Source organism: Bombina bombina, chromosome 3 (genome assembly GCF_027579735.1).
Source record: "Bombina bombina isolate aBomBom1 chromosome 3, aBomBom1.pri, whole genome shotgun sequence".
In the NCBI taxonomy this organism is placed as follows: Eukaryota; Metazoa; Chordata; class Amphibia; order Anura; family Bombinatoridae; genus Bombina; species Bombina bombina.
The window spans coordinates 1,262,910,420-1,263,054,598 of record NC_069501.1 but is presented as its reverse complement, the minus strand read 5'-3'; the positions used below and the strand labels follow the sequence as shown (position 1 = coordinate 1,263,054,598).

At 38.9% G+C, this 144,179-nt stretch overlaps 1 protein-coding gene across 1 annotated transcript; it reads left to right on the top strand.

Moving 5' to 3' along the window:
- The first annotated feature begins 40,759 nt into the window (after positions 1-40,759).
- On the top strand, positions 40,760-113,450 carry LOC128652717 (vomeronasal type-2 receptor 26-like). Its single transcript, XM_053705649.1, has 4 exons — positions 40,760-40,897; positions 45,468-45,698; positions 46,770-46,893; positions 112,552-113,450. Exons 1-4 carry the CDS (start codon positions 40,760-40,762, stop codon positions 113,448-113,450), a joined length of 1,392 nt encoding a protein of 463 aa, XP_053561624.1.
- Positions 113,451-144,179: the final 30,729 nt, after the last annotated feature.

Sequence of the window (144,179 nt, the reverse complement as noted above, 5' to 3'; positions counted from 1 at the left end):
GTAGAGACTGAATGGTTTACAGACCGTGTGTGTGTATCTATAGTAGAGACCAAATGGCTTACTGTGTGTGTGTATCTATAGTAGAGACTGAATGGTTTACAGACCGTGTGTGTGTATCTATAGTAGAGACCAAATGGCTTACTGTGTGTGTGTATCTATAGTAGAGACTGAATGGTTTACAGACCGTGTGTGTGTATCTATAGTAGAGACCAAATGGCTTACTGTGTGTGTGTATCTATAGTAGAGACTGAATGGTTTACAGACCGTGTGTGTATCTATAGTAGAGACTGTGCTGATAGCAGGATGTGATGTCACTAGCTGGTGGGCGGGGCTTAGGTCCGGTGTCTGTGTCGCAGTTAGTTTAGTACAATCAACCTGTCTGGATGTGTATTGCTATGCTCTGTAATAAAATAGAGTTGTACCATCATTGCTGTGTCCTGCATATGTCCTGCATCTCATGACATGGTGTCAGAAGTTCTGGACTACGCTTCTGTTTCTGATGATGACGATGTCAAAGTTTACCCCACCTGAGCCTTTTGACTTTTCTCAGCCTGCAGCTTGGCCCACATGGCGTCAGCGGTTTCAGCGCTTCAGGATTGCATCCAAACTGAACAAGGAGAGTGGTGAAGTACAAGTTAATTCTCTTTTATACTCTATGGGGAAAGATGTAGAGCCAGTGTTCAATGCTTTTACTTTCCAAGAAGGGGAAGAAGTTAACTTTGATATAGTTATGGATAAACTCAGTGCCCACTTTGTGCCCAAAAGAAATGTGATTCATGAGAGAGCTTGTTTTCACAAACGTAATCAGCGTGTGGGAGAATCTGTGGAGTCATTTTTGCGCAGCCTGTATGAATTAGCTGAATTCTGTGAGTTTGGTGTTGCTAAAGAAGAGCAAATCAGAGACAGAATAGTTATTGGAATTGCAGATGCTGAAGTCTCCCTGAAGCTGCAGTTAGAGCCTGATTTAACATTAGACGGGGCTATTAGGATGGCCCGCCAGAGTGAACTGGTGAAAAAGCAAAGTGCTGATCTGAGGTCTGAGAGTATTGTGGATGAAGTGCAACAGTCTAGGAAAATTACTAGTGAAAGGCACAGTGTGAGCGGTAGATCTAAAGTACTGGAAAGGCCTAGAAGTGGATGGGCGCAACATGGCCGATGCACACGGTGCTACCGGGCTCATGATCAGAGTGCTATATGCCCGGCCAGAGATAAAAGATGCAGAAAATGTAACAGAATAGGCCATTTTGAAGTGGTGTGTAAAACTGAATACATTAAGGAGATGCAGGTGGACAGTGACCAGGAGGGTCAGGAAGTGTCTTTTGTGGGGTCTGTTGTGGAACGGACAAGCTCAGAGGAAGATTGGAAAGTTACCTTTACTGTAATGGGAGCCAATGTTGATTTTAAGATTGACACAGGAGCAGATATCACTGTAATGTCTTTTGCTGAATTTATGAGACTGCCTCGACAGCCCCAGCTGGCGAAGGTTACTACAAATGTTCATAGTCCTGGTGGCCGCATTGATTGTGTGGGGAAATTTCTTGCCAGCTGTGAGTACAAACAAAGGAAGTTCACCATGTGGGTGCATGTGATCCGAGGTCAGTGTGTTAACAGTTTATTGAGCAGAAAAGCAGCCTGTGACTTGGGCCTCGTGGCCAGAGTGAATGAGATCTCTGAAGATATGTTTGGCGAGTTGGGCCTACTGAGCTGCAAACCTGTCCGTATAGCACTTAAAAGTGACGCAGTCCCGTACAGTATTTCTACTCCTCGTAGAATTCCGTTCCCGCTTATGCCTCAAGTGGAGAAAGAGCTCATGCGCATGAAGTCTATGGGGGTTATTGAAGAGGTTGTTGAAGCAACTGATTGGTGTGCCCCCATTGTTCCAGTTGCAAAGAAAAACGGAAAGGTGCGCATCTGTGTGGACCTGAAAAGGTTGAATGAGGCAGTGAAGAGGGAGAGATTTGTGCTGCCGACACTGGAAGATATAGCCCCGAAGTTGGCTGGGGCGAAGTTCTTTTCCACATTAGACGCTTCTAGCGGCTTTTGGCAGATCCCCCTGGATCCAAAGTGCCGCAAACTGACTACCTTTATCACTCCGGTAGGTCGGTTCTGTTTCTGCAGACTTCCCTTTGGGATATCCTCCGCTCCTGAGATCTTTCAGAGGGAAATGAGTTCTCTCCTGAGTGGCCACGTGGGCACAGCAGTCGTCATGGACGACATTCTAGTGTATGGGTCTACAGTGGAGGAGCATGATCAGCGTTTGAGTTGTGTGCTGCAGGCTATCAAAGAGTCTGGGCTGAAGCTGAATAAAGAAAAATGTCATTTTAGGAAAACTGAATTATGCTACTTTGGGCATATCATCAACGGGGATGGCATCAAGCCGGACCCCGAGAAAATTCGGGCTATCGAACAGATGAAAAGCCCTTCTGATGTACATGAGCTGAGACAGATATTGGGCCTAGTAAATTACGTGGGCAAGTTTCTTCCAGATTTATCTACAGTTTTGCACCCTATCACAGAGTTGCTTAAGAAAGATGTTGCCTGGGTCTGGGGACCCTCACAAGAAAAAGCGTTCCTGCATGCTAAGTCCCTGCTGGGGTCTGCCCCAGTGCTGGGGTTCTACGACCCTTCAAAAAAGACTGTGGTTAGTGCTGATGCAAGCAGTTATGGGTTGGGGGCTGCACTCCTGCAGCTGAATGACAACAAACTACAGCCCATCGCCTAGTGTTCCCGCACACTGACGGCTGCGGAGTCAAAATACGCTCAAATTGAGAAAGAGTGCCTGGCTGCAGTTTGGGCCTGTGAGCGCTTTCAGCGTTATCTAGTGGGTTTGGAGAAATTTAGTCTGGAAACTGACCACAAACCGCTAGTCCCTCTTATCAATTCTTATGACATCGACAAAACACCCTTGAGATGCCAGAGACTTTTAATGAGATTGCTCAGGTTCAATGTTCAGGCAGTGCATGTGCAGGGGAAGCAGCTGGTTGTGGCAGATACACTGTCCAGGCTCCCGCTGGCTGCTGCTGAAGAATCCTCTACAGAATCGGATGTAAAAGTGTATGTTGATTCAGTTCTGGCCTCTAAGTCCATTTCTTCAAGGAAACTGGAAGAGATAAAGAAAGAGACATATTTGGACACAGATCTGCAAGAAGTTATAAGGTACATAAGAGATGGCTGGCCCGAGAGCCGGGCAGCCTGGATGTCTTTAAATGCTTACCAGCCAGAGAGGTCGCAGCTCACGGAGCTGGAGGGGTTGGTGCTGTTCCAATACCGTATTGTAATTCCTGTCAGCATGAGGAAGGAGATGTTAAACAGGATTCATGATGGCCACTTAGGCATTACAAAGTGCAGAGAAAGAGCAGCTACAGCTGTGTGGTGGCCTGGGATCAGCTCCGACATTGCAAATCACGTGTCTAAATGTGCCTTTTGCCGGGAACGCCGGCCTACTCAGAGAAGGGAGCCCTTAATGTCTACTCCGCTGCCTGCGGGGCCGTGGCAGAAAATAGCTGCTGATTTGTGCGAACTGCACGGGAAAAAGTTTCTTGTTGTTATCGACTACTATTCCAGGTATTTGGAAATAGCACCCCTGAATGATATCACAAGTCAGGCCGTTATCATTCGCCTGAAGAGCTTGTTCGCCCGCTGGGGCATTCCAATGGAGCTGGTGAGTGATAATGGCATGCAGTTCGCTTCTACAGAGTTCAGTGCTTTCAGCAGGGAATATGATTTTGTACATTCCACGTCAAGTCCACATTATCCGCAGGCCAACGGAATGGCTGAAAGGGCAGTTCAAACAACAAAATTCATCCTAAAGCAATCTGAACCGTACCTAGCCCTCTTGTCATACAGGGCGACGCCCATTCAAGCCACCGGGTCTAGCCCGGCACAGCTGATGCTAGGACGCCAGATTCGCACCACTTTACCCTCAGTGGGTGTCTTCAAGCCGCCTGGCCCTGTTCCTCGGGACGAAGTCCTTAGGAGGGATGAAGAGGCCAAAAAGGGTTATCGTTTCTTCTACGACAGGAGACATTCTGTCAGGCCTTTACAGGAACTGAAAGCGGGCCAAAGTGTCAGAATTAAACTGGATGATGAGAAGAAATGGAAGACGCCTGCTACGGTAGTGGGCCGCTCTCCAGAACCAAGGTCTTACACAGTCCTTACAGAGGGAGGGACGGTTACACGCCGTAACCGAAGACATCTTCAGCCTGTACCTGAGAGTCTGGAACCGGATACCTCAGTACCACCGCCGGTGGGATCTCCTGTTCTAAGAGAGGTGCCTTCCCCTCAGCAAGATCATAGCGGGGATATATCTTTGCCTCCAGCAGACTCTTGTTCACCATCTTCTGTATCAGAGGACAATTCATGCAAAGTTACATCAAGCGGAAGAGTGGTGAGGCTTCCGGCCCGATACAGGGACTGACTTTATCTAGAACAGTGACCGGAAGTATGGGCAGAATAATCCCATGGTCACTGTGGACTAGGGTAGTCTACCCCGATGTCCAAGTCAGGATGTAATTTGTTTGTTCATGTTTTCTAATCTATCTGTTTTTATAATGTTCTAAAACAAAATGTTGTGTATACCCTGTTGGTGTACCTTGTTGTTTAATATATGTGAATGTATGCTTTGCCTTTGAAAAAGGGGAAGATGTGTTGATAGCAGGATGTGATGTCACTAGCTGGTGGGCGGGGCTTAGGTCCGGTGTCTGTGTCGCAGTTAGTTTAGTACAATCAACCTGTCTGGATGTGTATTGCTATGCTCTGTAATAAAATAGAGTTGTACCATCATTGCTGTGTCCTGCATATGTCCTGCATCTCATGACAGAGACCAAATGGCTTACTGTGTGTGTGTATCTATAGTAGAGACTGAATGGTTTACAGACTGTGTGTGTGTGTGTGTGTATCTATAGTAGAGACCAAATGGCTTACTGTGTGTGTGTGTATCTATAGTAGAGAATGAATGGTTTACAGACTGTGTGTGTCTGTGTATTTATAGTAGAGACTGAATAGTTTACAGACGGTGTGTGTGCATCTACAGTATAGTAGATACTAAATGGATTACTGTCTGTGTGTGTGTGTGTGTGTGTATGTGTGTATATGTGTGTCTATAGTAAAGACTGAATGGTTTACTGTCTGTGTGTGTGTATATCTATAGTAGAGACTGAATAGTTTACAGACGGTGTGTGTGTGTATCTATAGTAGATACTGAATGGCTTACTGTCTGTGTGTGTGTGTGTGTGTGTATAGATCTATAGTAGAGACTGAATGGTTTACAGACTGTATGTTTGTGTATCTGTAGTAGAAACTGAGGGGTATATGATACGATGTAGCATACACTGTCGGCATTTATCATTGCACAAGCAGTTCACCAGAACTGCTTGTGCAATACTGCCCCTGCAGATTTGCAGACAATCAGCCGCTAGCAGGGGGTGTCAATCAACTTGATCGTATTCAATCAGGTTGATTTCTGTCCGCCACCTCAGAGCAGGCAGACAAGTTATGGAGCAGCGGTCTTTATAACTTCTGTTTCCGGCAAGCCTTCAGGAGCATTCAGAGCTTGATAATTAAGCCCCTGAATGTCTTACTGACTGTGTGTATCTATTGTAGAGACTGAATGGTTTACTGTCTGTCTGTATGTGTGTATCTATAGTAGAGACTGAATGTCTTACTTACTGTGTGTGTATGTGCGTGTGCATCTTATAGTAGGGGCTGAATGGCTTACAGACCATGTGTGTACACATCCTATAGTATGCGCTGAATGGCTTACAGACTGTGTGTGAGGATGCGTACGCGCTTGTGTAGACCTCCTATCACTGTGGGGTGTTAGGCTTCCTATAGACTATGGGGCCGATTTATCAACTGTTCAGCGGATCATCTCCAGCAGAGTATAGCTTTTGATTTGCATCATTAAATACATCTTTAATCAATAGAGTTTGATTAGGGGCCCATGATGAAAAAATATTTGTCAAAAAGCCCAATTGGAAAGTATAAATTACCTTCCACTGGAAGCCATTTTTAAATTTTTATATTGGTATTGAATCTCTTCATGATCATTCTCCAAACCCCAAGAATATCTTTAAAAAGGGGGTGGGAGCAAATATCTCTCCACAGTTCTTTATCTGGGCCATGGACCAAAAAATTAAATGAGTGAGGATAACATAAATTCTTCTAAATATCTATGGCCCGGATTACAAGTCACGTGGTATGGTGCGATATGGTCTTTTTGTGTGGAATGATCAACTACTTGATATTACATGTTGCACAATATGGCTTTCCCGCGAATGATATTGCCTTTAACGCATCTATCCATTCTGCATTCAAAGACCTGTAGTTATGTGTTTTCCAAAAACAAAAAAGTTTTTTTTTTTACAAAACACATCACAAATATGTTACAAAGTACACTAACACCCTATAAACTACACTATTACCCCTAAACTGGCACCCCCCATATCGCAACTAATACATAAAGCTCCTAACCCCTAAAACGCAAACCCCCATGCTTTGCAACTAATAAATAAACCTATTACCCCTAAACCGCCATCCCCCCTCATTGCCAACACTAAATAAACATACAAGATTCACTCTCTAGGAGCACAAGGTGGCACTATGAGAATAATAAATTAAAACAAATACCTATATGTGTAAAAAATTAAAAACAAAATTAGTAAGATTAATAATAAAAATGTAAAACAAAAAACATATATTAAAAACAAATAAATGTAACTCAGTCCAAAGACCAAAAAAAAAATAAAGTCCAGCAGTGGGCAAAAAATTCTCTATCAAATGTAACACAACGTATGGCTGTTCCTCTTCTTAACCCCAAAAGGTAATATTCATATGATCCTGAAGAAAAAGCAAACAAAAAGGCGGCTCCTGTATATATCAGTTCTTCCAAAAGGTACTTCTATAATAGAATATGCATACAGGGTACTCACATTTGTTAGCAGCACTCAATTGTGCTTATAGGGACAGGCTGAAGGATTACAGTGCTTAAGCTCAATATTCTCCAGAAAACTGGAACTCCTGTGTGTAATGCAGTGAAGGTAGCCAAACAGGGACATGGTGTGGAAGCTGAGAAACGCATTGCATTAAAGGATAACCAATTTTTTAATACCCTGCAGTTTGTGGGTCTATATGACCTTTTTATGTTTTGTCGATTAAATATCCATTTGCTTTTATACCTTGTTTGGCTACCTTCACTACATTACACACAGGAGTTCCAGTTTGCTGGAGGACATGGACTAAATACACATATTAACCCTTAAACAGCCATACCAGCACATTGCCAATACTAAATAAACCTATTAACCCCTAAACCGCCCGCCATCCCACTACATCGCCAACCAATTAACCCCTAAACTGCCGTCCCACAAATCACAAATATCTCAATTAAACTATCAACCCCTAAACCTAACAACCCCTAACTTTAACAAAATTAAAATACACCTAAATTAAAGTTAAAATATACTAACTACCTTAAAATAAATAAAAACTTCTGATGATCTACCACTAACAACGTGATTGTGATGTAATTATTTTATTGAGATTCAACTTCAATCTATCTGCTAGAATCTTCATAAAGATGTTATAATCAAGATTTAAAAGGAAAATTAGCCTATAAAAAATATATTTCAGACAAATCTTTGTCTTGTTTGGTGATCAGGATAATATTTGCTCTATTAAATTATTTTGTTATCTTACAGTTTAATTTAAAATAATTCCTATAGAGATCTTTAATACATAAGAATTGTATTTGAGAGTTATATAAAATTCTAATGGTATATTATCTGGACCAGATTTTTTTTTAAGAATCTCTTCTTCATTTATTGGTCTATTAAGTGTTTCAATAGACCAATAAATGACCCTAGGAAGCTCTATATTTTCCAGGAATTTATAGATTTTATCCTTCAGAAATATTTTGAGATCTATAAAGTTCGCTAAAATATTGCTGGAAATATATGATTATCTGATCTTGGTTGTTCAATACTTTGGGGCATATTTATCAATGTTCGAGTGGACATGATACGAAGTAGCTGTCAGGGTGTTAGGAATCAGACTGAGATGAGAAGTACAAAAAAATAATCACACCTTTATTAATAACAAAAAGATTATAAAAAGTCCACAAGTCAAATAACAAGCCAGGAGTCAAAGCCAGAGCTGGTAGTCAGACGAGCAGAGTCAGGAGCCAAAGCGAGTAGTCAGACGAGCCGGAATCAGGAACAAGGAGAACAGCAGAGTCAGGAACAAGCCAGAAATCAGGAACCAGAAGAGACATCAGACAGCCAGGTAATACACAGGAACTCACAAACAGGTCTGAGACAAAGCAAGGGCAAAGCATACTGAACAGAGGCCCTTTAAATAATAAGTGATTACATCACAATTCTAAGACTGCAACCAGTCTCACACGGATGATGTACACCAGTCCGGCTATAAGAGGGCATGCAGGAAATGAGCAGCATCAGACACTCTGCACCAGATTCAGTAAGAGGTGAGTAAAATGGCTGCCAGCAGCACATGGCAAGCAAAGCAGGGAAAAAACCCTGACAGTAGCGTATCATGTCCGCTGCACACTGTCTGCATTTATCATTGCACCAGCAGTTCTTGTGAACTGCTGGTGCAATGTCGCCCCTGCAGATTTGCGGCCGCTAGCAGGGGGTGTCAATCAACCCGATCGTATTTGTTCGGGTTGATTTCAATCCATGGCCTCAGAACAGACGGGCAAGAATGGAGCAGTGGAGCTTGATAAATATGCCCCATTATCTTTCATTTTAATAGCAGTAATAGGTTTCCTTTTACTATGTTTTTAAAAAAATGAGGCCAAAATGTTCCCTGCTTTGTTACCATGTCTTGAAAATGTTGCTGTGCTTTTTATAAATGGATTTCCGTGTTTCTTCTATAAAATATAAATCTCTATTCTTTTTAAAGAGGAAATAATTGTTCCTGTTGTCTCTACTAGGATATTGCTTGAATAGAGCATAGGACTCACTCAGATCATGACACCTTCCTCTATGGTACTGACTGAGTTTTCTTTAATCCAGTCACGTATGAAACTATTTCAGCTTTTAAATAAGCTTTAGCTGATCCCCAAAATATTTGGCTGTTATTTTATATCATTTGTTAATATCAGAAAATTCTTCCCATCTTTCATTCAAAAAGGATTTAAATGTAATTGAATTAGAAAGATAGGTAGTAAAGTAAAATGAATTATAGGTATATTTCTTTATTTCATCAATTTTAACATAGCAAGAGTATGATCCAATAGAGTATAATCCAAAATTTTACAATTTCTAACCTTGAGAACCAGCTGTTCCAATATTAAAAATGTATCTAATCTAGACTCTGGCATCTACTTTTATCTACTTATCAAGCCGTCAACCACAAATATGCTGGAATTCCGCAGCATATTTGTGGCGAGCTTGATTCCCCTTAGTTATCAAACCCTACAGACCGGCAAAAGTTGAATTTTGTGACGTAACATACGATCCGCTGGTCTCAGTCCGACACAGATTGATGCTTACATCACTACAGATGTTCCGAACGCAAATTCGGCACTATCTGACTACTTTTGCAAGTTATCAAACTGCTAACAGGTATGCTCGCCACTATTCCGGCCCAGCGTACCTAGTTTTCAATCCGCCGCCCTGGAGAAAGCGGATCCCATAGGAATCAATGGGAGTTTGAAAGCAGCAAAAGCTTATGTTCGCTGCTACCCGATATCCCATTGATTTCTATGGGAGAATAAAGTTATGTATATACCTAACACCCTAACATAAGCCCCGAGACTAAACACCCATAATCTGCCGCCCCCTACACCACCGCCACCTACATAAAGTTATTAACCCCTATTCTGCCGCTCCCAGACCCCGCCGCCACCTACATAAAGTTATTAACCCTAATCTGTGGCCCCCAATGTCACTGCAACCTAACTACATTTATTAAGCCCACCGCAACTATAATAAACTTATTAACCCCTATCCTGCCGCTCCCGGAACCCACCTCCACCTACATTATGTTATTAACCCCTAATCTGTCACCCCCTACACTGCCGCCACCTACTGTGATAATTAATATTTAACAGTATACAATATATATTATAGAAAGCTTTAAAGTATATGTTTGCATTCATAATCTCCCATTTATCATAGCTTAGATAGAAGGAACCTGAATGAATGCAAATTTACTAGAAGATTTGTGGTTTTATGTCACAGATCTGAATATCTCTACGGTTGTGACACTGTCTAGAGTTTTAGGATGAGAAATGAGTTTTATAATATTGGATTGAGAAATGTTAAAAAAATAATATATTAACACTATTGAGATGATAAGTAGTTTGATTCAGCATATATGTTTTTGGTGGTTCAGTGTAGAGGTGAACATTTCAAAATTAGTTCTCAGTACTTTGATCTCTTTTGTAAAAATAACTAAACATAGTAAGAGAAAGAAATCTTGAAAGAACTGAGACAGGAGGTTTGTATCCGGTTTAAGCGCTGTATTATGGTCTCGATATATGAGACAGATTTGTTTAAGTATTATGAGGTACATCCAGATCTTTCAGTAATGCATTACTATAAGAGAGTTAGGAGCATGCTTAATAATAGATCAGTTGGTGCACATACCTTGCAATATGATAGATTTGTAGTGGAAGAGAGGTTGCTTGCCTTAGTTTCTGTGCTGAGATCCTTGCGTCTAATGAGGGAGACAGGAGAGCAGCGTTCTGTGTTTGCAGCGTGTTTCCGAAGACAGGCGTGCTGCGCTGTGAGGATCAGTGTGAGCGGAATGACGTCAGCTTGAACTGCGCGTCTACACTGAGACTGTGTCCGAGGTGAGCAGCAACTATTGACAGCTGCTTCAGGGAGAAAAAGTAAGTCTCCTAAATGAAAGGAGAAAACTCCAAGCAGGTTATATTCATAAGAAATAAAAATAAAAGTAAATGAGACAAATATAAAGTAATTCGTCCAGGAGTTAGAACGGCTCAGATGTTAGAAGTTGAGAAAGGAGACTCAGAGGTTTTCTCCTAATGACTTCAATAATCAAGCAATGATTTCTGGGACATGGAGTGTTTAAATAGGCATTAGAAGTGGGGAGGAGATCTTATCTTAAAGGCACAGTTTACAAGCCAAATGCTGACAGATCCCTCCTTTCAAGAGCCCCTCCCAGCAGTCCGAAGACCCGGCTTGAATGGAAAAGCTTCATGAAAGTCCCTCAATAAATCAGGCGCATTCAAGTCTTGAAAAAGAACCCATGAATTCTCATCATCACTATAACCCTTCCAATGCACCAGGTAATTCAAGCTTCCCTCCTACGGATTCTTGAGTCAAGAATTCCATCTACCTCGTAATCCTGAGGATCAGGTAAAGTAACTTGAGTAGAGTCAACAGGAGGGACGTAATTTCCCAGATAAGGGTTTTATGAGTGACACATGGAATGAGGGGTGAATTCGCATAGTAGAGGGTAACTTCAAAGTTACCGCATTTTCATTGATTACTTTAAGTATTGGAAATGGACCAATGAACTGGTCTGCTAATTTTTTACTTGGGACTGGTAATCTTATGTTCTTCGTGGATAACCATACCATATCATGTGGTTTATATACTGGAGGTGGTGTTCTCTTTTTGTCGTAGTACTTCTTCTGAGTTACCTTAGCTTCAACCAGATGGTTTTGCAAAGTTTCCATAACGTCCTTCAAAGATTCAGTGTAATTGGAAATGGATGGAGAATGAGAACATGTCAGAGTATTTGGATATGTACGTGGATGAAAACCATATGTAGCAAAGAAATGAGAAACTTTAGTTGAGGTATTGATTGAATTGTTATAAGCAAATTCAGCGCTTGGTAACAAATCATACCAATCATCTTGTTGGGATGATATAAAACATCTTAAATACTGTTCCAGGGTTTGGTTCAAGCGTTCAGTTAGGCATTTGACTGTGGATGGAATGCAGTTGTAAGTCTGAGTGATATTTGCAAGGTTTTACATAAGTATTTCCAAAAATTTTGAAGTAACCTGGGTTCCTCGATCTGTCACAATGGATGCGGGTAAACCCATGTAGCCTAACTACATGACTATGAAAGAATTTTGCAGTTGTAAATGCAGTGGGAGTTCTTTTCAATGGGATGAAATGTGCCATTTTTGTTTAAATGGTCCACAACAACCATTATAGTGTTGTGACCATTTGATAATGGGTAAATCTACGATGAAGTCAATAGCTATCATATCCCAGGGTTTTTGCGGTATGGGTAAGGTGTTAAGAGTCCCAAAAGGCTTATGGTGTTCCTTCTTTTTCTTTGCGCAAATTTGACAATTAGTTATGTAAGTATGAATGGTTGTTTTCATCTGGGGCCACCAAAATTCCCTACTAACAAGTTCAGTTGTTTTTTCAATGCCTGGATGACCGGCTAAAGGGGAATCATGATGTTGTTGAATGATCTAGTCCCTTAAAGTAACTGGTACATATATCAGACCATTGTTCAAATATAGCCCAGAGTCGGAATCCGGAGTACAAATTGGTGGGATGTCAGGGTCCAAGTGTTGTGCTTGGAGTAGGTCAGATGTTTCTAAAATAGCTGCACCAATGATTTTAGAAGGTGGAATAATATATGTGTTGAAATGAGAGTCTTCTACGGTTTCAAATGATCGTGAAAGAGCGTCAGCTTTTATATTCTTTGTTCCCGGTATATGTGTGAGTGAGAAATTGAAACGATCTAAGAAAAGAGCCCAACGAACCTGTCTTGAAGACAAGGTTTTATTTTTCTTAAGATATTGAAGATTCTTGTGATCAGTAAAAACCTGGAATGGGAGTGAAGTTCCCTCTAAGAGATGTCGCCAATGTTCCATTGCTGATTTCATTGCTAGTAACTCCTTATCGCCTACTGAATAGTTACTTTCTGCAGGTGTTAATCTTCGAGAATAATAAGCAATGGGATGTAGAAGTGCATTCTCTTTTCCGGGTTGTAAGAGTATAACACCTATTCCAAAATTGGAGGCATCCACCTCTAGGGTGTAAGGAAGATCTGGATCAGGTATGCTCAATATAGGAGCTGTTGTAAATTTTTCTTTTAGAGTTTGAAAAGCTTGCTCAGCCTTGGAATCCCAAACATATTTTTGTTTACCAGTCAAACGAGTTAATGGTTGAACAATGGTAGAATAATGATTAATGAATTTCCTGTAAAAATTTGTGAAACCTAAAAATCTTTGTAAAGATTTCAAAGTGGTGGGAGTTTGCCAGTTAGTTATAGCTGTTACTTTTTCTTGATCCATTTGAATGCCTTTGGGAGAGATTATGTATCCCAAGAATTTAATGGTGTCTTTGTGGAAATGACATTTTTCCATTTTAGCGTATAACTGATGGTCTCTAAGAGTAGAAAGAACCCATCTTACATGTTTTCTATGTTCCTCTAGACTTTTGGAATAAATTAGGATATCGTCTAGATAAACAATAACGCACACATCCATAAGTTCTTTAAAGATCTCATTTATAAAGAACTGGAATGTGGCAGGAGCATTCGTCAGACCAAAAGGCATTACATTGTATTGGAATAGCCCATATCTTGTTTTAAAAGCTGTCTTCCACTCATCACAGGATCTCATACGTATTAAAATTGTATGTTCCCTTAAGATCTAACTTTGTGAATATAGTTGCACCACTAAGGCGTTCAATTATCTCCGGGATGAGCGGTAACGGGTACCTATTTTTTATTGTGACAGCATTAAGGGGTCGATAATCTATGATTGGTCTGAGTGTGCCGTCTTTGTTAGTAACAAAAAAGATTGCAGAGGCAACTGGTGAAGAAGATGGGGAAATGAAACCTTTTCTAAGGTTTTTCATCCAAATATTCTCTAGATGTTTCAATTCCCTTTTGTGAGAGAGGAAATATTTTTCCTGATGGTATTTCTACCCCTGGTTTAGTGTCGATAGGACAATCAAAATGCCTATGAGGTGGAAGTGATTCAGCATTTTTTAAATTAAAAAACATTGCTGAAGTCCTTGATATTCATCTGGTAATACAGAGGCTATGTGACCAATGTTTAAATAGGGGTAACATGTTTTTAAACAATATTGTGAGGTGAATGTGATGTTATTTTGTGACCAATCTATTGATGGGTTATGTTTTTGTAACCAAGGATAACCAAGGACTATGGGATGGATTGAACTTGGGATTATATCATATGTTAAAAATTCTTTATGACCATCTGGTGTGATGGTTAACAACGGTATTGTGTGATGGGTGATAGGTCCTTTTAATATCTGAGAACCATTGTAATGCAGCTGAATTGTAAAAATAATATGTTTGGATCGCAACTGCAGTTTCCCTAATGAAATAAATTCTGAATATTAATTTGAGTGAAACGTCCCTTTAAGGGGGATCTTGTTTGTTGGTTACAGGAGAGAGTGATAAGTCCTGTAATTATTATGTTGTATTTCAAATGATACTGGTAGAAGAGGTTATCAATTATTACTTTCTTAAGCTTTTAACAGGTTTTTTATGGTCTTCATTAGAGTATGGATCTGTCCCTTTAAATCTTATTTTGCACAGTAAGCAGATCTATTAATTCAGATAAGAAAGAACCAAAAAGACATAATGAGGATTTATCTGTTACTCACGTTCCTAGAAGGAGAGCCTGCTTATTACCAGTTAGTTGGTTTGTGAACTGAGCGCTTTCGGTAATGCTGCAGCGTCTGTGAGACCTCTTTCGGTTCAGCCGTGACGTCACGCTGAGGGTGTGAGACGGATGTCCAATGAGGAGTGTAGAATATCGGCAACTAGGAGAAAATCAAAGTTTGATAAGATTGTTCTGTTGGCGGTTGTAACCGCAGTTAAGCAGTGAATGTCCTTGAAATTAAATCCAAGTTGAATGGTGAGTATCCAGTCTTTGGTATCAGCTGAAAGTATGAGGGTTATAGTGATTTCAGTCTCTGATAAGTTGCAAGCTGGAACTTGTTTAACTGCTGAATGCAGTTAGAGATGAATGTCCTTTAATTCCTCAAATATCCTTGATAACCTGGTCTGAAGTTTTAATGAATATAGTTGTAACTCATGTAGACAAGCTTCTTAGTCTCTGCACAAACACAAAATAATTGATAAGGTGCTCTAAGAATTGTGGGAATTTATAGAGCAGGTGTTGAAGGGAGTTCCCTAACTAGAGCTGTTCTTAAAGGGACATATATCACTAGAATAAGTGTTACAGGACCCCCCCGTCAAAGGGGGCTGCACCGCAGCACCAGGACCTGGTCTATCAGGGTTGGCACGATGAAAAGCGGAAACCAATCTTGAAGCGAAAATGTTATCAGCAGGTTCCCAAGAATCATCATCGGAATTATACCCTTTCCATCGTATTAAATATTGGAGTTTTCCTTTAAGCAATCTGGAATCTTGAATGGAGCTAATCTCATAAACTTCTTCTTCAATGACTGTCGGTGGAAGTAAAGAGTTAGATGACTGAAGTCTGGTTTCAACATATGGTTTTAATAGAGAGACATGGAATGTCGGATGGAACTTATATTCAGAAGGAAGATTCAGAGTAACAGCATTTTCATTCACCACCTTGATAATGGAGAATGGGACCAATGAATAATTGAGTGAATTTCCTACAAGGCGTATTCATTTTTTAGATTTTTGTAGGAAAGCCATACCTTATCTCCCACAGAGTATGCTGGAGGTCTTCTTCTTCTAGTGTCATATATTTTTTCTGTCTCATCTGTGCTTCTTTAATATTGTCGTTGAGGAACTGGAACGATTCAATTAGGCTGTTACTTGTCTCATCCACCTTTGGGGAAGTGGTGTTCATATGAGGAAACAGATGAAAAGTTGGATTGATATCCATAGTTGGAATAAAACGGAGTCATTTTTGTGGATATATTCAAAGTATTGTTGTATGCGTATTCTGCTGTAGAAATTTTGTCATACCATTGGTCTTGGTGGAAAGAACAATAGCATCTGATGTACTGTTCCAACCATTGATTCACCCTTTCCGTTTGCCCCATTTGTTTGGGGATGGAATGCTGTACTGTATCTCTGATCAATTTTAAGGACATTACATATTGCTTTCCAAAACTTGGAGGTGAATTGAGATCCCCTATCAGTTATGATGATGGAAGGTAGTCCATGTAACCTTACTATATTTTGCAGAAATAACTGAGCAGTCTCTGATGAGGTTGGTACTTCCGATATGGAATGAAATGTGCCATCTTGGTTAAGAGATCTACTACCACTAGTATGGTGTTACAATTGTTTGGATAGAGGGAGATCAACTATATAATCCCATACCTATGGTCTGCCAAGGTCTGTCAGATATGTGGAGTGATTTTAAAATATCCATAAGGTCGGGCTTTTTCAGGTTTGAGAGTGGCACAGACCTCACAGGTTTTAACATAGTCCTCCACGGACTTATCAATGTTTGGCCACCAGGTAGTCCTCTTCAATAATTCTAAGGTTTTTTTGGATCCCTGGAATGACCTACAAGAGGAGAATCATGATGCAATGTAAGGATCTCTGTTCGAAGAGGAGGTGGAAATAAAAATTTTGTCCTGATGATAGTAAAGATGATCATCCTTTTGATGTAATTTTTCTTTAGGGTATGTAAACATCTTCCTTTTGAGATTTACTCAAAATTTCATAGGGTGTTACTAAGGCACAAAAATGTTCAGGTGATAGAATAGAATTCGGTGTAGATTGAGATAGAGAATGACTGTCTTTTCGGATAAGGCATCTGCTTTGCCATTCTTTGATCCTGGCGATTATGTGATTTGGAAGTTGAAACGGGTGAAGTAGAGACTCCCATCTAAGGTTGGCGAGCAGAGAGAGTTTTACTGGATTGTAAATATTCCAAATTTTTGTGGTCTGTAAAAAATAAGTATGGGTATTTTGGTACCTTCAAGTAAAATGACGCCAATGTTCAAAAGCTTTTCTAATGAACCAGAAGCTCTTTGTCACCAATAGAATAATTTAATTCTGGAGATGTCATCAATTTTGAAAGAAGGCGACAGGATGTATAGGATCCAAAGCAGTCTTCCTTTGCGAGAGTATGTGGCTCCCATGGCATAGTTGGAGGCATCAACCTCTAGTATATACTGTAAATCGGGGTTTGGAAATTGTAAAATTGGTGCGGTGGTAAAAGATTGTTTTAATGTATTAAATGCTTCGTCTGCCTGGAGATTCCATTTGAAAGGTGTATGAGATCCAGTGAGTATAGTAAGGGGTTTTACTATAGTGGAGAATCCTTTAATAAATTTCCGGTAGAAATTGGCAAAGCCAAGGAACCATTGAACTTCTTTAGTATTAGTTGGTACGGGCCAATTTTGTATTGCCTCTACTTTACCATCATCCATCTTCAAACCAGCAGAAGATATATGATACCCAAAAAAAGATATCTGTTTTACATGAAAAAGACATTTTTCGGGCTTTGCATATAATTGGTGTGTCCTTAGTCGTCCTAAGACCCAGCGAACGTGTTTTATATGATCTTCTTCATTATCTGAGTAAATAAGAATATCGTCTAAATACACGACCATGCACACGTCCAACAAATCTCTGAAGATGTCATTTATGAAGTGTTGGAACGTGGCTGGGGCATTGCAAAGCCCAAATGGCATCACCAAATATTCGTATAAAGCCATAGCGTGTTCTAAACGCAGTGTGCCATTCGTCTCCTTCGCGGAATCCTTACCAAAATTAATAAGCCCCTCTCAAATCCAACTTAGAATAAATCTTTGCATCGCAGAGCCTTTCCACCAGTTCCGGTATTAAAGGGAGAGGATAACGGTTTTTCACCGTGCGTTTATTAAGTTCCCGGTAATCAATAATTGGTCTGAGGGAAAGATCTTTATTCCTGACAAAAAAAATACCGGCACCAGCAGGAGAAGTGGAAGGTCTAATGAAACCTTTCTTCAGGATTATCTCCAGGTAGGTTTTAAGATGCTGTAGTTCGGGTTCGGATAATGGGTAAATGTGCCCATAAGGTATAGTGGCTCCCGGAGTAGTTTCAATAGGGCAATCATAGATACGGTGAGGGGGTAATATATTTTTCTGCCTCTTTTTTACTAAAAACATCGGAGAAATCTTGATATTGAACTGGTAGATGGAATTCAGAAACTTGTAATAGATGTTGGCGGGGGAAACATGTTTTTTGACAATATGACGAATCAAATTTTATCTGTAAAGTTTCCCAGTTAATATTTGGTTTATGTAGTTGTAGCCAAGAGAGACCTAACACTACAGGAAATAGAGGAGAGGGTATGATGTCGAAGGTAATATACTCTATGTGCCCTGTATCAGTAATTGTTTTTAGAGGTATTGTATGATGTGTGATTGGTCCTGTTTTTACAAATGATCCATCAATAACTCTTATAGACACAGGATTAGTTTTTTCACATAAAGGTATTTTATTTTTCAATGCTAAATCATAATCCAAAAAATTAGAATAGGCTCCTGAATCCACGATGGCCTCAGTACGAATTGTTAGTAGATCCCACTGCAATGACAGAGGTAAGGTACAGTAAGCTGAATTTAGAACTTTGGTAGTTAAACAATTTCTCTTATTATTTTGAAACTTACTGTTCTTTTGTCTTTGAAGAATGGGACATTCTCTCACGGTATGCGTTGGTGAAGCACAGTACATACAAAGGTTGCCCCTTTTCCTTCTGAGCCTTTCTTCTGGCTGTAAGGGTCCCTTCATGATACCAAGATCCATGGGAACTGGTGTGTCCTTGTAATTTGAAGATTTATTGATTGGAGGAATGTATTTCTGTGGACTATCAGTAATGGGTTTTTTCTGCACGTCTTTCTCTTAAACGTCTATCCAATTGTATAAGTAAGATCTATTAACCCTTCGAGTGTCCTGGGTAACTCAGTACGTGCTAATTCATCCTTAAACAAAATCATTTAATCCCAATCTGTACTGATTCCGGAGGGAAACATCACTCCATTCTGAGTCTTTAGCATATAACTTAAACTCTGTTAAATACTCTTCCACAGGACGGCGGCCCTGTTTAAGTGAACGCATATTTGTGTTCAGCAGAAAATTGTTTATGAACATCTTCGTATAAAGTTCCCATTTGTGAAAAAAAAATCTGATAGTGACCCCAGTATAGGGTCATCATTCTCAAAAAAAACATCTGCCCATTTACGTGGTTCCCCCCTTAGGAATGATATAACAGTCATTACTTTAATCCTCTCAGAGAAATAAGTCTTAGGTCTCATTTGAAAAAGTAACAAACATGCATTGCCGGAACTGTCTGAAGGTTTGTCCTGTCTCCCAGAGAAGAGATCTGGCAGAGATACTTGTGGTTCAGGTGTATTATCCCTGACCATTACCTTAAGAGTATCGTTTTGAGCTTTCAATTCACGTAGGCCTGAATTGCGTAACTGATCCACACGCTGAGACAAACTGTATACAACATTAGATAAATCTGCTGGATCCATATTTTTCCGGGTCAATTATTATGTAATGCAGCTGAATTGTAAAAATAATATGTTTGGATCGCAACTGCAGTTTCCCTAATGAAATAAATTCTGAATATTAATTTGAGTGAAACGTCCCTTTAAGGGGATCTTGTTTGTTGGTTACAGGAGAGAGTGATAAGTCCGGTAATTATTATGTTGTATTTCAAATGATACTGGTAGAAGAGGTTATCAATATATTACTTTCTTAAGCTTTTAACAGGTTTTTTATGGTCTTCATTAGAGTATGGATCTGTCCCTTTAAATCTTATTTTGCACAGTAAGCAGATCTATTAATTCAGATAAGAAAGAACCAAAAAGACATAATGAGGATTTATCTGTTACTCACGTTCCTAGAAGGGAGAGCCTGCTTATTACCAGTTAGTTGGTTTGTGAACTGAGCGCTTTCGGTAATGCTGCAGCGTCTGTGAGGCCTTCTTTCGGTTCAGCCGTGACGTCACGCTGAGGGTGTGAGACGGATGTCCAATGAGGAGTGTAGAATATCGGCAACTAGGAGAAAATCAAAGTTTGATAAGATTGTTCTGTTGGCGGTTGTAACCGCAGTTAAGCAGTGAATGTCCTTGAAATTAAATCCAAGTTGAATGGTGAGTATCCAGTCTTTGGTATCAGCTGAAAGTATGAGGGTTTATAGTGATTTCAGTCTCTGATAAGTTGCAAGCCTGGAACTTGTTTAACTGCTGAATGCAGTTAGAGATGAATGTCCTTTAATTCCTCAAATATCCTTGATAACCTGGTCTGAAGTTTTAATGAATATAGTTGTAACTCATGTAGACAAGCTTCTTAGTCTCTGCAGAAACACAAAATAATTGACAAGGTGCTCTAAGAATTGTGGGAATTTATAGAGCAGGTGTTGAAGGGAGTTCCCTAACTAGAGCTGTTCTTAAAGGGACATATATCACTAGAATAAGTGTTACAACCATCTATTACCCTTACAAAGACAGGAGAGGATTTCTGCACAGTAGGTATTTTATTTTGTTTTACAATAGATTCAACAATGAATATACCATCAGCTCCTGAATCAATAATGGCTTTGTTCTGAAGTTGCAGATGATCCCACTGTAAAGACAATGTTATTGAAAAATGTGATGAGTGTTTAGATTTTTTAGTTGCATAGTTAAGTGTCAACTTACCCTTCTTTTGACGAGAGAGGATAGGACACGTGGCTACGTCATGCTCTTTATTAGCGCAATATAGGCATAGATTGGCTGTACGTCTTCTTTGTTTTTCTTCCAGACTAAGTGGTCCTCGAATGGTACCAATTTTCCATTGGTAATAGGAGATGATTGGGTTTTCTCTTGATAAGATTGAAATGATCTTTTGGGTGTTGTTTCAAAATGATGTCTTTCCATTCTTCTCGCGAAATCTCCTATCCATAGCATGCATAACTTAATTAATGCATCCATGGTTTCTGGAAATTCCACTCTAGATAGTTCATCTTTCAGATGTTCAGATAAACCTAGGCGGAACTGGTTTTTAAGGCTAACTGAGTTCCACTGTGAGTCAGTAGCCCATAGCTGGAAATCCACTATGTAATCTTCCACTGGTCTTTTTCCTTGTTTGAGTGATCTTAATCTTTGTTCAGCGGTTTGCTGTTTATTTATATCATCATAAAGTAACGGCCATGGTAAGAAAAAAGTTTTCCAGGAATTTAGAATTGGATCTTCTGTTTCAAGAAATATATCTGCCCATGCTCTGGCCTCTCCTGAGAGGTAGGAGATAGTAGTAAAAACTTTAATCTTATCTGTACGATAGGTTTCGTGAGGGTTTCAGAGTAAATAATAATAAACAAGCATTCTTAAATTCAAGAAATTTCGTGCGATCACCACTGAAAGGCATTGGGGGATGTTAACTTGAGGTTCTGGAATTTCATTAGCTTTTTGTGTCACATATTCATTAAGTATACGTGTTTAGTGTGCTGTTTTCGTTTTTAATCTCAGTTAAATCCTTGTGCAAGAATTTCCACTTTTTGATTAAGAGAGGAGATTGTTGGACATTTCTTACAGGGATCCATGATGTACCTAAAAATATGTGGCTGTGCTTAACTTTTTAATAGGCTTGATTATTCTGTGATAATTAATATTTAACAGTATACAATATATATTATAGAAAGCTTTTAAAGTAAATGTTTGCATTCATAATCTCCATTTATCATAGCTTAGATAGAAGGAACCTGAGATGAATTGCAAATTTACTAGAAGATTTGTGGTTTTATGTCACAGATCTGAATATCTCTACGTGTTGTGACACTGTCTAGAGTTTTAGGATGGAGAAATGAGTTTATAATATTGGATTGAGAAATGTTATAAAAAATATTATATTAACACTATTGAGATGATAAGTAGTTTGATTCAGCATAAATGTTTTTGGTGGTTCAGTGTAAGGTGATACATTTCAAAATTAGTTCTCAGTACTTTGATCACTTTTGTAAAAATAACTAAACATAGTAAGAGAAAGAAATCTTGAAAGAACTGAGACAGGAGGTTTGTATCCGGTTTAAGCGCTGTATTATGGTCTCGATATATGAGACAGATTTGTTTTAAGTATTATGAGGTACATCCAGATCTTTCAGTAATGCATTACTATAAGAGAGTTAGGAGCATGCTTAATAATAGATCAGTTGGTGCACATACCTTGCAATATGATAGATTTGTAGTGGAAGAGAGGTTGCTTGGCTTAGTTTCTGTGCTGAGATCCTTGCGTCTAATGAGGGAGACAGGAGAGCAGCGTTCTGTGTTTGCAGCATGTTTCCGAAGGACAGGCGTGCTGCGCTGTGAGGATCAGTGTGAGCGGGAATGACGTCAGCTTGAACTGCGCGTCTACACTGAGGACTGTGTCCGAGGTGAGCAGCAACTATTGACAGCTGCTTCAGGGAGAAAAAGTAAGTCTCCTAAATGAAAGGAGAAAACTCCAAGCAGGTTATATTCATAAGAAATAAAAATAAAAGTAAATGAGAAACAAATATAAAGTTAATTCGTCCAGGAGTTAGAACGGCTCAGATGTTAGAAGTTGAGAAAGGAGACTCAGAGGTTTTCTCCTAATGACTTCAATAATCAAGCAATGATTTCTGGGACATGGAGTGTTTTAAATAGTGCATTAGAGTGGGGGAGGAGATCTTATCTTAAAGGCACAGTTTACAAGCCAAATGCTTGACACCTACATTATACTTTTTAACCCCTAACCTGCCATTCCCAACGTCGCCGCCACTATATTAAATTTATTAACCCCTAAAAACCTACGTCTAACTCTAACCCTGAAACCCCCTAACTTAAATATAATTTAAATAAATCTAATAATAACTTACAATTAATTAGTAAATTATTCCTATTCAAAACTAAATACGTACCTATAAAATAAACCCTAAGCTAGCTACCAATATAACTAATAGTAATAGTGTAGTGTAGTGTTAGGTGTTATTGTAACTTAGGTTAGGTTTTTATTTTACAGGCAAGTTTGTATTTATTTTAACTAGGTAGAATAGTTATTAAATAGTTATTAACTATTTAATAACTACCTAGCTAAAATAAATACAAATTTACCTGTAAAATAAAACCTAACCTAAGTTACAATAACACCTACACTACACTATTATTAAATAAATAAATTAAATACAATTACCTAAATTATAAACAATTACCTAAAGTACAAAAAAACCAAACACTAAATTACAGGCAAATAAAAAACATATTACAGATCTTTAAGCTAGTTACACCTAATCTAATAGCCCTATCAAATTAAAAAAAAGCCCCCCCCAAATAAAAAAAACAACCTTAGCCTAAACTAAACTATCAATAGCCCTTAAAAGGGCCTTTGCTGGGCATTTCCCCAAAGGAAATCAGCTCTTTAATACCTGTAAAAAAAATACAAACAGCCCCACCAACAGTAACAACCCACCACCCACACAACCAACCCCCCCCGAAAAAAAACTAACTAAAAAAACCTAAGCTCCCCATTGCCCTGAAAAGGGCATTTGGGATGGGCATTGATCAGCCATTAGGATTGAACTTCAATCCTATTGACTGATTGCATCAGCCAATAGGATTTTTCCTACCTTAATTCCGATTGGCTGATAGAATTCTAATCAGCCAATCGGAATCTAAGGGATGCCATCTTGGATGACGTCACTTAAAGGTACCTTCATTCAGTAAGAAGACGTCGTCAGAAGAGGATACCTCTGCGTCAGATGTCTTGAAGATGGACCCCCGGATCGTCACCGGATGGATGAAGATAGAAGGATGCCGTCTGGGTGAAGACTCTGCCCGTCTGGAGGACCACTTCTGCCCAGCTTGGATGAAGACTTCTGCCCGTCTGGAGGACCACTTCGCCCGGCTTGGATGAAGACGTCTCCCGGAAATGGTGATCTTCAGGGGGTTAGTGTTAGGTTTTTTTTAAGGGTGTATTGGGTGGGTTTTATTTTTAGATTAGGTTTGGGTGCAATAGAGCTAACTACCCTTTTAAGGGCCAATGCCCATCCAAATGCCCTTTTCAGGGCAATGGGGAGCTTAGGTTTTGTAGTTAGTATTTTTTTGAGGGGGTTGGTTGTGTGGGTGGTGGGTTTTAACTGTTGGGGGGGGTGTTGGTATTTTTTTTTACAGGTAAAAGAGCTGATTTCTTTTGGGGCAATGCCCCACAAAAGGCCATTTTAAGGGATTATTGGTAGTTTAGTTTAGTTTAGGCTAGTTTTTTTTTATTTTGTGGGGGCTTTTTTTATTTTGATAGGGCTCTTAGATTAGGTTTAATTAGTTTAAATTTCTGTAATTTGTTTATTATTTTCTGTAATTTAGTGGTTTGTTGTTTTTTGTACTTTAGATAATTTTATATAATTAGGTAATTTTATTAACCCTTAATGACCGCAGCCCTTTTCCATTTTCTGTCCGTTTTGGGGACCAAGGCTATTTTTACATTTCTGCGGTGTTTGTGTTTAGCTGTAATTTTCCTCTTATTCATTTACTGTACCCACACAAATTAAATACCGTTTATCTCACCATTAAATGGACTTTCAAAGAGTACCATTATTTTCATCATATCTTATAATTTACTATAAAAAAAATTATAAAATATGAGAAAAAGTTGAAAAAAACACACTTTTTCTTAACTTTGACCCTAAAAATCTCCCTACACTTCTACAACTACCCAAAAAACTCCCATGCTAAATAGTTTCTAAATTTGTCCTGAGTTAGAAATACTCAATGTTTAACATGTTCTTTGCTTTTTTTTGCAAGTTATAGGGCAATAAGTACAAGTAGCACTTTGCTATTACCAAATATTTTTTTTCAAAATTAGCGATATGTGATTATTGGAACACTGATTATCTGTCAGGAATCCCTGATTAACCCTTCACATATATATATATAATATATATATATATATATATATATATATATATATATATATATATATATATAATATATATTTAAAAGAACACAACATAAGGTATTAAACATGGGGTATTTTGACTCTTTCCATGCAACTATTTTACCACCCATCTATGCCAAAGTTTGAAAAAAAAAAAAGTGGTGATTTTTTGACAAAATACGCAATTCAAGAATACATTTAATGAGAACGTTAAGGGTTACTGCCAAATAACACCCCAATATGTCCTGCAGCAGCATCTCCTGAGTACAGTGATACCACCCATGTATAGGTGTGTTGGGTTCTCTGGGGGCTAAAAGGCATTATTTTTAGGTGGCGCATTCCAGTTTTTCAACTTGGAATTTTCACATCTGTCATCATGCACCCATGTCCTATTTGGGACATTTCTGAAGCCGGAGAATGCAAATTACCCCCATCAAACCATATATTTTTAAAAAGTAGACACCCTAGGGTATTTCAAATGCTGGTATTTTAACACTTTGCATGCACTAATTCAACCACCAGTCTTTGTCAAACTTTTGGGTAGTCATTTTGGTGTGTTATTTTTCACACGCATTGTACTTTAGGCATGGATTCTCAGTTCCTGTTATATGTTACTGACCAAAAAACACCTCAATATTGTGTTCAACAACATCTTCTGAGTACAGTGATACCACCCATGTATTTGTGTTTTGGGTTCTTTGGGGGCTAAAAGGCCTTAATTTTAGGGGGGCGCATTCCAGTTTTTCAACTTGGAATTTTCACATCTGTCATCATGCACCCATGTCCTATTTGGGACATTTCTGAAGCCGGCCAATGTAATTTCCCATATAAAACCATATATTTTTGAAAAGTAGACACCCTAGGGTATTTCAAATGCTGGTATTTTAACACTTTCCATGCACTAATTCAACCACTAGTCTTTGTCAAACTTTTAGGTAGTCATTTTTTGTGTTATTTTTCACACACATTGTACTTTAGGCATGGATTTTCAGTTCCTGTTATGTGTTACTGCCAAAAAACACCTCAATATGTATTAAACAACACCTCCTGAGTACAGTGATACCACCCATGTATAGGGTGTGTCGGGTCTCTGGGGGCTAAATATGTTTATAGCGATCACTGGCAAGCTAGGGGTTAAATACTATTTAAATTAAATTAAATTAGCTAAATGGCTCTGAAAGGAGCCTTTGGGTTTTTAAAAAATGACAACAACAAAAATTAACCCCTAAAGAAATGCACAGACAGCAAAAAAGTACAGCTATGCTAATGCCAGTGATTTATAGTGATCACGGCAAGCTAGGGGTTAAATACTCTTTAAATTAAATTAAATTAGCTAAATGGCTCTGAAAGGAGCCTTTGGGTTTTTAAAAAAAAATACAACAACAAAAATGAACCCCTAAAAAAATGCACAGACAGCAAAAAAAAGTGCAGCTATGCTACTGTCAGTGATTTATAGTGATCACTGGCAAGCTAGGGGTTAATGGCTCTGAAAAGAGCCTTTGGATTTTAAAATTTTTAACAAATAAAAGAAATAAATCTCTCTCAGCTAAATAAAGGTCCTCTCTCTCTCTCTCTCTCCTCTCTCTCTCTCTCTCTCTCTCAACAAAATCACAAGTGAGGAGAGGGAGGGAGAATCCACACTGATCAGAGTCAATATTTACAAATATTGACCTGATTAGACAAATGGGAGATTTTATTATTTTTTTTTGTGGGAAGGCTCAGATTGGGTGACCCTAGCTTGCCCCTATGATGAGGGCAGGCTAGGGACACCCCCAGAGGGCCCCATGATGCACGGGCATCGCCATTTTGGAAGCCTCATGGGGGAGGGGGGCTATATAGGGGCTTTTTTTATTTATTATGCCTTTTTTTAACATTTTTAATTGTATTTATATACAGGGAGTGCAGAATTATTAGGCAAATGAGTATTTTGACCACATCATCCTCTTTATGCATGTTGTCTTACTCCAAGCTGTATAGGCTCGAAAGCCTACTACCAATTAAGCATATTAGGTGATGTGCATCTCTGTAATGAGAAGGGGTGTGGTCTACTGACATCAACACCCTATATCAGGTGTGCATAATTATTAGGCAACTTCCTTTCCTTTGACAAAATGGTCAAAAGAAGGACTTGACAGGCTCAGAAAAGTCAAAAATAGTGAGATATGTTGCAGAGGGATGCAGCACTCTTAAAATTGCAAAGCTTCTGAAGCGTGATCATCGAACAATCAAGCGTTTCATTCAAAATAGTCAACAGGGTCGCAAGAAGCGTGTGGAAAAACCAAGGCGCGAAATAACTGCCCATGAACTGAGAAAAGTCAAGCGTGCAGCTGCCAAGATGCCACTTGCCACCAGTTTGGCCATATTTCAGAGCTGCAACATCACTGGAGTGCCCAAAAGCACAAGGTGTGCAATACTCAGAGACATGGCCAAGGTAAGAAAGGCTGAAAGACGACCACCACTGAACAAGACACACAAGCTGAAACGTCAAGACTGGGCCAAGAAATATCTCAAGACTGATTTTTCTAAGGTTTTATGGACTGATGAAATGAGAGTTGAGTCTTTGATGGGCCAGATGGATGGGCCCGTGGCTGGATTGGTAAAGGGCAGAGAACTCCAGTCCGACTCAGACCCCAGCAAGGTGGAGGTGGAGTACTGGTTTGGGCTGGTATCATCAAAGATGAGCTTGTGGGGCCTTTTCGGGTTGAGGATGGAGTCAAGCTCACTCCCAGTCCTACTGCCAGTTTCTGGAAGACACCTTCTTCAAGCAGTGGTACAGGAAGAAGTCTGCATCCTTCAAGAAAAACATGATTTTCATGCAGGACAATGCTCCCATCACACGCGTCCAAGTACTCCACAGCGTGGCTGGCAAGAAGGGTATAAAAGAAGAAAATCTAATGACATGGCCTTCTTGTTCAACCCTGATCTGAACCCCATTGAGAACCTGTGGTCCATCATCAAATGTGAGATTTACAAGGAGGGAAAACAGTACACCTCTCTGAACAGTGTCTGGGAGGCTGTGGTTGCTGCTGCACGCAATGTTGATGGTGAACAGATCAAAACACTGACAGAATCCATGGATAGCAGGCTTTTGAGTGTCCTTGCAAAGAAGGTGGCTATATTGGTCACTGATTTGTTTTTGTTTTGTTTTTGAATGTCAGAAATGTATATTTGTGAATGTTGAGATGTTATATTGGTTTCACTGGTAAAAATAAATAATTGAAATGGGTATATATTTGTTTTTGTTAAGTTTCCTAAATAATTATGCACCGTAATAGTCACCTGCACACACAGATATCCCCCTAAAATAGCTTATAACTAAAAACAAACTAAAAACTACTTCCAAAACTATTCAGTTTTGATATTAATGAGTTTTTTGGGTTCATTGAGAACATGGTTGTTGTTCAATAATAAAATTAATCCTCAAAAATACAACTTGCCTAATAATTCTCCACTCCCTGTACTAACTAAGTGCCTCAACCCACCGAGGCACTTAGCACACAAGCAGAGCATCGGAAGCGTGTCCGTCGCTTCAGATGCTCTGCTGCACTGCAGGGCTCCACATGGAGCAAAACTGGAAGTGATCACTCAAGGGGGAGTGATCATACGGTCCCGGCACTCCGGAACAGTACTGCAGGGATGCCTGGACATCGAGGCATCCCTGCAGTACTGTAATAGTGTCTGGAAGCGATCTTGATCGCTTCCAGCACTCACTTTAGCCGAGGACGTGCAGGGTACGTCCTCAGGCGTTAACTGCCTTTTTTTTTCGGACGTACCCTGCACGTCCTCGGGTCACTAGGGGTTAAATTTATTTAATTCATTTAATTATAGTGTAGTGTTAGGTGTTATTGTAACTTAGGTTAGGTTTTATTTTACAGGTATATTGTATTTATTTTAGCTAGGTAGCTATTAAATAGTTAATAACTATTTATTAACTATTCTACCTAGTTAAAATAAATACAAACTTGCCTGTAAAATAAAAATAAAACCCTAAGTGCTAGCTACAATGTAACTATTAGTTATATTGTAGCTAGCTTAGGTTTATTTTATAGGTAAGTATTTAGTTTTAAATAGGAATAATTTAGTTAATGATAGGAATTTTTATTTAGATTTATTTAAATTATATTTGTTAGGGGGTGTTAGGGTTAGGGTTAGGGTTAGACTTAGATTTAGGGGTTAATAAATTTAATATAGTGGTGGCGACGTTGGGGATGGCAGATTAGGGGTTAATAAGTATAATGTAGGTGGCGGCGGTGTAGGGGGTGACAGATTAATAAAATAATAGGTTAATAACATAATGTAGGTGGCGGTGGGCTCCGGGAGCGGCCGGCAAGATCGGGGTTAATACATTTATTATAGTTGTGGTGGGCACCGGGAGCAGTGGTTTAGGGGTTAATAACTTTAATATAGTGGTGGCGACTTTGGGGATGGCAGATTAGGGTTTAATAAATGTAGGTAGGGGTTAATAAATGTAGGTTTGAGGGGCAGATTAGGGGTTAATAATTATAATGTATGGTGGGCGGGTGGGCTGCGGGAGCGGCAGGATAGGGGTTAATAAGTTTATTATAATTGCGGTGGGCTCCGGGAGCGGCGGTTTAGGGGTTAATAACTTTATTTAGTTGCGACGGGGTCTGTGAGCAGTGGGATAGGGGTAAAACAGTGTAGTATAGTGGCGGTGTTTAGTGACAGTTATACCAATAAAGCTGGGGAAAAAGCCAAAGAGCAGGCAAGATAGATGACTGTTAGTTACCAACAGTCCACTGCTCATTGCCCCGTATTTGGTGCGCGGCTTTTTGACAGCTTTTTTGGTAACTTTGGAGAGCGTATTCAGGTCCGCGGCAGCGATGTTAGGCAAACTTAGGCGAGCGTATTGGTGCCATCGAATGCAAGTAAGTTGACGGCTTGATAAATAGATGTCAATGTGTTGTGTGACTTGGAAAAACAGGTAAATTCCAAATTATTATTTTACAGTCTCCAAACATCTGCTAGATCCAATGAATTCCCAAGAGTTGAATAAATCAACATTAAAGTCACCAGTCAATATTATCTTTTCATTTGGGTACCTGTTGAATGTTTTACCATTTTATTCCAGAACATTTTGTTTGGCCCATTAGTACCATAAACATTGCAAATCAGATAGTCTCTGTCCTGAGCAACTAGACTGATCAACAAATATCTACACTCTTTATCTTGAAATATTTGATGGAGTTTATATGTAAAATGTATAATAAAGAGTATCATTACCAAAGGTTTCTTAAACCCATTTAGCTTTTATCTTTCCATGCTCAACATCCAAAAGTAAGCCACCCACGATCCATGTAAATTTTGTAACCATGTATTTATCCTACAATGGAGATACATGGGAAGGGGAGGAAGAAAGAGAGAGAAAAAATACCTGTCTGGGTTCAAAATCCTAACAATCATCAAAACCTGATAATATTTACATATAATATAATACAAACTGCATTCAATAGGTAGCCATGTCAAAAGAGCTAGTTGTAAATAAAACACAGTAGTTCTATACATTCCAACTTTACAGCAAGCAAACAATATATGACATGTAGTATATTTTGCTTTGAACAGCAAATATTTAGAAAAAATAATACTAAACAACTATAGTCAGACTAGAATCCATGATTAACATTATCCAATATAGTTCCTGTAGTTATGTGCAATATAATTTAAACTAAATTCAGTACCTAGTGTAGTGTACTTTAAGTTGCACATCAAATTCAGATTAAAAAATTAGAAAAAAAGTCTGCAGTGACCTTTACAAAAAAATACTTCATACTAATATCAATAAAAAGCATAACTCTTGTGAAATAAAGTCTAATAAACTTGAAAATTCAATAGTGAGCAGTCTATAAAAGCTTTTAAATAAATTATGTTTCATAAAAAACTCTCTCTCTCTCTCTCTCTCTCTCTCTCTCTCTCTCTCTCTCTCTCTCTCTCTATATATATATATATATATATATATATTAAATGCAGTTTTGTAAACTAAATTCTAAAAATTCCATGAAGAAGAGAAAAATAAAATAAAAAGTCCCATTCCCCCCCCCCAAATAAAAAAAAATAAATAAATATATGTATAAGAAAGTAAAATGAATACACCCATTCCCTAAAAAAAAAAAAAGGAGAAAGGGCGGAATAATTAAATAATTAAAGGCAAATTAATTGTTACCTTCATTTCCCAGATTCATTATTTAAAAAATGTTTTTGGGCAAATAAATAAAAAGTATTTCCAGATTTAAGCATCAGTTTTGCTGGGTAGGAAAGGGAAAAAAATCTGCCCTCTTTAACCAAGCATGAACATACATCAGAACATTGTCTCCTCTTAAGAGACGTTTCTGTCGAAAAATCCTGCAAAAGATTTTGAGATCAGTATATTACAGCTGATGTTGTTTTTCCTTGAAAGTTTAGAAGCTTTGTTATTACAGGCCGAGGTCTCCTTAGACTTTGTGAATTGGGATCTATATCTCTTCCCAGCCTGTGAAGTCTTTCTATAATAAGGTTTTTTTTCATTTTTTAAACCCAGAAGATCAGGAAAAGTTTTTTCCACAAAAAAATTTAGATCTTAAGACTTAAGGGATTCAGGGATACCAATCAATCTTAGGTTATTGCATCTGGATCTATTTTCAATGTCCTCCATATTATTGGTTAAACTTGTATTCTGTTTTAATAGAAGGTCAAACTTTCTTCCCCACTCTCTTTGTAAATCTTCACTATTAGAGATCCTTTGTTCTAGTTCAGCAATTGTATGCAAATGTATCCGAATCTTTTATAGATCTCTTCTATTTTTGGGATAATCAGAACTGAGACCTGTAAAGCAATAGGGGTCGATTTAACAAGGGCCAAATAGCCCATTATCGCCCTGTTTCTGTTTCACCCCAAACATTTAATAAAATCTATTCCCAGGAGTCAGCTTCTTAGGCTTCGTAGAAATTCCAACTCAGAGGAATTATTTAATTCCCAGGCATGCAAATTGATAGACAGGTTAAGCGCAAGGGGCTATGATCCCAATCTATTGCAGCAGTCACTGAATGATGTTAGAAATAACCCTAGGCCTTCTGATCTAAGTAATGCCAGTTTTTCAAAGAAAATGGGGTATGATAGGGATACAGTAGTTTTTTCTACTGAATTTTCCCTACAATTTGATGACTTATGCAGTATTATTAAAAGGAACTTGCCTGTTCTTAAGGGCGATGATGCTCTAGTGGGTATTGTCAACAAAATTAAATTTGTCTCCAAAAAAGCGCCAACTCTTGCCAAAAAGCTTTCCCCTAGCATGGTCAATAGTAACCAGAGAAAAATGGGAACACAGTGGCTTAATAAGAAGGGTACTTTTAAATGTCTATCAAAAAACTGTCTTACTTGTCAACAGATTGCAACCGGGGTTGATTTTGCTAGCCATGCAACCAAACAAAATTTTAAAATTAATCATTGTGCCAATTGTGGTACTACTTTTGTAGTTTACCTTATAGACTGTACCCTTTGTTCTGAACAGTATGCAGGCCAGACCTCACGTGCCCTAAGGTCCAGGATAGGTGAACATAAATGGGATATTAAAAACTATAATAAGGATTCCAGTGTAGCCAGACATTTTAATTATTTCCATTTCACAGACCAACCCAAATTTACGGTGAAAGTAATAGATGTGGCTAAAAAAACATTTAGAGGTGGGAATATTTATAATATACTATCCAGAAAGGAATTGTTCTGGATTTAGAAATTAAACACCAGAGAACCCAATGGGGGGTAGTTATCAAGCCGTCTACTTTTCTGGCTTCGCCGGCCCAATACGCCCGCCTAAGCTCGCCTACCTTCGCCGCCGCGGACCTTGAATACGTTCGCCTAAGTTATCAAATAAAGCTGTCAAAAAGCCGCGGGGCGATGAGCAGCGGACTGTGACAGTTATCACTCATCCGATCTCGCTGCCCTTCGGCTTTTTCCCAGCTTTATTGCTAGCCTGTCACTAAGCACTCACACTAAACTGCACTGTTCTACCCCCTATACCGGCGCCCCCGGAGCCCCCCGCAACTAAATAAAGTTACTAACCCCTAAACCGCCTCTCCTAGACCCTGCCGCAACTCTTATAAATGTATTAACCCCTAAACCGCCGCTCCCGGACACCGCTGCCACCTACAGTATACCTAGTAACCCCTATCCTGCCCCCCCTACACCGTCGCCCTCTATTATAAAATTATTAACCCCTATCCTGCTGATCCCGCACCTCTCCGCAACTAAATAAATAGTTTAACCCCTAAACCGCCGCTCCATGAACCCGCCGCAACCTATATTAAACCTATTAACCCCTATCCTGCCCCCCCTACACCGTCGCCACCTATAATAAATTTATTAACCCCTATCCTGCCCCCCACTACGCTGCCGCCACTGTAATAAAATTATTAACCACTAAACCTAAGTCTAACCCTAACGCCCCCCTAACTTAAATATTAATTAAATAAATCTAAATAAATTAACTCTTATTAACTAAATGAATCCTATTTAAAACTAAATACTTACCTTTAAAATAAACCCTAATATAGCTACAATATAAATAATAATTATATTCTAGCTATTTTAGGATTTATATTTATTTGACAGGTAACTTTCAATTTATTTTAAACAGGTACAATAACTATTAAATAGTTATTAACTATTTAATAGCTTACCTAGCTAAAATAAAGAGAAATGTACCTGTGAAATAAATCCTAACCTAAGTTACAATTACACCTAACACTACACTATACTTTAATAAATTATTCCTATTTAAAAATAAATACTTACCTGTAAAATAAACCCTAAGATAGCTACAATATAATTAATAATTATATTAAAGCTATCTTAGGATTTATATTTATTTTACAGGTAACTTTGTATTTATTTTAGCTAGTTAGAATAGTTATTAAATAGTTATTAACTATTTAATAACTACCTAGCTAAAAGAAATACAAAATTACCTGTAAAATAAATCCTAACCTAAGTTACAATTAAACCTAATACTACACTATCATTAAATTAACTAAATAAACTACCTACAAATAACTACAATTAAATACAATTACATAAACTAACTAAAGTACAAAAAATAAAAAAAGCTAAGTTACAAAAAATAAAAAAATAAGTTACAAACATATTAAAAATATTACAACAATTTTAAGCTACTTACACCTAATCTAAGCCCCCTAATAAAATAACAAACCCCCCAAAATAAGAAAAATCCCTACCCTATTCTAAATTAAATAAATTTCAAAGCTCTTTTACCTTACCAGCCATTAAAAGGGCCATTTGTGGGGGCATGCCCCAAAGTTCAGCTCTTTTGCCTGTAAAAGAAAAATACAACCCCCCCCAACATTAAAACCCACCACCCACATACCCCTAATCTAACCCAAACCCCCCTTACAAAAACCTAACACTAATCCCCTGAAGATCATCCTACCTTGAGTCGTCTTCACTCAGCCGAGCCACCGATGGAACTGAAGAGGACATCCGGAGCGGAAGAAGTTAATCCTCCAAGCGGCGCTGAAGAAATCTTCCATATGATGAAGTCATCATCCAGGCGGCGCTGAAGAAGTCTTTGATCCGGCCGATGTCATCTTCCAAGAGGCGCTGAAGATGTCTTCTATCCGGGCGAAGTCATCTTCCAAGCCGGGTCTTGAATCTTCCTTCCGCCGACGCGGAACCACCTTCTTCACCGACGGACTACGACGAATGACGGCTCCTTTAAGGGACGTCATCCAAGATGGCGTCCCCTCAATTCCGATTGGCTGATAGGATTCTATCAGCCAATCGGAATTAAGGTAGGAAAATCTGATTGGCTGATGGAATCAGCCAATCAGATTCAAGTTCAATCCGATTGGCTGATCCAATCAGCCAATCAGATTGAGCTCGCATTCTATTGGCTGATCGGAACAGCCAATAGAATGCGAGCTCAATCTGATTGGCTGATTCCATCAGCCAATCAGATTTTTCCTACCTTAATTCCGATTGGCTGATAGAATCCTATCAGCCAATCGGAATTGAGGGGACGCCATCTTGGATGACGTCCCTTAAAGGAGCCGTCATTCGTCGTAGTCCGTCGGTGAAGAAGGTGGTTCCGCGTCGGCGGAAGGAAGATTCAAGACCCGGCTTGGAAGATGACTTCGCCCGGATAGAAGACCTCTTCAGCGCCGCCTGGATGATGACTTCATCGGATGGAAGATTTCTTCAGCGCCACTTGGAGGATTAACTTCTTCCGCTCCGGATGTCCTCTTCAGTTCCATCGGTGGCTCGGCTGAGTGAAGACGACTCAAGGTAGGATGATCTTCAGGGGATTAGTGTTAGGTTTTTGTAAGGGGGGTTTGGGTTAGATTAGGGGTATGTGGGTGGTGGGTTTTAATGTTGGGGGGGGTTGTATTTTTCTTTTACAGGCAAAAGAGCTGAACTTTGGGGCATGCCCCCACAAATGGCCCTTTTAAGGGCTGGTAAGGTAAAAGAGCTTTGAAAAATATTTAATTTAGAATAGGGTAGGGGATTTTTCTTATTTTGGGGGTTTGTTATTTTATTAGGGGGCTTAGATTAGGTGTAAGTATCTTAAAATTGTTGTAATATTTTTAAACATGTTTGTAACTTATTTTTTTATTTTTTGGAACTTAGCTTTTTTTATTTTTGTACTTTAGTTAGTTTATGTAATTGTATTTATATGTAGTTTATTTGTAGGTAGTTTATTTAATTAATTAATGAGTAGTGTAGTGTTAGGTTTAATTGTAACTTAGATTAGGAATTTATTTTACAGGTAATTTTGTATTTCTTTAGCTAGGTAGTTATTAAATAGTTAATAACTATTAATACTATTCTAACTAGCTAAAATAAATACAAGTTACCTGGTAAAATACATATAAATCCTAAGATAGCCTATAATATAATTATTTAATTATAATTGTAGCTATCTTAGGGTTTATTTTACAGGTAAGTATTTATTTTTAAATAGGAATAATTTATTAAAGTATAGTGTAGTGTTAGGTGTAATTGTAACTTAGGTTAGGATTTATTCACAGGTACATTTCTCTTTATTTTAGCTAGGTAAGCTATTAAATAGTTAATAACTATTTAATAGTTATTGTACCTGGTTAAAAATAATTGAAAGTTACCTGTCAAATAAATATAAATCCTAAGATAGCTAGAATATAATTATTATTTATATTGTAGCTATATTAGGGTTTATTTTAAAGGTAAGTATTTAGTTTTAATAGGATTCATTTAGTTAATAAGAGTTAATTTATTTAGATTTATTTAATTAATATTTAGTTAGGGGGGCGTTAGGGTTAGGGTTAGGTTTAGGGGTTAATAATTTTATTACAGTGGCGGCGCGGTGGTGGGGGGGCAGGATAGGGGTTAATAAATTTTATTATAGGTGGCGACGGTGTAGGGGGGGCAGATTAGGGTTTAAATAATTTATTATAGGTGGCGACGGTGGTAGGGGGGGCAGGATAGGGGTTAATACATTTAATATAGGTTGCGGCGGGTTCAGGGAGCGGCGGTTTAGGGGGTAATATGTATAGAGTAGCTTGCGGTGGGCTCCGGGAGCGGCGGTTTAGGGGGTAATAACTTTATTTAGTTGCGGCAGTGTAGGGGGGGTCAGATTAGCGGTGTTTAGACTCGGGGTACATGTTAGGGTGTTAGGTGCAGACAGTTCCCATAGAAATCAATGGGATGTCTGGCAGCAGCGAACTTGTACTTTCGCTATGGTCAGACTCCCATTGATTCCTATGGGATCCGCCGCCTCCAGGCTGGCGCTTTGAAAACCAGGTACGCTGGGCCGTAAAAGTGCCGAGCGTACCTGCTAGTTTTTTGATAACTAGCAAAAGTAGTGAGAATGTGCCACACTTGTGTGCGGAACATCTGGAGTGACGTAAGAATCGATCTGTGTCGGACTGAGTCCGGCGGATCGAAGTTTACGTCACAAAATTCTACTTTTGCCGGTCTCGAGCCTTTGATAACTAAGGCGAATCAGCCTCGCCACAAATACGCTGCGGAATTCCAGCGTATTTGAGGTTGACGGCTTGATAACTAGGCCCCAATGGGTTAAATAAAGAATGGGACATTAGTTATTTTGTGGAATAGTTATCCTATAGTCGTGCTTTGGTTGCATGTTGAGTTACAATATATTTCTTGACCATCACACTGATAATAATAATAATAATAATAATAATAATAATAATAATAATAAAAGTTGTTCTCCATCTGTTTGATACAAGTATATTTACATTTTTATTAGTATATATGTCTTCACATTAATTCAGTATTTATGTATTTGTTGTAGCATGCTTCATAATTATTATTATTATTATCATTTTGTATTTAATTTTAACATTACATTTATTTTGTCAGAAGCACTTTGGGAATTGGAATGAAATGTCCTATTATTTCTATCTTGAATATCATTGGGAATATTGTGGTAGTTTGGGTTATCCCGCCATTAGATGAATACTATCTAAACCAATTTATGCAGTGTCCCTGAAGATGTTCAAACATGGAATGCATCCACTATATTATGTATCTGTTTGAACTTTATATACAAATGAATATGTCCTTGCAATTAGGATTTTGTTGAATTTTTGGTTATGGTAACATTATGTTTTTTGTAAACCTTTGAACATTTAAAAATTAAAAAATCTACATATGTTCATTTTTGAGGTTATTTGCAGAAATCTGTAACAAACAATTGTTTTTGTTTTTTCTATCTTGCAAATGATTGTTTTTTTATGTTTTCAATTTTGAATTGAATTTTTAGTTTGTGTTACATTTTTTCTCTACACCTTGATAGTGCACGCTTTATGTTGAAATCCACTCCTATGGGAGTGTCAGATTTTTCAGTACTTTGATTGGTCATTACTCTCTTTAAAGGTGCACTACACAGGTGGGGAGTTATTCTATGATTAAGTGCTGCATAGCACGAAACATGTTAGGACTCCACTCCCCCCTCCATTCATGAATTTGGCGTTGTGCTGTGCTGTTTGTACTCATTGTTTTTAAACTCTGGAAATAAATTTTGTTTTTTATACTCTACGATTTGGGAGTGCTGCTCCTTCTTCTCACCATTGCTTTCCTGGAGTTGGCTCTATCTTCTCACAGCTGTCACCCCGTCACAAGTGCATCTTCGTTTCCGGAATCCACTGGCTTCGTTTCCGGAATCCTCCTGGGCTGTAGCTACGTCACCCTCCCCTACAGTGACATATTTATATATGGAACTGTTAATTTTTTGCCATCAAAAGTACCTTCTGATCAAATCTATGGTCTTTTTAACACAAGGGTGTCCAGCCATGAAGTTATCATGAAAATGAGAATTAATGGTTTCTCTGAGTTTTGTTGGTATGTATATTTTTCCTTTATGATAATATAACCCAGAGTTTGGTTCTAGTTCAAAGTTCTCTGGGACTTCTGGTTTAGATTCCAGTGTTTCCAAAATCTCTTTTTCTAAAGATGTAAGGTTTGACAAGAATTTTTCTGGCAGAATTATTTGAGTTAGAGAATCTTTAGGATGGGTGAAATCATGTATTCTGGATAGGGCATCTGCCTTACAATTTTGGGTACCAGGTCTACAAGTGATGCGGAAATTAAATCTATCCATGAACAGGGCCCATCTCACTTGTCGTGAAGACAAAGTTTTGTTAGTTTTCAAATATTCTATATTTTTATGATCTGTATATATCAGAAACGGTTGAGTTGTTCCTTCTAGTAAATGTCTCCAATTTTCTAGTGAAAATTTAATGGCTAAGTGTTCTTTATCTCCAATTGAGTAGCTACACTCATCTGGTAAAAGTGTACGTGAGTAGAAAGATATAGGATGAAGTTTGGATGTTTGTTCATTACGTTTAGTGATGTCGCAAACCTAAAATTTTGCGTTCGTGAATAGCGAACGCGAACTTCCGCAAAAGTTTGCGAACGGGCAAACCCGGGCGAACCGCCATTGACTTCAATAGGCAGGCAAATTTTAAAACCCACAGGGACTCTTTCTGGCCACAAAAGTGATGGAAAAGTTGTTTCAAGGGGACTAACACCTGGACTGTGGCATGCCGGAGGGGGATCCATGGCAAAACTCCCATGGAAAATTACATAGTTGATGCAGAGTCTGTTTTTAATCCATAAAGGGCATAAATCACCTAAAATTCCTAAATTGTTTGGAATAACGTGCTTTAAAACATCAGGTATGATGTTGCATCATTCAGGTAGTGTAAGGGTAGCAGACTGATGTAAAAGTTTTTTTTTTTTAAATTTACACTAATGTTACATCAGATATGAGTGGTGGCACTGAGCGAGTAGGCACAGTATATGCTGTGAGCCTGACACACAGGCTGGCAAGTGGCAAGCAGGCAACTGCTATTAGTTTACACTAGCAGACTGAGTAAAAGTTGTTTTTTTAATATTTACACTACTGTTACACCAGATATGACTGGTGGTGGCACTGAACAAGTAGGCACAGTATATGCTGTGAGCCTGACACACAGGCTGGCAAGTGGCAGGCTGGCCTGGGCAACTGAAATTAGATTACACTAGCAGACTGATGTAAAAGTTTTTTTTTTTTTAAATTTACACTAATGTTACACCAGATAGAGTATATGCTGTGAGCCTGACACACAGGCTGGCAGTTGCAGGCAAGCAACTGCTATTAGATTACACTAGCAGACTGATGTAAAAGTTTTTTCTTTTAAATTTACACTAATGTTACACCAGATATGAGTGGTGGCAGTGAGCAAGTAGGCACAGTATATGCTGTGAGCCTGACACACGCTGACAGGCAGGCCAAATCGCAATTAGATTACAAAGAAAAATAAATAAAAAAATAAATGATGTTCTAGCCCTAAAAAGGGTTTTTTTGGGGTGCTGTCCTTACAGCAGAGAGCAGATGAGTCATTCAGGACCTGTAGTGGACACTGAACTATACTAGCCTAGCTATCGATTTCCCTATTAAATTAGCAGCAGCTACACTGTCCCTCCTCTCACTAGCAATGCAGCTTTCCGAATGAATCTAAAATTGCTGCTGTCCATGAGGTGTAAGGGTCTGGGAGGGAGGGTCTGCTGCTGATTGGCTGGAATGTGCCTGCTGACTGTGAGATACAGGGTCAAAGTTTAGGCATGATGAAGAATAGGGGGGCAGATCGAACATCACATATGTTCGCACCGCCGCTCGCGAACGCGAACAAGCTATGTTCTCGGGGAACTAATTACGTTGTGACAAAACAGCTCCAATTCCTGAGTTTGATGCGTCAACTTCTAAAACAAATTGAGCTTTATGATTTGGGAGTGTTAGAATGGGGGCAGTGGCAAAATTTTTTTTTTTTAAAAGTCAAAAGCTTGTTGTGCTTTATCTGTCCTAAAACATTTTGATGCTTTTTAGTGAGCTTGGTTAATGGTTTTGTTATTGTTGAGAAATTGGAGATAAACTTTCTATAAAAATTGGAGAACCCCAAAAACCTCTGCAGAGCTTTCACAGTAGTGGGTTGAGACCAATTTGTAATTATAGCTACCTTTTCTGGGTCCATTTGGATGTGGTTAGGTGATATGATATAACCCAAGAAACTTTATTTTATTTACATGAAATTGACAACTGCTGAATTTTGAAAATAATTTATGTTCTCGTAGGCATGTAAGCACCAATGTACATGCTTTTCATGTTCCTGGAGATTTTTAGAAATATGAGAATATTGTCTAGATATATAATAACGCATAAATCAGTCAAATCTCTGAATATTTCATTTATGAAGTGTTGAAAAGTGGCTGGGGGCATTACATAGCCCAAATGGCATTACATTGTACTGATAGAGACATATCTAGTATGAAATGCTTGTTTTCCATTCATCACCTTTTTAAATACGTATTTAATTGTTAGCCCCCTTTAAAATCTAATTTTTTGTAAATGTAGCATTTGTTATTCATTCAATTAACTCAGGTAACAGCATTGAGGGCTCTATAGTCTATAATGGGTCTTAAGGTATCATCTTTGTTCTTCACAAAAAATATACCGGCTGCAACTGGAGAAGTAGAAGATGGTTCTCGTCAAGATATTGACATAAATGAGTTAATTCATTCTGAGATAAGGATACATGTTACTATGGGCGTATTTGTGACCCAGGGATGACGTCAATGGGGCAATCAAATTACCTGTGAGGTCTGCTTCGTTCAAATCAAATATGTCAGAAAGATCCTGATACACCTTTGGTACAACAACCTCAAGACTGGACAGTGATACATGTGGGAAACAAGTTTTTTGACAGGTAAAAGGAGCAACCGTATTGCTCAAAAAGAAAGTTCAGGGTAGTATTGTGTGCAAGGAGAGGCTGTCACCCTCGCGACATGTAGTGTTAGGTGTAGAGTGCATATATACCGGATAATTCTCAAAAGGCAGGCAAAACAGGTTGCGGTACAGCGTATTCAAAAAATCTTTATCAGGGCAAACATGTCATGTGACCTTCCTTTTGGTTCTAATAGGGCTTTGTAAACGTACAGTCCTTTTAGCGGTTACTTTGTATGTCAGCCACTATTTCCATAAGAAGGGGGGCTCTGCACAAACAGAAAGTATGCCCACAGAATGGCCCGCTAATATACTTATAGAAGAAAGTGGTATGACAGATGATCCTGTAAACATATAGTTGTAAGAGTAATAATCGCAGCCTGTCAGCTCGAGTACATCAGTAGTGTTAATCAGGCTTACTTTCAACACACTTCAGTTCCATATATCACAGACAAGCCCAAAGCGGCATACTCACGGTAAGGTACCAAGTTGTGATCTAGTTCCCAGCTGTAGCTCAGTCCCCAGCAAATCTCAGCAGTTTAATACTCACACTCGCCGCTAACACTACTCAGCCTCTCTCAGTGCAGCACGCCTTTCTTGGTCAGCTGAAATCATCCCAGTCAGCTGTGATCCGTGCGGTGAGGACGTAAGAGCGGAAGTGGAGCCCTGTGCTCCACAGAAAATGCAAAACAAAACAGTATCCATAAACGTCCCAGTGTAGGTAGAAAAAATCAACTTGGTTCCAGTTCCATATATAAAAGGCAAATTTTATTGAAACGATTGAGGATAAAACATGTAGATAACTCTCAGCAAGAGAGACAAGTAATCAGATTGAAACAATGTTTTACAGTATGTCCAGTCAATCTGTGGGTTGTGTTTTTGTAACCAGGGAAACCCTAGAATAATGGTATGATTAGATATGGGAATAATGTCAAAAGTTATGTACTCTATGTGTTTTTCAGTTGTTGACAGTAACATAGGTATGGTGTGATTTGTTATGGGTCCCTTTGTATGAAAGTTCCGTCAATACATTTTACAAAAATTGGTGTTTGTTTTGTGACAGTAGGTATATTATTTGTTTTAACAAACTCAGAATTTATGAACAATCCACATGCTCCAGAGTCTATTATGGCTTCAGTCTGAATAGTTGTTGATCCACATGTAATGTAAAAGGTATAGTTATGAAGTGAGTTTTTGTTTAGTGGGATTTATACCGTTAATTACCCTTTTTCTGTCTTGCAAGTGATGGGCAGGCAGAAACTAGAGGGTCTTTATTTGCAAAATATAGGCACAAGTTTGCCAATCCAAGTCGTGCCTTTTCTTCTTGGGAAAGTGGCCATTTTAATTGAGCTATTTCCATAGGAATCGTGGTTTGGAAAGTTTATCTGTATTTGTGGTTAGAGGATAGGTGCGTTTTGTGTTTAAATCAGAACCACATTTCTCTGCTCTTCTTTCTCTCAAAAGTCTGTCTAAGTGATACTTTGGTGTATTAACCCTTCAAGTGTCTCTCTGGCATTTCTATACGTGAAATCTCTTCTTTTAAAATTTCTGAGAGTCCAAGTCGAAACTGATTTCTTAAAGATATCTGATTCCATAGTGAATCACTTGCCCACATCTGTAAATCAGTTACATTCTCTTCCACTGTTCTCTTACCTTGTTTTAAAGATCGCAGTTTTTGTTTCAGCATCAATCTGTTTATTTGTATCCTTTATAAAGTAGAACATTGCAGAAAATAAATTCTCTAAAGATTCCAAAATAGAATCACCAGACTCATAGAATCTATTAGCCAGGCACTGGGTTCCCCAGTGAGAAAAGAGATAGTGGTGAAAACTTTCATATTTTCTGTGCAATAAGTACGTGGTTTAATGCTAAAGAAGAAGATTACAAGCAATTTTTGAATTCCCGAAAATCTGTACGATTCCAGAAAAAGGGGGTAGGCAGGTTTATGTGTGGCTCAGGTGCTTCTGTTAGCTTGTGAGTCATTACACTCTTTTAACATACCCTTTAATACTGAATTCTCAGCTTGTACTTCAGTTAAGCCACATGCTAAATAATCAATTGTCTGATTGAGTGAGGCAAACTGATTATTAATTTTGTTTGGATCCATTTCACTCAGTTTTCAGAATAATATTGGCCCTGATTATTATGTTAGGATTCACTAACTATATTTGATCGAGTATATAAGTTTTGTTGCTGTATTAGATATTGCCAGAAAACATGATAATAAATCTGGAAGTATATTGTTAAAGCAGGTTTATAAGAGTTATAAGTATTAGTGTCTGCAATACTTAAATACAACAGCAACTCAGTAGCGACTTAGTGGTTACAATACTTCGGTTTAGAAGAACAACGGATGTTACTGTTACACGTTGCACAGTTGCAGATGAATAGGAGTGCGTAGTGAATCAGCAGGGAGGTTCTGAGAGCAAGAGATCGGTAGTAGTAGTTTGTAATCCCTGCATAGCAGTTCTGTGAACTGTGAGAGTTCCCAGTAACAGGTCAGGTTCCGGAAAGGAGGAAGATTCAGCAGGTGAAGATAATTATAAGTTGCGGTCAAAAGGCAACACAGAGACTTAGAGAATATATTCACAAATAGGAATTAAGAGATAATAAGTGCAAGTAAAAGCACAAACACTTAGTAGATTCTGGCCAAGCAATAAGGCTTGAAAATAGGTTCGAAGATCCACAGCAGTGGCATAAACTTCAATATTCAGGCAATGATAGGTGTTAGGTGTTGCCTGAAAATAGTGTTGTGATGCAAGAAGGTTGAGTCTGACCTTAAAGGGATATCAAATTGACACACCTGCTAGTCACCCATTTGACCGCAAATCTGCAGGGGGCGGCATTGCACAAGCAGATCACCAGAATTGCTTGTGCAATGCTAAATGGCTGACAGCGATGTCTGCCAGACATTATTAAATTGGCCCCATAATGTGAGCATCAATAAGGGTCTCTATCTTTCTCCTCCATGATTGCTTTATAAGGAGAGTTAGATTTTTTATAGTTTTTTTCTCAACAATATTTATTGGTAGAATACTTTAACACAAAGTAGCTTAAAGGCAAGGACACAGGTAGCCCCCCAGGGGGCTTCAGCCACACAATTGGAAAGATTGGGAGAGAGATTCAGTCTATAACTTGAGGCTCTTTAAAATAAATGCCCATATAATAGCAAAGGAGTTGATGTTTCATACCTTTGGAAGGATATTACAGATAGCCCTTACCTCCATCAGTAGTATGGCAACTCCTCACTCATCCAACTTGATAGTATCCTGACGATCAATTTCTTTAACATCCTCTCCTTCCTCTCTTTAGCTCTTTCGTGGGGTAAAGACCTCACCTGATGATATGCTAGGCACGAACGAACCCAGTCCTCCTATCTCATTTTCCTGAGAGTACCACTCAGCCAGCCTTATAAACATGCAGGCCTAGTCTCCTTTGTGGTAGTGTGGGATAAAGGTCACTAGGGACTCCTGCTCCACTCTTTCTCCACCTCTGCAGGTTGAGTCTCTTCAGTTCTGCCTCTGGGGAGGCCTCAGACTCTTCGACTTTCTGACTCTCAATGGTCCGAGGGTCACCAGCAGCATTCAAGAAAACGTGGGCATCGTGGCTTGCTTCCACCACTCCGGCCTCTGCCTACACTGCTAGCTCGTGCTTGTATGCACTATGTGATGATGCTTCACCGCCCCCGCATGCCCCTGCCACCACATCACACCAGTCCTGGAGTACTATGCCTGAGGATAATGAGTCTTGAAAAAAGGTTTGAGTAGAGGTTTGCCTAGAGTGACATGTTTGTTTTATTATGAAGATATTGTTTGTGATAGTTGGATCATATCCTTATAACCTCAATCAGGCTTTGGGGCCTATCTATGAAAATATAGGTGATTGGAAAACACTATACATGGAGAGCCACGCAATGTGATTTATATTGGCTGCAGGATTTAATTTTTAAAATACTCCCTCTGCTCATTGCTTACTTCATCCTACACATTGAAGTTTCTGTTTCCAGTGAGCACCATTCATTTCCATAGGGGATGTCTCGCTAATAGTAGGTACTGCCTCTTTTTAAAAGATTATTCAACTATGGCAGCCCCTGCAAAGGATCGGCATGGAAAGCCATATCTGGAGAGGTTTCGATAATTGACCCCTTGGTTTTGCATCGGGGGGAGGGTTATATTTTGCACGTTTTCATTCATGTTAACCTCTATGCTTGATTTTTTATTGTTTATATTCACTTTCTATTTATTTCAGAAATGTGCTTCCATACATAAGTTGATATCATTTTTCTAGGTGTGTATCTGTACTTTATTTACCTGCTTCTAAACCACCATTTTTATTTATCCTTTTCCAATTATCATAATATTACATTGTCTTTATCTTACTTGTGTCTCTTTGCTAGATTAACAAACACCTGAGGAAGGCACATTTTACAACAGCATCTAAAGTGGATATTTCCTTTACTGATTATGGAGATGTACCAGGTCACTATGACATAATACACTGGATCCAACCTGACATCCACAGTAAAGTGGCCCCTCTTAAAGTTGGTAGCTTTAACTCCTTAGCTCCTGTGGGAAGACAACTTATTGTAAATGACAGTGCAATATTTTGGAATCCTAAACTTGGAATAGTAAGTTACTGCATACTTTATGTTTTGCCATCCAAATGAAAGCACCATTTAAATTTTTTGATTATTTTTTTTTATCAAAATAGTAAAAGCTGTTTAAATTTAGCTTGAATCTATTTAAGGAAAAAGAATGTACTCAAGTGATCATGCTTACTTTTAACTTGCAATACAAGTGCAACACCCAATGCACGGCAACAGGCATGATAAACCCCTTTTTTGTTTGCACGTAACTGTTAGTGTGTCACTCGTAATCTGGCCCTAAACTGGAAAACAGAATGATAATAATCTTAGATAACCCTCTGTTAAACTACATATAGGATGGAAATGTTGTGTTCACTTTTGTTTTTGTTTCTTTTATAGGAAATTAGGGTATTAGGCAGAGAGGAAGTGCTTATTCTGCCTGAAATATTATCGGTCATCACAGAAATAGGAAGCAGAGGAGCCCTGCACTTGAAACCGCACAAGCGCGATGCCCGAGTAGCTCCACCCCTCATCTTGCAACAGCAGGGCCTGTTATTAACCAGCTCTGATTCCAGAATGGAGCTAAATTGCATGGCGACTGCCTCCTAAGCTTGATAACTCAGCCCCCAAATATGAATTGTGAATATGTCTCAAATGAAAACATAAACTGATAGGTAATTACAATTGGCCAGATTTAATAAGCAGTGGATGCTGTTTTATCTGCCCGGACTTTCTGGCTCACCGGAAATGGCAGTTAAGAAGAAGCAGTCGTAAGACCAGGATGATTGACACCCCTGCTAGTGACCAATTGCCAGCAAATGTGCAGGGGGTGGCATTGCACCAAGCATTTCAATAGAAATGCTTGTACATTGTTATATGCACCACAGGCGGCGCATGGTTTACATTTGGTAAACTTGACCCCAATGAGTTAATATATTAAACAAATAAAGCAACACTGAGTGTGATATAGCTCAGCACTGGGGGATAGAATTTAGATAAATTAGATTAGATGTATCTTAAGATAATGGAATCTTTAGTCATTAGGAATAATGCAGGTAAATGAGGGATGTTAGGAAGAGAGGCTAATTTGTATTTCTTGAATCATTTCCTTAGATGCCTAAATCAGTTTGCAATGAACCCTGTGCACCTGGATACAGAAAAGCTCCTCAGAAGGGATTTCATAGCTGCTGCTATATTTGTGTGACGTGTGCAGAGGGAGAGATCTCCAACACAACAGGTTAGTGAGTCATTTATACACATTGCTCTGTAGGTTATCTGAGGATATTAGTCAAATCATTTGGCTAAAACAATGACTGAAGACTAGGGGGCTGAATTATCAAGCCCCAAATGGAGCTTGATGCCTCTTGTTTACGGCGAGCCTTCAGGACCTTCTGTCAGGGTGCCAGGAATCAGACTGAGACGAGAAGTGCAAAAATAATCACAACTTTTTTAAATAGCAAAAAATAATAAAAATTCCACAAGTCCAATAACAAGCAGGAATCAAAAACAGAGCTGGTAGTCAGACGAGCCAAGTCAGGAGCCAAAGCGAATAGTCAGACAAGCCAGAATCAGGAACAAGGAAAACAGCAAAGTCAGGAACAAGCCATGGATCAGGAACCATGGAAGGACGTCAGGCAGCCAGGTAATACACAGGAACTCTCACAAACAGGTCTGAGGCACGGAGGAGGGCGGAAGCACATGAACATCAGAGGAGAGAACCCAAGAACGCTCCTCTGGACGTAGCCTCTCCAGTGAACCAAATAGCTGTACACAGCCCCTGGACAATACGAGAGTTAATAATGCTGCTGACCTCATACTCCTCATGGTTGTCAACAAAGATAGGACGGGGACGAGGCAACACAGTGGTAAACCGATTACAAACCAATGTTTCAAGAGGGAGACATGAAAAACATTGGAGATGCGCATAGCAGGAGGAAGGTCAAGAGTGTAGGCCACAGGATTAACCCGTCTGAGTATTCGAAAAGGACCAACATAACGGGGAGCCAATTTATTGGAAGGCACACAAAGGTTCAAGTTGCCCGGAGGACAGCCAAACTCTCTCACCAACCTGATAGGAAGGTGCGGGCAGACGCCTACGATCAGCCTGGAACTTTTTGGTGCTGCATAGAAAGATGAAGGCAATCCTGAATCTGCACCCACGTGGAATGGAGTTGCCGGAGATGCTCCTCCAAAGCCGTAATACCCTGGAGAGCATGAATGAATCAGGCAACGAGGATGGTTGAAACCCATAATTCACCATGAACGGGGATATCTTGGAGGAAGCATTAATAGCACTATTACAAGCAAACCTCTGCCCAAGGGTAACAGCTCAGACCAATTATTGTGGTGATCTGAGACATAGCAATGGAGGAACTGTTCCAGAGCTTAACTAAACCGTTCCGCACAGCCCATTGGATTGAGGGTGATATGCCGAGGAAAAAGGAAAGCTGGATCCCCATTTGAGCACAAAAGGAATGCCAAAATCTGGAGACAAAACTGGCTACCCCGGTCCGACCACTATCTCCTTGGGTAACCCATGTAAACGGAAGACCTCCCGGGCAAAAATTTAAGCAAGCTCCTGAGCAGTAGGCAGCTTCATCAAGGGAATGCAATGTGACATTTTAGAAAAACGGTCAACCACCATAAGGATAACAGTATTGCCATTGGAAACAGGGAGCTCGACAATGAAGTCCATGAAAAGGTGTGTCAAAGGACGCTCACCATTAGCAATAGGTTGAAGAAGACCCACAGGAAGACGTTGAGGAGTCTTATTCTGTGCACAAACTGAGCAGGAGGCAACATACGCAGCAACATCAGAACAAAGACCTGGCCACCAGAATTGTTGAGTGACAGACCAAATCATTTGGTTCTTACCTGGGTGACCTGCGGCTTTAGGATAGTGGTAAGTGTTCAAAAGTTTAGTTTGAAGATTCTCAGGAACAAAACACTTACCACTAGGTTTCTCAGGAGGTGCATTGGTTTGTGCAGCCAGGATCTCTTCCCCCAAGGGAGAAGTCAAATTAGTACATATGGTAGCAAAAATATGGTCAGGAGGTATAACAGGAGTAGGTACAAACTCCTCCTTCGACAGAGATGAAAATTGTCGAGAGAGAGCATCAGCCCTAACATTTTTACTACCAGGCATTTAGCAGACCACATAATTAAACCGAGACAAAAATAGCGCCCATCTGTCCTGTCGGGGCGACAAACATTTTGCTTCAGATAGATAAGTTAAATTCTTGTGGTCAGTAAGAATGAGCACTGGCACGCTAGTACCCTTGAGAAGATGCCTCCATTCCTTAAGTGCCAAAATTATGGCCTGTAATTCCCTGTTGCCAATTTCATAATTGCACTCCGCTGGAGACAATTTCTTAGAGAAGAAACCACACGGATGCAAGGAACCGTCAGGCGTAGGACGTTGAGACAAGAGAGCACCTACTCCAGTCTCAGACGCATCGACCTCAACAATGAAAGGCAGGACAGGGTTAGGATGAGCCAGAACTGGAGCGGCAGCAAAGGCAGTCTTAAGACTATCTAAGGCCTTAATGGCAGTAGGTGACCAATGGAGTGGATTGGATCATTCTCTTTATGGGTCATGTCTGTTATAGGTTTGACCAAGGAAGAACAGTTTTTAATAAACTTTCTATAGTAATTGACGAACCCCAAAAACGTTGAATAGACCAAAGACCAACTGGGCGAGGCCACTGCAGAACTGCAGATAACTTGTCAGGATCCATGGAGAACCCTGCAACAGAGATAACATAACCTAGGAAGGTTACTTGGATGGAGTTTACAAAACAGGCTGTTCTTACGTAGTCTCTGAAGAACCCGTGTAACATCAGAACGATGAGCCTCAAGTGTGGGTGAGTGTATGAGGATGTCGTCTAAGTACACTACAACACACTGTTGCAACATATCTTGTAGCACATCATTAATAATTTCCTGAATAACAGCAGGAGCATTACATAGGCCAAAGGGCATTACAAGATACTCATAATGCCCGCTCCTGGTTTTAAATGCTGTTTTCCATTCGTAGCCCTCCTGAATCCTAACGAGATTGTACGCTCCTCTCAAATCAAGTTTAATAAAGACCGTAGCTCCCTTGAGGCGGACAAAGAGTTCCGTAATAAGCGGAATAGGGTAAGCATTCTTAATGGTAAGACGATTAAGACCCCTATAATCGATACATGGTCTTAACTCGCCACCCTTTTTCTTCACAAAGAAGAAGCCAGCCCCTGCAGGAGAGCCGGATTTGCCAGGAGAGCAGGATTTGCGGATGATCTCCCACGACAGAGCATTAGCAACATACTCCTCCATAGCACAATTCTCTGCAACAGTCAGAGGGTACACCCGGCCCCAAAGAGGAATGGCTCCGGTTGCAGGTCTATGGCACAATCGTAAGACCGGTGAGGAGGCAACGTACCGGCACGCACCTTTTCAAACATGTCTAGGAACTCTTGTTACTCCTCTGGCAATTGAGAAACCGAAGAAGTGCACAAGACTTTAACTGGTTTCCGAAGACAATTAGAAATACATTGCGGGGACCACGACAACATTTCGGACCTGCGCCAGTCGAGACTGAGATTTGGAGCCAGGGATAACCCAGAACAACCGGGAAATGCAGAAAGTTTATCACCTGGAACTGGAGGGTTTCAAAATGGAGAGCTCCAACAGCCATGGACAACGGAGCAGTTTTGTGAGTAACGAGTGCGGGCTGAAGGGGCCTGCCATCAATGGCCTCAATAGCAAGCGGAACGGACCGAGGCAAAACAGGAATGGAGTGCTTTGATAGAAAAGCACTGTCAATGAAATAGCCTGCAGCACCAGAGTCAACAAGAGCCTGGGTGACTATGTTCCAGGGACGAGGATAAACCACCTAAGGTCTGCCCCCGACAGGACCTTAGGTGTGAGCGCTTTCCTAGGGCATGTAGGACAAGACTTCAAAAGGTGGCCCTGTAACCCACAATAGAGGGCAGAGCCCCTCCCTCCTCCTAAAGGCCCTCTCCGCCATGGAGAGACGCGGTGAATCCCAGCTGCATCAGCTCAGCAGTACCTGGTGACTCGGGACCAGGAGGCATGGGAGGAGAGGGAGGCATGGGTGGGAATGAACACGTAGGAGACAAAGGAACAGGAGGCTTCCGCAAGCGCTCCTTGAAAGAGGGCCTCTCTCTGAGTCTGATGTCAATTAGGATCAAAAAAGACACCAATGCCTCGAGATCCTCTGGTAAATCTCTGGCAGCAACTTCGTCTTTAATCGTATCAGAGAGCCCATGAAAGAAGGCGGCAGCAAGGGCTTCATTGTTCCAACCTACCTCTGCGGCAAGCTTACGGAACTCAATAGCATACTGAGCAACAGATCTTGTACCTTGCTGAATGGACATGAGTCGTTTAGCAGCAGAGTGAGGAGCCGAGGTCAGGAGCCAAAGAGAATAGTCAGACAAGCCAGAATCAGGAACAAGGAAAACAGCAAAGTCAGGATCAAGCCAGGGATCAGGAACCAGGAAGGACGTCAGGCAGCCAGGTAATACACAGGAACTCTCACAAACAGGTCTGAGGCAATGCAAGGGAAAAGCATACTGAACAGAGGCGCTTTAAATAATAAATGATGACATCACAATTCTGAGACTCCATCCTGTCTCACATTGAATGATGCTCACCAGTCTGGCCATAAAAGGAAGTGCAGGAATTGAACAGCAACCCCCACAATGCACCATAGTCAGGAAGAGAGGTGAGTAAAATGGCTGCCAGCAGCACATGGCAAACACAACAGGAAAAAACCCTGACACCTTCTCCATAACTTGTCCGCCTGCTCTGAGGCAGCGGACAGAAATCAAACACGATCGAATACGATTGGGTTGATTGACACCCCTGCTGGTGGCGGAATGGCTGAAAATCTTCAGGGGGGCGACATTGCACCAGCAGTTCACAAGAACTGCTGGTGCAATGAAAAATTTATCGATGTGCGGCGGACATGATACGCTACATTGTATCATGTCCTTGGAAAAAAAGGTTAACACAAAACGGTTGTAAATAGGGGTGCTATAACTTTAAAAATTGTGCAATTCTGCACAAGTAAAGACCCATATGCTTGGTGTGAATAGATACTCAAAGTGTCTATTAAACACAATTAAGTGTAAAAAGGGGCACTATCACTTTTTTTTATTATATATTTTTTATTGAGGCAATAAGTAATGTTTACATAACAAGAATACATGTCCAGGCACAAATTGAAAATGGTAAGGGTAAACATACATTACACATACATAAAATGAAGTAAATATTGTCCAAACCTTAAGGTATAAGCATTACTATTACTACTGTTGCACTCAATACCCTGGTATACTATATACTATATATACTAAAGAGAGTTTCAGTTATACCACATAACAGGTTTATCAGTAAGGGAGTAGTATCCGATATATGTTATAATATAATACCTAAAGTTCTTGTTGTATCACTTGTGATATATAAAGTTAGTATCGCTAGTATCTAATGTATGATTAGTAATAGTGTCTGGGCATACCATCATGAATGCCTCCCATTTTGTTTATTAGTGGTGAGAATGGTCCCTGAGTCGCTTATACCAATCATAAAATTGTTTATCTATTAGAAGTAAATTAAGGCATAGCGGGGAGTTAGCTTTGTAGTTTTATTTGAAAGAAGGAGAAGAAAGAATTACAGCGGGTGCGAGCCGCTCAAATTAAGAAAGTAAGAGAAGGATAGAGGACGGGGGGGAAGGGGAGGGGGGGTGAGGGAAGGGAAGGGGGTGGGGGGGAAAGGAGGTGAGGAAGGGGGGAAGGGAGGGGGGGCGGAGCTAGTTAAATTGACTATCGAGCGAGTCTTTTAGATATACAAACCTGTTGGGGATAAAGCAGTTGAATCAGGAGGTTTAAATACTATTTGATGCATCTATACATGTCTTAATGGAGTAAACATAACTGAGTTCCTCTATGCGTTGTAAACTCTAATTAAAAAAAAAACATTCTATAACTGCTCTAACATATAGGGTAGTGGCCTCTCAATGCAGGTCTGTGTAGGTCAAGAAGTAAATGTTGTAATTAATACAATTACCTCTGAAATAGGAGACAACTAGTAAGTGAGCTTATGCAATAAATATAAGGAATATTCTAAGAGGAGTGCTAGTCTGTAAAATGATAATTAGTGTCTCCATATCAGTTGGTTAAGATATCAAAGCCTCAGAGGCAAGAGTGAAGTCAAAGTCATTATAGCATGGTTTCCCTCAAAATAATAAGAGTTTTATCTAGCACTGTCCTTACAGCCAAGATTCCAGGTTCTTTTCATTTGAGGGGACAACCTTTTAGTATAACAGTGTGTTGTAATTGATATGAGAGGGGTGCAACAAGACCTATTAATAAAGCTAAGGCATAACTATTCAATATGAATTAGGAGCAAGCAGATGGTACAGTAAAATAGCATCCTAACAAAGTTATAATAGACAAAATAATATAAAGTCCTAAAGAACTAATAGAGAAGGCTATGCCCATGTAGATGTAACAGCTAGGAGTGCTACACATAGATTCAAACCTACAGTTATCAAGCTAGTGGCATAAATGGTACCGGGCACTTAACTTAACTTCCTGCTTGTGCCCAAGGTTCACTCCGGTCTCATAGGAGCATCCGTTTAAGAGATAAGATAGCGAATACAATAAGAATAACATTAATATAAACCCTTGTGTGAGGTGAACAGAATTAAATTTCAAACATCAACTATGAGGGTATGGATTGGGAAAGTTTTCCTACATGACCTCTGTACCCACATATCCCGCTATATACCTGCCAGAGTTGGGCAAAAGAGATAGCGGGATTGTTAACTTAACGTCATCCTACTCCAGTTCTAAGTTTCAGAATCGAAGGAGCTGCTGATGAGCTTTTCCCATAAGTTGCCCAATTATAAAGAGAGCGAGTTTTCTGACGCCAAGAGAGAAGTCCAACAGTACCGATGGCTCCTGCGCTGATGCTGATGCTGATGTTCTGGTTAAAGGAAACTGTGATCTCCTCTACATGTGGCGCTTCAGAAATATGCGGTGGGTCTCCCGTAATGCCTCTAGGAGCTGCAACTCCAATTCTGGGTTTTGGTTGGATGGGATCGACCAGGCAGACCCTATTGCAGGGTAAGTGATAGCGCCTAGTATCGGATGCTGGATCTGGGGGAGTAAGGCTGTCAGTCGTCTGCTGCCCGCTTACCAAGGATCTTTGTTGTCTGAGATGGAACTTGGGCTTCTGCTGCTGAGTACTTGTAAGTAGTTCCGTTCCCACCAGGGGAGTCAGCTGAGTCTGTTCCATGTTAGGGGCGACAGTGTGCTCCAACCGAGTGGGACCCTGAGGGTCCAGGGCGTCTCTCCAGGTAAGATTCCCATTCTCCGGTTCTTCCGAGACGATGTCAACACTTATGAGCTCCGGGTGTAATGAGCTTAGCATGTCCTGAAAACACCTATCCATCTGCTGTTCAAAAGCTGCTAGCAGTTCAGCTATAACTGTATGTGTTAGGTGACCATCCATGTTATAGGGGCTACAAAGTCCTTAGTGTTACCGTGGTAAGAGCGTTACCCTCAGAGGAGAGATTCCAGCATGGTCTGGTAAACAAAATGGCGTCTTCAGGATATTTGCTGTGGCGCTCTGTGTGGGTAGAGATCTTGAAATACTCCGCTGCTCAAGCCTTATATGTTGTCAGAATTGAGCCAAGTGTTCTACCCCATTGAATTAATTGAAAAAAGTCTAAATAGAGCAAAGAATGATAATAGGGATGATTATTTCATCCCAAGGATAAATAAAGAAAAAAAATTAATTAACAACAACGAGTTTTGCGTTATGAGTAAAAAAGCAGCGTTATGGGTTATAATGCTGCTTTTTCTCTACCGCTGCTATTACGAGTCTTGTAGGTACAGCTGTACCGCAAACTTTTTTGGCCTTAATTTGCGTAAAGTCTTTTTTCAATGGGACTTCCATAGCACCGATATTACAAACTTTTTCTGGGAGGCCAAAAAAGTGAGCGGTACAGCCTATCCAGCAAGATTCGTAATGCATTAAAAAGTCAGTATTATGAGTTTTACGCTACAAAGCTGTAGCATAAAACTCATAACTAAAGTGTTAAAAAGTACACTAACACCCATAAACTACCTATTAACCCCTAAACTGAGGCCCTCCTGCATAGCAAACACTATAATACAATTATTAACCCCTAATCTGCCGCTACTATAATAAACATATTAACCCCTAAACCGCCGCACTCCCGCATCAAAAACACTAGTTAAATATTATTAACCCCTAATCTGCCGCCCCTAACATTGCCACAACCTACATTACAGTTATTAACCCCTAATCTGCTGCCCCAACATCGCCGCCACTATACTAAAGTTATTAACCCCTAAACCTAAGTCTAACCCTAACACCCCCTAACTTAAATATAATTAAAATAAATATAAATAAAACCTACTATTAATAACTAAATAATTCCTATTTAAAACTAAATACTTACCTGTAAAATAAACCCTAAGCTAGCTACAATATAACTAATAGTTACAATGTATCTATCTTAGGTTTTATTTTTATTTCACAGCTAAGTTTGTATTTATTTTAACTAGGTAGAATAGTTACTTAATAGTTATTAACTATTTACTAACTACCAAGCTAAAATAAATACAAATTTACCTGTAAAATAAAACCTAACCTGAGTTACACTAACACCTAACATTACACTACAATTAAATACATTAAATTAATTAAATACAATTACCTAAATTACAAAAAAACAACCCACTAAATTACACAAAATAAAAAAATAAATGATCAGATATTTAAACTAATTACAAAATCAAATAGCCCTATCAAAATAAAAAAACCTAGCCTACAATAAGCTACCAATAGCCCTTAAAAGGGCCTTTTGCGGGGCATTGCCCCAAAGAAATCAGCTCTTTTACCTGTACAAAAAAGGAAAAAAGGAATTCTATCAGCCAATCTGAATTAAAAGTGAAAAAAATCATATTGGCTGTTCCAATCAGCCAATAGAATGCGAGCTCAATCATATTGGCTGATTTTTTAACCTTTTATTTCAATTGGCTGATATAATTCTATCAGTCAATCGGAATTAAAGGGACGCCATATAGGATGACGTAATTTAAAGGAACCTTTATTCATCTTTAGTCATCGGAAGAAGATGCTCCACGCCGGATGTCTTGAAGATGGACCCGCTCCGCGCTGGATGGATGAAAATAGAAGATGCCGTCTGCATGAAGAATTCTGCTTGTCTGGACGACCACTTCTGCCGGCTTGGATGAAGACTTCTCCCGGCTTCGTTGAGGACTTCTTGCTGCTTCACTGAGGACTTCTACCGGCTTCATTGAGGATAGATGTCGGCTCTTCAAAACTGTAAGTGGATCTTCAGGGGTTAGTGTTAGGTTTCTTTAAGGGTTTATTGGGTGGGTTTTAGTTTTAGATTAGGCTTTGGGCAATTGAAAAAGAGCTAAATGCCCATCCAAATGACCTTTTCAGGGCAATGGGGAGCTAGGATTTTTTAGATAGGTTTTTATTTTGTTTTTGTTTTTTTGTGTGGGTGGTGGGTTTTACTGTTGGGGGGTGTTTGTATTTTTGTATAGGTAAAAGAGCTGATTTATTTGGGGCAATTCACCCGCAAAAGGCCCTTGTAAGGGCTATTGGTAGTTTATTGTAGGCTAGGGTTTTTTTTTTTATTTTGGGGGGCTTTTTTATTTTGATAGGGCTATTAGATTTGGTGTAATTAGTTTAAATACCTGATCATTTCTTTTTTATTGTGTGCAATTTAGTGTTTTTTTTTTTTTGTAATTTAGGTAATTATATTTAATTAATTTAATTGTTTTAATTGTAGTGTAATGTTAGGTGTTAGTGTAACTTAGGTTAGGTTTTATTTTACAGGTAAATTTGAATTTATTTTAACTAGGTAGTTAGTAAATAGTTAATAACTATTTAGTAACTGTTCTACCTAGTTAAAATAAATACAAACTTGCCTGTGAAATAAAAATAAAACCTATGCTAGCTACAATGTAACTATTAGTTATATTGTAGCTAGCTTAGGGTTTATTTTACAGGTAAGTATTTAGTTTTAAATATGAATTATTTAGTCATTAATAGTAGGTTTTATTTAAATTTCTTTTAATTAAATTTAAAGGGACACTGAACTCAAATTTTTTCTTTCATGATTCAGATAGAGCATGACATTTTAATCAACTGTCTAATTTACGCCTATTATCAATTTTTCTTTGTTCTCTTGCTATCTTTAATTTAAAAGCAGGAATGTAAATCTTAGCAGCCAGCCCATTTTAGGTTCAGCACCATGGATAGTGCTTGCTTATTGGAGGATTACATTTACCCACCAATAAGCAAGCATAACCCAGGTTCTCAACCAAAAATGGGCTGGCTCCTATGCATCACATTCCTGCTTTGTAAATAAAGATAGCAAGAGAAAGAAGAGAAATTGATAATAAGAGTAAATTAGAAAGTTACTTAAAATTGCATGCTCTATCTGAATCATGAAAAAAAAAATTTGGATTTAGTGTCCCTTTAAGTTAGGGGGTGTTAGGAATAGGGTTAGACTTACATTTAGGGGTTTATAACTTTAGTATAGTAGCGGCGAAGTTGGGGGCGGCAGATTAGGGGTTAATAAATGTAGGTAGGTGGCGGCGATGTTAGGGGTGGCAGATTAGGGGTTAATAATATTTAACTAGTGTTTGCGATGCAGAAGTGCGGCGGTTTAAGGGTTAATATGTTTATTATAGTGGCAGCGATGTCCGGAGCGGCAGATTATGGGTTAATACATGTAGGTCGATACCATAAACTGAAAGTCAGTATTTATGAGTTTTGCGCTACAAAGCTGTAACATAAAACTCATAACTAAAGTGCTAAAAAGTACACTAACACCCATACATTATCTATTAACCCCTAAACCGAGGGCCTCCCGCATCACAAACACTATAATAAAATTATTAACCACTAATCTGCCACTCCGGATATCACCGCCACTATAATAAACATATTAAACCCTAAACTGAGGCCCTCTCGCATTGCAAACACTAAAATAAACTTATTAACTCCTAATCTGCCGCTCCGGACATCGCCGCCACTATAATAAACATATTAACCCCTAAACCGCCGTACTCCCGCATTGCAAACACTAGTTAAATATTATTAACCCCTAATCTGCCACCCCTAACATCGCCGCCACCTACCTACATTTATTAACCCCTAATCTGCCGCCCTAACGTCGCCGCCACTGTACTAAATTTATTAACCCCTAAACCTAAGTCTAACTCCCTAACTTAAATATAATTAAAATAATTCTAAATAAAACCTACTATCATTACCTAAATTATTCCTATTTAAAACTAAATACTTACCTGTAAAATAAACCCTAAGCTAGCTACAATATAACCAATAGTTACATTGTATCTATCTTAGGTTTTATTTTTATTTTACAAGCAAGTTTGTATTTATTTTAACTAGGTAGAATAGTTAGTAAATAGTTATTAAATATTTACTAACTACCTGGCTAAAATAAACACAAATTTACCTGTAAAATAAAACCTAACCTGTCTTACACTAACACCTAACCTTACACTACAATTAAATCAATTACCTACATTAAATACAATTACCTAAATTACAAAAAAAAAAAAACACTAAATTACACAAAATAAAAAAAGAAATGATCAGATATTTAAACTAATTACACCTAATCTAATAGCCCTATCAAAATAAAAAGCCCCCCCCAAAATTAAAAAAAAACCCTAGCCTAAACTAAACTAAACTACCAATAGCCCTTAAAAGGGCCTTTTGTGGGGCATTACCCCAAAGAAATCAGCTCTTTTACCTGTAAAATACAAACACCCCCCCAACAGTAAAATCCACCACCCACACAACCAACCGCCCAAATAAAATCCTAACTAAAAAAACTTAAGCTCCCAGTGGCGGCGACATTGGGTGCAGCAGATTAGGGGTTAATAAATGTAGGTAGGTGGCGGCAATGTTAGGGGCAGCAGATTAGGGGTTAATAATATTTAACTAGTGTTTGCGATGTGGGAGTACTGCGGTTTAGGGGTTAATATGTTTATTATAGCGGCGGTGATGTTGGGGGCGGCAGATTAGGGGTTAATAAGTGTAGGTAGGTTGTGACGACATTGGAGTGGGAGATTAGGTGTTTATAAGTATAATGTAGGTGGCGGCGATGTCGGGGGCGGCAGATTAGGGGTTAATAAATATAATGTAGGTGTCGGCGATGTCAGGGGCGGCAGATTAGGGGTTAATAAGTGTAAGATTAGGGGTGTTTAGACTCATGGTTCATGTTAGGGTGTTAGGTGTAAACATAAATTTAGTTTCCCTATAGGAATCAATGGGGCTGCGTTACAGAGCTTTACGCTCCTTTATTGCAGGTGTTAGGCTTTTTTTCAGCCGGCTCTCCCCATTGATGTCTATGGGGAAATTGTGCACGAGCACGTAAAACCAGCTCACCGCAGCTTTCAGCAGCGCTGGTATTGAAGTGCGGTATGGAGCTCAATTTTACTCTACGCTCACTTCTTGCCTTTTAACGCCGTGTTTATGTAAACCTGTAATACCAGCGCTGTAGGGAAGTGAGCGGTGACAATAACTTGCAAGTTAGCACCGCACCGCTCATAACGCAAAACTCGTAATCTAGCCGTATGATAAGAACACTAACTAACTCTTTAATTTAGCACTTCACTATCACGTCACGTATTTTCATATTTTCACATATGTTTGATAGTAGATTAGAATTACACAGTACTGATCAAAAAAGTGATCTGCTGACAGTTTGATGTTACGCTCAATAGCGCTGAAAGATTCATAATAGCTTATACAATATAATTCAATATACATCTGTACAAGGAATTGCAACACGGTCACTTTACTTCACTTTATTTTATTATATAATAAGTGAAAATAACACCAACTATTATCATTTAGTTTGCTCTCCGCATTTAGCATTGCATCAGCAGTTCTTGTGAGCTGCTGGTGCAATGCCCCCCCCTGCAGATTCCCGGCCAATCGTCCGCCAGCAGGGGGGTTTCAATCAACCCGATCGTACTTGATCGGTTTGAATTGTGGCAATCTCTGCCCGCCTGCTCAGATCAGACGAACAGGGTTATGGAGCAGCGGCCTTTAGACAGCTGCTTCATAACTGCTGTTTCTGGTGAGCCTGCAGGCTTGCCAGAAACACGGTCCCTCAAGCTCCGTTCGGAGCTTGATAAATCGGCCTCTTTGTGTAATTTCTCTCTATGTCGGTAAGACATTAAAACAATAGCATCTCATACAGCTTTAAAACAAGATGGTTGGTCAGGGGCTTTATGGTGGGGTGGTTAGATACCTAGTTTGAGAGGTAGGATTGATAGGGTTAGAGTATTAGTCAGAGAGGAGGTGGGTTGGGCTTATGTATATAATGGATCCTTGACAAAGCCGCACAGAACTAGTGAAATAATCATTAGATCAGTACTATAGTAGATAGAGAAGGACACAAGAACCACATGGCCTAATACTGAGAGATAAAAATCAGAATATAGGAGGTGATGGTTTCACTCACATGTACTCAGACACCCCTAGTGGTGTGGAAGGAGCAGTCTGGGATCAGTAGCAGTCACCCAGAAGACTGGCCTCCGATCAGAGTGTAATGATCTGTAGAGGATAATATAAGACACAAATGGTGCCTATATGGCCTAGTACTGTAGATGCACAGTGAGTAGAAGTCCACTCACAATAGATGGAGCACCTCCTTTGGTGCTGCAGCGGCAAGCTGGGATCAATGTAGTCACCCAGTAGACTTAAACTCCAGCAGTTCAGGAACTCGCAGTTGTCCAAGTACCAGATTGGTAGGGATAGGAGTAGAATATAAACAGGCATCAAGTGGAAAGTAATGATTTACTTTATTATAAAATTTAAAATAATTATCAACGTGTTTCTCAGTCCACCAGTGGCTGTTTCATCAGGCTTAATAAAAAATAAAATAAAACCACTTGCTATATATGCCAAACAAACTGTCTAGATAATTGATAAATGGGCAACACCTGCTGTAGGTGTGACTTGAAGCATAACCAATCAGATAGGTAGTTATTTTCTGACATCACAGATAGTCAATACACAAAATACATAATTACAATATGTTGATACACACACACACATATATATATATATATATATATATATATATATATATATATATATATATATATATATATATATATATATATATATATATATATATATATATATATATATATATATATACACACAATATCAGTATATAATAAATAAATAAAAAACATGTTCAACGTATGACAGCTGTACAACCATTGGTCATCTTGATCATCAACCTAGATTATAAACATCTTATAAGTGTATATTGTATAACTAAGTGATGGAGAAGGGTGTTTATCTTATCCTATAAACTTAGGAACACCCACCATAGAATTGTAAACTGAGAGGGATATTCTTAACCGAATGTATGCCTAAGTGCTCACTCCTATCTATATTGAATATAAATTCGATCCTTTCACTAAATGGTGGTGGTTCAGAATGTACCTGCAATCGATGAGATGTGTATACTAAAATATATATATTTCTCCCTCTTGTAGGAGCAGTCGTCATAGTTTTGAAGAGGGAGCAATATTGTCAGTCTGATTTATCAAGCCGTTTAGGATAGAGAGTGTAAAATACATTTATGTGTCAATGTTTTTTTATTTGTTACAAATGCTACAACTCAATGTATAATGCTTTGGTAAAGTGGGAGGGTGGTATGATGTAGTTGATAAGTGGCAACTTATGATAGGGTTAGTGAATTCTTACGTGAGAGGCTAAAATAGTCAAACCGTCATAGTAGGAGGCGGAGTTGGAACGGATCCAAATAAAACACAGTGATAGATGTGAAGGGGGAGCAGTATCATCAGTTTGATTTATCAAGCCGTTTAGGACAGAGAGTGTAAATGAAATATCTATGTCAATGTTTTGTTATTTGTTACAAACACTACAACTCGATGTATAATACTTTAGCGGAGTGGGAGGGTAGTATGATATAGCTTATGATAGAGTTAGTGAAGTCTTACGTGATAGGCTAAAAATAGTCAAACCGTCATATTAGGAGGCAGAGTTAGAAGGGATCCAAATGAGACACAATGATAGGTGCAAATGCACAATGTAAACAGAGAACTAACACTTGTTTAGTAAAAAGTGAACACGGGCATTAATGGATATAATTTCCCTATGTGAAAGACATTGGTATTGATGTGAATGTGGTATCACAATCTTGCAGAAGCTAAGTGCTTAACTAGTAATACTATAGATCAGATCATCAAAAAAATATTTATTTTAAAATTGTTAGAGATAAATTAAATATAGATAGACAAAATACCACCAACCTAAACAAAAATAAAATTAATAAGACTTTTTTGGGTAATTTCACATCCCAAATAGGATTATACAAGTGCCATAAATCTAGATGTAATATGTGCAAAGTGATGAAGAGTGGTACAAAATCCTTTCAATCAAATCAAACAGGTGAACAGTTTAAAATCAACAAACGTCTCACTTGTGAATCTACTTATGTAGTGTATTTGATCAACTGTTCATGTGGAGTACAATACGTGGGGCGCACATGCTGTAGACTAAAAAAAAGTTGGAGTGAACATATTTATAATATCAAAAGAAAGTTCCTAAAACATACTTTGTCCAGACATTGTATATATGCCCATAAGAGCAGTCAGAAAACTTTGTCTATCATTCCTATTGAACAAATAACAAGAAATAGCCATAACCCCATGCTCAGTCTTCATCGTAGAGAAACTTATTAGATCCATAAATTACATATATTGGCACCGGATTGGTTGAATGAATGCATAGATCTTGCAGCTTTTGATCTGTAATTTAACTTACTTTGATGTGCCTTATCACCATTAATGCCAATGGTGTCAAGTTCATTCACTACAAGCACCCCTCCTACCATGTTCTGCTCATTATTCCAGTGTCACTTCCCCCTGATATCCTTGAGCAATATACACTGGTCTCTCCCTACATGCACAATATATCGATCCACTCATAGTCATTTGTGGTTATTTGTTCTGCTCTATCCCATTACAGGATTATACACTGCATCCTATGCTATCACTGATCTCCCCTATTACTAAATCTATCTCTAAATACACTTCACTCCTTCCCCTCTTTTGACACTCATTATGTTTACTATTGCTATTTTATCTTTCATGTCATTTCACACATCACTAGTCACATATTTATCTCTTTATCATGCTCTTTAGTTTTACATTGTAGTTTTGTAGCTTAATTAGTTGGTACTCACATTACTGTGATATGGAATTACTGTTATCTCCACAGGTAGTATACACATTTCACTGCCCAACACACTTCTAATATACAGTATTCATTTTGTTAGATAATAGCTTTATTCTATCACAGGCTATCATATGTTGGTAGTTTAATCCACTCTGTTATGGGTCCTGAGCTTTAGGGATCTGCAAATTAATTGAATTTTTTTCTTGATATAACACACACAAATGAGCGTAGTACAAATATAGTAAATATTTATAGTCTCACATAGCCACTCTCACCAATCAGGCTAATTACATATAATTTTAAGTCATTATATCATCCAGTAGTCACACTTCCCTTATGGTATCACATCGTTATGATCTGATCTATAGTATTACTAGTTAAGCACTTAGCTTCTGCAAGATTGTGATATCACATTCAAATCAATACCAATGTCTTTCACATAGTGAAATTATATCCATTAATGCCCATGTCCACTTTTTACTAAACAAGTGTTTTTTCTCTGTTTACATTGTGCATTTGCACCTATCATTGTGTCTCATTTGGATCCGTTCCAACTCTGCCTCCTAATATGATGGTTTGACTATTTTTAGCCTTTCACGTAAGACTTCACTAACCCTATCATAAGTTGTCACGTATCAACTACGTCATACCACCCTCTCACTCCACTGAAGTATTATACACCGAGTTGTAGTGTTTGTAACAAATAACAAAACATTGACATATATATTTCATTTACACTCTCTGTCCTAAACGGCTTGATAAATCAGACTGACGATACTGCTCCCCCTTCACATCTATCACTGTGTTTTATTTGGATCCGTTCCAACTCTGCCTCCTACTATGATGGTTTGAATATTTCAGCCTATCACGTAAGAATTCACTAACCCTATCATAAGTTGTCACGTATCAACTACGTCAAACCATCCTCCCACTTTACCAAAGCATTATACATCGAGTTGTAGCATTTGTAACAAATAAAAAAACATTGACACATAAATGTATTTTACACTCTCTATCCTAAATGGCTTGATAAATCAGACTGACAATACTGCTCCCCCTTCACATCTATGACGACGGCTCCTACAAGAGGGAGAAAGATATATACTTTGGTATACACATCTCAACGACTGCAGGTACATTCTGAACCACCACCATTTAGTGAAAGGATCAAATTCATATTTGATTTAGATAGGAGTGAGCACTTAGGCATACTTTCGGTTAAGCATGTCCCTCTCAGTTTACAATTCTATTGTGGGTGTTCATAAGTTTATAGGATAAGATAAACACCCTTCTCCATCAATTAGTTATACAATATATACGCTTAAAAGATGTATATAATCTAGGTTGATGATCAAGATGACCGATGGATGTACAGATGTCATACTTTGAACATGTTTTTTATTTATTTATTTTATACTGATATTGTGTTTATATATATATATATCAACATGTTGTAATTACGTATTGTGTGTATTGACTATCTGTGATGTCAGAAAATACCTACCTATCTGATTGGTTATGACTCAGACAACATGTGCTTCAAGCCACACCTACAGCAGGTGTTGCCCATTTTATCAATTATCTAGATTGGTTTGTTTGGCATATATAGCAAGTGGTTTTATTTTACTTTTTATTAAGCCTGATGAAACAGCCACTGGTTGGCCTGAGAAACGCGTTGCTAATTATTTTAATTTTTATAATAAAGTAAGTGATTACTTTCCATTTGCTGCCTGTTTATATTCTACTCCGTTCCCTACCAATCTGGTACTTGGACAACTGCGAGTTCCTGAACTGCTGGAGTTTAAGTCTACTGGGTGACTACATTGATCCCAGCTTGCCGCTGCAGCACCAAAGGAGGTGCTCCATCTATTGTGAGTGGACTTCTACTCACTGTGCATCTACAGTACTAGGCCATACAGGCACCTTTTGTGTTTTATATTATCCTCTACAGATCATTACACTCTGATCGGAGGCTTCTGGGTGACTGCTGCTGATCCCAGACTGCTCCTTCCACACCACTAGGGGTGTCTGAGTACATGTGAGTGAAACCATCACCTCCTATATTCTGATTTTTATCTTTCAGTATTAGGCCATGTGGCGCTTCTGTCCTTCTCTATTCACTACAGATTACTGACCTTGGATCGCGGCCTTGATCCCCTACAGATAGCTGCCTTCTGGACCTGCCATCCATTAATATCAATACCATATAATAGCCACCTATGGACTTTGTGCACTATGATATATTTTGTTTGTTGGAAGTAGAATTTCACCACTGAGTTCACTTTCCAATATATTATAGTTTATATATGTCAATATTCTATCTCTACTAAGACGGTGTGTATATACAGACTACATTTGTCACCAGTTTGTATTCACTTTTGTAGTAATAATTACTTTTACATACATTATCCTATTGGTTTTTATTCACTTATATCATTTTCAAACACAATTGCATACAATACCTTACTCTACAAGGGTGCCCCTATATTTTTTTATTTTGTAGATCAGTACTATGTTACAAAAGCGAGCAACACAGTGGATGCATTAGATATCCTGCAGGTTGGCTATTAGATGCAGCAGAGGATAATGCAGTGATTATCAGCTGTGCAAGAAGTATAATAATATATACAAGATAAGAGTGTAAAAGGGATGCATTATTGGCTGGGTATTAACTGTGGTGGTGAGAGGGTTAATCAGATATTAGATGCATCAAATCAATAACTATTATCTCAAGCATGGTAAAACAACTGTAAACTCTGTCTTTTCAAAGAATCAGCAGTTTTTTCTGACCCATCTACTATGTGAAATTGCCACAATGGATCAAATTGCTCATGCGTTAGCTCTATTGCTCTTAAAGGGACAGTCTACTCCAGAATTTTTATTGTTGAAAAAGATAGATATTCCCTTTATCACCATTCACCAGTTTTACATAACTAACACTGTTATATTAATATACTTTTTACCTCTGTGATTACCTTGTATCTAAGCCTCTGCTTCCTTATCTCAGTTCTTTTGGCATACTTGCATTTTAGCCAATCAGTGCCCACTCACAAGTAACTCCATGGGTTTTGTGGCAATGTTATCTATATGGAAACATGAACTAACACTATTTAGCTGTGAAAAACTGTCAAATGCATTCAGATAAGAGGCGGCCTTCAAGAGCTTAGAAATTAGCATATGAGCCTACCTAGGTTTAGCTTTCAACTAAGAATGCCAAGAGAACAACGTAAATTTGATGATAAAAGTACATTGGAAAGTTGTTTAAAATTACATGCCCTATCTGAATCATGTAAGCTTAATTTTGACTAGACTGACTACTAAAATACTTCCATTCCAGTCACAGAAATAACAATGTTATGAGCTTGCAGTGTCTCCCTTATGAGTACATATTCATTTTTAAACAAAACAATACTAATGTTTTAACTTAGCAATAGTTCAGAAATCAATATTTTATGGAATAACCCTGACTTTCAATCACAGCTTTAATGCATCTTGGCATGTTCTCTTTTGCATTACTGTTGGGTGATTTTATACAAACTTTTGAGCAGCTCAGCTTTGTTTGATGGACTGTGACCATTCATCTTGATCACATTCCAGATGTTTCTATGGGTTCAGGCCTGAAGATTGGGCTAGCCATGAGTCCTGATCTGGAGGTCCTTGATCCACATCTGGCTGTGTGGCATAAAGCCTTATCCAGCTAAAAATAATTCCTCAGATTTGGGGAACATTTTCAGAGCAGACGGAAGCAAGTCTTCTTCCAGGATAACCCTGAAAGGGCTTGATTCATAAGTGCCTAACAAAGATAAATCTGCCTGATTCCAGTCTTGCTGAAGTACCCCAGATCATCACTGATGCTCCACCAAATTTCACAGTGAGTACAAGGCACTGTGGCTTATACTCCTCTCTATGTCTTTGTCTAGCAATTAGATGACCAGGTGTTAGGCAAAGCTGATAATTGGAATCATAAGAGAAGATGACCTTACTAAAGTTCAAACCTTATGGTCTTTTGCAAACATTAGCCTGATTTTTCTTTGTTTCTCATTAATGAAGGTCTTTTACATAAGCCCTGCCCCTAGGATCCTGTTTCAAACTATCCTCGCCATGCACTTAATCCCAGCTGCCGGGGAGACTTCCGTTTGGGGCAGAGCAAGGAAGAGTGGCTCACAACTTGCTGCTTGCTCTTATGGTCACTAGAACTGTGCATCTCTCCCCTAGCCACAAGCGGGCTGGTATTTGGCATTGAGCTGATTGCAGATCTTGGTGGAAGTCTTGCATCGGTTGAGGCTGGTGTGGTAGAAGACGCCTGAATGAGTTGCCATAATATAATATATATATATATATATATATATATATATATATATATATATATATATATATATATAATTCACTGCATATATATATATATATATATATATATATATATATATATATATATATATATATATATATATTTATAATGATCAGATATTGATATATTTACCCACATATTTTTCTTTTTTGAGGTTTGACTAAGCCCAAGTAGGCTGGACTCACGAGTTCTGTTTTGTATTTACTCCTATTTCACTTAACTCAATATTATTGCACTTGTATATTTATGGAAACATTTGTCCCACATGTGAAGACAAAATAACCCATAATGCCTGGTAAACTAAAAGAAAGGAAGACTAAAATTGTGGATATCATTATAGAAACTGTCCCTGAATCTCAACCACTTACTTTAGACTCCACCCCTTTAATGTCACAGCTCTCTGATATTTTCTCGCCCCAATTTGAATTAATTAGAAAAGAGTTAGGGGGTAATACATCTGAATTATCTATACTTTCCAATCAACTTAGACAATATGCTGCAAGAATATCCGAAGCTGAAAATAGGATTTCTGACCTAGAAAATCAGGTTAATTCACAAGTTAATATAATTCAAAAACAAGAGAGTCTATCACCTTGCCATAATCCGGGAGCCAGACAAGGAGCTGGCCTTTGCAGGAAAAAAGATCCTGTGTGGTCCGCGGTGTTGGCTATGAAGTATTCTGGGAGGATGGATTGCACTAAATCATATGTCACTGGAGATAGGTGTGCGGGACATAGGAGGGATCCGGGCCTAGCCACCAACCTTGTGGCAACAGAAGAAAGCGATTAAAGACATAAGGGCCCCCAGATGTATATAGAAGCCTCTCTATTATTGTTAATATAAATTCACTGCATATATATATATATATATATATATATATATATATTTATAATGATCAGATATTGATATATTTACCCACATATTTTTCTTTTTTGAGCTTTGACTAAGCCCAAGTAGGCTGGACTCACGAGTTCTGTTTTGTATTTACTCTTATTTCACTTAACTCAATATTATTGCACTTGTATATTTATGGAAACATTTGTCCCACAGGTGAAGACAAAATCACCCATAATGCCTGGTAAACTAAAAGAAAGGAAGACCAAAATTGTGGATATCATTATAGAAACTGTCCCTGAATCTCAACCACTTACTTTATACTCCACCCCTTTAATGTCACAGCTCTCTGATATTTTCTCGCCCCAATTTGAATTAATTAGAAAAGAGTTAGGGGGTAATACATCTGAATTATCTATACTTTCCAATCAACTTAGACAATATGCTGCAAGAATATCCGAAGCTGAAAATAGGATTTCTGACCTAGAAGATCAGGTTAATTCACAAGTTAATATAATTCAAAAACAAGAGAGTCTATCACCTAGATTTTGAGTTCTGCGTTAGCCTTAAAAATCAGCGTTAAGGGTCCTAACGTGGCTTTTTAACGCCCGCTGGTATTACGAGTATGGCAGGTGTACCACTCACTTTTCTTCCGCAACGTTTGACTACCGCAAATCCCCTTAAGTCAATTGTGTATCCTATCTTTTTAATGGGATTTGCCTAACTCCGGTATTGCAAGTCTTGGAAGAAGTGAGCGGTACAGGCTCTACCTCCAAGTGTCCTACCGCATTTAAAAGTCAGTAGTTAAGAGTTTTATGGGCTAATGCCGGAACATAAAGCTCTTAACTAAAGTGCTACAAAGTACACTAGCACCCAAAAACTACCTATGAACCCCTAAACCGAGGCCCCCCCACATCACAAAAACTATAATAAAATTATTTAACCCCTAATCTGCCGACTGGACACCGCCGACACTTACATTATAGCTATGAACCCCTAATCTGCTGTTCCTAACATCGCCGACACCTATATTATATTTATTAACCCCTAATCTGCCCCTCCCAATGTCGCCGCCACCTACCTACACTTATTAACCGCTAATCTACCGACCAGACATCGCCGCTACTATAATAAATGTATTAACCCCTAAACCGCCGCAATCCCGCCTCGCAAACACTATAATAAATTTTATTAACCCCTAATCTTCCCCCCCAACTTCACCGCAACCTACCTACAATTATTAACCCCTAATCTGCCGCCCCCAATGTCGCCGCTACTATAATAAAGTTATTAACCCCTAAACCTAAGTCTAACCCTAACCCTAACACCCCCCCTAAGTTAAATATAATTTAAATAAATCTAAATAAATTTACTATAATTAAATAAATTATTCCTATTTAAAAATAAATAATTACCTATAAAATAAACCCTAATATTGCTACAATATAACTATTAGTTACATTGTAGCTATTTTAGGATTTATATTTATTTTACAGGGCAACTTTGTATTTTAATAGCTACAATAGCTATTAAATAGTTAATAACTATTTAATAGCTACCTAGTTAAAATAATTACAAAATTACCTGTAAAATAAATCCTAACCTAAGTTACAAATACACCTAACACTACACTATCAATAAATTAATTAAATAAATTAACTACAATTATCTAAACTAAAATACAATTAAATAAACTAAACTATATTACCAAAAAACAAACACTAAATTACAAAAAATAAAAAAGTATTACAAGAATTTTAATCTAATTACACCTAATCTGAGCCCCCTAATAAAATAAAAAAGCCCCCCAAAATAATAAAATTCCCTACCCTATACTAAATTACAAAAGTAATCAGCTCTTTTACCAGCCCTTAAAAGGGCTTTTTGCGGGGCATTGCCCCAAAGTAATCAGCTCTTTTACCTATAAAATAAAATACAAGACCCCCCCAACATTACAACCCACCACCCACACACCCCTACTCTAAAACCCACCCGATCCCCCCTTAAAAAAACCTAACACTACCCCATTGAAGATCACCCTCCCTTGAGCCGTGTTCACCCAGCCGGGCACCGATGGGCCAGAATAGGACATCCGGAGCGGCAGAAGTCTTCATCAGGGCAGAAGAGGTCCTCCATCCAGCCAAAGTTTTCATCCAAGCGGCATCCAAGCGGTGTAATAAGATTAAAATACTTGTAATATTTTTTTATTTTTTGTAATTTAGTGTTTTTTTTTTTTGGTAATATAATCGGTTTAGTTTATTTAATTGTATTTTAGTTTAGATCATTGTAGGTAATTTATTTAATTAATTTATTGATAGTGTAGTGTTAGTTGTATTTGTAACTTAGGTTAGGATTTATTTTACAGGTAATTTTGTAATTATTTTAACTAGGTAGCTATTAAATAGTTATTAACTATTTAATAGCTATTGTACCTAGTTAAAATAAATACAAAGTTGCCTGTAAAATAAATATAAATCCTAAAATAGCAACAATGTAACTAATAGTTATATTCTAGCTATATTAGGGTTTATTTTATAGGTAAGTATTTAGTTTTAAATAGGAATAATTTATTTAATTATAGTAAATTTATTTAGATTTATTTAAATTATATTTAACTTAGGGGGTGTTAGGGTTAGCGTTAGACTTAGGTTTAGGGGTTAATAACTTTATTATAGTAGCGACAACGTTGGGGGCGGCAGATTAGGGGTTAATAATTGTAGGTAGGTGGTGGCGATGTTAGGGAGGGCAGATTAGGGGTTAATAAAATTTATTATATTGTTTGCGAGGCAGGAGTGCGGCGGTTTAGGGGTTAATACATTTATTATAGTGGCGGCGATGTCCGGGTTGGCAGATTAGGGGTTAATAAGTGTAGGTAGGTGGTGGCAACGTTGGGGGCAGAAGATTAGGGGTTAATAAATATAATCTAGGTGTCGGAGATGTTGGGGGCAGCAGATTAGGGGTTCATAGGGATAATGTAGGTGGCGGCGGTGTCCAGAGCGACAGATTAGGGGTTAATAGTATAATGCAGGTGTCAGCGATAGCGGGGGCGGCAGATTAGAGGTTAATAAGTTTAAGATTAGGGGTGTTTAGACTCGGGGTTCATGTTAGGGTGTTAGGTGTAGACTTAGAAAGTCTTTTCCCATAGGAAACAATGGGGCTGCGTTAGGAGCTGAACTCTGCTTTTTTGCAGGTGTTAGGTTTTTTTTCAGCCAGCTCAGCCCCATTGTATCCTATGGGGAAATCGTGCACAAGCCGATTTTTCCAGCTTACCGCTACCGTAAGCAATGCTGGTATTGAGGGTAGAAGTGGAGCTAAATTTGGCTCAACGCTGACTTTTCTTAGACTAACGCAGCCATTCAGAAAACTCGTAATACCAGCGTTGTCTTAAGGGATCGCTGGAAAAAAAAGGAGCGTTAGCTCCGCAAGTTTTTACTGACAAAACTCGTAATCTAGGCGTATAAGTGTTAGCCTGGAGGATCTGGAGAATCGCTCCAGACGCAAAAATATCAGAATAGTAGGTCTTACAGAAACATCAGCATAAGAAGATCTAATAAAGTTTTCCTATTTTGTTCTACTACAGAGTGGGCAGCAAAAAATATAAGCCAGATGGCACATTGCGAGACAGAATGTTAATATTTAAAGTATTAAACTTTCAGGATAAGATAGAATTGTCAAAACATTACAGGAAAAGTAATACTCTAGCTATAGATAATTATACAATATTAATATTTCAAGATTTTTCTAATGAGACCCAAGCAAAAAAGGAAAGAAATGTCCCCTTTTCTCACAGCTTATGGACAAGGGTTATATAGGGATATTGTTCAAGCCGTCAACTATACTGCATTCGCTGGCCCCAATACGCTCGCCTAACATCACCTAACGTCGCGGTCGCAGCCGCAGACCTGAATACGCTCTCCTTATTTATAAAAAAGCTGTCAAAAAGCTGCGCAACTCTAATAAAGTTATTAACCCCTATACCGCCACTCCCGGAGCCGCCCACAACTCTAATGAAGTTATTAACCCCTATCCCTCTGCTCCCGGAGCCCACCACAACTCTAATAAAGTTATTAACCCCTATCCTGCTGCTCCCTGAGCCACCGCAATGCTAATAAAGTTATTAACCCCTATTACGCCGCTCCCAGAGACACCGCAACTCTAATAAAGTTATTAACCCCTATTCTGCCACTCCCAGAGCCCACCGCAACTCTAATAAAGTTATTAACCCCTATCCCTCTGCTCCTGTAGCCCAATGCAACTAAATAAATGTATTAACCCCTAAACCCCTGGCCTCCCACATCACTACCACTTACTAAACCTATTACATATATTAACCCCTATCCCACCGCTCCCCAACCCCACCACAACTAAATAAAAGTATTAACCCCTATCCCGCCACTCCCGGAGCCCACCGCAACTAACTAAATTTATTAACCCCTGGCCTCCCGCATCACTACCACTTACTAAACCTATTAACCCCTAAACCGCCAGCCCCCCACGTCGCCATAAACTAAATTAAGCTATTAACCCCTAAACCTAACAACCTGGTAACTTTACATTAAATATTAACTCATCCCTATCTTATAATAAATTTAAATGTACCTTTAGAATTAAAATAAACTATATTAAACTATTAATTAACCTACCCTTACTATTAAACTAAAATTACATTAAAATACAAATTAAATTAACAATATTACATTTCTAAAAACCTAACCCTACTCAAGTTATTTAAATCTATAATAAAGAATTACTAAGTTACAAAAAATAACAAATAAGTTACACAAAATAAAAAACACTAAGTTACACAAAATAAAAAACACTAAGTTACACAAAATAAAAAATGAATTATCAAATATTAAACTAATTATACAGCCCTATCAAAATAAAAAAGCCCCCCCAAAATAAAAAAAACTCTAGCCTACAATAAACTACCAATGGCCCTTAAAAGGGCCTTTTGTGGGGCATTGCCCCAAAGAAATCAGCTCTTTTACCTGTAAAATAAAATACAAACACCCCCCAACAGTAAAACCCACCACCCACACAACCAACACCCCCAAATAAAAACCTATCTAAAAAAACTAAGCTCCTCATTGTCCTGAAAAGGGCATTTGTATGGGCATTGCCCTTAAAAGGGCATTTAGATCATTTTCAGCCCAAATCCCGAACCTAAAATTAAAACCCATCCAATAAACCCTTAAAAAAATCTTAACACTAACCCCCGAAGATCTACTTACAGTTTTCGAAGACCAGACGTCCATCCTCATCCAAGTGGTGGAAGTCCTCAGCGAAGCTGGCAGAAGTCTTCATCCAAGCGGGCCAAAGTCTTCATTCAAGCGGGCAGAAGTGTTCATACAGACAGCATCTTCTATCTTCATACATGCGGCTTCTATCTTCATACATGCAATCAGCCAATAGGATTGAGTTTTCATCCTATTGGCTAAGCCGATTCAGCCAATAGGATTGAGCTCGCATTCTATTGGCTATTCCAATCATTAGATTAGGTGTAATTAGTTTAAATATTTGATAATGTATTTTTTTATTTTGTGTAACTTAGTGTTTTTTTTATTTTTTGTAACTTAGTGTTTTTTTATTTTGTGTAACTTAGTTGTTATTTTTTTGTAACTTAGTTGTTATTTTTTTGTAACTTAGTTGTTATTTTTTTGTAACTTAGTTGTTATTTTTTTGTAATTTAGTAATTCTTTATTGTAGATTTAAATAACTTGAGTAGGGTTAGGTTTTTAAATCTATCTATTGGGTACTTATAAAGTGCAAACTAATCACCCGTGAGGGTCTCAAGGCGCTATGTAATATAGTTATTTTAATTGTTAGTTTAATGTCATTTTAGTATAATAGTTAGGGTAGGTTAATTAATAGTTTAATATAGTTTATTTTAATTCTAAAGGTAAGTTTAAATTTATTATAAGATAGGGATGAGTTAATATTTAATGTAAAGTTAGCAGGTTGTTAAGTTTAGGGGTTAATAGCTTAATTTAGTTTATGGCGATGTGGGGGGCTGGCAGTTTAGAGGTTAATAGGTTTAGTAAGTGGTAGTGATGTGAGAGGCCAGGGGTTTAGGGGTTAATACATTTAGTTAGTTGCAGTGGGCTCCGGGAGTTGTGGGATAGGGGTTAATATATTTATTTAGTTGCAGCGGTGTCGGGGAGCAGCAAGATAGGGGTTAATATTTATTTAGTTGCGGCGGTGTCGGGGTGCGGCGGGATAGGGTTTAATAACTTTATTTAGTTTTGGCAAGGTCCGGGAGCGGCGGGATAGAGGTTAATAACATTATGTAGGTGGCGGCGATGTCGGGGCCGCAGATTACGGGTGTTTAGACTCAGGGCTTATGTTAGGGTGTTATGTGTAAATGTAACTTTTATTCTAGCATAGAAATAAATGGGATATCTGGCAGCATCGAACATAAGCTTTCACTGATTTCAGACTCCTAGATTGCTATGGCATCTGCGGCCTCCAGGGTGGCGGATTGAAAACCAGGTACGCTGGGCCAGAATAGTGGCGACCGTACCTGTTAGAAATTTGATAATTGGCAAAAGGTGTCAGATAGTGCCGAATTTGTATTCGGAACATCTGTAATGACTTAAGCATCGATCCGTGTCAGATTGAGACCGGCGGATCGCATGTTACATCACAAATTTCAACTTTTGCCAGTCTGTAGGCTTTGATTAATATGTCAAATCAGGCTCGCCACAATTACGCTGTGGTATTCCAGCGTATTTGCAGTTGACGGCTTGATAAATAGGCCTCATAGAGTCAGGATGTTATATCCTGCAAAGATCTTAATTGAGGTTAATGGTAAAACATAGGTTTTAAATAACGCTAAAGAGGCTAGAAAATTTCTGGCTAACAGTTAATGTTCATATTTTTATATCCACATGCTGTAAATATAGAAATCTGATACTAATGGCTTTAAGATACTGCTATAATATCGGCAACTCGGTTCTCATGGGTAAAAGGTTTTGCTTGTTTGTTTTCATTTGTATTTATATTCTTTTTCTTTTTTCCTTTTTTTTTTTTTCTCTTCTCTTTTTCTCTTCTCTTTCCCTGTATTTCCCGCTCTCTGCATGATTTTATGGATATTATAGAATGGATGATGTGCATTTAAATTTTTTATCCTGGAATGTCGGGGGAATAACCTCCCCTATTAAGCACAAACAGATAATAGCTCATAGCTAGATTACGAATTTTGTGTTATGAGCAGCTCGGTGCTAACTTGCAAGTTATTGTCACCGCTCACCTCCCTATAGCGCTGCTATTACAGATTTGCAAAAACCCGGCTTTAGCAGGCAATATGTGAGCATTGAGCAAAATTGAGCGCTGCTTTGAGCTGGTTTTACGTGCTCGTGCATGATTTCCCCATAGACATCAATGGGGAGAGCCAGCTAAAAAAAGCCTAACACCTGCAATAAAGGAGCGTAAAGCTCCGTAACGCAGCCCCATTGATTCCTATGGGGAAAGAAAAGTTATGTTTACACCTAACACCCTAACATAAACCCCAAGTCTAAACACCCCTAATCTGCAACCCCCGACATCGCCGATACACCTACATTATACTTATGAACCCATAATCTGCCACCCCTTAATGTCGCCACAACCTACCTAGACTTATTAACCCCTAATCTGCCGCCCCCGACATCGCCACCACGTACCTACACTTATTAACACCTAATCTGCTGCCCCCAATGTCACCGCCACCTACCTATACTTATTAACCCCTAATTTGCCACCCCTAAAATTGCCCCTACCTACACTTATTAACCTCTAATCTGCTGCCCCATCATCGCCTACACCTACCTACACTTATTAACCCCTAATCTGCTGCCCCCAATGTCGCCGACACCTACAGTACAGTTATTAACCCGTAATCTGCCGCCCCCAATGTCGCTGCCACCTACATTATGGCGAGATTACGAGTTTTGCTGTAACAGGGGTGCGGTGCTAACTTGGAAGTTATTCTCACCGCTCAGTTACTCACAGTGCTGGTATTACAGGTTTTTCTAAACCCGGCGTTATTAGGCAAGAAGTGAGCATAGTGCAAAATTGTGCTCCATTTCTCACTCCAATACCAGCGCTGCTTAAGTCAGCGGTGATCTGGTTGTACGTGCTTGTGCACGATTTCCCCATAGACATCAATGGGGAGAGCCAGCTGAAAAAAAGCCTAAAACCTGCAATAAAGTAGCGTAAACCTCAGTAACGCAACCCCATTGATTCCTATGGGGAAACTAACGGTTAGATTGCAAGTCTTGCGTTAGGGTTAAAAAGCAGCGTTGAGATCCCAACGCTGCTTTTTAATGCCCGCTGGTATTACGAGTCTTGCAGGTACAGGTGTACCGCTCACTTTTTTTCCGCGGCTCGAGCATACCGCAAATCCCCTTACGTCAATTGCGTATCCTATCTTTTCAATGGGATTTGCCTAACGCCGGTATTACGAGTCTTGGAAAAAGTGAGAGGTAGACCCTCTTCTGTCAAGACTCCTACCGCATTTAAAAGTCAGTAGTTAAGAGTTTTATGGACTATCGCCGTAACATAAAACTCTTAACTAAAGTGCTAAAAAATACACTAACACCCATAAACTACCTATTAACCCCTAAACCGAGGCCCCCCCACACATCGCAAACAGTTAAATAAAATGTTTAACCCCTGCTGACGGGACATCGCCGCCACTGTAATAAATATATTAACCCCTAAACCGCTGCACTCCCACATTGCAAACACTAGTTTAATTTTATTAACTCTTAATCTGCCCCGGGCAGAAGAGGACCTCCAGACGGCCAGAAGTCTTCATCCAGATGGTATCTTCTATCTTCATCCATCTGGAGGGGAGCGGGTCCATCTTCAAGACATCCGACGTGGAGCATCCTCTTCCATCCGATGACTAACACTAAATGACGGTACCTTTAAGTGACATCATCCCTTCAATTCCGATTGGCTGATAAAATTCTATCAGCCAATCGGAATAAAGGTAGAAAAAATCCTAATGGCTGATCCAATCAGCCAATAGCATTGAGCTCGCATTCTATTGGCTGATTGGAACAGATCTTGGATGACGTCACTTAAAGGTACCGTCATTTAGTGTTAGTCATCGGATGGAAGAGGATGCTCCGCGTCGGATATCTTGAAGATGGACCCGCTCCGCTCCAGATGGATGAAGATAGAAGATGCCGTCTGGATGAAGACTTCTGGCCATCTGGAGGTCCTCTTCTGCCCAGATCGGATAAAGACTTCTGCCGATCTGGAGGGCCACTTCTGCCCGGTTGGGTGAAGACGTCTCAAGGTAGGGTGATCTTCAAGGGGGTAGTGTTAGGTTTTATTAAGGGGGGATTGGGTGGGTTTTAGATTAGGGTTGGGTGTGTGGGTGGTGGGTTTTAATGTTGGGGGGGGTATTGTATTTTTTTTTTACAGGTAAAAGAGCTGATTACATTGTTGCAATGCCCCGCAAAAAGCCCTTTTAAGGGCTATTTGTAATTTAATATAGGGTAGGGATTTTTTATTATTTTGGGGGGCTTTTTTATTTTATTAGGGGGATTAGATTAGATGTAATTAGTTTAAAATTCTTGTAATTATTTTATTATTTTCTGTAATTTAGTGGGGTTTTTTCGTACTTTAGTTTATTTAATTTAATTGTAATTAATTGTAGTTAGTTTAGGTAATTTATTTAATGATAGTGTAGTGTTAGGTGTAATTGTAACTTAGATTAGGATTTATTTTACAGGTATATTTGTATTTATTTTAACTAGGAAGTTATTAAATAGTTAATAACTATTTAATAACTATTGTACCTAGTTAAAATAAATACAAAGTTACCTGTAAAAAAAAAATAAACCCTGAGATAGCTACAATGTAACTATTAGTTATATTGTAGCTAGTTTAGGGTTTATTTTATAGGTAAGTATTTAGTTTTAAATAGGAATAATTTAGTTAATAATTTTATGTTGATGTATTTAAATTATATTTAAGTTAGGGGGGTGTTAGGGTTAGTGTTAGATTTAGGGGTTAATATATTTATTATAGTGGCTGTGACGTTTGCAGCGGCAGATTAGGGGTTAATAAGTGTAGTTAGGTGGTGGCGACATTGGGGTCGGCAGATTAGGGGTTAATAAATATAATGTAGGTGTCTGCAACGTTGGGGGCAGCAGATTAGGGGTTCATAGGGATATTGTAGGTGGCGGCGGTGGCCGGAGTGGCAGATTAAGGGTTAATAATATAATGCAGGTGGCAGCGATGTCGGGGGCGGCAGATTAGGGGTTAATAAGTTTAAGATTAGGGGTGTTTAGACTCGGGGTTCATGTTAGGGTGTTAGGTGTAGACATAAAATGTATTTCCCCATAGGAATCAATGGGGCTGCGTTAGAAGCTGAACGCTGCTTTTTTGCAGGTGTTGGACTTTTTTCAGCCGGCTCTCCCCCATTGTTTCCTATGGGGAAATCGTACACAAGCACGTTTAGCCAGCTCACCGCTACCGTAAGCAGCGCTGGTATTACAGTGAGATGTGGATCAAAATTTTGCTCTCCGCTCACTTTTCTGAGGCTAACGCCGGGTTTCTAAAAACCTGTAATACCAGCGTTGTCTTAAGTGAGTGGTGAGAAAAAAATGCTCGTTAGCCCCGCACACCATTACTGACAAAAACTTGTAATCTAGGCGTAAATTTGTGTTTACACCTAACACCCTAACATGAACTCTGAGTCTAAACACCCCTAATCTTACTCTTATTAACCCATAATCTGCCGCCCCAGATATCGCTGGCACCTGCATTATATTTATTAACCCCTAATCTGCCTCTCCGGACATCGCCGCCACCTACATTATATTTATTAACCCCTAATCTCCCTCCCCCAATGTCAACGCAACCTACCAACATTTATTAACCCCTAATCTACCACCCCCTACGTTGCCACCACTAGAATAAACATATTAAGCCCTAAACTGCCGCACTGCCGCATCGCAAACATTAGTTAAATATTATTAACCCCTAATCTGCCATTCCTAACATCGCCACCACCTATCTACATTTATTAACCCCTAATCTGTCTTCCCTAATGTCGCTGCCACTATATTAAATTTATTCACCCCTAAACCTAAGTCTAACCCTAACCCTAACATCCCCTAATTTAACTATAATTAAAATAAATCTAATTAAAACCTACAATTAATAACTAAATAATTCCTATTTGAAACTAAATACTTAACTGTAAAATAAAACCTAAGATAGCTACAATATAACTAATAGTTACATTGTATCTAGCTTAGGGTTTATTTTATTTTACAGGCAAGTTTGTATTTATTTTAACTAGGTAGAATAGTTACTAAATAGTTATTAAGTATTTACTAACTACCTAGCTAAAATAAATACAAATGTACCTGTAAAATAAAACCTAACCTAAGTTACACTGAAGGTCCACTTACAGTTTTCAATCGTGAGGATAAATGCCATAGGGGGGATTGACGCCATTTTTGGACATATACAAGGTGAATGGCAAACAACTAGGGAGATAAGTGGAGGGCATGAACCTTGCCTTATACACATATTGATGGGCTGACACAATATATATATATATATATATATATATATATAAAAACACAGTGCAACCAAATTCAAATCAACAGGTGCTGCAAACACACACTCTTGACTTTTTTATCAATTTCACTGTATATCCCAGGGATATTTTTGCTAGCACTGTTTTTTACACAATTTGGATTGCATTGTATAAGCTGCTGTATACAAAGAAAAAAATAACAGCATGGAGGAGACTCTGGGTGGTAGTTATCAAGCCGTCTACTTTACCTGCCTTCGCCGGTTCAATACGCCCGCCTAAGCTCGCCTACCATCGCCGCCGCGGACCTTCAAAATTTCGCCTAAGTTATCAAAAAAGCTTTCAAAAAGCCATGCACCAAGTACGGGGCGATGAGCAGCAGACTGTGAGAGTTATTACTCATCCGATCTCGCTGCTCTTCTGCTTTTTGACAGCTTTATTGATACCCCTGTCACTAAGCACCCACACTAACTACACTGTTCTACCCCCTATACCAGCGCCCCCGGAGCCCCCCGCAACTAAATAAAGTTATTAACCCCTAAACCGCCGCTCCTAGACCCCGCCGCAACTCTTATAAATGTATTAACCCCTAAACCGCCACTCCCGGACCCCGCCGCCACCTACATTATACCTATTAACCCCTATCCTGCCCCCCCTATACCGCCGCCACTTATAATAAATTTATTAACCCCTATCCTGTGGATCCCAGACCTCGCCGCAACTAAATAAATAGTTTAACCCCCAAACCGCCGCTCCCAGACCCCGCCGCAACCTATATTAAACTTATTAACCCCTAATCTGCCCCCCCTACACCGTCGCCACCTATAATAAGTTTATTAACCCCTATCCTGCCCCCCCTACACCGTCGCCACCTATAATAAGTTTATTAACCCCTATCCTGCCCCCCTTACACAGCCGCCACTGTAATAAAATTATTAACCCCTAAACCTAAGTCTAACACTAACCCTAACACCCCCTTAACTTAAATATTAATTAAATACATCTAAATAATATTTCTCTTATTAACTAAATTAATCCTATTTAAAACTAAATACTTACCTTTAAAATAAACCCTAAGATAGCTACAATATAAATAATAATTATATTGTAGCGATCTTAGGATTTATTTTTATTTTACAGGCAAATTTCAATTTATTTTAACTAGGTACAATAGCTATTAAATAGTTATTAACTATTTAATAGCTACATAGCTAAAATAAAGATAAATTTACCTGTAAAATTAAAACTAACCCAAGTTACAATTACACCTAACACTACACTATACTTAAATAAATTAATCCTATTTAAAACTAAATACTTACCTGTAAAATAAACCCTAAGATAGCTACAATATAATTAATAATTACATTGTAGCTATTTTAGGATTTATATTTATTTTACAGGTAACTTTGTATTTATTTTAGCTAGTTAGAATAGTTATTAAATAGATATTAACTATTTAATAACTACCTAGCTAAAAGAAATACAAAATTACCTGTAAAATAAATCCTAACCTAAGTTACAATTAAACCTAACACTACACTACCATTAAATAATTAAATAAATTAGTTACAAATAACTACAATTAAATTCAATTAAATAAACTAACTAAAGTACAAAAAATAAAAAAAGCTAAGTTACAAAAAATAAACAAAATAAGTTACAAACATTTAAAAAATATTACAACAATTTTAAGCTACTTACACCTAATCTAAGGCCCCTAATAAAATAACAAAGCCCCCCAAAATAAAAAAATGCCTTACCCTATTCTAAATTAAAAAGTTACCAGCTCTTTTACCTTACCAGCCCTTAAAAGGGCCTTTTGCGGGGCATGCCCCAAAGAATTCTGCTCTTTTGCCTGTAAAAGAAAAATACAACCCCCCCAACATTAAAACCCACCACCCACATACCCCTAATCTAACCCAAACCCCCCTTAAATAAACCTAACACTACCCCCCTGAAGATCATCCTACCTTGAGTCGTCTTCAGCCAGCCGACCACCGATGGAACTGAAGAGGAGATCCGGAGCAGCGCTGAAGAAGTCTTCCATCCAATGAAGTCATCATCCAGGCGGCGCTGAAGAAGTTTTCCATCCGGTAGAAGTCTTCATCCAGGCGGCGTCTTCAATCTTCATCCATCCGGAGCGGAGCCATCTTCAGACGAGCCGACGCGGAGCCATCCTCTTCTTTCCGACGACTAATGACGAATGGATATTCCTTTAAGGGACGTCATTCAAGAAGGTGTCCCTTCAATTCCGATTGGCTGATAGGATTCTATCAGCCAATCGGAATTAAGGTAGGAAAAATCTGATTGGCTGATTGAATCAGCCAATCAGATTGAAGTTCAATCCGATTGGCTGATCCAATCAGCCAATCAGATTGAGCTCGCATTATATTGGCTGATTGGAACAGCCCGACACGTTGGAATTCAACACTCCTAATGTTCAACCGCCTGCTCCAACAACAAAAAGCCCTTAACGAGTATTTGTATGACCCGGGTGCTAGGACAGCCTCTGCTGAGCTGGGAATTTTTTTGCCACGTTACTGGGTGTTCATGCACAATGCCTGTAGGCTCATGCGTCCTTTTGAGGAGGTGACAAACCTAGTCAGTCACACCGAAGGCACCATCAGCGACATCATACCATTTGTTTTCTTCATGGAGCATGCCCTGCGAAGAGTGCTGGATCAAGCCGTAGATGAGCATGAAGAGGAAGAGTTGTGGTCACCATCACCACCAGAAACTGCCTTATCAGCATCGCTTGAAGAGGATTGTGAGGAAGAGGAGTCAGAGGAGGAATGTGGCTTTGAGGAGGAGGAGGAAGACCAACCACAACAGGCATCCCAGGGTGCTCAGTGTCACCTATCTGGTACCCGTGGTGTTGTACGTGGCTGTGGGGAAGAAGATACCTTCAGTGACATCACTGAGGGTGAGGAACGGGACATGACTAGCTCGGCATCCAACCTTGTGCAAATGGGGTCTTTCATGCTGTCGTACCTGTTGAGAGACCCTAGTATTAAAAAGCTGAAGGAGAACGACCTGCACTGGGTGTCCACGCTACTAGACCCCCAGTATAATCATAAAGTGCCCAAAATGTTATCGAATTACAACAAGTCGGAAAGGATGCAGCATTTCCAAAATAAATTAAAAAGTATGCTTTACACCGCGTTTAAGCACAACGTGAATCTAACAGGGGAAGAGCTGAAAGTAATCCTTCGACTCCCACGACCACGCCGGCAAGGACAGGAGGCTTTACAGACGTGTTGTTGATGGAGGACATGCAGAGCTTTTTAACTCCTATGCATAGCCACAGCCCTTCGGGGTCAACCGTCAGAGAACGACTCGACCGACAGGTAGCAGACTACCTCGCCTTAACTGCAGATCTCGACACTCTGAGGAGCGATGAACCCCTTGACTACTGGGTGTGCAGGCTTGACCTGTGGCCTGAGTTATCCCAATTTGCCATAGAACTTCTGGCCTGCCCCGCTTCAAGTGTCCTGTCAGAAAGGACCTTCAGTGCAGCAGGAGGTATTGTCACTGAGAAGAGAAGTCGCCTAGGTCAAAAAAGTCTAGATTACCTCACCTTTATTAAGATGAATGAGGGATGGATCCCGAAGGGACTGACATTGGGAGATACATTTGAATAAAAAAGGCCTGATGACATGAGCTGCCTTGGGCTAAAAATGGTCCACACGCTGCTGTATTTTATCTTCAAATTCCAGATGACTTGCGTCACTTATCCGCCACCAACTATGGTTCAAGCCACAATGTTTTAGGGCACTTTCTGCCTTGGAAACAAACATCAATGTTTCTGGCCGCTGCTACAGCAGCAGCTGCAACAATACCTAATTTTTCAGGCATGTGTACATGCCAAATTTTTCTGGCCTCTGGTGCTGCACTGTGGCTTCAAATCAAAACCAAAAAAAAAAGAAACTTAACAGGATAACACTGATAGGAATAGAACTACTTAACACACCACTCCTATCTGGTGGCACATTAGATTGCACGCGCAGTGCCCCAAATTTGAAGTAGGAGGACCGACCAAGCATCTTTTTCCATCTCCCGGCTCCTAAAATCCATGCCATATACACATCCCCTGATAGGGGACACTGCAGTGGAAGGTACACGGCCGAAATTTCAATGCACAAAAGGCAATCCCCAACCTGTACTCGATTGTGCAAAAGGAAGTAACCTTACCATGGGTCCCAGACTGCACGTCTTGTAATTCTCTGTCTGGGAAATGATACATCTTTCAAATCTATCTATTTATCTATCAAATCTATCTAACTATCAATCGTATTTATCAAATGTATATTGCATCTATTGATCTATGTAATCTATGTATCTATCTATCAAATCTATCTATCTCGTGGCTGGACTGTTTTGTGACAGCCACTGGTGTTTTGGCCAAATGTCCGTCGGACAAATGTCCATCGGCCAAATGGCCGTCGGCTAAAAGTCCGGCCACGATTGCACGCGCAGTGCCCCAAATTTGAAGTAGGAGGACCGACCAAGCATCTTTTTCCATCTCCCGGTTACTAAAATCCATGCCATATACACGTCCCCTGGCGCCGCAACTGCCTCTGGGAACCTTACCATGGGTCTCAGACCGCACGTCTTGTAATTCTCTGTCTGGGAAATTATATATTTATCAAATCTATCTATTTATCTATCAAATCTAACTATCAATCGTATCTATCAATTGTATATTGCATCTATTGATCTATGTAATCTATGTATCTATCTATCAAATCTATCTATCTTGTGGCCGGACTGCTTTGTAACAGCCACTGGTGTTTCGGCCAAAAATCTGTCGAACAAATGTCTGTCGGTTAAAAGTCTGGCCACGATTGCACTCCAAGTGCCCCAAATTTGAAGTAGGAGGAACGACCAAGCATCTTTTTCCATGTCCCGGTTCGTAAAATCCATGCCATATACACCTCCCCCGATAGGGGGAGTAACAGGTATTAAACTGATCAGAATAGTACTACTTAACACACCACTCATATCTGGTGTAACAGTAGATTGCACGCGCAGTGCCCCAAATTTTAAGTAGGAGGACCGACCAAGCATCTTTTTCCATCTCCCGGTTCCTAAAATCCATGCCATATACACCTCCCCTGATAGGGGGAGTAGTAGGTATTAAACTGATCAGGAAAGTACTACTTAACACACCACTCATATCTGGTGCCACAGTAGATTGCACGTGCAGTGCCCCAAATTTGAAGTAGGAGGACCGACCAAGCATCTTTTTCCATCTCCAGGTTCCTAAAATCCATGCCATATACACCTCCCCTGATAGGGGGAGTAACAGGTATTAAACTGATCAGAATAGTACTACTTAACACACCACTTATATCTGGTGCCACAGTAGATTGCATGCGCAGTGCCCCAAATTTGAAGTAGGAGGACCGACCAAGCATCTTTTTCCATCTCCTGGTTCATAAAATCCATGCCATATACACCTCCCCCGATAGGGGGAGTAACAAGTATTAAACTGATCAGAATAGTACTACTTAACACACCACTCATATCTGGTGCCACAGTAGATTGCACGCGCAGTGCCCCAAATTTGAAGTAGGAGGACCGACCAAGCATCTTTTTCCATCTCCCGGTTCTGAAAATCCATGCCATATACACCTCCCCTGGCGCTGCAACTGCCTCTGGGAACCTTACCATGGGTCTCAGACCGCACGTCTTGTAATTCTCTGTCTGGGAAATTATATATTTATCAAATCTATCTATTTATCTATCAAATCTATCTAACTATCAATCGTATCTATCAAATGTATATTGCATCTATTGATCTATGTAATCTATGTATTTATCTATCAAATCTATCTATCTCTTGGCCGGACTATTTTGGGACAGCGAATTTTGTTTCCGCCAAATGTCCGTCGGTCAAATTTCCGTCGGCCAAATGGCCGTCGGCTAAAAGTCCGGCCACGATTGCACGCGCAGTGCCCCAAATTTGAAGTAGGAGGACCGACCAAGCATCTTTTTCCATCTCCCGGTTCCTAAAATCCATGCCATATACACCTCCCCCGATAGGGGGAGTAACAGGTATTAAACTGATCAGAATAGTACTACTTAACACACCATTTATATCTGGTGCCACAGTAGATTGCATGTGCAGTGCCCCAAATTTGAAGTAGGAGGACCGACCAAGCATCTTTTTCCATCTCCCGGTTCCTAAAATCCATGCCATATACACCTCCCCCGATAGGGGGAGTAACAGGTGTTACTACTTAACACACCACTCATATCTGGTACCACAGTAGATTGCACGCGCAATGCGCCAAATTTGAAGTAGGAGGACCGACCAAGCATCTTTTTCCATCTCCCGGTTCCGAAAATCCAGGTCATATACACCTCCCATGGCGCCACAACTGCCTCTAGGAACCTAACCATGGGTCCCAGACAGCACATCTTGTAATTCTCTGTCTGGTAAATTATATATTTATCAAATCTATTTATCTATCAAATCTATCTAACTATCAATCGTATCTATCAAATGTATATTGCATCTATTGATCTATGTAATCTATGTATCTATCTATCAAATCTATCTCGTGGCCGGACTGTTTTGTGACAGCCACTTGTGTTTCGGCAAAATGGCCGTCGGCTAAAAGTATGGCCACGATTGCATGCGCACTGCCCCAAATTTGAAGTAGGAGGACCGACCAAGAATCTTTTTCCATCTCCCGGTTCCTAAAATCCATGCCATATACACGTCCCCTTGCGCAGCAACTGCCTCTGGGAACCTTACCATGGGTCCCAGACAGCACGTCTTGTAATTCTCTGTCTGGGAAATTATATATCTATCAAATCTATCTATTTATCTATCAAATCTATCTAACTATCAATTGTATCTATCAAATGTATATTGCATCTATTGATCTATGTAATCTATATATCTATCTATCAAATCTATCTATCTCGTGGCCGGACTGTTTTGTGACAGCCACTTGTGTTTCTGCCAAATGTCCGTTGGACAAATGTCCGTCGGCCAAATGGCCATCGGCTAAAAGGTACGGCCATGATTGCACACGCACTGCCCAAAATTTGAAGTAGGAGGACCGACCAAGAATCTTTTTCCATCTTCTGATTCCTAAAATCCATGCCATATACACGTCCCCTGGCGCAGCAACTGCCTCTGTGAATCTAACCATGGGTCCCAGACAGCACTCCTTGTAATTATCTGTCTGGGAAATTATATATCTATCTATTTATCTATCAACTCTATCTAACTATCAATCGTATCTATCAAATGTATATTGCATCTATTGATCTATGTAATCTATGTATCTATCTATCTATCTATCTATCTATCTATCTATCTATCAAATCTATCTATCTCGTGGCCGGACTGTTTTGTGACAGCCACTTGTGTTTCAGCCAAATGTCCGTCAGACAAATGTCCGTCGGCTAAAAGTCCGGCCATGATTGCACGCGCAGTGCCCCAAATTTGAAGTAGGAGGACCGACTAAGCATCTTTTTCCATCTCCCGGTTCCTAAAATCCATGCCATATACACCTCCCCTGGTGCCGCAACTGCCTCTGGGAACCTTACCATGGGTCCCAGACCACACGTCTTGTAATTCTCTGTCTGGGAAATTATATATTTATCAAATCTATCTATTTATCTATCTATCAAATCTATCTAATTATCAATCATATCTATCAAATGTATATTGCATCTATTGATCTATGTAATCTATGTATTTATCTATCAAATCTATCTATCTCATGGCTGGACTGTTTTGTGACAGCCACTTGTGTTTTGGACAAATGTCCGTCGGCCAAATGGCCGTCGGCTAAAAGTCCGGCCACGATTGCACACGCAGTGCCCCATATTTTAAGTAGGAAGACCGACCAAGCATCTTTTTCCATCTCCCTGTTCCTAAAATCTATGTCATATAAACTTCCCCCGATAGGGGGAGTAACAGGTATTAAACTGATCAGAATAGTACTACTTAACACACCACTTATATCTGATGCCACAGTAGATTGCACGCGCACTGCCCCAAATTTGAAGTAGGAGGACTGACCAAGCATCTTTTTCCATCTCCCGGTTCCTAAAATCCATGCCATATACACCTCCCCCGATAAGGGGAGTAACAGGTATTAAACTGATCAGAATAGTACTAGTTAACACACCACTCATATCTGGTGCCACAGTAGATTGCACGCGCAGTGCCCCAAATTTGAAGTAGGAGTACCGACCAAGCATCTTTTTCCATCTCCCGGTTCCGAAAATCCATGCCATATACAAGTCCCCTGGCGCCGCAACTGCCTCTGGGAACCTAACCATGGGTCTCAGACCGCACGTCTTGTAATTCTCTGTCTGGGAAATTATATATCTATTTATCTATCAAATCTATCTAACTATCAATCGTATCTATCAAATGTATATTGCATCTATTGATCTATCTAATCTATGTATCTATGAAATCTATCTATCTCGTGGTTGTGCAAATGGACTGTTTGCGGTTGTTTGCGGTGCGTTACACGGGGAGTTTGGTCTGTCACTGTGAAGCGGGCGTAACCCTTAAACTACCTGATCGATACAACATCATACCTGATGTTTTAAAGCACGTTATTCCAAACAATTTAGGAATGTTAGGTGATTTATGCCCTTTATGGCTTAAAAAAAGACTCTGCATCAACTATGCCACAGTCCAGGTCTTAGTCCCCTTGAAACAAATTTTCCATCACTATTGTGGCCAGAAAGAGTCCCTGTTGGTTTTAAAGTTCGCCTGCCTATTGAAGTCAATGGTGGTTCGCCCGGTTCGCCGGTTCGCGAACAGTTGCGGAAGTTCGAGTCCGCCGTTCGCGAATCAAAATTTTTAGGTTCGCGACATCACTAACTATTACACCAGATATGAGTGGTGGCACTGGGCAATTGGGCACAGTATACGCTGTGAGCCTGACACACACGCTGGCAGGCAGGCAACTGCAATTAGATTACACAGGAAAAAATAAAAATAAAAGCAGACTGATGTTCTAGCCCTAAAAAGGGCTTTTTGGGGTGCTGTCCTTACAGCAGAGATCAGATGAGTCCTTCAGGACTGTAGTGGACACTGAATACACTAGCCTAGCTATCGATTTCCCTATTAAATCATCAGCAGCTACACTGTCCCTCCTCTCACTAAGAATGCAGCTTCCAAATGAATCTAAAATGTATGCAGTCCAGGAGGTAGGAGGGTCTGGGAGGGAGGGTCTGCTGCTGATTGGCTGGAATGTGTCTGCTGACTGTGAGGTATAGGGTCAAAGTATTACTCAATGATGGTGAATAGGGGGCGGATCGAACATCGTATATGTTCCCCCGTCGCGGCAAACACAAACAAGCTATGTTTGCTGGGAACTATTCGCCGCCGAAGTATTCGCGCCATCGCTATTAAACAACAAAAAATAAATAAAAAAAACAATAGGAGGGCTGATCTTGACATAGCTTTACTATCAGTTAATGCAGAGAAGGCTTCAACTCCATCTCTTGGGATCATTTATTCCACTCACTTCAGCAGTTTGGTTTTAGTGGTAATTTTCTACAATTTATTTTAAAGGTCTATAAGAACCCCTTCTCATTGCTTTTGATTAATTGTAGTCTATCTATTAAAATCCCTCTTGGTCGCAGTACCCACAAAGGATGTCCTCTCTCACCCCTACTTATAAACATCTCTATTGAACCATTAGCTATTTAGTAATGGCAAGAATTGCAGGGAATAAGATTTGGCTCAGAGTTCCTTAAATTCTTTTATACGTAGATGATATGTAATTTGTTTGGGGAAAATACCAATAAAACTATCCTACAAATACCAGAGTTCTTCTCCATTTTTAGCTCTTTTTTGTGATATAAGAACAATTTTGAAAAAATGCAACTCCTATGGATAAGAAAATCTGGAAACAGCTACGCAAAATATCCTTTTAAAACAATGGATTGTATTAAATATCTTGGAATATTGCTTTATAAGAACCCTAAATTCTGGTATAAATTAAACTATCCTCAGGTTTTCTAGAAAGTCATCTTAGATCTTAAGAATATGGCTGCTTTTCCCTTTTCTCTGTCTGCTAGAGTAAATGTAATAAAGACAATTATATTTCCACAAATATAATATTTACTTCCAAATCTCCCGCTTTTTATTCGTAATAAAGAGATATGTAAATTTAATTCTGGCTGTTTTCATTTTCTTTGGAAATGTCATACAGCTTGCATCTCGTTTTCTGAACTGTCTCAAAGAAGGATAAACACTGGTCTAGCTTTTCCAGATATTTAACTATACAATCTAAGTGGGGCGGAGCCGGCCAGCAACCATGATGGCTGCACTTTGAGAGAGCTCCGGGAACATAATCTTTATACCACAATCACATGCACAAAAAAACTACAAGTACAGCATTGCTGAAACACAGATTCAAAGGGCCAAGTGGTGAACCTTACTTAGCTGAATTTTCAAGGAGCTCCGACATAATACAGAAGCCAGAATTATCCATTACCACTGTGGCCTTAACAAACAAGGTGAAGGTAAACCGACAGCTCTTCTTTTGACGCAAACTACTTCACAGACCTTCACTCACCATCTTCGAAATGGACACTTGAGTAACAGCTAGTGAGGCATTGGGGCATATTTATCAAGCTCTGTATGGAGCTTGATGCCCCATGTTGAAGGCTCGCCAGAAACACAAGTTATGAAGCAGCAGTCTGCTCTGAGGTGGCAGACAGACATCGCCAGAAATCAATTTTGTTGATTGACACCCCCTGCTAGTGGCCGATTGGCTGCGAATCTGCAGGGGGCGGCATTGCACCAGCAGTGCACAAGAACTGCTGGTGCAGAGATAAATGCAGAGAGCATATGCTGTCGGCATTTATCATTGTGCAGCGGACATGATCCGCAATATCGGATCATGTCCGATCGCACAATGATAATTCGGTCCAATTGGCTTAAATAAATCTAAACTGCACTTATCTCAAAGACCAAATCTGGCGGGAAACCACGATAATACGCATCTAAAATATCACTGAGAGAAGTTGATACTCCATATATATGAGACAGTGGTACAGTAGATGGACTGTGTGGTGCATACAAAATTCCTGAGATACTACTGGTACAAGTAAGGTGACTTCAAAATACTTATTACACCATTGCAACTAACCCTAGATATTTGTTTACCATGCTGATTTTCCTGTTTGATTCCTGCACAGCAACACTCATTGCAGGTTTGCATTTTCCCCTGCCTCTCTCAAGGATTCTATGGCTACAGCCAATACCTGCTTCGATGTTTCAGTGCAGTGCAACATTCAGCTGCACCCGAACCAGGATCCTGTAATCTCACAAGAGGGGAACGAACCTAGCTTAAAATCTACTGCACCACAAGGTACTAGGATTCCACGCTCTGATGAACTAGATACCTGCACTACTCCTAAAGAGCACACCATACCGGTAGGAGATTTCCACCCGCTCAGCAGAACGAACAAAGTCACAGAGTTACATCACAGGAGCTGGTGGAAGAATATGGAGGTCCCTGGTATATGTAGAAGGTTTGCTGAGGCTTCCTATTTACAATTAGGAGACTGTTTGACACCGAAGCAAGGAGTGGGGTAGAGAAGATATTGTTGCCCTCCTCTCCTCAAGCAATAGAACTTTGAGTTTGGGACACTCTGGCCTTTTTAAATATCATATTTACATTGCATGAAAAAATGTCATATATTTAATTCAACTTATCTCTTTGAAAGTTTAGGTTTTAAGCTTTAGCTTGTATTTAATATTTTATATACATATTGCACTTGTTGGTGCTTCTAGTTTCGTTATTATAAATAGCAAACGTATGAAGCATACACAGATATTTCCCTATTTTCTCTGGATCTGGAGCTTACTTCTATCATATATATATATATATATATATATATATATATATATATATATATATATATATATATATATATATATATATATATATATATATATATATACCTAATATATAAGAATGATGCTACTGCAATGTTGACTATTCTATTATTACAGGGTTAATGGTTAAGTTCTCTTGCTACAATATAGACCGTCATTGTTTTTCTAGAATACTGTTAAGGTCATTATGACGTTGAGAGGCAGTAGATTGATAATGTACTGCATGTATCTGCATATATCTTACCTTTCTTACAGGTAACCTTAGTTAGTATATAAGTTAGTATATAATATATAACCATTATTCTTCAGAACCATATGAATATAATTAACAATTTACTGGACTTCTCATGATTCGCATACGCACTAATGATTTATGCTTAGAAACTATAAAAGCCAAATCCTGTGAATGAGATTCTAGAGGTTTCTATTTTAGTCCACTGCTATACACATTGATCCTACTTTTAGAGTCTCCATTATACATTGAATAATTGCTTCACATATTGTGAATTGTTGAGTAGTGGTACCATGTTAGCTCATATATCCTAAAAGTATACCCTTATCACAAACAGTGACGTGCAGTGACATCAGAGGCTGGTGAGGCAGTGGCTAGGATACGCCTTCATTCTTTAGATATCCTTTGTTGAAGAAATAGCAATGCACATGGGTGAGCCAATCACATGTGGTATCTATGTGCAGCCACCAATCAGCAGCTACTGAGCATATTTAGATATGATTTTCAACAAAGGATATCAAAAGAATGAAAAAAAATAGATATTAGATGTAAATTGGAAAGTTATTTAAATTTGCATATGGGATTGATATGGGTTTCATGTCCCTTTAAATGGTGTCTTGGAAAACTGGTCAACTTAGTAAACATCTGATTTTAGTCTAAAAGGATTGTAACAGAAACTCTTGCCAGATAACACAATGCTTGCTCTGATTATGAGATCTAGAAATCCATGCCCATTAAAATATGTTTAAAACATACTTTTTACTTTAATGCTGCAAATTATGCTTATAGATTCTTTCATTATGCAGTAAATATAAAAATGTCTTGATCCAGTGGCGGCTGGTGAAATTTAAAGATGGTGGGGCGCTTGGCCTCACCCCTTTAAATAAAGCCACACCATCAGGTGGCACTACCAATTCATTAATTAAATAAATAAAAGGTAGACGGAAACACAGAAAAGCACTCAGGGGGAAAGGGAGAGAGAGACGGGGGGAGAGAGACACAGAGGGTTAGAGAGAAAGAGAGAGAGATACAATCACACACAGAGGGGTTAGAGAGAGAGAGAAAGAGAGAGAGACAATCACACACAGAGGGTTAGAGAGAGAGAAAGAGAGAGAGACACAATCACACACAGAGGGTTAGAGAGAGAAAGAGAGAGAGACACACAATCACACACAGAGGGTTAGAGAGAGAGAAATAAAGAGAGAGAGACAATCACACACAGAGGGTTAGAGAGAGAGAGAGAGACACAATGATTCAATCACATACAGAGGGTTAGAGAAAGAGAGACACAATCACACACAGAGGGTTAGAGAGAGAAAGAGAGAGACACAATCACACACAGAGGGTTAGAGAGAGAAAGAGAGAGACACAATCACACACAGAGGGTTAGAGAGAGCGCGAGAGACACAATCACACACAGAGGGTTAGAGAGAGAGCGAGAGACACAATCACACACAGAGGGTTAGAGAGAGAGCAAGAGACACAATCACACACAGAGGGTTAGAAAGAGAGAGACACAATCACACACAGAGGGTTAGAGAGAGACACAATCACACACAGAGGGTTAGAGAGAGAGAAAGAGAGAGAGAGACACAATCACACACAGAGGGTTAGAGAGAGAAAGAGAGAGAGAGAGAGAGAGAGAGAGAGAGACACAATCACACACAGAGGGTTAGAGAGAAAGAGAGAGAGAGAGAGACACAATCACACACAGAGGGTTAGAGAGAGAAAGAGAGAGACACAATCACACACAGAGGGTTAGAGAGAGCGCGAGAGACACAATCACACACAGAGGGTTAGAGAGAGAGCGAGAGACACAATCACACACAGAGGGTTAGAGAGAGAACGAGAGACACAATCACACACAGAGGGTTAGAAAGAGAGAGAGAAAGAGAGAGACACAATCACACACAGAGGGTTAGAGAGAGACACAATCACACACAGAGGGTTAGAGAGAGAGAAAGAGAGAGAGAGAGACACAATCACACACAGAGGGTTAGAGAGAGAGAGAGAGAGAGAGAGAGAGAGAGAGAGAGAGAGACAATCACACACAGAGGGTTAGAGAGAGAGCGAGAGACACAATCACACACAGAGGGTTAGAGAGAGAGCGAGAGACACAATCACACACAGAGGGTTAGAGAGAGAGCGAGAGACACAATCACACACAGAGGGTTAGAGAGAGAGAGAGAGAAAGAGAGAGACACAATCACACACAGAGGGTTAGAGAGAGACACAATCACACACAGAGGGTTAGAGAGAGAGCGAGAGACACAATCACACACAGAGGGTTAGAGAGAGAGAGAGAGAAAGAGAGAGACACAATCACACACAGAGGGTTAGAGAGAGACACAATCACACACAGAGGGTTAGAGAGAGAGAAAGAGAGAGAGAGACAAAATCACACACAGAGGGTTAGAGAGAGAGAAAGAGAGAGAGAGACACAATCACACACAGAGGGTTAGAGAGAGAAAGAAAGAGAGAGAGAGAGACACAATCACACACAGAGGGTTAGAGAGAAAGAGAGAGAGACACAATCACACACAGAGGGTTAGAGAGAGACACAATCACACACAGAGGGTGAGAGAGAGAGAGAGAGAGAGAGAGAGAGAAAGAAAGAGAGAGAGAGAGACACAATCACACACAGAGGGTTAGAGAGAGACACAATCACACACAGAGGGTTAGAGAGAGACACAATCACACACAGAGGGTTAGAGAGAAAGAGAGAGAGAGACACAATCACACACAGAGGGTTAGAGAGAGACACAATCACACCCAGAGGGTTAGAGAGAGAGAGAGACACAATCACACACAGAGGGTTAGAGAGAGACACAATCACACACAGAGGGTTAGAGAGAAAGAGAGAGACACAATCACACACAGAGGGTTAGAGAGAGACACAATCACACACAGAGGGTTAGAGAGAAAGAGAGAGACACAATCACACACAGAGGGTTAGAGAGAGACACAATCACACACAGAGGGTTAGAGAGAAAGAGAGACACAATCACACACAGAGGGTTAGAGAGAGACACAATCACACACAGAGGGTTAGAGAGACGCATAAGGGATGAGTGAGTCTGAGGGGGAGGAAGAGAGACAGAGAGAGAAAGAGACCATGGGGGAGAACAACACATAAGGAGAGAGATGGATAGAGAGAGAGACACACACACACACAGACATACAAGGGGAGGGGGAGAGGGACCACTGCATTTTTAAGTAATAAAACAGCAAAGCTACAGAGACTAAGTGAGACTATAACTAAATGAGACCATACATTAGTGTGCAGTACAGAGGCAAGCTGCTAAGTTAGTGGGTGTAAAGTTTGAGTAAACAAAATACAAAAACGATCCTTTGCTGTAAAAGAGTAAAAAAAAACACTAAACCACATTCATTGAATTATCATTTTCACTAACAGAATCCTTTTCAGTAAAATCTTACTTTAATAAGATGGGGCTGAAACACTGCTCTCTGTGCCTCTCTCTTCCTGCTCTGTATAAGGATTCAGGAAGTGACAGTGGCACATTCCACTGCACTTAGAGGGGAAGAACAGAACTCTCTTTTTCACTTTAGCAAAGCTAGCAGGTTCACAGGACAGCAACAAAATAAATGAAAGTTGTTTTTTTCCGTTTTTGTTTTATTTTATATCATTTAACATCCAGCCCCAACTTTAAGTTCCATTTACTAATGCCTCTCACTGGATTGGTTCAGCCCAAATAGGACTGCCTCAAATAAGCAGTTAATGGGCCATGCAATGATCTTAACCACTTTCATCCAGTAGATGGCGCAGCATGTTGTGTAATGGTGGGCAGACCTGCTTGTGCCTCTTCATTGCACAACATATAGCTGTGAAAAAAAAAATGCTGGGGAAAAAAATACAATTTTTTTTTTTATTTTTTTTTGAAAGTCAATAAAAAAAAATATATTTTTGCCCATATGAGAGGTGAAGCACTGCCTCACCTGCCTCTAGTGACTGCACATCACTGATCACAAATAATACTTCAGTGTACATGGAACCCTAAAGTATTAATGGTGGGTCATAACCCAATGGTTCTCTGTATGCGCTAAATGCACAGAGGCTTATTCTATTTATCCTCAGACTTCTGATCCCACGTTAATACATTATTTTTATCCCTTAAGTAGTTAATGCAATTGACTGCCTGCCTACATAATCAACAATGATTTATTTATACAGATGCTATTTTATTTCATATAAGGTTTATGTCACTGCATATGCTCTTATGAATAGTATAGATATATATTAATGTATATTACCATGATTTGATTTTATTCAAGGTGACATATAACCCTGATACCGCAGGTATAGTGTGTCAAATTTGTTATCAGTGCTGAAATACGAAAAAGAAATGGCACTACTCAAGATAATCTTAGCCTTATACTGTTTAAAGAAAGCCCATTGCTGCTGTGTATAGTATGGTGTCCAATTTAAATCATAAACTGTTAAAAATAAAACTTTATTAGACTTCATTAAAATTGGGTACTTAAAATCACTTGCAGGTATAAGATATGTGCAATGCTCAAAAGAGCTTGATATCTGATAGGCACCTGGTGTATATTAGTTCATCAAATGAATTCAAGACTGGGGGGCTCTAATGCAGATATCCCTTATTCAGTCAACATTAAAGTGTCAAAAGGCAATACTCTGACTTAGTAAGTCCAATAAAAACTAGATACTCTCAAGTTGTAAAACTGCAGTATGTTGCAACATCTTAAAGAAAAATGAATCAGTGTTTATTGATGGCCTGTATAAACAGCATATTGTACTATTATTATTCACCACTAGAGGGTAGTAATGTACAACTAATGATAGAAATAATCGGGAGAAATGAAAATTGAATCTCTGTAACAATAATAATTGGATACAAGTTTATTTAAATTGATATAGTGTGCAAACTGATTGCTACTTGTACTTAAAGAAAAAATTTCGGCGAGATTACGAGTTTGGCGTTAACAGGGGTGCGGGGCTAACGAGGCTTTTTTTTCTAACGCTACCTTAAGCCAATGCTGGTATTACAGGATTTTTTAAACCTGGCGTTAGCCGCAAAAAGGTGAGCGTAGAGCAGAATTAAGCTCCACATCTCACCTCAATACCAGCGTTGCTTACGGTAGCGCTAAGCTGGCTAAACGTGCTCGTGCACGATTTCCCCATAGGAAACAATGGGGCTGAGCTGGCTGGAAAAAAACCTAACACCTGCAAAAAAGCAGCGTCCAGCTTCTAAAGCAGCCCCATTGTTTCCTATGGGGAAAGAAAAAATATGTCTGCACCTAACACCCTTAACATGAACCCCGAGTCTAAACACCCCTAATCTTACACTTATTAACCCCTAATCTGCCGCCCCCGCTATCGTCGCCACCTGCATTATACTATTAACCCCTAACCTGCCGCTCCGGACACCGCCGCCACCTACATTATCCCTATGAACCCCTAATCTGCTGCTCCCAAAATCGCTGCCACCTACATTATACTTATAAAACCCTAATATGCCCCCCCAATGTCGCCGACACCTACCTACAATTATTATCCCCTAATCTTCTGACCTATAAATAAATTTATTAACCCCTAAACCTAAGTCTAACCCTAAGTCTAACCCCCCCTAACATAAATATAATTTAAATTAAACGAAATTAATGTAACATAATTAAATAAATTAATCCTATTTAAAACTGATAGCATTCTATCAGCCAATCGGAATTGAAGAGATGCCATCTTAATCAGAATTAAGGTAGAAAAAATCCTATTGGGTGATGCAATCAGCCAATAGGATTGAACTTCAATCCTATTGGCTGATTAGAACAGCCAATAGGATTGAGCTTGCATTCTATTGGCTGTTCCAATCATCCAATAGGATTTTCCCTACCTTAATTCCGATTGACTGATAGAATTCTATCAGCCAATCGGAATTGAAGGAACGCCATCTTGGATGATGTCACTTAAAGGAACCTTCATTCGTCGGGTAGTCGTCGGCCAGGAAGGATGCTCCGCGTCCGATGTCTTGAAGATGGACCTGCTCCGCACCGCATGGATGAAAATAGGAGATGCTGTCTGGATGAAGGCTTCTGCCGTCTGGAGGACCTCTTCTTCCCGGCTTGGATGAAGACTTCTACCCGTCTGGAGGACCACTTCGCCCGGGTTCGTTGAGGACTTTGGCCCGGTTGGGTGAAGACTTCTCAAGATAGGGTGATCTTCAAGTTGTTAGTGTTAGGTTTTATTAAGCAGGAATTGGGTGGGTTTTAGAGCAGGGTTGGGTGTGGGTGGTGGGTTTTAATGCTGGGGGGGTATTTTACTTTTTTTACAGGTAAAAGAGCTGATTACTTTGGGGCAATGCCCCACAAAAGGCCCTTTTAAGGGATATTTGTAATTTAATATAGGGTAGGGCTTTTTATTATTTTGGGGGGCATTTTTATTTTATTAGGGGGATTAGATTAGGTGTAATTAATTTTGAAAACTTGTAATTATTTTATTATTTTCTGTAATTTAGTGTGTTTTTTCGTACTTTAGATCATTTTATTTAATTGTATTTAATTGTAGTTAATTTAGGGAATTCATTTAATTGTAGTGTAGTGTTAGGTGTTATTGTATCTTAGGTTAGGTTTTATTTTACAGGTAAATTTGTCTTTATTTTAACTAGGTAGCTATTAAATAGTTACTAACTATTTAATAACTATTCTACCTAGTTAAAATAAATACAAATTTGCCTTTAAATAAAAATAAATCCTAAAATAGCTACAATGTAACTATTAGTAATATTGTAGCTATCTTTGGGTTTATTTTATAGGTAAGTATTTAGTTTTAAATAGGACTAATTTAGTTAATTGTAGTAATTTTATTTATATTTATTCAAATTATATTTAACTTAGGGGGGGTTAGGGTTAGACTTAGGTTTAGGGGTTAAGAACTTTTATATAGTGGCGGCGACGTTGGGGGCAGCAGATTAGGGGTTAATAAGTGTAGGTAGGTGGCAGCGACATTGGGGGCGGCAGAGTAGGGATTAATAAATATAATGTAGGTGTCGGCAATGTTGGGGGCAGCAGATTAAGGGTTAATACATATAATGTAGGTGGCGGCGATGACCGGAGCGGCAGATTAGGGGTTAATAAGTGTAAGATTAGGTGTGTTTAGACTCAGGGTTCATGTTAGGGTGTTAGGTGTAGACGTAAAATGTGTTTCCCCATAGAAATCAATGGGGCTGCGTTAGGAGCTTTACGCTGCTTTTTTGAAGGTGTTAGGTTTTTTTTCAGCCGGCTCTCCCCCATTGATTCCTATGGGGAAATCGTGCACGAGCACGTTTAGCCAGCTCGCCGCTACCGTAAGCAGTGCTGGTATTGAGGTGTGATGTGGAGCTAAATTTTGCTCTCCGCTCACTTTTCTGCAGCTAACGCCGGGTTTGTAAAAACCCGTAATACCAGCGCTGTCTGTAGGTGAGCGATGAGGGAAAACTGCTCGTTAGCACCGCACCCCTGTTAACGCAAAACTCGTAATCTAGGTGTGTATTTGTTAAACTTTGGTAATGACTATTGAATTCCTTCTGAATAGCTGCAATGTTCGCTTGATCACCTCAATAAATTAAAAATAAATAAATATACAATCTAACTACTTTTGTTAAGATTGCTCTGGACTGGCTTACGGATTCAAATAAGATCTCCTCTTCTGAGATAGAAAGTTCGATAATTTATGCTTATTCTTTAAAAGCTAATCTCCATTGTACTAAAAAATACCTCCCTGTAAATAAAGCGATCTTACTTACTTTTAAAAATGTTATTATTGCTTGGCAAAAAATGTATAGTTTCCTGGATATAGATTTTAGATTTTCCTTTTTTTTACCCATCCGGGGAGAGTTCCTGCCTGGAATTTATTGTGCATTTTTTTATTAGTAGTCTGCTAAGAGGAACAAATATTTTCACCAAGTATTTTCTTCAGCTGGTCAAATAATTTACTTTAATAGTGTTATTCAGACCTTTGAGGTTCCCAGATCAAATTTATTTGTATATTTTCAGTTATGCCATTTTATTATTATTCAATTATTCTCAAAACTGGAATCTAGATCTTCTATATCGATGGTCTGAAATGAATAAACCTATCAAAAAATGTGCCTCCTACAAACATTCTACTTCTCTTTTATATAACATTTTGTTTGCCAAACAAGGGCAAAATCACCTAGATAAAATATAAACTTGTTGGTCTACTCATTTTCCCTTTCTGGAAATATAAAATATTGAACAGATCTTTTTGTTACTAGAAAGGTTAGTAATCTCTGTTGGATGGAAAGAATATCACACTAAATTAATTCACAATACATATATTTCACCCACTAAATTGGCCAAATTTTATACCAATAAAGACTTTCGTTGTCCAAAATGTCAGTTTGATAAAGCAGATACCCTCCATCTATTTTGGTATTCTCCCTGAATATATAAATTCTGGTATTAAGTGAATTTTTGGTATAACAAACATTGTTGCAATAATTTAAAAATCTGCTCTCATCATGTAATTGTCTTTCTCCATTTTAATGTGGCAGCTACTAGACCAGGTATTTACAAAAGTTTAAGTACTCTTATTATGGTGGTCAGAAATTTGGGTCGCGATCCGATATACGGCGTAGTTTTTGGCGCAAGTGAGGTAACCTGCGCCGCCCGTAGTTTCACCTCGCACATCGGGGTATAACATATACCCCGCCGGCAGTTGCTAAAGTGCCCCAAAGTAATTTAATCAGCCAATCGAAATTGAAGTTCAATCCGACTGGCTGATTGGATCAGCCAATAGAATTGACGTTGCATTCTATTGGCTGATCCAATCAGCCAATCGGATTGATCTTCAATCAGATTGGCTGATTAAATCAACCAATCTGATTTTTCCTACCTTAATTCCGATTGGCTGAAAGAATCCTATCAGTCAATCGAAATTCGAGGGACGCCATCTTGGATGAAGTCATTTAAAGGACCAACCATTTGTCGGGTAGTCGTCGGCCGAGAAGGATGTTCCACGCCGGAGGTCTTCAAGATGGAGCCGCTCATTGCCGGAAGTATGAAGATAGAAGATGCCGCTTGGATGAAGACTTCTGCCAGATGGAGGACCTCTTCTGCCCTGATTGGATGAAGACTTCTGCCCGGCTGGAGGACCACTTGTGCCCGGATCGGATGAAGACTTCGGCCTGGCTGGGTGAAGACGGCTCAAGGTAGGGTGATCTTCAATGGGGTAGTGTTAGGTTTATTTAAGGGGGGATCAAGTGGTTTTAGAGTAGGGGTGTGTGGGTGGTGGGTTGTAATGTTGGGGGGTATTGTATTTCTTTTTTTACAGGTAAAAGAGCTGATTACTTTGGGGCAATGCCCAGCAAAAGGCCCTTTTAAGGGCTGGTAAAAGAGCTGATTACTTTGGGGCAATGCCCCGCAAAAGGCCTTTTTAAGGGCTTTTCGTAATTTAGTTTAGGATAGGGAATTATATTATTTTGGGGGGCTTTTTTATTTTATTAGGGGGCTTAGATTAGGTGTAATTAGATTAAACTTCTTGTAATATTTTTTTATTTTTTGTAATTTAGTGTTTGTTTTTTTTGTAATATAGTTTAGTTTATTTAGTTGTATTTTATTATTTTATTATAGATAATTGTAGTTTATTTATTTAATTAATTTATTGATAGTGTAGTGTTAGGTGTATTTGTAACTTGGGTTAGGATTTATTTTACAGGTAATTTTGTAATTATTTTAACTAGGTAGCTATTAAATAGTTATTAACTATTTAATAGCTATTGTACCTAGTTAAAATAAATACAAAGTTACCTGTAAAATAAATATAAATCCTAAAATAGCTAAAATGTAATTATTAGTTATATTGTAACTATCTTAGGGTTTATTTTATAGGTATTTAGTTTTAAATAGGAATAATTTAGTTAATAATATTAATATTATTTAGATTTATTTAAATAATAATTAAGTTAGGGGGTGTTAGGGTTAGACTTAGGTTTTGGGGGTAATATATTTAATGTAGGTGGGGGCGGTGTAGGGGGGTCAGATTATGGGTTAATAAATTTAATGTAGGTGGCGGCGGTGTAGAGGGGTCAGATTAGGGGTTAATAAATTTAATGTAGGTGGCGGCGGTGTAGGGGCGTCAGATTAGGGGTTAATAAATTTAATGTAGGTGGCTGCGGGGTCCGGGATTGGCGGTTTAGGGGTTAAACACTTTATTTAATGGCAGCCTGGTCCAGGAACGGTGGTTTAGGGGTTAAACACTTTATTAGGTATTGCGGTGGGGGATTGCGGTTGACAGGTAGATAGACATTGCGCATGCAATAGGCATTTTAGGGAGTTACGGTGCTCCCATACTCAGCGAAAGGCCTGCTATGGCTGCTTTTTATGGCGAGGTGAAAATGGAGTAAGTTTTCTCCATTTTCGCCACGTAAGGCCTTGCGCTGGATATTGGATACCAAATTGCACAGATTTTATATGTTAGTCTATGGGGAAAAAAACTACGTCCGACGGGTGAAATATACGTGCCGCATTTATATGGAGCGCTGTATATAGGATACCAAACCTGTGCAAAAACTGACATCGCTGGCTTTTGCGGGCAACGCTGCATATCGGATGGGGCCCCAGAATATTAATCTCTTTTCTGAAAATGGGGTTCAAGATTTTTTGATAAGTGACTACCAATAATTAAAACACATTCTCTAGTAGTTCAAAAACAGATCCTAAGTACCTTATTTAATACAAAAATATTTTCAGAAGCAGCCAATGATGGAGTTTTTCCATCTCAATGGGTTCCAGCTTCCCCTGTAATCATGTAAGACATGAGGGCTTTCATAAAAAGTCTGAACTCTTTCTAGATTGAGAAAGCAGGAAAATAGGGAATTATGGGTTTTTTTCTCTCTCTTTTTCTCTCTGCTATTTTCATCTTCTTTTTTCCCCTTCCCTGATATAAAATAAAAGAAAAATAATATCCAACTCAGGCTTAACATTTATTGTAACACTGACTATGATAAGCAATATGAATTTTTCTTTTTTTTTTCAAATCAATGTCTGATTATTCTGTAAAATTCCAAATGTGACAAATCTTACAAAGTATGTATGCACTTTTTCTTTTATGTTGTTATATTTCTGTTGTATACCCTGATTTGGATTATAAATAAAGCTTAAAAAAAAATCCCAGCTGCCATTTGCCATTTATTTTGAGGCCGTTTATTTTGAGGCCATAGAACAAGCCACTGAGCTGTTGTTCGTTCCTGGTAGAGCGCTTCTCTCTTTGTATGCAAATTATTATGACCCTGGGGAAGTCTCCCTATGGGTGATGGGGGAAACCAGACGTGGACTCCTTGCCCAGTGTGTTTAGAGGAATGTGGCTGCACCTCACTGACGAGGCCCATAGGAGGCCGAAACGATCGTCTGGGGTTGTCATGTTCCTTGTTCAGAGGAGAATTGCCTGGTATTTCGGGGCTGGACTGACCTTACTTGGCGGGATCAGACTGATATACTTCAGGAAAGTTTTCTTCTGTGAAAAGCACACTGGTCTAAAAGAGGCTGCTTCCGGGTGGTAAATCGCCATAGAACAAGCCACTGAGCTGTTGTTCATTCCTAGAGCGCTTCTCTCTTTGTATGCATTTTATGGCTTGACCATATTCTTATGGACCACTGTCTTTGAAATTTTAAAGATGGAAGCAACCTGACACTCACTGTTTACCTCTGTCTGTAAAACCAGAAAACGAACCCTTCTTTTCCTCACTCAAAACATTTTCTTTTTTCCACTCTTTTTTTGCATGGTCAGTGATGACCACAACAGTAATACATAAAATATAATAAATACGCTAAATACGCAGTAGTTTCTAGAATAAAACAAAAATGTTAATTTTACTCAAACACATACTTATAAATGCAAACAAAATTATTATAGGAGTTAATATTATTCATATAGATTACATTAAAAAATAGAAAACAAATGTTGTTTTAGGATAGTGGTGGTTTAGGGGTTAATAGTGTAGGTGGCTTATTGCAGATTGGTTTGTGGCAGTTTAGGGGTTAATAGTATAGGGGTTAATAGTGATAGGAGTTATGGTGGATTAGGAGTTAATAGTGTAGCGGGATAGTTTGCGACGGAGATGTGGTGGTTTAAGACTTAATAGTGTAAGGGGTTGTATTGCGATGGAGGTTAGTGCACGAGTATAGGTGTTAGTTTGTTTTTTCATTTTGCTGCTCTTTTAAAAACAATTCAGTCATTGTGACATTGTAAATTTAATATCCTGCACTATTGGGTTTAGTGTGAGCACACAATTTTCATTTTGAGCTCGTAGTACCAGCGAAGGTAACTTTCGAGGGTTAGTTGAAATTACCACTCTACTTGTAATCTAGCCCTTCATCGACAAAGAATAATAGTTGACAAAAAGTGAAATTGAATTATAGGGACCGTCGAATACTATCAAGTATTGTGGTCAAACAAAACAGAACTATTTAAGCAAATATGACAGCAAAACCCAATATCCAACTTGAAAACCCTGTTTCCACAAAAAATAGTCTGCAGAGAACTTCACAAAGCCAACATCCATTGAATAACTGCAATTGCTAAACCTTTAATTAGACACCAATGCTAAATTGTGAAATAGAGGGTGTCATGATCATAAAACTTGGTCAGTTGCAAACTGAAAATGAGTAGTATGGTCTGATGAATCCTCATTTACATTATTTCTCATAGGTAAACATTATGTATGGAGAATTTAGAATGTCTGGTTACAACTCTCAAACATGGTGATATATCTGTGGTGATTTTAGAAGCCATAGCTTTGTATTTGGCTGTCCCCATCATTACCTTAAATGGTTGAGTTTCTGCCAGCAAGTACTTGGAATTCTAGGTGATTAGGTGCATCCTGTGCTCCAAATGTTGTTCCCAAATAATGATACAATTTTTCAAGATGATAATGTGCCCATACACACAGCCATTACAGTTCAGACTTAGGGGCCGATTTATCAAATGTCTGTCCGAGATGATCCGATAAGCGGATTATGTCCAACAGACATCGCTGAATGCGGATAGTATACGGTCTCTGCATTCAGCATTGCACAAGCAGTTCTTGTGAACTGCTGGTGCAATGCTCCCCCTGCAGAATTACTAGCAGGGGGTGTCAATCAGCCCGATCGTATCTGATTAGGTTGATTGCTTTCCGTGGCCTCAGAGCAGGTGGACAGGTTATGGAGCAGCAGTCTTTAGACTGCTGATTTATAACTTCTATGTTCTTCTGTTTCCGTTTGAAACTTGATAAATAGGGCCCTATGTTTGAGAAGCCCTAAGATGAACTTCAATTTCTGCCCTGGCCAGCACAATCACCTTACTTGAATATCATCAATCCACTGCAGAAAGTTTTATAGAGCATATTTAGAAGCAAATTCCTTCCTCCAACATCTCTGAAGCATTTGGCTGATGTTCTGATACTACCTTAGTGACCAGACTGTTTTTCAATTTTCTTATCGCTAAGGACCAGTGCTGTTTTTACATTTCTGGGGTGGTTGTGTTTAGCTGTAATTTTCCTCTTACTCATTTACTGTACCTACACATACAGTATTATATACCATTTTTCTCACCATTAAAAGATACAATTATTTTCATCTTATCATATAATTTACTATAAAAAATGTTTTATAAAATATGATAAAAAAATTGAAAAAAACACATTTTGCTAACTTTGACCCCCAAAATCAGTTATACATCTACAACCACCAAACCGCACCTTGCTAAATAGTTTCTAAATGTCCTGCGTTTAGAAATATCCAATGTTTACCCCCTAAACCCATTAAAGGACAGGGATTTTCAAACTTAAACTTCCCCAAAAGACCAGAGTATTTTTTTTTATCATTGTTGCTATCACTTCATTTAAACAGAAGTAGAGTCTTTTTTTCTTCTTCATATTTACCTATCAAAACTATATATATATATACTGACCAACCAAAGTATTAATCTAGGCCCATTTTGGTATATTGCATGCTACCATTTCACTGCCAAATGCGATAAAAAATAAATCGTTAACTTTTTCACAAACTTTAGGTTTCTTACTGAAATTATTTACAAACAACTTGTGCAATTATGGCACAAATGGTTGTTAATTTCTTTTCTGCAGTGTAGGATCCCCCTTACACTCCAACTTCCCTAATCCCCCAAAAGTTCTCTAACCCTCCCCCCTCTACCTATTTGCCGCCATATTAGGTACTATAAAAAGGTACTATATAAAAAAGAAAACATTTTTATCTGTATTGCAGCTGGCCCCCCTCATTACCCTACCCCTCCCAGATCCCTTCTCCACAACGGATTTATGTATGTATGTATTGGGTACTTATAAAGCACAGCTAATCACCCATAAGGGTCTCAAGGCGCTGCTCATTTTATCGACCTCGGAAGGATGAAAGGCTGAGTGGACCTCGCCGGGGATTGAACCTGCAACCCTTGGGTTGCTACAGAGCTCAGCCACAGTGCCTTAGCATGCTGAGCTATCTGTCCGGCTTCCACATAGGATCCTCCTCTCCCTTATTCCCCCTCCTCCCTTCCTCCTTCCCCCTCACTGCGGCTCAATAATTTTTTTTTCAACTTTCCTGTAGCGTGGTGTAGTTGTCCCACCTCCTCCGGCACTCCTCCAGTGATGGGCCACCCACCTGCCTCCCTCCTAACCCTTCCACACCACCAACGATCTGCACCATCGCTGGCCAATGCAGAGAGGGCCACAGAGTGACCCTCTCTGCAGTGGCAACTGACCGGAGGATGCAATACCCTAAGAGTGGCTGGAAGCGATCGCAATCGCTTCCAGCGCTCATTTTTACTAGGGACGTACCAGGTATGTCCAGTGTCATAAACTGACAATTTTTGCAGGACGTATCTGGTATGGCCTCCGTCATTAAGGGGTTACATCACTAACAATTGTTTATATTATTTTTTTGTTTATATAAGATGTTTGGGATGTACTCTTTTACACTGCTCAACAAAAACATTTCTGACTTGAAAATACTTACTTATAATTAATTTCATCATGTGAAAAACAAATATGAAATTTAAATCTCTCACAGCTAGATTACGAGTTTTACGTTATGAGTGAAAATAGCATCTTTATGCTTCATACCGCTGCTTTCTCCCTAATGCCGCTATTACAAGTCTTGTCAGAATAGGTGTACCGCACAACTTTTTGGCAGTCACGCTATGTCAGTACCGCACGTTTAAAAAAGTCCTTTTTCAATGGAACTTCCATAGCGCCGGTATTACGAGTTTGCCTGGGAGGCCAAAAAGTGAGCGGTACACTCTGTAACCACAAGATCCGTACCGCCATCTAAAGTCAGTAGTTATGAGTTTTATGTTACAAAGCTGTACCATACAATTTATAACTAAACTGTCACAAAGTACACTAAACACCCATAAACTGCCTATTAACCCCTAAATCGAGACCCTCCCACTTTCCAAACACTAAAATAAAATTATTAACCCCTAATCTACAGCTCTGGACAGCGCCGCCACTTAAAAAAATGTATTAACCCCTATTCCGCCACTCCCCGACATCGTCGTCACTATAATTAACCCATTAACCCCTAAATCGCCACCCTCCCGCATCGCAAACACTATTTAAATATTATTAACCCCTAATCTCCGTCCGCCCACACCGCCGCTATAATAAACCTATTAACCACTAAACAGCAAGTCCCCCACAATGAAATATACTAAATTAAACTATTAACCCCTAAACCTCTGGCCTCCCACATCACTACATAATTATATTAACCCCTAAACCTAACCCTAACACCCCCTAACTTAAATATAATTAAAATAAATCTAAACAAAACATACAATTATTACCTAAATAATACCTATTTAAAACTAAATACTTACCTATAAAATAAAACCTAAGCTAGCTACAATATAACTAATAGTCACACTAAAACCTAACATTACAATAAAATTAAATAAATGAAATTAATAAGATACAATTATCTAAATTACCAAAAAATAAATAAACACTAAATTACACTAAATAAAAAATGAAATTATCAAAAATAAAAACGAATTACTCCTAATCAAAATAAAAAAGCCCCCCAAAATAAAAAAAAACCCTAGCCTACACTAAACTGCCAATGGCCCTTAAAAGGGCCTTTTGCGGGGACATTGCCCCAAAGAAATCAGCTCTTTTACATAGCAATTAAAAATACAAACATCCCCCCAACAGTAAAAACCCACCACCCACACAACCAAACCCCCCAAATAAAATTATTTCTAAATAAACCTAAGCTAACCATTGCCCTGAAAAGGGCATTTGGATGGGCATTGCCCTTAAAAGGGCAATCAGCTCTTTTATGAAGTGCCCAAACCCTAAGCTAAAAATAAAACCCACCCAAAAAAAACCTAACACTAACCCCCGAAGATCAACTTACAGTTTTCGAAGTCCGGATATCCATCCTCATCCAGCTGGCAAAGTCTTCATCCAAGCAGGCAGAAGTCTTCATCCAAGTGGGCAGAAGTCTTCATCCAAGTGGGCAGAAGTCCTCATTGAAGTGGGCAGAAGTCTTTATCCAGACGGCATCTTCTATCTTTATCCATCCAGCACGGAGCAGGTCCATCTTCAAGACATCCGGCACGGAGCATCCTCTTCTTCCGATCGTCGCTGGAAAATGAAGTTCCCTTTAAGTGACGTCATCCAAGATGGCGTCCCTTACATTTCGATTGGCTGATAGAATTCTATCAGTCAATAGGAATTAAAGGGGAAAAAATCCTATTGGCTGTTGCAATCAGCTAATAGGATTAAGCTCACATTCTATTGGCTATTCCAATCAGCCAATGATTGGAATAGCCAATGATGGACCGGCTCTGTGCTGGATGGATGAAGATAGAAGATGCCGTTTGGATGAAAATTTCTGCCTGCTTGGATGAAGACTTTTGCCCGCTTGGATGAAGACTTCTGCCCGCTTGGATGAAGACTTCGCCGGCTGGATGACAATGAATGTCCGGACTTCGAAAACTGTAAGTGGATCTTCGGGGGTTAGTGTTTTTTAAGGGTTTTTTGGGTGGGTTTTATTTTTAGCTTAGGGCATGGCAAAAGAGCTAAATGCCCATTTAAGGGCAATGCCCATCCAAATGCCCTTTTGAGGGCAATGGTTAGCTAATGCCCATCCAAATGCCCTTTTGAGGGCAATGGTTAGCTTAGGTTTATTTAGATAGAATTTTATTTGGGGGTTTGGTTGTGTGGGTGGTTGGTTTTACTGTTGGGGGGGATGTTTGTATTTTTAATTGCTATGTAAAAGAGCTGATTTCTTTGGGGCAATGCCCTGCAAAAGGCTCTATTAAGAACCATGGCAGTTTAGTGCAGGTTAGGGTTTTTTTATTTTGGGGGGGGTGGCTTTTTTATTTTGATAGGTCTATTAGATTAGGAGTAATTCGTTTTTATTTTTGATAATTTCATTTTTTTATTTTGTGTAATTTAGTGTTTATTTTTTTGGGTAATTTAGATAATTGTATTTTATTAACTTAATTTATGTAATTTTATTGTAATGTTAGGTTTTAGTGTAAGGCAGGTTAGGTTTTATTTTACAGGTAACTTTGTATTTATTTTAACTAGGTAGTTAGAAAATAGTTAATAACTATTTACTAACTAGTCTACCTAGTTAAAATAAATACACACTTACCTGTGAAATAAAAATAAAACCTTAGCTAGCTACAATATAACTATTAGTTATATTGTAGCTAGCTTAGGTTTTATTTCACAGGTAAGTATGTATTTAGTTTTAAATAGGTAGTTAGGTAATAACTGTAAGTTTAATTTAGATTTATTTTAATTAGATTTAAGTTAGGGGGGTTAGGGGTTAATATATTTATGTAGTGTTAGTGATGTGGGAAGCCAGAGGTTTTGGGGTTAATAACTTTAGTATAGTGGCAGCGACATAGGAGATGGCAGATTAGGGGCTAATATGTGTAAGTAGGTGGCAGTAATGTTAGGGCCAGCAGATTAGGGGTTAATAAATGTTTGTAGGTGGTGGCGATGTTTGGGACGGCCGATTAGGGGTTAATAACTGTAATGTAGGTGGCAGCTATGTTAGGGGCAGCAAATTAGGTGTTAATAACTGTAATGTAGGTGGCGGCAATGTTAGGGGCAGCAGATTAGGGCTTAGTAACTGTAATGTAGGTGGCGGCGATGTTAGGGGCTGAAGATTAGGGGTTAATAACTGTAATGTAGGTGTCAGCGATGTTAGGGGCTGAAGATTAGGGGTTAATAACTGTAATGTAGGTGGCGGCGATGTCGGGGATATGCATATGATATGGAAATATTGTGTATGTAATGTGAGAAAGCTAAAGGACCAATAAATACAGTAGATCTGCATAAACAACAAATGCATGTTGACAAGACAATGCAATTAATTTCAAATGAGTAGTAGATTATGAGGCCGAATTATCAAATGTCTGTCAGACCTGATCCGACAGTGCGGATCAGGTCCCCAAGACCTCGCTGAATGCGGAGAGCAATATGCTCTTCCTTATTCAGCATTGCACCAGCAGCTCACAAGAGCTGCTGGTGCAATGCCACTCTCTGCAGATTCACTGCCAATGGGCTGCCAGCAGGGAGGTGTCAATTAACCCGTACTCGATCGGGTTGAATTGTGGCAATTTCTGTCTGTCTCATCAGAGCAGGCAGACAGGGTTATGGAGCAGAGGTCTTTAGATCGCTACTTCATAACTGGTGTTTCTGGCGAGTCTGAAGACTTGCCAGAAACACGGAACCTCAAGCTCCATTCGGAGCTTGATAAATGGGCCTCCATGTCTATTTCCACTTCCCCTGTATCATATGACAGTCATTAGCCTATCACAAATGCATATACGTATATAATGTGACTTCTTGCACATGCCCAGTAGGAGCTGGTGACTCCAAAAGTGTAAATATATCAAGACTGTGCACATTTTGTTAATGGAAGTAAATAGGAAAGTTGTTTAAAATTGCTGCACGATCTGAATCATGAAAGTTTAATGTTGACTTGAATGTTCCTTTAACTAAATGTAATATGCTTGGAATAAAAAGAAAATGTAGCCAAAAGTTGTATATAGGGTTAACACTTGACTTACTCTAATGGATAACAATGTTTGTTGACATGATAACTTGTGAGAGATAGTAGGACAGAAAGGAAATGTGAACAGAATGGTAAGGAAATAATAGCAACAAACAGGAAAAAATCATTGTAGAAAAGTAAGAGGAGTAAAAAAAGAGATTTTGAAAAAAAAAAACTGCTAAAGAGGAGCAGCGTGAAAGTAATAAAAAGAAAACATAATTTAATTATTGTAACAGTCAGTTTAATTGAAACATTTTCATCCTATAAATACCTGCCATAGAACATTTTCATCCTATAAATACCAGCCATAGAACATTTTCATCCTATAAATACCTGCCATAGAACATTTTCATCCTACCTGCCATAGAACATTTTCATCCTACCTGTCATAGAACATTTTCATCCTATAAATACCTGCCATAGAACATTTTCATCCTACCTGTCATAGAACATTTTCATCCTATAAATACCAGCCATAGAACATTTTCATCCTATAAATACCTGCCATAGAACATTTTCATCCTATAAATACCTGCCATAGAACATTTTCATCCTATAAATACCTGCCATAGAACATTTTCATCCTATAAATACCTGCCATAGAACATTTTCATCCTATAAATACCTGCCATAGAACATTTTCATCCTATAAATACCTGCCATAGAATATTTTCATCCTATAAATACCTGCCATAGAACATTTTCATCCTATAAATACCAGCCATAGAACATTTTCATCCTATAAATACCTGCCATAGAATATTTTCATCCTATAAATACCAGCCATAGAACATTTTCATCCTATAAATACCTGCCATAGAACATTTTCATCCTATAAATACCTGCCATAGAACATTTTCATCCTATAAATACCTGCCATAGAACATTTTCATCCTATAAATACCTGCCATAGAACATTTTCATCCTATAAATACCTGCCATAGAACATTTTCATCCTATAAATACCTGCCATAGAATATTTTCATCCTATAAATACCTGCCATAGAACATTTTCATCCTATAAATACCAGCCATAGAACATTTTCATCCTATAAATACCTGCCATAGAACATTTTCATCCTATAAATACCTGCCATAGAACATTTTCATCCTATAAATACCAGCCATAGAACATGTTCATCCTATAAATACCTGCCATAGAACATTTTCATCCTATAAATACCTGCCATAGAACATTTTCATCCTATAAATACCTGCCATATAACATTTTCATCCTATAAATACCAGCCATAGAACATTTTCATCCTATAAATACCTGCCATAGAACATTTTCATCCTATAAATACCTGCCATAGAACATTTTCATCCTATAAATACCAGCCATAGAACATTTTCATCCTATAAATACCTGTCATAGAACATTTTCATCCTATAAATACCAGCCATAGAACGTTTTCATCCTATAAATACCTGCCATAGAACATTTTCATCCTATAAATACCAGCCATAGAACATTTTCATCCTATAAATACCTGCCATAGAACATTTTCAAAGATGATCCAACAAAAGAAATACAAATAAACCCTTATAAATATATTATATTTAAGCCAAAATGAATTAGCAACAAAATTAAAACTAAGAAACTCAATTTTAAATGCGATAAACTGGTGCTCTTTATTATTACAGATGCAGAAACCTGTATAACATGTCAAGAAGATCAATGGACAAATAATAAGAGAACTATGTGCATTCTAAAGACAGTGGAATTCCTTTCATTTGAGGACACATTAGGGAAAGTCCTGACTTCAGTCTCCATCTTCTCCTGTATTGTCAATATTGCTATTTTTGGGATTTTCATAAAGCATCACTCAACTCCTGTAGTAAAAGCCAACAACCAGAACCTCAGCTACACCCTCCTCCTCTCCCTCATGTTGTCCTTTCTATGCTCCTTACTGTTCATTGGACGTCCTGTGGAGGTGACATGCCTACTCAGACAAGCTGCATTTGGAATCATTTTTGCTATTTCTATCTCTTCTGTGTTGGCAAAATCAGTCACTGTTGTTATTGCCTTCAATGCTACTAAACCTGGAAGCAAGATAAAGAAGTGGGTGGGATCCAGAGTGTCCATTTGTCTGGCAATTGTCTGCTCTCAAGGGCAAGTTGTGATCTGCATGCTGTGGTTGGCTCTTAACCCACCATATCCAGACGTTGACACTCAGTCTTACATTGGGAAAATAATATTACAATGTAACGAGGGCTCTCTCACTGCATTCTACCTTGTGATAGGCTACATAGGATTCCTTTCTACAGTCAGTTTCATTGTGGCTTTCCTGGTTAGGAATTTACCTGCCAATTTCAATGAGGCCCAGATGATCACATTCAGCATGCTGGTGTTCTGCAGTGTTTGGATCTCTTTCATCCCAGCGTACCTGAGCACCAAGGGCAAATACATGGTAGCTGTAGAGATATTTGCTATCCTGGCCTCTAGTGCAGGACTGCTGGGCTGTATATTCATTCCCAAGTGCTACATTATATTATTTAAGCCTGAACTGAACACCAGGGCACATATGCTAAGTAATTATTGATTTGTAGATCTATTTACGACTGGAATAGAGGACATATACTTTTTGTCATCTATTTTTAATGCTAATAAGAATAAAATTGTTTGCAATATTTTGACTTTTAAATGTTTATCAAGTAGTAAAAGAAACCAAATAAACATAATCATTTCTGTTAACTATCATATTAACATTGAGCAGCAATTAGTATTAAGTAAACATATTTATAATTTTTATTAAAACAATCTCTGCCTAATCTTGTTGTACTTACCTTTTTTTGGCTAGATTACGAGTTTTGCGTTATGAGTGAAAAAGCTTCATAACGCTGCTTTTTCACTACCGCTGCTATTATGAGTCTTGTAGGTATAGCTGTACCGCACACCTTTTTGGCCGTAAAAGAAACTGTCAAAAAGCTGTGCACCAAGTACAGGACGATGAGCAGCGGACTGTTGTTAACTAACAGTCATCGATCTCGCTGCTATTCGGATTTTTACCAACTTTATTTATACCCTGTCACTAAACACAGCGACTATACTAAAATGTTTAACCCCTATCCCGTCACTCCCGGACCCCGCTGCAACCTAAATACAATTATTAACCCCTATCCCACCACTCCTGGACCCCGCCGCAAATAAATAAAATTATTAACCCCTAAACTTCCGCTCCCGGAGCCCACCACAGCTCTAATAAAGTTATTAACCCCTATCCCCCCACTCCCAGAGCCCACCGCAACTAAATAAATGTATTAACCCCTAAACCCCTGGCCTCCCACATCACTACCACTTACTAAACCTATTAACCCCTAAACCGCCAGCCCCCCACATCGCCATAAACTAAATTCAGCTATTAACCCCTAAACCTAACTACCCGATAACTTTACATTATAATTACCTCATCCCTATCTTATAATAAATGTAGAATTACCTTTAGAATTAAATTAAACTATATTAAACAATTAATTAACCTACCCCAACTATTATACTAAAATTACATTAAACTATATTACACTACTAATTAACCTACCCTAACTATTATATTAAAATTACATTAAACTACAAATTAAATTAACTATAGTATATATTTAAAAACCTAACCCTACTCAAGTTATTTAAATCTACAATAAAGAATTACTAAGTTACAAAAAAAAAACCACTAAGTTACACAAAATAAAAAACACTTGGGTAGATTACGAGTTTTGCGTTAGCTGAAAAAGACAGCGTTAACAGGTGATAACTAGCTGGTATTACGAGTCTTGCAGGTTTAGGGGCCCTGCACACTTTTTTGGCCTTACCGCAAAACGACTTACGTAAACTTTGTAAAGTCTTTTTTCTATGGGACTTGCATAATGCTGGTATTACAAGTCTGCCTGGGAGGCCAAAAAGTGAGCGGTACACCCTACCCCATCAAGATTCTTACCGCATTTTAAAGTCAGTAGTTATGAGTTTTATGTTACAATGCCGTAGCATAAAAATCATAACTAAAGTGATAAAAAGTACACTAACACCCATAAACTACATATTAACCCCTAAACCGAGGCCCTCCCGCATCCCAAACACTAAAATACAAATGTTAACCCCTAATCTGCCTCCCCGGACATCGCTGCCACTATAATAAACATATTAACCCCTAAACTGCCGCACTCCCGCCTGGCAAACACTAATTAAATATTATTAACCCCTAATCTGCCACCCCTAACATAGTTGCCACCTACATTATACTTATTAACCTCTAATCTTTCGCTCCGGACATCGCCGCCACCTACCTACATTTATTAACCCCTAATCTGCCGTCCCCAACGTCGCCGCCACTATACTAAATTTCTTAACCCCTAAATCTAAGTCTAACCCTAACCCTAACACCCCCTAACTTAAATATCATTTAAATAAATCTAAACAAAATTACTATCATTACCTAAATGATTCCTATTTAAAAGTAAATACTTACCTATAAAATAAACCATAAGATAGCTACTATATAACTAATAGTTACATTGTATCTACCTTAGGGTTTATTTTTATTTTACAGGCAAGTTTGTATTTATTTTAACTAGGTAGAATAGTTACTAAATAGTTATTAATTATTTAATAACTACTTAGCTAAAATAAAGACAAAAGTACCTGTAAAATAAAACCTAACCAAAGTTACAATAACACCTAACACTACACTATAATTAAATAAATTCCTTACATTAAATACAATTAAATAAATTAAATTAGCTAAAGTACAAAAAAACACTAAATTATAGAAAATAATAAACAAATTACAGATCTTTAAACTAATTACACCTAATCTAAGAGACCTATCAAATTAAAAAAGCCCCCCCCCCCCAAATAAAAACACCCTAGTCTAAACTAAACTATCAATAGCCCTTAAAAGGGCCTTTTGCAGGGCATTGCCCAAAGATATCAGCTCTTTTACCTGTAATAAAAAATACAAACAACCCCCCCAACAGTAAAACCCACCACCCACACAACCAACCCCCCAAATAAAAACCTAACTAATAAAACCTAAGCTCCCCATTGCCCTGAAAAGGGCATTTGGATGGGCATTGCCCTTAAAAGTGCAGTTAGCTCTTTTGCGGCCCAAACCCTAATCTAAAAAATAAAACCCACCCAATACACCCTTAAAAAAACCTAACACTACCCCCCTGAAGATCGACTTACTGTTCTGAAAACCGGACATCCATCCTTAAGGAAGCGGCAGAAGTCTTCATCCAACTGGGCTGAAGTCCTCAACGAAGCCGGGAGAAGTCTTCATCCAAGCCGGTCGAAGTGGTCCTCCAGATGGGCAGAAGTCTTCATCCAGACAACATCTTCTATCTTCATCCATCCGACGCGGAGCGGCTCCATCTTCAAGACATCTGACGCGGAGCATCCTCTTCAAAGGACGGCTTCTTACTTATTGACAGTTCCAAGATGGCGTCCCTTAGATTCCGATTGGCTGATAGAATTCTATCTATCGGAATTAAGGTAGAAAAATTCCTATTGGCTGATGCAATCAGCAAAATCTGGCATTCTATTGGCTGTTCCAATCAGCAAATAGAATGCAAGCTCAATCCTATTCGCTGATTGCAATAGCCAATAGGATTTTTTTCTACCTTAATTCAATCTTGGATGGCGTCACTTAAAGGAACTGTCATTCAGTAAGAAGACTCCGGATGAAGAGGATGCTCCGCATCTGATGTCTTGAAGATGGAGCCGCTCTGCGTCGGATGGATGAAGATAGAAGAGTGGACGTAGGGATAGGGACCGTAGAGCTAGGGAGAGTAGTAATAATAATAGGGATAGTGATAGAGGTAGGGATAGGCATAGGATTAGTCATAGGCACCCTGTACATAGGGATAGGGAGAGGGACCTTGGATGTACTAGGGAGAGGGTAGGTAGGGACAGGGAGAGGCATGGTAGAGTAAAAAAGAACACCAGTGCCAAAAAACAATTTAAGAGGAGGAGGCCACTTACAACCTCTGAGGAGTCTGACTCTAGTGCTGCTGAGAAGGAACAGCAGCGTGCCACTTCACCAAGGCATAGAGGGCCAACCTTTATGCCAGAAGAAAATTTGTCACTTGTGTCTGCAGTGTTGAAAGTCTGAAACATCTAATTTTCTTCAAATGTTTCGTCCTCTGCAAAGCAAGCGGCATGGAACACTGTTCGTGATGCTGTCTTTGCAGTTGGAGCAGTGGACCGGACAGTCGCCTGTGTCAAGCACCGGTAAGTTTCAAAAACAATTTTCTTTTATAGTAAAAAACTAACGGCTAGATTACGAGTTTTGTCTGTAAAAACTTGCGTTGCTAACGAGCCTTTTTTTTCCAGCACTCACTTTAAACAACGCTGGTATTACAAGTTTTTTGAATGGCTGCGTTAGCCTCAGAAAAGTGAGCGTTGAGCAAATTTAGCGCCACTTCTCACTGTAATACTAGCATTGCTTACGGTAGCGGTAAGCTGGCTAAAACGTGCTCGTGCACGATCTCCCCATAGGAATCAATGGGGCTGAGACGGCTGAAAAAAACCTAACACCTGCAAAAAAAGCAGCGTTCAGATCCTAACGCAGCCCCATTGTTCCTATGGGAAATACATTTTATGTTTACACCTAACACCCTAACATGAACCCTGAGTCTAAACACCCCTAATCTTACACTTATTAACCCCTAATCTGCCGCCCCCGACATCCTTTCCACCTACATTATATTATTAACCCCTAATCTGCTGCTCCGGACACCGCCGCAACCTACTTTATACCTATGAACCCCTAATCTGCTGCCCCTAACATCGCCGACACCTACATTATATTTATTAACCCCTAACCTGCTGCCCCCAACGTCACCGCCACCTACCTATAATTATTAACCCCTAATCTGCCGACCGACATCGCCACCACTATAATAAATGTATTAACCCCTAAACTGCCGCACTCCCGCCTCGCAAACACTATAAAATTTGTTATTAACCCCTAATCTGCCGTCCCTAACATCGCCGCCACCTACCTACAATTATTAACCCCTAATCTGCCGCCCCCAACGTCGCCGCTACTATATTAAATGTATTAACCCCTAAACCTAAGTCTAACCCTAACACCCCCTAACTTAAATCGATTTTTAATAAATCTAAATAAAATTACTATAATTAAATAAATGATTCCTATTTAAAACTAAATACTTACCTATAAAATAAACCCTAATATAGCTACAATATAACTAATAGTTACATTGTAGCTATTTTAGGATTTATTTTTATTTTACATGCAACTTTGTATTTATTTTACCTAGGCACAATAGTTATTAAATAGTTATTAACTATTTAATAACTACCTAGATAAAATAAATACAAATATACCTGTAAAATAAACCCTAACCTAAGTTACAATTACACCTAACACTACTCTATAATTAAATTAATTACCTAAACTTCCTACAATTAAATACAATTAAATTAAATAAACTAAAAAAAACAAATACTAAATTACAGAAAATAAAAAAGAAATTACAATATTTTAAACTAATTACACCTAATCTAATCCCCCTAATAAAATAAAAAAGCCCCCCAAAATAATGAAATTCCCTACCCTACACTAAATTACAAATAGCCCTTAAAAGGGCCTTTTGCGGGGCATTGCCCCAAAGTAATCAGCTCTTTTACCAGCCCTTAAAAGGGGGGTATTGTATTTTTTTTTACAGGTAAAAGAGCTGATTACTTTGGGGCAATGCCCCGCAAAAGGCCCTTTTAAGGGCTATTTGTAATTTAGTGTAGGGTAGGGAATTTCATTATTTTGGGGGGCTTTTTTATTTTATTAGGGGGATTAGATTAGGTGTAATTAGTTTAAAATATTGTAATTTCTTTTTTATTTTCTGTAATTTAGTGGGTTTTTTTCATAATTTAGTTTATTTAATTTAATTTTATTTAATTGTAGGTAGTTTAGGTAATTAATTTAATTATTAGTATTAGTAGTGTTAGGTGTAATTGCAACCTAGTTAGGGTTTATTTTAAAGGTATATTTGTATTTATTTTATCTAGGTAGTTATTAAATAGTTAATAACTATTTAATAACTATTGTGCCTAGTTAAAATAAATACAAAGTTGCCTGTAAAATAAAAATAAATCCTAAAATAGCTACAATGTAACTATTAGTTATATTGTAGCTATATTAGGGTTTATTTTATAGGTAAGTATTTAGTTTTAAATCGGAATAATTTATTTAATTATAGTAATTTTATTTAGATTTATTAAAAATAGATTTAAGTTAGGGGGGTGTTAGTGTTAAGGTTAGACTTAGGTTTAGGGGTTAATACATTTAATATAGTAGCGGCGACGTTGGGGCGGCAGATTAGGGGTTAATAATTGTAGGTAGGTGGCGGCGATGTTAGGGACGGCAGATTAGGGGTTAATAACAAATTTTATAGTGTTTGCGAGGCGGAAGTACGGCGGTTTAGGGGTTAATTCATTTATTATAGTGGTGGCGATGTCCGGTCGGCATATTAGGGGTTAATAATTGTAGATAGGTGGCGGCGACGTTGGGGGCAGCAGATTAATGGTTAATAACTATAATGTAGGTGTCGGCGATGTTAGGGGCAGCAGATTAGGGGTTCATAGGTATAATGTAGGTGGCGGCTTTGTCCGGTCGGAAGATTAGGGGTTAAAAAATGTTATTTTAGTGTTTGCAATGTGGGGGGGGGGCTCGGTTTAGGGGTTAATAGGTAGTTTATGGGTGTTAGTGTACTTTGTAGTTAAGAGCTTTATGTTCCGGCGTTAGCCCATAAAACTCTTAACTACTGACTTTTGAGTCTTGGAGGTAGAGGCTGTACCGCTCACTACTTCCAAGACTTGTAATACCAGCGTTAGGAAAATCCCATTAAAAAGATAGGATACGCAATTGACGTAAGGGGATTTGCGGTATGGAAAAATTGCTGAAGAAAAGCGAGCGGTACACCTGTACCTGCCAAACTTGTAATACCAGCGGGCGTTAAAAAGCAGCTTTAGGACCCCTTAACGCTGCTTTTTAAGGCTAACGCCAAACTCGGAATCTAGCCGTGACTCTAGTGCGTGTTAGCCTGTGTGTACATACTACACAGGCCAAAATGTGTAACATAAAGAAATAAATTCAATTAATACTATTATTCATTGTCATGGCATCTTTATTTGAAAAAGCAGGAATGTAAGTCAAGCTTAAAGGGATAGTAAACTCAAAAAAATTATTTCATGATTCTGCTAGAGCATTGATTTTTTAATCAACTTTCTAAATTACTCCTATTATTAATTTTTCTTTTTTTTATCTTGTTATCTTTATTAGAAATTGTAGGTTGATAAGGTAAGGACAAGACAGAGCCTGCCCATTTTTGGTTTTAGTACCCTGGTGAGCGTTTGAGATTGGTGGCAACATTTAACAAACCAATAAGCAAGTGCAACCTAGGTTCTCAACCCAAAAAATGCTCGTTCCTCCTTTCAAATAAAGATTCCACGTGAATGAAGAAATAATGACTTACTATTAAATAATATAATTGCTTAAATTTTCATCTCTATCTTGAAATAAAATTGTTGTGTTTACTGTTTATTATCCATTTAATGCCTTTTTTATTATTTACACGATTAAAGATGAAAACTTTTGCCAACCAAGACCAAATATATTAATTTTTTGTATTATATATATTTGTCTTCTCATGATTTATAAATAAAGGGATAAACTTTAACCAACTTTATGGGGCACAAAGTCAGATTCAAACATAAAGGGACACTGAACCCAAATTATTTCTTTCATGATTCCGATAGAGCTTCAATGTTTTTTTTATCAACTTTCTAATTTACTCCTATTATCAAATTTTCTGTGTTCTCTTGGGGGTCAATGTATTAATGTGCGAGGGGACATGATACGATGTAGCATATCATGTCCGACGCACATCAATAAATGCTGACAACTGCTTCATAACTTTTCCGTCGAACCTCAGGGTCATGAAGCTCCGTACGGAGCTTTATAAATTAACCCCTTGGTAACTATCTTTATTTGAAAAAGAATGAATGTAAGCCTATGAGCCAGCCCATCCTTGGGTCAGTACCTGGGTAGTGTTTGATGACTGTTGGCTAAATGTTGCCACCAATCAGCAATCGCTATTCAAGATGCTGAACCAGAAATTGTTCCATTTCATAAGCTTTACATTCCTGGTTTTTTAAATCAAGATCCAAGGAGACTGAAGAAAAAAAGATAATAAGAATAAATTTGAAATTTTCTTAAAATTGCATGCTGTACCTGAATCGTGAAAGAAAAAATGTGGTTTCAGTGTGCCTTTAAATATTCATTTCTAAATTATTTTAATACTTTTCAATTTATATATATTATCAAATTCACTTTGAGCAGCGCCGTCCTCATGCATTTCTCGCGCAGTTTCCTCTACTCTCCACTGCACATTCAGTGTTGGTTGTAATATTTTTTAAGGCCAGGTATGTTTTTCTCGTGCTGCAGTCTCACTGTCTAGTATGCGCATGACTGCATCAGCCAAACATACCTGTCCTTATAATATAAATATCTTATTATTAAAGGACCGCTCATGCAGTTTAATAAATAACATAATTAAGAATTGGCTAATAAAAATACAATGCAATTCTAACACTTAATTAAAATGTATATCATTTTTTTTATACCAATTTTTTGTTTATAATCCCCTGTATATGTGACAGATATCATCCAATCACAGACTATATGTATACCCTGTGAGCTTCTGCACATGCTCAGGAAGTTATTACATTAAAAGACTGTAAAGTTATATAAATGAATTAGATTATAAAATGTAATTTATATACTTAAAAGGACATGAACCAATATGTTTCTTCCATGATTCATATAGATAATTCAATTTTAATTAAATAACTTTCAAAATAACTTATATTATTTAATTATCTTCCTTCTTTTGTTATCATTTGTTGAACTGTTTTTCTAGGCAAGCTTTGGAGCAGCAGAGAAGCTATTTTCTAGCTGTTGATTGGTGGCTGCATATACATATATTTCAATTTTGATTGGCTCACCCAGGTGTGTTGTTAGAAACCATTAGTGCATTGCTGCTCCATCAATAAATAATACCAAGAGAAGGAAATAAATTAGAAAATAGTAGTAAATTAGAAATTTATAAAAAATGATATCCTCTATCTGAATCATGAAAAATATTTTGTTTTCTTTTCATGTCCCTTTACATTTCCAATTATCTGATCTATCTGATTCAGAATCATAAAACTTTATTTTGACTTTATAGTCCATTTCAATGTATACCAGATAAGCAAACACTGTACTAACTTTTAAAAAAAACATATTTATTTGTTACATACCTACATTTTACATGCATATAAAAAAAACAATTATAACCAGTGAATTTTTTTTATTTATATATATATATATATATATATATATATATATATATATATATATATATATATATATATACATTTTATATATATATATATATATATATATATATATATACATATATATATATATATATATATATATATATATATATATATATATTTATATTTATGTCAAGGTATATGTAAGGTTAATAAATATATATTTTAATCTTATATTTTAAGGTTAATAAATATATATATTTATTCAGATCTGACTGGTCAGTAGAAAATAATTCATTTCTTTCAGACAAACTGACTTCAATAATGGTTAATTCTCCCCCACTGAGCATATCTCAAGACTAAAATTGCAGACAGGATGTCCCAAGAAACAAAAGGGAAGCATTTGCTCTTAATTGGAAGTGCAAACTCATGTTCAGCTCTTCCCCCATTTAGTATGCAAAATTATTCTCTACACCCAGTGAGGGAAATAAACATCTGGGGGTCGATCCGATAAAAATCGTCGCCCGCAAAAGCCGGTGACGCCAATAATTGCGCGGATTTGGTATCCTATATACGGCGTAAGCTAGAAGTTACGCGCGTAGATTTCTGGCGTCGCCCGTAGTTTTTTGGCCCATAGACTGACATACAAAACACGCGCAATTTGCTATCCAATATACGGCGTAAGGACTTACGCGCGCAGATTTTACAAAATCTACGCCATTCTCAGCTCGCCACAAATTGAAGGCGCAGGTACCCTTGCACTGACTTAGAAACCAACGTAACTCTCAGAAGGCCTAACAAATGCATGCCTAACAATATACATAGCAGCAGCTTGTTCACAAATAGTTAACCTCTTAAAAGCATTTATTATTCCTGCCCCTGCAAGTGTGTCAAACCAATCACAAACAGCACAACCTCTCACCTGCAGACTTAAAACACCTGCAAATGCACACCCTCATTAGCCACCATGTTTCCCTTGCAGTATATTGCATTTAGAGTCAGACAGCGTCGTGGGGCACAAGGGGTGCTTGAACCCCTACAAGCCCCTGTTTTGGATGGTATCCCTGCTGCTGAGGTCCCTGGTCATGGTGCTGTAGCTGTCCCTGCTCCAGCTGCTGCTGCTGCCCTCCCTGCTCCTCCTGCTGTTGTCCCTGTTCCTGGTGCTCCCCATGCTGCTGTTGCTGCAGCTGCCCATAGGCCAGCAGGGCCTATAAGACGAAGGCATCAGCAGAGGGGAAGAGCATCAAGGGTACACAGGGTTAGGGTCACCCTGTTTGGGATGACAGAAGTGGAGGTCAGGGAAAAATATCGCTTGACATCTGCAAGCCTCATTAACCTATATGAGGTGTTGAAGGATGAAATTGACCCTCAAGCGTATAGGAACCGAGCTCTGACTGGTATGCAGAAGCTGTTGTGTGTTGTACACTTCCTGGCAACTGGCTCATACCAGTCAACAGAGGGGCTTGTGTCTGGCCTAGCGCAGTCTACCTTCTCCAGGATTCTAGGGGAGGTTCTGACTGCTCTAGATAACCAGACACAACGATACATTCATTTCCCCCATACCCCCCAGGAATGGAACCGTCTTAAACAAGGCTTCTATCGACTGGGGGGTATTCCTAATGTCATGGGGGCAATTGATTGCACACATGTGCGTATTGTGGCCCCACATGAGGAGACAATCCTCTATATTAACAGGAAAGGGTTTCACTCATTGAATTGCCAGATGGTCTGCGATACCAATCTGAAATTCTTACATGTGTATGCAGGCTTCCCAGGGAGTGCACATGATTCCTACATCCTGCGCGAGACCTCCTTATTCAATATGTTTGAAAATGGAACACTTTCGGGAGGATGGCTGCTTGGTGAGTACCTTCATTCTGTCTGTATATTTCTAATAAAGGGACACTAAACACATATTGTCATCTCATGTGTCAGATAGAGAATACAATGTTAAACAGCATTACAATTCACTTCTCTTATATCATTTTATTCATTCTTTAAATATATTGATTTTAAAAATTATAATTCACATATATGAGCCAATCATATGAGGCTTCTATGTGCAGCCACCAATCAGCAGCTATTGAGCATAGCTAATATGCTTGTCATCAAGAGTTATCTATAGAATGGAGAAAATGATCTAATCGAAGTTAATTATCAAGCTGCTAACAATTGCAGGTTCTTATTAAATGGACAGTCTAGTATAAATTGCACTTCCATTATTCAGATAGGCCTTTTAATTTTAATTAACTATCCTGATTACTTCCATTAATGTTTTGATTAAATCTATCTTTTATATGTGATTCATGTTGTGTCCCTTTAAAGCACATGATGTACCTGTAGTAATCCAAACACATATGTTACATGACAGGTGACGCAGGGTACGGCTGCAGACCATGGCTATTAACCCCCTTGGTGCACCCCATTACGGAGCCACAACTCAGGTACCAGGAGGCACACATAAGAACAAGGAATGTCATTGAAAGGAGCTTTGGCCTATTAAAAACCAGGTTCAGGTGTCTGGATGTTACAGGCGGAGCACTACAGTATAACCCCAACAAAGTGTGTTCCATTGTCAATGCTTGCTGTATTCTACACAACATTGCTGTGGACACACGTTTGTTGGGGGACATTGACCCAGAGCAGCAGCAGCAGCTGGTTCCTGTACTTGAGGATGTGGACAGGGGGACACTGAGGGGGAATGAAGTGAGGGATTATGTCATCCGGGAATACTTCACCTGTAAGTTACTTTATTCATAAGTACAGTAAACCGTAACATTCACATGTATTATGATGTTTGACAGTACCTCACCAACCATTGCATGTGTATATATCATGTCTTGCAGAATGTAAAAGTTTGGATTTCCACTGCATGTAAGTGAAAGTACTACATCCCAACCCCCTTCCCTTAAAGGGACACTATACCCAAACATATTGTTTCATGATTAAGGATAGAGAAGATAATTTTTAAAAACCTTATAATTTAAATCAATTACCTATTTTCATTATTTATTTAGATATACTTTAATGAAGACATAGAAATGCACACAGTGAAGAAATCGCAGGAGGCATCTATATACAGCTACTAATCATCAGCTACCAAGCATATCTCGATATGGTTTTCAGCAAAGAATATCAATAGAATGAAGCAACAGAAATAATAGAATGAAATTATAGTTTCTTTTTGGAATTATCTTCTCCTTCAAAATCATGAAGTAAAAATATTTGCTTTCATGTCCCTTTAACAACCCTAATTACTGTATATTTATAATTTGTTTCATTCATGTTTAGTTCACTATCATTAAGAATGAGGATAATGGATATTTATACCTTATGTTCACAACTTCTTTAAATATATTATTAGTTATATATACCAACGTGTCAATTTATATTGCATGTGAGAAACCTTGATGTACATCTTAGAAGTTAATATTACTATATGTACCGTTGAGACACAACCATGTGATGTTGTTTATTGAGCATGAATATGTCATAAACATTATAATAATACCTTTTTGGTCCATTTCAACACAGGTATTATTATATGTTTTACCAATATTACTGTACTAAAACACAACTCACATGGATGTGGATGACAATTAGATAGTAAATAACAGAGGACAAGATTTTCAATGAAATTGAATAATATTTTTTTTTTTTTAGGCCTCTTAGATGAGGGGCCTGGTGTGGGTCTTCTGCCTCTCCTGGGTTGTGTGGATCCAGTAGGAGTGCTGGTCACAGAGGAGATACTTGATGCCATGTCCTGCTGTTGGGTGAAATGCTCCACCAAAGCCCCCAACAGTTGATTCTGTTCCCTCCATCTTTGGTCACTTTGGATTTGCATGTCCGATATTACACGCAGCATTTGGTTTTGATTTTGGACCATAGCTGATACCGATGCTGCCATGTCCCTTTGCAGCTCATTCGACCTCTGTTGCAAACGGTGTTGGCTTCTATGGAACCTGTGTTGTTCCCTCTGCATTTTTTGACACGTTTCCGTTAGAGTCTCACAGGTCAAAGTTTGCCTCCTCTGTAGTGAGATATATTCATCACCCATGGCAGAACTCAATTGATCCATGGGCTCTTCAGCAGCAGGGACAATAGGCACTCTTTCAATTACGTGTTCCTCAGCTGGAGGTGCCGGAACAACAACCTCAGTTGGAGGTGCCGGAACAATAACTTCAGTTGGAGGTGCCAGAACAACAACCTCAGTTGGAGGTGCCGGAACAATAACTTCAGTTGGAGGTGCCAGAACAATAACCTCAGTTGGAGGTGCCGGAACAATAACCTCGGTTGGAGGTGCCGGAACAATAACCTCAGTTGGAGGTGCCGGAACAATAACCTCGGTTGGAGGTGCCGGAACAATAACCTCAGTTGGAGGTGCCGGAACAAAAACAGCAGCTGGACGTGCAGGAACAGATATCTCAGCTGGAGGTGCAGCCACAGGAATATGAGCTGGAGGTGCAGGGCGATGGATTACAGTTGGTGGAGCCCTTCCAACTGAAGATGATGGTCCAGATGTCGGGATGGACCGATAGTCCCAATGGCCGCTGGTGTGCATCCACTCAGCCTGCTGGTATACTCCTGTAGTGCCCTGATATTCTTGGGGGGGGCTAAATACATCTACCCTTTGGGGCTGGCGGGGCTCCCCCTCCAAGCCAAAGGAATATTCCTCGTGCCAGGGCTCCTGCCAGGTATCCTCCTCTAATGCAGGTGGCATGATATGTGGATTTTTGATTGACGCAGTCCAAGCCATGTCATGCCTGGCATACTCCTGCTGTCTTATCTGTACCGGTGGTTGTGGTGGACATATATTTTGAACCGGTGTTGGGGGATTCATGGGCGTAGGCACCCTGGTGACTGGAGGTTCTGTGGAGGAGTCAAATGATGAGAGGGATTAGTACAGTCACATATCTATCCATGTGGGCATACAATTTACATGCTAGGGCCTATCCACATTCTCATGTCAAACTCTATAACATGCATGTGCACATTGAGATTTGTGATATGAGGGTTTGTAATATGCTAATTATACATGTATGTGTTTCATACAATAGTTCTGTGTACATGTCAGTGATGGAGAAAATGTGTTCTTTAAGTGACACTATGGTTGTGATGACTATGGTGTCCATTTACTGAAAGGTCTACATGTGGCTTGTGGCCTGTGTTACTCTGAGACATGTTAGTATTTCACTATTCTACCTCATATCATGATTTTCAATGTGTTAAGTAGCATTAAATGGACATGCAAACCATATTTATTATTTCATGATTCAGCTAGCCAAGCATGGAATTTAAAAAAAAATGTAATTTACTTCCAGTAGCTAATATGCTTCATTATCTTGATATTCTTAGCTGAAATGCATTTCTAGATAGGCTCAGAAGCTGCTGATTGGTGGCTGTACATCAATGCCTCGTGTGATTGCCTCACCCACGTGCATTGATATTTAATAAACTAAGATTTTCAAAATAATAATTAAAAATAGATAATGGAAGTAAATTTTGATGTTGTTTAAAACTGTATTCTCTATCTGAATAATGAAATAAATTCTTTGTGTTTCATGTCCCTTTAATGTTAAATCTCATTGTATATTTAGTTGTTAGTAATCAAAATACCATGATCCTCATTGTGTACATGAATGTGTGACAATATAGGATGTTATAACTCAAATACATATTATACTAGTGTGTGGGATGTTACTCACCAGCATGCTGTGCTGATGTTGCAGTCCCTGAGTCACGAGCCCCTGGAAGTCCACGGACTGCTGTGAGGCTCAGGGACCTACGAATGAGCTCCTGCCACTCATTGTATTCGGCCTCATAGTGAGGCCCACCTCCTGTTGCCCTCTGGGAGATTGCTTCCTGGCCCATCCTCTCCTTGACTCTCCTCTTGCAATCATTCCATCTCTTCTTTAGGCCGTCCACATTCCTCCTCTGTTGGGACACACCATTGACGGCCTCCACCACCTTCTGCCAAGCATCTTTACGCCTCCGGGCAACTCCTTTGCCCTTCTCTTGTCCAAAGAGGGCATTATCGTTCTCCAGGACAGCCTGGACGAGAGCGAGGTTTTCGGCAAAACTGAAATTGGGACACCTCATACGCTCCTCGTCCTGGGCTGCCTGGCTCCCTCCCTGGGATGTCCCTGGTGTGGGTTCCTCCCTATCCTCTCCCTCCTCCCCCCTTCTATCCCCATGTGCACCCTCTATCCCTCTTCTCAGTGTGCCTGGCCTTTGGGCAACCCCACTCCCATCCTCCCTTCTGGCTCTCCCTCTCCCCACTCCGCTCACTCCCTGACGGGGACCCTGCTGCTCCTCCTGTACATAATCCTCTCCCTGCGACTCCCCTTCCCTCCTCCCCCCAGCCCTATCTCTCCCTGACATCCTCACACTACACACACTCACACACTCACACTCACTCCCACTTCAATCACACACAATCACAACCAGACACTCAGCCTTTCAAACTGTAAAAGATAAATAAAAAGTGTTGGGTGTTATAAAAAAAAAGTGTTGTGTATTTTGTATATGTGTGTATGCAAAATGTGTGCAATATGAAAAAAAGTGTAAGTAAATGTACTGGCTTAACAATCCAACCAACAATCCGACCTAACTAACTTGATGAAATGCTCCTTTCTCACTACTCTTACCACTAATCTCTCTACTCGCTGTAGTGTGCTGTAGCTCCAAGAACCAACCAAACACACTAAAGAAATGGCGGCTGCGCAGGTGTTTAAGTATGATTTTTGAATCTCGTCATTACGTGGCGCATCTCTTAGAACTGGCGTTATTTTTTACAAGTCGTAGGCTAATTTGCATAAAACTACACTTTATTGAGACTTTACGTGAACAAAAAACAGGCGCAAGTACTTGCGACGACTAAAAGGTGTATTTGCGCACATTTTGCCTGCTCGTCGGTTTTTCTCACTTACGCCAGTTTAGCATCTGACGGCGGTGAATATTGTGGATAGCTCGAGTTGCGAGCTGAAACTGCGGGCGACGCGGGTTACCTCGCTTGCGCCGAAAACTACGACCTATATCGGATCGCGCCCCTGATATAGGTCGTAGTTTTCGGCGCAAGCGAGGTAACCCGCGTCGCCCGCAGTTTCAGCTCGCAACTCGAGCTATCCAATATTCACCACCGTCAGATGCTAAACTGGCGTAAGTGAGAAAAACCGACGAGCAGGCAAAATGTGCGCAAATACACCTTTTAGTCGTCGCAAGTACTTGCGCCTGTTTTTTGTTCACGTAAAGTCTCAATAAAGTGTAGTTTTATGCAAATTAGCCTACGACTCGTAAAAAATAACGCCAGTTCTAAGAGATGCGCCACGTAATGACGAGATTCAAAAATCATACTTAAACACCTGCGCAGCCGCCATTTCTTTAGTGTGTTTGGTTGGTTCTTGGAGCTACAGCACACTACAGCGAGTAGAGAGATTAGTGGTAAGAGTAGTGAGAAAGGAGCATTTCATCAAGTTAGTTAGGTCGGATTGTTGATTGGATTGTTAAGCCAGTACATTTACTTACACTTTTTTTCATATTGCACACATTTTGCATACACACATATACAAAATACACAACACTTTTTTTTTATAACACCCAACACTTTTTATTTATCTTTTACAGTTTGAAAGGCTGAGTGTCTGGTTGTGATTGTGTGTGATTGAAGTGGGAGTGAGTGTGAGTGTGTGAGTGTGTGTAGTGTGAGGATGTCAGGGAGAGATAGGGCTGGGGGGAGGAGGGAAGGGGAGTCGCAGGGAGAGGATTATGTACAGGAGGAGCAGCAGGGTCCCCGTCAGGGAGTGAGCGGAGTGGGGAGAGGGAGAGCCAGAAGGGAGGATGGGAGTGGGGTTGCCCAAAGGCCAGGCACACTGAGAAGAGGGATAGAGGGTGCACATGGGGATAGAAGGGGGGAGGAGGGAGAGGATAGGGAGGAACCCACACCAGGGACATCCCAGGGAGGGAGCCAGGCAGCCCAGGACGAGGAGCGTATGAGGTGTCCCAATTTCAGTTTTGCCGAAAACCTCGCTCTCGTCCAGGCTGTCCTGGAGAACCATAATGCCCTCTTTGGAAAAGAGAAGGGCAAAGGAGTTGCCCGGAGGCGTAAAGATGCTTGGCAGAAGGTGGTGGAGGCCGTCAATGGTGTGTCCCAACAGAGGAGGAATGTGGACGGCCTAAAGAAGAGATGGAATGATTGCAAGAGGAGAGTCAAGGAGAGGATGGGCCAGGAAGCAATCTCCCAGAGGGCAACAGGAGGTGGGCCTCACTATGAGGCCGAATACAATGAGTGGCAGGAGCTCATTCGTAGGTCCCTGAGCCTCACAGCAGTCTGTGGACTTCCAGGGGCTCGTGACTCAGGGACTGCAACCTCAGCACAGCATGCTGGTGAGTAACATCCCACACACTAGTATAATATGTATTTGAGTTATAACATCCTATATTGTCACACATTCATGTACACAATGAGGATCATGGTATTTTGATTACTAACAACTAAATATACAATGAGATTTAACATTAAAGGGACATGAAACACAAAGAATTTATTTCATTATTCAGATAGAGAATACAGTTTTAAACAACATCAAAATTTACTTCCATTATCTATTTTTAATTATTATTTTGAAAATCTTAGTTTATTAAATATCAATGCACATGGGTGAGGCAATCACACGAGGCATTGATGTACAGCCACCAATCAGCAGCTTCTGAGCCTATCTAGAAATGCATTTCAGCTAAGAATATCAAGATAATGAAGCATATTAGCTACTGGAAGTAAATTACAATTTTTTTTAAATTCCATGCTTGGCTAGCTGAATCATGAAATAATAAATATGGTTTGCATGTCCATTTAATGCTACTTAACACATTGAAAATCATGATATGAGGTAGAATAGTGAAATACTAACATGTCTCAGAGTAACACAGGCCACAAGCCACATGTAGACCTTTCAGTAAATGGACACCATAGTCATCACAACCATAGTGTCACTTAAAGAACACATTTTCTCCATCACTGACATGTACACAGAACTATTGTATGAAACACATACATGTATAATTAGCATATTACAAACCCTCATATCACAAATCTCAATGTGCACATGCATGTTATAGAGTTTGACATGAGAATGTGGATAGGCCCTAGCATGTAAATTGTATGCCCACATGGATAGATATGTGACTGTACTAATCCCTCTCATCATTTGACTCCTCCACAGAACCTCCAGTCACCAGGGTGCCTACGCCCATGAATCCCCCAACACCGGTTCAAAATATATGTCCACCGCAACCACCGGTACAGATAAGACAGCAGGAGTATGCCAGGCATGACATGGCTTGGACTGCGTCAATCGAAAATCCACATATCATGCCACCTGCATTAGAGGAGGATACCTGGCAGGAGCCCTGGCACGAGGAATATTCCTTTGGCTTGGAGGGGGAGCCCCGCCAGCCCCAAAGGGGAGATGTATTTAGCCCCCCCAAGAATATCAGGGCACTACAGGAGTATACCAGCAGGCTGAGTGGATGCACACCAGCGGCCATTGGGACTATCGGTCCATCCCGACATCTGGACCATCATCTTCAGTTGGAAGGGCTCCACCAACTGTAATTCATCGCCCTGCACCTCCAGCTCATATTCCTGTGGCTGCACCTCCAGCTGAGATATCTGTTCCTGCACGTCCAGCTGCTGTTTTTGTTCCGGCACCTCCAACTGAGGTTATTGTTCCGGCACCTCCAACCGAGGTTATTGTTCCGGCACCTCCAACTGAGGTTATTGTTCCGGCACCTCCAACCGAGGTTATTGTTCCGGCACCTCCAACTGAGGTTATTGTTCTGGCACCTCCAACTGAAGTTATTGTTCCGGCACCTCCAACTGAGGTTGTTGTTCTGGCACCTCCAACTGAAGTTATTGTTCCGGCACCTCCAACTGAGGTTGTTGTTCCGGCACCTCCAGCTGAGGAACACGTAATTGAAAGAGTGCCTATTGTCCCTGCTGCTGAAGAGCCCATGGATCAATTGAGTTCTGCCATGGGTGATGAATATATCTCACTACAGAGGAGGCAAACTTTGACCTGTGAGACTCTAACGGAAACGTGTCAAAAAATGCAGAGGGAACAACACAGGTTCCATAGAAGCCAACACCGTTTGCAACAGAGGTTGAATGAGCTGCAAAGGGACATGGCAGCATCGGTATCAGCTATGGTCCAAAATCAAAACCAAATGCTGCGTGTAATATCGGACATGCAAATCCAAAGTGACCAAAGATGGAGGGAACAGAATCAACTGTTGGGGGCTTTGGTGGAGCATTTCACCCAACAGCAGGACATGGCATCAAGTATCTCCTCTGTGACCAGCACTCCTACTGGATCCACACAACCCAGGAGAGGCAGAAGACCCACACCAGGCCCCTCATCTAAGAGGCCTAAAAAAAAAAAATATTATTCAATTTCATTGAAAATCTTGTCCTCTGTTATTTACTATCTAATTGTCATCCACATCCATGTGAGTTGTGTTTTAGTACAGTAATATTGGTAAAACATATAATAATACCTGTGTTGAAATGGACCAAAAAGGTATTATTATAATGTTTATGACATATTCATGCTCAATAAACAACATCACATGGTTGTGTCTCAACGGTACATATAGTAATATTAACTTCTAAGATGTACATCAAGGTTTCTCACATGCAATATAAATTGACACGTTGGTATATATAACTAATAATATATTTAAAGAAGGTGTGAACATAAGGTATAAATATCCATTATCCTCATTCTTAATGATAGTGAACTAAACATGAATGAAACAAATTATAAATATACAGTAATTAGGGTTGTTAAAGGGACATGAAAGCAAATATTTTTACTTCATGATTTTGAAGGAGAAGATAATTCCAAAAAGAAACTATAATTTCATTCTATTATTTCTGTTGCTTCATTCTATTGATATTCTTTGCTGAAAACCATATAGAGATATGCTTGGTAGCTGATGATTAGTAGCTGTATATAGATGCCTCCTGCGATTTCTTCACTGTGTGCATTTCTATGTCTTCATTAAAGTATATCTAAATAAATAATGAAAATAGGTAATTGATTTAAATTATAAGGTTTTTAAAAATTATCTTCTCTATCCTTAATCATGAAACAATAGGTTTGGGTATAGTGTCCCTTTAAGGGAAGGGGGTTGGGATGTAGTAGTTTCACTTACATGCAGTGGAAATCCAAACTTTTACATTCTGCAAGACATGATATATACACATGCAATGGTTGGTGAGGTACTGTCAAACATCATAATACATGTGAATGTTACGGTTTACTGTACTTATGAATAAGTAACTTACAGGTGAAGTATTCCCGGATGACATAATCCCTCACTTCATTCCCCCTCAGTGTCCCCCTGTCCACATCCTCAAGTACAGGAACCAGCTGCTGCTGCTGCTCTGGGTCAATGTCCCCCAACAAACGTGTGTCCACAGCAATGTTGTGTAGAATACAGCAAGCATTGACAATGGAACACACTTTGTTGGGGTTATACTGTAGTGCTCCGCCTGTAACATCCAGACACCTGAACCTGGTTTTTAATAGGCCAAAGCTCCTTTCAATGACATTCCTTGTTCTTATGTGTGCCTCCTGGTACCTGAGTTGTGGCTCCGTAATGGGGTGCACCAAGGGGGTTAATAGCCATGGTCTGCAGCCGTACCCTGCGTCACCTGTCATGTAACATATGTGTTTGGATTACTACAGGTACATCATGTGCTTTAAAGGGACACAACATGAATCACATATAAAAGATAGATTTAATCAAAACATTAATGGAAGTAATCAGGATAGTTAATTAAAATTAAAAGGCCTATCTGAATAATGGAAGTGCAATTTATACTAGACTGTCCATTTAATAAGAACCTGCAATTGTTAGCAGCTTGATAATTAACTTCGATTAGATTATTTTCTCCATTCTATAGATAACTCTTGATGACAAGCATATTAGATATGCTCAATAGCTGCTGATTGGTGGCTGCACATAGAAGCCTCATATGATTGGCTCATATATGTGAATTATAATTTTTAAAATCAATATATTTAAAGAATGAATAAAATGATATAAGAGAAGTGAATTGTAATGCTGTTTAACATTGTATTCTCTATCTGACACATGAGATGACAATATGTGTTTAGTGTCCCTTTATTAGAAATATACAGACAGAATGAAGGTACTCACCAAGCAGCCATCCTCCCGAAAGTGTTCCATTTTCAAACATATTGAATAAGGAGGTCTGGTGCAGGATGTAGGAATCATGTGCACTCCCTGGGAAGCCTGCATACTAATGTAAGAATTTCAGATTGGTATCGCAGACCATCTGGCAATTCAATGAGTGAAACCCTTTCCTGTTAATATAGAGGATTGTCTCCTCATGTGGGGCCACAATACGCACATGTGTGCAATCAATTGCCCCCATGACATTAGGAATACCCCCCAGTCGATAGAAGCCTTGTTTAAGACGGTTCCATTCCTGGGGGGTATGGGGGAAATGAATGTATCATTGTGTCTGGTTATCTAGAGCAGTCAGAACCTCCCCTAGAATCCTGGAGAAGGTAGACTGCGCTAGGCCAGACACAAGCCCCTCTGTTGACTGGTATGAGCCAGTTGCCAGGAAGTGTACAACACACAACAGCTTCTGCATACCAGTCAGAGCTCGGTTCCTATACGCTTGAGGGTCAATTTCATCCTTCAACACCTCATATAGGTTAATGAGGCTTGCAGATGTCAAGCGATATTTTTCCCTGACCTCCACTTCTGTCATCCCAAACAGGGTGACCCTAACCCTGTGTACCCTTGGTGCTCTTCCCCTCTGCTGATGCCTTCGTCTTATAGGCCCTGCTGGCCTATGGGCAGCTGCAGCAACAGCAGCATGGGGAGCACCAGGAACAGGGACAACAGCAGGAGGAGCAGGGAGGGCAGCAGCAGCAGCTGGAGCAGGGACAGCTACAGCACCATGACCAGGGACCTCAGCAGCAGGGATACCATCCAAAACAGGGGCTTGTAGGGGTTCAAGCACCCCTTGTGCCCCACGACGCTGTCTGACTCTAAATGCAATATACTGCAAGGGAAACATGGTGGCTAATGAGGGTGTGCATTTGCAGGTGTTTTAAGTCTGCAGGTGAGAGGTTGTGCTGTTTGTGATTGGTTTGACACACTTGCAGAGGCAGGAATAATAAATGCTTTTAAGAAGTTAACTATTTGTGAACAAGCTGCTGTATATTGTTAGGCATGCATTTGTTAGGCCTTCTGAGAGTTACGTTGGTTTCTAAGTCAGTGCAAGGGTACCTGCGCCTTCAATTTGTGGCGAGCTGAGAATGGCGTAGATTTTGTAAAATCTGCACGCGTAAGTCCTTACGCCGTATATTGGATAGCAAATTGCGCGTGTTTTGTATGTCAGTCTATGGGCCAAAAAACTACGGGCGACGCCAGAAATCTACGCGCGTAACTTCTAGCTTACGCCGTATATAGGATACCAAATCCGCGCAATTATTGGCGTCGCCGGCTTTTGCGGGCGACGATTTTTATCGGATCGACCCCCGGATCGCGCCCCTGGATTATTTAACTTTAACAGCTATCTCAGTTGCAAATGAGCCCTGCTATGCAACGATGACACTTGAATATACAAAATGTTAGACATTGCGTCTGGGGAGGATAACACACAGTGAAAACACATGCTTTAAATTATACTCTTGGGAACCATTGCTAAAAGACAGCATAAATAAAGATAAATACATTTTGAAAAAGAAATAATAAATACATTGATAATTTTGCAGATAAACATATCAAATAATGCCCCAGACTATATTGAATATATATCTGGGAGATAGATTGAAATCTGTATAGATTGAATAGCAATTGTGATAGTCCCATGTTTGGATGATATATAACATGCTTTCCTATTTTCCAGATGGAGCTAAAAAAAATGATAAATACAAGATACTGCATGGAAGTGAATGTGTATATATATATTTTGAAAGCATAAAATATCTTAACCTCTGTGTTTTTAAGGATGTGAATAGATGTTTATGGACCTGAAGAGAAGTGATAATTAACATTTATATTTTATTTCAGATCTACATAGACAAGATTCATATATTCAGGAAGAAATACACAGAAATGTAACATGCTGTATTTGCACAAATGCAATATATCAGGAGTTTAAATACTACCAATTCAGAATAATTAACAGAATAAATTATTTTAATATAATATATTGATGTTTCATATCAAAATGATCAGAAAATGCATAAGAAACTACCCTATCTAAAATTAAATTTGTATGTGATTTATGCAGAGATTTATGGTCTGATTAAATAACCATTTTATGAGAATAATTAAATTGTTAAAAATGCTTAGAAATGTTAAAGGTGAATTTGTTTTATCTGTATGTCTACTGCCCCCAAGTGGCAAAAATCCAGTAGGACAGTTAAGGCAATTTAACTATTCAAAAGATGCGTTGCCATGGTGAGCATGCTCAGCTCCTTTAAGGGTATTTAAAAACAGGGTGGAGTGAGTGCACTTTAGAATATAAAATATGTGATTTTTAAGAGAGCTCTAAACCCAGCATTAAGACAAAAGTTCCTCCAAACAGTTGTCAGTTAGATAATTGGTTAGAACAGGTTAGGGGAGCTATTAATATGTCTAGAGATAAATGTGGAAATAAGTAAATATATGTATAATACTAGTTTCTGTCTATATAGACTGAAAGATAAATATAGTTCCGCTTAGTATAGACTAATACTATGGGATAAACTTAAATTTGATGATGTGTTTGTAATTTAAACGTTACTAAGTAAGATATAAAAAAAACATCTAAAAAATGCAAGAATATAGCCTAAAACAATGTTAAGTTTAAATAATTACGTTTTTAATATAATATTGTAAATAACAGGAAATAGCAAAAGTTAAAATTCAATGATTAAAACAATGTTGTATATGGTTTAATACAATAATGATTCATTTGAGCTCAAACGATGATTCATTTGAAAAGATTAATCTTTGTATAAGAGATAACTTTGTTATAAAATGTTAGTATATCGCACTGCAGTGGATTAATAACAAAAAATAAAAATAAAAATAGGTAATGTCACTTAATACCCATCTTATTTTTAGACACCACTATGATAATGTGGGTAAATGATAGCTTAAGTAAAACCAATACAAAAAGTACCTTTGGGTGTAGTGTCACACACTTCTACTTTTAGCAGGTAGCAAACTTTGTTTGAGAAAGGACAGATTTTTTGTCTGCCCTCCAGATTACTTGCGTGTTTGGAGATAAGCTTTATATGATGAAGAGGTGATCCAAGGGGGTATATAAAATACCAAATGATGTTGAGGTGCTATTAGTAATAGCTCTGGATCTGGAATATTGATGGCGTTCGTTCTTAACATTTCTTTAGAAGATACAAAGTGGAGGAATGATCCGGAGAGGTATGTGCAATACCTATGATGAAGAGGTGCTATTAGTAATAGCTGTGGATCTCGTGATACGTTGTTGTCTGCAAAACCTTTCTTTAAGGTGACGAAGTCCCAGTGATTAGGTTCAGTGTGGGATACGTTCTTTTGCAGGTCTGTAATTCCCAAATTAAAGTTATCCCAGGTATGGACATTGGGAGGCGGATTATCTCAGCCGTCAGACTTTACATCCGGGGGAGTGGTCTCTCCATCCAGATGTGTTTTCTCAGGTTGTTCAGATGAGGGGTCTTCCATAAATAGATCTGATGGCTTCTCATCTAAACAAGAAACTTCCCAGGTACCTGTCCAGGTCCAGTGATCCTCATACGGGAGCAGTGGATGTGTTGACATTTCCTTTGTGTTATCAACCTGCTTATATTTTCCCGCCACTCTAGTTCTTCTTCCAAGAGTGATCTCCAAAATCATCATGGAGCAATCATTTGTGTTGCTGGTGGCTCCAGCATGACCTCACAGGTTTTGGTATGTGGATCTTGTTCGGATGTCCAGTTGCCAACCTTGGTCACTTCCATTAAGGCCGGACCTTCTGTCTCAAGGTCTGTTTTTCCATCAAGATCTCAAATCGTTAAATTTGAAGGTATGGATATTGAACGCCTAGTGTTTAGTCATAGAGGTTTCTCTGACTCAATGATTAATACTATGTTACAGGCTTGTAAATCTGTTTCTAGAACGATTTATTATCAAGTTTGGAAAATTTATATTTCATGGTGTACTTCTCATAAATTCTCTTGGCATTCTTTTAGAATTCCTAGAATTTTACAGTTTCTCCAGGATGGTTTGGATAAGGGTTTGTCTGCAAGTTCCTTGAAGGGACAAATCTCTGCTCTTTCTGTTTTATTTCACAGAAAGATTGCTAAACTTCCTGATATTCACTGTTTTGTACAGGCTTTTGTTCGTATCAAGCCTGTCATTAAATCCATCTCTCCTCCTTGGAGTCTTAATTTGGTTTTGAAGGCTTTACAGGCTCCTCCTTTTGAGCCTATGCATTATTTGGACATTAAACTACTTTCATGGAAAGTGATGTTCATTTTGGCCATCTCTTCTGCTAGAAGATTTTCTGAATTATCTGCTCTTTCTTGTGATACTCCTTTTCTGATTTTTCATCAGGATAAAGCGGTTTTGCGGACTTCATTTAAATTCTTATCTAAGGTTGTGAATTCTAACAACATTAATAGAAAAATTGTTGTACCTTCTTTGTGTCCTAATCCTAAGAATTCTTTGGAGAGATTCTTACATTCTTTGGATGTGGTGAGAGCTTTAAAATATTATGTTGAAGCTACTAAAGATTTCAGGAAGACTTCTAGTCTATTTATTATCTTTTCTGGTTCTAGGAGAGGTCAGAAGGCTTCTGCTGTTTCCTTGGCTTCGTGGTTAAGCTTTTGATTCTTCAAGCTTATTTGGAGTCGGGTCAAGCCCCGCCTCAGAGAATTACAGCTCATTCTACTAGATCAGTCTCCACTTCATGGGCTTTTAAGAATGAAGCTTCAGTTGATCAGATTTGCAAAGCAGCAGCTTGGTCTTCTTTGCATACATTTACTAAATTCTACCGTTTTGATGTATTTGCTTCTTCGGAAGCAGTTTTTGGTAGAAAGGTTCTTCAGGCAGCTGTTTCAGTTTGATTTTTCTGCTTATGTTTTAAGTTTTTCTTTTCATTTATGAGAATAAACTTATATTTTGGGTTGTGGATTATTTTTTTTTTTCAGCGAAAAATTGCTGTTTTTATTTTATCCCTCCCTCTCTAGTGACTCTTGCGTGGAGTTCCACATCTTGGGTATTGCTATCCCATACGTCATTAGCTCATGGACTCTTGCCAATTACATTAAAGAAAACATAATTTATGTAAGAACTTACCTGATAAATTAATTTCTTTCATATTGTCAAGAGTCCATGAGGCCCACCCCTTTTTTATGGTGGTTATGATTTTTTTGTATAAAGCACAAATATTTACAAATTCCTTTGTTGATGCTTTTTACTCATTTCTTTATCACCCCACTACTTGGCTATTCATTAAACTAAATTGTGGGTGTGGTGAGGGGTGTATTTATAGGCATTTTGAGGTTTTGGAAACTTTGCCCCTCCTGGTAGGATTGTATATCCCATATGTCACTAGCTCATAGACTCTTACCAATATGAAAGAAATTAATTTATCAGGTAAGTTCTTACATAAATTATGTTTTTGGGGTGTGTTTTTTTAATGGATATTAGAATATGAATATTTTTTTTCATTTTTGATAATTTGTTATTTTGTGCAATGTATTTTTTTCGTTTTGGGGTGTGTTTTTATTTTTAGATTAGGGCTTGGACTTTTCACAAAAGAGCTGAATGCCCTTTTAAGGGCAGGAAAAAGAGCTAAATGCCCTTTTAAGGGCAATGCCCATACAAATGCTCTTCTCAGGGCAATGGTTAGCTTAGATTTTACTTTATTTTTATTTTGTGGGTTTGGGGGGTGGGGGTTTGTATACTGTTAGCGGGTGTTTGTGTTGTACCGAAGAGCTGTTAACTTTAGGACAATGCCCTACAAAAGGCCCTTTTAAGGGCCCACAAAAGACCCTTTTAAGGGCCCTTGGTAGTTTATTCTAGATTAGGCTTTTTTTTTTCTTTTTTTTTTAAAGGGTATTAGAATAGGAATAATTTTTATTATTTGTATAATTTTGTTTGTTATTTTTTTGTAATGATAGTTTTTTTTTATTCTAGTGTTTTTTATTTTTTGTAATGTTAGGTTTTAGTGTAAGGCAGCTTAGGTTTTATTTCACAGGTAAGTTTGTATTTATTTTAACGAGGTAGTTAGTAAATAGTTAATAACTATTTAATAACTAGTCTACCTAGTTAAAATGAATACAAACTTACCTGTGAAATAAAAATAAAACCTAAGTTAGCTACAATATAACTATTAGTTATATTGTAGCGGACATAGGTTTTATTTTACAGGTAAGTATTTATTTAAATAGGAATTATTTAGTTATTAATTGTAAGTTTAATTTAGCTCTATTTTAATTATGTTAAAGTTAGGGGGGGTTAGGGTTAGGGTTATGTTAGGGTTAGGGTTATGGTTAGGTTTAGGGTTATGCTTAGGGTTACATTCGGGTTAGGGTTAGGTTTAGGGGTTAAAATAGTTTAATTTAGGTTGTTGCAATGTGGGGGGCTGGCAGTTTAGGGGTTAATAGATTTTTTTAGTGGTAGTGATATGGGAAGCCAGAGGTTTATAACTAAATAAATAACTATATTTAGTTGTGGCAATGTCGGGGAGCGGCGGAATAGGGGTTGATAGATTTATTATAGTGTGGGCGATGTTGGAGTGCAGGGGAATAGTGGTTAATAACTTTCTCTTTAAATAATTTTTTATTGAGGTTTTACTAGAAAAACAAACAGTATGCAATGATAGCCTTATAACAGTAAGGATAGTTATGTCATTATACAATAAACATTGTCAGATGTAGAGAGATAGGGAAATTAAAAAAACGAAAATGAAACACAACAATGTATGATAACAAGTAGGCTTCTCAAACCTCTATTTTCTGGATATAGTAGCAAAATTGGCTGACTAGTAAGGTGGCCACTCATGGGCCATTTATTCACAAGAGAATGAAAAAACTTATGGTAGCCAGGTTTGAAGCCACTTTTGGGCTTCAAGGTAACAAATAATAAACAACGGGTGAGCACCACTTAATATATAGGTTATAGGAATCTGTATACAAAAATGGGGGGGAGGGGGCTAGCAATTAGATATAGGATGACTAATTAAAGCTGTGATCCCTAAGGAATCCTGCCACTCTTATAAAGCTAGAGAACATTTCGGCTAGATTACGAGTTTTGCGTTAGGCTTAAAAAGGAGTGTTGGCCGGTCGTGTTGGCCGGTCCTAACGCTGGTCCTAACGCTGCTTTTTAACGCCCGCTGGTATTACTAGTCTTGGAAATACCGAAAATCCACTTACGTAAATTGCGTATCTTTTTTTTTCAATGGGACTTGCATAGCGCCGGTATTACGAGTCTGACAAAAAGTGAGCGGTAGACCCTCTCCTGTCAAGACTGGTACCGCATTTTAAAGTCAGTAGTTAAGAGTTTTATTGTACAATGCCGTAGCATAAAACTCTTAACTAAAGTGCTAAAAAGTACACTAACACCCATAAACTACCTATTAACCCCTAAACCGAGGCCCTCTCACATCGCAAACACTAAAATACAATTTTTAACCCCTACTCTGCCGAACCGGACATCGCCACCACTATAATAAATATATTAACCCCTAAACCGCCGCACTCCCGCCTCATAAACATTAGTTAAATATTATTAACCGCTAATCTGCTGTCCCTAACATCGCCGTCACCTACCTACATTTATTAACCCCTAATCTGCCGCCCTCAACGTCACCTCCACTATATTAAAGTTATTAACCCCTAAATCTAAGTCTAAACCTAACTCTAACCCCCTAACTTAAATATAATTACAATAAATCTAAATAAAATTCCTATCATTAACTAAATAATTCCTATTTAAAACTAAACACTTATCTATAAAATAAACCCTAAGCTAGCTACAATATAACAAATAGTTACATAATATCTAGCTTAGGGTTTATTTTTATTTTACAGGTACGTTTGTATTTATTTTAACTACGTACAATAGTTATTAAATAGTTATTAACTATTTAATAACTACCTAGCTAAAATAAATACAAATTGACCTGTAAAATAAAACCTAACCTAAGTTACAATTATACCTAACCGTACACTATAAATAAATTAATTCCCTAAATTAAATACAATTAAATACAATTAAATACAATTATCTACAGTACAAATTTTCTAAAGTACAAAACCCCCCACTAAATTACAGTTTAATTTAGGTTGTTGCAATGTGGGGGGCTGGCAGTTTAGGGGTTAATAGATTTTTTTAGTGGTAGTGATATGGGAAGCCAGAGGTTTATAACTAAATAAATAACTATATTTAGTTGTGGCAATGTCGGGGAGCGGCGGAATAGGGGTTGATAGATTTATTATAGTGTGGGCGATGTTGGAGTGCAGGGGAATAGTGGTTAATAACTTTCTCTTTAAATAATTTTTTATTGAGGTTTTACTAGAAAAACAAACAGTATGCAATGATAGCCTTATAACAGTAAGGATAGTTATGTCATTATACAATAAACATTGTCAGATGTAGAGAGATAGGGAAATTAAAAAAACGAAAATGAAACACAACAATGTATGATAACAAGTAGGCTTCTCAAACCTCTATTTTCTGGATATAGTAGCAAAATTGGCTGACTAGTAAGGTGGCCACTCATGGGCCATTTATTCACAAGAGAATGAAAAAACTTATGGTAGCCAGGTTTGAAGCCACTTTTGGGCTTCAAGGTAACAAATAATAAACAACGGGTGAGCACCACTTAATATATAGGTTAAAGGAATCTGTATACAAAAATGGGGGGGAGGGGGCTAGCAATTAGATATAGGATGACTAATTAAAGCTGTGATCCCTAAGGAATCCTGCCACTCTTATAAAGCTAGAGAACATTTCGGCTAGATTACGAGTTTTGCGTTAGGCTTAAAAAGGAGTGTTGGCCGGTCGTGTTGGCCGGTCCTAACGCTGGTCCTAACGCTGCTTTTTAACGCCCGCTGGTATTACTAGTCTTGGAAATACCGAAAATCCACTTACGTAAATTGCGTATCTTTTTTTTTCAATGGGACTTGCATAGCGCCGGTATTACGAGTCTGACAAAAAGTGAGCGGTAGACCCTCTCCTGTCAAGACTGGTACCGCATTTTAAAGTCAGTAGTTAAGAGTTTTATTGTACAATGCCGTAGCATAAAACTCTTAACTAAAGTGCTAAAAAGTACACTAACACCCATAAACTACCTATTAACCCCTAAACCGAGGCCCTCTCACATCGCAAACACTAAAATACAATTTTTAACCCCTACTCTGCCGAACCGGACATCGCCACCACTATAATAAATATATTAACCCCTAAACCGCCGCACTCCCGCCTCGTAAACATTAGCTAAATATTATTAACCCCTAATCTGCTGTCCCTAACATCGCCGACACCTACCTACATTTATTAACCCCTAATCTGCCGCCCTCAACGTCACCTCCACTATATTAAAGTTATTAACCCCTAAATCTAAGTCTAAACCTAACTCTAACCCCCTAACTTAAATATAATTACAATAAATCTAAATAAAATTCCTATCATTAACTAAATAATTCCTATTTAAAACTAAACACTTATCTATAAAATAAACCCTAAGCTAGCTACAATATATCTAATAGTTACATAATATCTAGCTTAGGGTTTATTTTTATTTTACAGGTACGTTTGTATTTATTTTAACTACGTACAATAGTTATTAAATAGTTATTAACTATTTAATAACTACCTAGCTAAAATAAATACAAATTGACCTGTAAAATAAAACCTAACC

Bases quoted from the DNA above. Each gene is read 5' to 3' on its own strand.
- LOC128652717 (XM_053705649.1), top strand. From the start codon at position 40,760: ATGGGTCTTAAGGTATCATCTTTGTTCTTCACAAAAAATATACCGGCT. The intron at 45,699-46,769 runs GTAAGTTACTGC...TCATTTCCTTAG, and splicing joins GGAATCCTAAACTTGGAATA to ATGCCTAAATCAGTTTGCAA. The intron at 46,894-112,551 runs GTTAGTGAGTCA...TTATTATTACAG, and splicing joins AGAGATCTCCAACACAACAG to ATGCAGAAACCTGTATAACA.